The sequence below is a fragment of the Ceratotherium simum genome, chromosome 14, assembly GCF_057802395.1.
Source record: "Ceratotherium simum simum isolate JZ-2026a chromosome 14, ASM5780239v1, whole genome shotgun sequence".
Taxonomy (NCBI): Eukaryota; Metazoa; Chordata; class Mammalia; order Perissodactyla; family Rhinocerotidae; genus Ceratotherium; species Ceratotherium simum.
In genome coordinates, this window is record NC_141913.1 from 52,870,480 (window position 1) to 53,014,658 (window position 144,179).

A 144,179-nucleotide genomic window follows, 5' to 3' on the forward strand; every position below is an offset into this window, starting at 1 on the left:
ATGAGGATCAGCCTATTCATTCCATTCAGGCTTTGTGTTTTTTAGGTCACTATTATTTTGGTAAAATAATTTTTGAGAGGGAAATTGTGCCTTTTTGTCTCAGTTTAAAATATGCACAGTTTACACTTTATAATTGGAAATGAGTTTAAGGCTAGTAATTTATGCAGAAAACAGGCAGATGGAGAACATTGTTTGCTTCCACCTATGAGGTCTATTTAGAAGGTAATTTATGCTAACTATATTTGTAAATAAATAGCATTGTAAATGCAAAGGTTGTGAGAAGATCACTTCAACATGTTAAGTCAAAAATAAGCATGAATAAATATACTTTCTGAATCAAAGATATGGTACGTTCCATATATATTATATTAATTGTATCAATTTATTATTTTAATTAGTCCACTAGTCTCTTGGTCCAAGTAGTTTTTCATTTGAAATTCTCCAGAAGACACCTAGCTGGTCATTCTAATTCTATATTTAACTCCAAACAGTCTATTTTTAACATAATATCTCACCTGCTTTTTTCAAACTAAATTAGATCATTCCAATCATTTGTTTAAAACCTTGCAAATGTTATGCTCCCAGGGTTAAAGTAAAAATCCTTACAATTGTTAGCAAAGTTCCTCAAATCGGGACACCTGTTAATTCTTGTACTCTTCCCATAGCTCACCACACTGCACTCCATGCAAATTCTCAAATACTTTTCCATTGTGGAGTCCTTGAGTTGTTTTTTTTGGTTTGTTTCTTTTGCTTGTTTGTTTGTTTCTTTTTATTAGTGCTTATTTTATTTTAGCATACCATATAATTTAACTTCATAGACCCCTAAAGAAAGGTCTATGAAAGTAGGGATCTTGATCAGTTTTATTCATTGATGTAATTCAAACACCTAGATCACTGAGTGGTAAATACTAGGTCATCAATACTTGTTGAAATATTGAATTAAAAGTGAAAGAAAGGGAAAAAATAAGAAAGGACAGTAGAACAAAAAAGAAGGAAGAATGGAAATAACGGTAAAAAAGCAAGATGAAACATATTAGTATTTTGATTGTTTTTTTTTTTTTCTTTTGTTTTTTTGTGAGGAAGATCAGCCCTGAGCTAACATCTGATGCCAATCCTCCTCTTTTTGCTGAGGAAGATTGGCCCTGGGCTAACGTCCGTGCCCGTCTTCCTCTACCTTATATGGGAAGCGGGCACAGCATGGCCTGAGAAGCAGTGCCTCCGTGCACGCGTGCTCACGTGGCATTGGAACCTGCGAACCTTGGGCAGCTGAAGCAGAGCACGTGCACTTAAACACTGCGCCTCCGGACCAGCCCCAGTATTTTGATTTTTTGATGAAGAAATTTTTATTGTCACAAAAAATAAAATAAAGAAGACTTTCCAGATGAGGAGAAAAGCACGAATAAACTTTAATGGGAAATCAATGTCAGGGTCCTTGTGAAACCACTGGTGAGAATGGTCTAGAGATGCTACTCCACATAGGAGAATTGTCGTATGAGATAAGACTAAAAAGATATGCCAGGTCAGGTTGTGGAGGGGTTTAAAGTGTTTTGAGCTTTGCACTGTAAGCAGAAGGCTCTTTCATATTAATAAAACAAAGCACATTTTTAGACTGTATAGCTACATAAATATATAGACAGATTAAGGGATACATACAGATGTAGATCAAGACAGAGGTAGACTATAGCTCTAATGCAGAAGAAAGACTACTAATCAATCAATTAATTAATTGAAAGAAACATTTTATTTTTGGCATGAAATATCAAAAACACAACTATTTAATTACGTGTTTGCCCTATTTACTAAATCAATATCTTTTTTTTTTTTTTTTGGCAAGTATCACTGCCATATGTAAACAAGATATTTTCCATGATGGCAATCCTAAGAAAATTATAATCAAATAGAAAAATGGAGGTTTAAACAGAGAAAGAGAAAAAATGTGAATAAGAAATGTCAATTATAGGCAAAAATATTTCTATAAAAGTGATAAACACAGGACTTGAATGTTTGATGTTTTGGTATGTCAGCTTCCTTAGAAATGTTTTGAGTTTTTTGTTTGTTTCATACATAAATAGTAAGAAACAGAATTTCTCTCAGGATTTCATTTTCCCATTTAGTTCTGGTTGCTCCTTCACTCTTTCAGCCTGATTCTGACATCCTGATGGAGGTAACTAGAAATCTAATTGAGTCTTCACCGTATGTCCAAGCCTGATTTTGATTATCATTCACCAATGATCAGTATTCATATAATTTACCTATATATTCACTTCTTATATTAACTAAATAAAAACATGCTTCGTAGTTCAGTTCTTTGACAGTTATAAGCAAATGAAAAGAAGAATAAAATGCAATATCATAATATATAGAAAAATAACAATGAATTGGGACTCAGTAGATTCAGATTTTAATTTCACTTCAAACTAGGGTATCTTAGGTTAGGTTCTTAATTTTTAGGTTTTAGTTTTGTCATTCTTAGAATGAGGGAGTCAATAATCTCTAAGGAACCAAATGGCTATAACATTAGATAACATATGTGCAAAACATAAGGAAAATAAATATTTTGTGTAGTACTATTTTAATTTCATTCATTCATTCAGCAGATATTTATTGAGTGCTTATCATGATCCAGGCACTTTTCTTGGTGTTAGAGATAATATTGTAAACAAGATTCACAAGATACCTTCTCTTTGTGCTCCTAGGGAATACACTCTATTGGTGGGCACAGATAGAAAAATAGAAAAGAAATGACCATAATTTTAGATAGTGAAATGGAGAAAATTAAATGAAATTGATGCAGGAAATGTCTGGGTAATGTCAGCTGAGTAGGTTTGAGTGGTCAGAGAAGCCTGAGATGACGTTTGAAGTGACATCCGACTGGGGACAAAGAAGAAGAAGAAGGAGGAGGGATGGTTGGGGGAGAGGAGGAGCAAGGCAGAGAGGAGGAAGAAGAGGAAGAGGAAAAAGAAGTCAGGAAAGCAAGATCTGAGGAGAAAGGCTTCCAGCGAGAAGAAAGAGCAAGTATGATTTCCCTAAATCACTACAGAGCTTGGCATGTGGATAAGAGTAAGGTGGGCAGAGGGATGGGGGTGTAGTCAAAGGGGAAGGAAAGGTTTGCTCCTTAAGGGTCTTTTCAGCCATGGGGAAGATTTTGGATTTTATTCTTTGGGCAAAGTGGAGCCATTGGGGAGACTTCAAGCAGGATAGTGGAGTGATACGGTCTCTTTTTTGATAGGTTCTCTCCAGTGGTTGTAGGAATGGAGTTTAGGGATCAAATTCTAGATGCATAGAATCCAGATAGATTGTTTATATACTTTTCCAGGCCAGAGATGATGGTAAATTGGAAAAGGTGGTAAACCTAAGAAATGGAGAGAAGTGAATACCTTTTGACTTGGACAAAAATATAAACATTGAAAGAGAGGGAAACCGGAAAGATTTATTATTTAATTACCAACCATTGAACTCTCTCCGAGTACTTGACGTGCATTTTCTTACTTAATTCTAAGCAACCTTATGAGGTAGGTATAATCACATTCCTACAGCAAAGAGGCTCCTATCTGCAGATACTAAGAAAATTGTCCCCAATTACAAAGCTAGCGAGAGGGGGGCTTTGAATTGCACACAGGTTTGTCAGTTTGCAAACCATGTTCTCATTTAGTTTAGGGGATCCTGCACGCTTCCTTTATAATGGCCACATTAGAGAGCACGTAGACAGAGCTCCAGGAGGAGACCAAGAGGACGATGCAGCCTCCATAGTTATAGAACTTTGCCACCTCATGATTTGCTCTTCAGAACTCCAGTCTCCTAGCTTGGGTTCTAAATTTCTGCTACTTAGCTTCTATGCCTTACCTCATATTCCTGGATTCTGGAACACTTGCCATCTTGTACTTGCCTCTGTTCCAAACCTTTGGTGATTATTGTAGAACTGATTTTGGAGTTTTTTTAATTCAGGGTATCTATAAGTCTCTTTCATGTCCACCAAATTCTATCATACTGTCACTCTTTTCTTATATTTCCACACCCACTCAACCCCTTCCTGCAGAGCTAGGACTTTAACATCTGTCTCCTGACACCCAGTCCTGAGCTATTTATTATTCCAAACTACCAAAGAGACACATTTCTAAAATCCAGAGGTCACACACATGCGTGCTCACACACACACACGCACATATTTGTGTATATGTGGTACACTTGACTAATTGCTCTATTGTACCTTAAGATGATTTTCAGTGGAACATACTGTTTTCTGTAATGCTTTAAAAAATCTCCCTTTATACCTCTTAGTACTTGATAATATAGTAAATTGTCTAGTGCTAAATTATATATTCTACATGTTATTCTCAAATTGTTCCCTATTCCTATGCTATTATTATCTGAGTCTAATTTACCTAATTAAGCTATAAATGTCTTGAGTACAGGGACCAATTCTTCTCGTAAAAGCACTTGAAATAACAACGCTGATTGAACAGCCAGTGGTAAATAACGCTTATTGACGGAGACATCAGAGAAATAACACTGAAAAACAGAAAGTGTAAGAAAACATGGGTTTTACTTCCTCACTTTGGCATCATAAATACTATACTTTCACATGTATAAGTTGAGGTTTATCATTTCTAATACTTTTCCTGAATGTTGATAAAATATACGTTTTCATCATGAATATCTTACAACCATACTTATTTCATTTTCTGGGTTTTTTTCCTATTTTATGTCACCACTTCTTCTAAGTGAAATTTAAACTAATTAAATTAAATAAATAAAGAATTGAAATACACCACCCAAGGATGGGATTTAAGGTAGAAAATCATTACCTTGTTTGCTCAGAACACAGTGGAATTTATAATGACACCGTGGTACCTTGGCTTAGGAAAATATGCTTGACCTCTTAGCCTATTGTTTTGGATGGGAATTATATCCAATCCATCAATTCTAATGTCAAAATGATAAATTCTTGGCAACAGTTCATTTCTCTTACAGAGGAAAATCATTTGCTTTTTCCACTGTCAGTTCCTCTATAATTCTAAATATTTAGATGACATTTCCAAAAACAATACAAATGTGTGCTTAATGAGCATGACAACTGCTAGCTAAATCCACTGGAAGCTTGAATACACTGGAAGAGGAAAATAGGTCTGTTTGCTTCTAATGTCAACATACTAATGAATTAATTCAAAACTAGTTTAGCATTGAAAGCTAATATGCTCATTACCATTTTCAGTGCTGTAATTTCCCTAGGGGCATTTGAAAGGGCAAAAGTAACTCCTTCTGTGAAGTCCAGGACCACTAAATTGTTTTTTAGTGACATTGTCCCATAGTTTTATTAAGTTCATGCGTTTTTTTCTCAGTCAAAGGAGACTGTGGGAATCTAATGAGCCTTTGTTTTCTGATAGTCTCATCTCTAATATGCCAGATACTAGTTGCCTAACAATCTACTTATTTATTCAATATATAAAAAGGCATATCTAACCCTGACTCCCTGCAAATCTTTCCATTCTCTTTCATCTCAAACAGACTAATTTCTACTTCCTATTTCAGGGCTTTTGAGTGCCTGCCCCTTCCTCCTTATCTTTACCTGGTTGCACAGCTCACACAAACTCCTTCTGATTTCAGACAGAACATCATTGTTCACCGGTCGCCCAAACAAGACTTCATCCTGTGATTACATTGTCTCACGGCACCAGCTACTTTTCACTCATAGCACTTTTCATGAATGTAACTATGCAGTTCCATTTTATGCTGTGTTTAATGTTCATTGATGCACTTGCAAAACAGTAAAAGCAGGGAGAAGCTTTCTCTGAACTCTCTTCATCTGCCTAGGGACAGATCCACCAAAAGGAACTCAATTATCATAAATCCCCCCTTACCCCGAGTTTTATCAACCAGGGAAGATTGACTCATCACAGGAGAGGAGACTAGAAGTTGACACTACACCCAGACAAACTTAGTCACAAACAATTGTTAAATTAATTAAACAGGAGGCCATTAGACTGAGGTGGCTCTCATACCATGGTGGCTTACCTAAGCAAACCAAAATCTAAGCCTGTAAATGCCTCAAGGTTACAAAATCAAAACGCTAAGGACAACCAATCACAAGCAGCCAACTAGGCTATAAGCTGTAGACAAAATAATTTCCTTTCTTTGCTTCCGCACTTTCTCTATATGTCTTTCTGCTGGCTCCTGTTCTTGGAGTGTTGCTAACCACTTATGGTTTTGTGCTGCCTGATTCCAATCGACTTTTGTTCAAATAAAACTCTTAAAATTTTTAGTAATCCTTAGTTTATCTTTTAACACTATCATGCCTCTGATCTATTCTTCTAAGGGCCTATTCATCTTTCTCAAAATCATTTACTCTCCCCTAAGAGGCCTACACATCCACTCCCCTTTCCCTCTTAAGATGATTTTTAATTCTGAATTCTAAGCCACCTAGAGAAGTTGCTCATTTTTCCCTGAGTATCTTCCATGTGTACATGAAGTATACATGTGAATAAACTTGTTTGTTTCTCTCTTGTTAATCTGTCTTTTATTACAGGAGTCTCAGCTAAGAACTCAGAAGGGTAGAGTGAAAATTATTCTTCCTTCCCTACATGACTTATGATTCAATAATTTTTTGCAACTAATAGATACCACCACAGCTACTGTAAATGTATTATACTAGTATCCACTACAATACTCTCTTTTTGTGCATAAACTCACACACACACACACTTGCTTTTGACTCAGGGGCAGTCTATTTTTTTTTTTTTAATTTTTTTTATTTTATTTATTTTTCCCCCCAAAGCCCCAGTAGAGAGTTGTATGTCATAGTTGCACATCCTTCTAGTTGCTGTATGTGGGACGCGGCCTCAGCATGGCCAGAGAAGTGGTGCATCGGTGCGCGCTGGGGATCCGAACCCAGGCCGCCAGCAGCGGAGGGCGCGCACTTTACTGCTAACCCACGGGGTCGGCCCGGGGCAGTCTATTCTAACTTACTGCAATAATTCTGGGAAAAATGCACCTAAATTTTTTTAGTGGGTGCCATGCATAGATTTCTAAAATAATTAGGAACGTTTCAAAATTCTGCATCTGTACTCTTAATTCAAGTTCTTGTCTGAGTTTTTCAAATAATTGGACCTATGCTAATGATCTGCGATTTAAAATAGGTGTGGGAGATGTTAGTAATGCAGTGCCAGAAACAAAATGTAATTTTAGTTTTTAGAGCAACCACAACAGCACTATCAACACCACTGTCGAAAACATGACAGATGTGTGAGTTGGCTACACTACAGTGTTCTTACAATGCTCTTTCCATTGCCAGTGAAAGCTAAGGGGGGTGGGTATTGGGAGGGTAGGCTGTACAGTATTTGGTCTTAAAGTTCCACAGCATGTTGACAGCTATACTACCTTTATTAAACTCCCAAGTGCAAAGTACAATTAATTTAAAGTATTCACCGAGAGTATCTCAGGCAAATGTTTTGGTTCTTATTACTCAGTGATATGTGACTTGCACCTACTCACGTAATAAATTCCCACAACAATGTATGTCATCAATGTGACCATGTTTCTTTGCCTCAACATTTATTTTATTAGTTCAATGATTATATTGGCCAAGGTCAATGGTTTCTGAAAAATATATAAGGATTTGTTAATATATTTGTTATAAAATATATAAGGATATATTAAGATTTTTTTGGTTTTGATCTCTGAGAGTATGGAATAGTAATCTGAGATGACTTTACAACTCAAAGCCATTTCATGTCTGGGAGTAGTTTCAATGTATAGAACTAGACCATCAGTAACCATGCTTAAAACTTTGACCATGGTTTATAGTTTTGTTTTTTTTTTTGGTTGTTTGTTTGGTTGGTTTTGAGAGACAGAGGAAGGGTAAAATTTAGACACGTTGAAATGCACAAATCTCAACTGAGAAATTATGACAAATCAAACTCATGTTTAACCACGCCAGTGTTAAGGTAGAGAACATTGCAATCAACCCAGAAAGCTCCTTTGGTGCCCCTTCCCGGTCAATCTACCCTTTCCTCTGCATCCAGAGGTAAATGCTGCTCTGTTGAGTTTTTTGTTGTTGTTTTCCACTAAAACATTAGTTCTACATGTATTAGACTGTTATACGATATAATGTACCAACATATTCGCTTTTACATGCAGAGGCAGGATCAAAAAAATAATGTACAGGGGACACTCCTGTTGCAAGTGGTTGGGTTTGCATGCTTCACTTCAGTGGCCGGGAGTTCTTGGGTTTGGATCCTGGGCGCAGACCTACACAGTGCTCATCGAGCCATGCTGTGGCAGCATCCCACATGCAAAATACAGAAAAATGGGCACAGATGTTAGCTCAGGGACAATCTTTCTCAAGCAAAAGGAAGAAGATTGGCAACAGATGTTTGCTCAGTGCCAACCTTCCTCACCAAAAAAAAAAAGAAAGTACAAGCTAAAACTATGCAAAACATAATAATCAATAGCGAAAAATTACAATTTTTAAAATACAATTACATGTAGTTTAACATGTTAAGAAACTGCCAAAAAGTTTTCCAAAGTGTTTTACTATTTTAAATTCCCAACATTCATGTATGAGAATTCACGCCAATCTTTGGTCTTTTCCATTTTGGGTATTCTAACAGATATGTGACAGTGTTCAGGGAAAGATTCATATACATGTGACCTGTGCAATCACACAGGGTATGACACCTAGGAGGGCCTCAAGTTTGGTTTAATGTTTAGCTGTTAAAATCTTGACATTCTAAATATTTTTGAACAAAGGTCCCTGAATTTTCACTTTGCATAGCAACCCCAGACCCCAAATTATGCTGCCAGTCCTGGTGGTATCTCCTTGTTGTCAACTTTGTATTTCATTAATGATGAATCGTTTTGAGTTTCTTTTTATGTGCTTATTTGTCATCTGAATATTATCTTTGAGGGAGTGTCTATTCAAACCTTTGCCTCATTTTTTTTTTCTTATTACTGTGTTTTGAGAGGTCTTTATATTTTCTGAATATAAGTTCTTTATTGGATATGTGATTTTCACATATTTTCTCCCAGTCTTTGCCTTGGTTTTCATTCTCATAATAGTGTCTTAAAAGGGGAAATTTTAAAAATCTTGATGAAGCCCAAGTTATCATTTTTTCTTCTTTTTAATCATGATTTTGGTGTTGTAGCTAAGATTTTTTTTCACCCATTGATTTGGGGGAAATTATTACCCAGTATTATTTCAAATATTTTTTTCCCCATATTATTGTTTTTTTCCCTCATTCTAGCATTTTATCTACCCATGTGTTAGATCATATGATAACGGTCCATATCACTTGTCTTTTTCTTTTTTCTTTAACTCTTTTTCTCCTGTTTGTGTTTTGTTGGGTAATTTATACCAACTTTATTAACTCATCTTCAAGTTTATTGATTATTCCCTCAGCTGTTTCAGTTCTACTTATAAGCCAGTAAATGGAGTTGTTCATCTCTGATACTTTGCTTAATTTCCAGAACTTTGATTTGAATTTATCTTAATATTTCCTTCCCTCTGAAGAAATTCTCCATCTGTGCATGCATATTGATCTCTTTTCTACTAGATACTTTAAGATTTTAATAATAGCTATTTTGAAGTCCTTGTCTGATAACTGCAACATCTTGATTATTTCTGAGTCTGGTTTTGTTGGTTGCTTTATCTCTTGAAAATGGGATTTAATTTTTCATTCTGTTGTATATTCACAAATTTTTACTGAATGACAGTTATTGCAGTAGAATGATAGAAACTATGGCAAGTAGTGTCGAAGCTTGGTAGGGGCACAGATATTCTTTTTTGTCAGGCCATTAGAGTGGGTGGTTGAGCCAATATAGTCTGGAATTGTCCTCGTTTGTTACAGCTGTTGTTATGATTTGTTGGCATTGTTATTGCTATGGTTGCTTTCCAAATGTCACAGGTTTCAAATACCTCTAGTGGTGAGCTAGTGCTTAAAGTAGCTACTGGAGTGCTGGAGAGTTTTTCTCAGAGTTTGTGCTCCATCTTCAGCTTTCAGACATCCATGAATGTCTGTGGACAGAGGAATCTCTTTATGTACTTGCCCTCCCTAGCAATAGATTGTGTTACTCTTGTTATTGGGGGGTGATTCACCTGTTTTTCTGGTCCAGTCTTCTGTTTTCTCAGTTTTAGGAAGGCTCTGTGCACCTGTACCTTGGAGTTGTGTCTTTCTCAGCATTCCAAGCTCCATCCCCTTGTCAGTCAAACTCAGCCTTACAACTGCAGTTGGTGTTGGGTGGGGATTTCCTGTGCCACCTGCAGCTGTGGGAGACCACGTCGATATAGATCATTCAAATAGATCATATCAATATAGAATGTTAGGCCCAAGATGGATTTTTCCCTCTTGATCAGCTGTAGAGAATTTCTCTTTAACCTTCCTTCATCCACAGTCTTTGCCTGTGCCTTGCAGGTGAGTGGCCTTGACTCCTCTCCCCAGTAACTTAAGATTTGCTTTATAGAATATCATTTTGGGAGGAGTGACCGCTGACCACCCTATCATCTTCACAGGTGCTAATCATCTCCTTTGAGTCCTATCCCCTCCTTATGTATCTTTTGCTCCATAGGAATGAAATGTGGGGATAATTGGCAGGGTTTTGCGTCTATTTCCCCAGCAGCAAGGGATAACCTCCTTGAAGCACTGTGTAAGAGAGTGGTTTCTTCCCATTCCCCAGTGACGGAGCCCTTTAGCTTTAAACAAGAAAAAGTTAGGAGAAGCAGGCGGTGTGTTGTTTGTGTCTTGTCTGCAATTGTGATTAGCTCCTTTGAGTTCTGTAGGCAAAAGGGTTTGCTGCTCCTGCCCCATGGGATTAAGACATTTGCTTGTAGAAAGAAGGGACTCGGGAAGTGGGAGATGTTTTGCTCCTGTCCCCCAATAGTTGTCAATCACCCCCTGCACGTCTGAGCCACTCAGGTTTGCTCTCTCCAGTCTTTGTTCCTGCACTCAATTTCTCCCCTGACCACTTAGTAGAAATGAAATCTCAGGTAATGCAGTGCTACATGACTGACGGAGTGAGGGCAGTAGCCTAAGTGCCCCCAGCAATTTCAGATTTGTGAGCTCCCACTTGACTTTTAGCCAAGTTAAATTTTACCCTGCTTATATTGTGGCCAGAACAGCTCCAGATTCTCACGCTATCTTACGGGTAAGAAAACATGTATGTCCTTTCGTCACTCAGAAGAATTTAAACCTTTTCAGATTTCAGATTTTTTTCATTATCTTCTAACTTCAGCTTTCCAATGGGAATCAGAAATGTTATGAAATTATATTTTATCTCTTTTTTTCCTCCTTGTGAAAGTAGAGGCAACATTTTTTACAAGCATACTTTATTCGAAGTGGAAGTGAAAGTGCATCCACAAATTGTGATATGTTCTGTGTTCATTTTCACTCAGTTTGAAATATTTTAAAATTTCCTTTATGATTCATTTTTTGACCCTGAGGTTATTTAGGAGTATATTGTTTTACTTATAGATATTTACGGATGTTCCTAATATTTTAATTTTGTCAATTTTTAATTTAATTATGGTCAGAGAGTATACTCTGGATTATTTCAAAATTTCCACATTTATTAAGGCTTGTTTTGTGACTCAAAATAAGTATTTTTAAATATTGCAAGTGTACTTGAAACAAATGTATGTTGTGTAGTTGGTGGCTGTGGCCAGTTATAAATGTTAATGAGATCAAGTTGGTTGATAGTGTTCAAATCTTCTATAACTTTCCTGATTTTTCTATATTTTTCTGATTTTCAGTATTTTTCCTGCTTGTTTCTGAAATTTGACAATAACATTTCTTAAAATCTCCAACTGTTTTGTATTTTTCTACTTTTCTCCTTAGTCATGTTAATTATTGTTTTATGTATTTTGAAACACTCTCTTTTAGATCCATAAATATTTAGGCTCATAAACAATTTTATGTCTCCTTGATGAATAGGTCCATTAAAATTACAACATGTCTTTCTCAATCCTTGGTAATACTCTTTGTCTTAGAGTCTGATTTTTTGGCTAAAACATAGCCACATCAGTGGTCTTAAGGTTTTCAGTGTGTATTTTTTTCAAATATTTTACTTTAAAACAATCTAGTTCTTTATATCTGAATATTATTCCTTGTAAAAGGCATATAGTTAGTCTTATTATTTCTGTTTTAACTAATTCAAAAATTTTGGTGTTTAATTGGGTGGTTTTGTCCATTTACATGCACACACACATATAAATATGTATGTATAAATGATATATATATATAGTTGTTTTTTTTACCCAGATATTTACCCTTTCTCAATTCTTTCCTAGAATTTATGATTCTATTTGATATCATTAATTTTGCTTTAAAAATTTCTTTTAGCATTCCCTACAGTATGTGTTCTGCTAGAGATAATAAACCTCAGCTTCTGTCTGTCTTAGAATGAGTTTCTTTTAGTTTAATGTTTTGCACACTAATACTGTCATATCTTTTTTTCCTGGTATTTGGAATTGTTTTGAATCTTTTAAATTATCTCTTTATTTTCAGCATTTCTATATGGCTCTACTTTGTGTTTCTTGAAAGATGTAATATAGTTGGGTGTGGAGTTTTAGCCCTTCCTAACAGTCTGTTTTTCAATGATAAAATCAAATCTATTCACATGTAGTGTAATATCTGACACACTTGATTTATTTGTTCCAACTGCCTTAATTTATTAATTTTATCTGTTAATTCCTTTTTTGCCACTGTGTTGCTGATTTAACTAAATTGCTCTTTGTTACTTATTGTTCCATTGTTAATTTTATAAATCTACACTGGTTTTCCTTTCTGTCAATGGTCACTTTCCCTCTCAAGATGCTCATATGTATCCATTATATGAAAACAAGTTACATATTATTTCTCTAACAAAGACACTCTGTGCACACAACTGTATCATATAATCTCCATCCCCAATTAGATGAATGTTTTAGAATATTCATGACCTTTCTGTCATTCCAAATCTCTCTCCATTTACACATATGTTACTGTTTCTCTTTTCCCAAATTTTCTATTTGTTGAATTAGAATACTTATTTTATTAACAAACATCATTAGAAGTCTCTTTGAAATAAGTTCCTTTCATACTTAATGAGCATCTTTTACACATTCCAACAGACTACACTGTCCGTATTAATATATAAGTATATATACACAGACACAGACTCTTCTTCATTTCTCATTAACAATAATTCATCTTCTTATCATCACTCACTTTATCATATAATTTCTAATTCTGTGGTTAAATAGAGTTTTAGGAACCACCAGCCATTTTATTTTCCTTTCATTTCCAAACCACATGTTTTGTTCCATGTATTTTTTTCTTTTTTTTGAGGAAGATTGGCCCTGAGCTAATCTCTGTTGCCAATCATCCTCCTTTTTTCTTTTTTCTCCCCAAAGCCCCCAGTACACAGTTGTATATCCTAGACGTAGGTCCTTCTAGGTCTTCTATGTGGGACGCCGCCTCATCATGGCTTGATGAGCGGTGCATAGGTCCACGCCCAGGATCTGAACAGGCAAACCCTGGGCTGGTGAAGCGGAACGTGTGAACTCAACCGCTGCGCCACTGGACTGGCCCCTTGTTCCAACTACTTTTTTAACTAAAATTTTGTTCAAGGAAACTTCATGGGTGCTAGAATCTCTAAATCAATTTATGACTAAGAATGACTCTATAGCTTTGATTTTTACAGGGAAATTTGTATATATACTTCTCAGCCACCATCTTATTTCCCTCAAGTCTTTGAAGATAATTATCCTTTCACTATCTTATAGCATCAAGTGTTTTTCTGAAAAAGTCTGGTGTTAAAATTATTTTGTACTCCTTGTATATTACTTTCTCCATTTTTTAATTAAGATTAGATGCGTATAATGTAAAACAAAAATAAATTACTTCAATAAGATAGAGGTGTACATCTCTAACACAGAAACAAGGATAAAAAGTTTCTAAGATTGATGTTCTGTCGTCATCACCAAATTCCTCCTATATTTCTATTGTACCAACACTGGTGGATGACTTTGAAATTCAAGTTTATCTCATAGTTTAGAATTGCTAATGAAACTTCAGCTGTCATGTTAGAATTCTATATAGGAAAAAAGAGTAAGAGAAGACAGAGGCAAAAGTGACCACATTCCAACTGAATTTTGATGTTTATATTTCTCTTATGTTAAACAAAACTAAACTAAACTAAACAAGAACAATCACACAGGGAGAGGCCATGCAGAACACCCCAGTCTTCTGCTCCACTAACTTGAGCGCATGGTTCAAAATGGCGGCTGGAATTCTAACACTTAGTTCACAATTTTAGCAGGAAGAAAAGGAAATGTGAGAAGAGCAAATGAAAGTAACCAGCAGCTAAGTCAATTATCTCTAAATAGCCTTCTCAGAATCCCACTCAACAACTTTGACTTACATTAATTGATCACCTCTAACTTCCAGCAAAGATTAGAAATGAAGTCCTTTAGCTATGCTCCTTGTCACACCGAATAAGACTGAGGTCTATTACGAAGGAAGAGTAAGCACTAGAAAACTCTGCTTTTCTACCACATCTGCATATTCTGCATGCATGACTTTATGACGTCATTTTAATCTTTGGAGTTCAGTACCTTCATAAGGATATATTTGTTCAAAAATTTAGTAGACGCTGAAGCTATTTGTTTTTGTTAATTTTTTTTTGGAAAATAACAAAGCTAAATACCCAGTCTGTCATAGTTTTAAACTTGTACTGACTGGCCTTTAAGATCTGCCAGCTCCCCTGTCTTAGCTCAGCAGTCACTGCCTTAAGGCAATCTGAACATTTGCTGTCTTTGCCAGTGAGCTCACTGCCTCTGCATGGCAAGACACCAGGATTATTTCCTACTCTATCTGCAGTTTCACAACCACTGCCATAACTGATTCAATATACAGTATAGAAGCAATTGGATTTTTAACCCTAAAAATGTTCCAAATTGCAGACTCCCTGGAAACTTATTTTGTAAACCATAGGCAGAGAGCTACTCCCTTGGCAAAATGGCGTTTCTTTCTATCTCTGTTAGTAGATTGGGACGCTCCAGCCTCAATTTATTTCTCACTGGTAGGGTTTTATTTGAAAGCATCAAGAAGAAGCCAACACACATGAACATTCTGAATTTTTCATAAATTTCCTGTAATGTAACAGCCTCAGGAATCATAGCTCTTCCTTCCAAAATACTGAAGGCAACAGTGTGATCTACTATTTTTCCACTACAAAATTATGGTCACCAGCTTTCCACCCTGCAAAATTACATTTCTTATCATACATAGTCCCACTTCTTACAGTTATCAAACTCTGTAATCTGTGTTCAGTTACTGGCAGTACACCACAGCTGGCACTCAATTTAGGATAAGATTCAGCTACACAGGTTAGAAACCCAAAAAAGTGGTTTAAACAAAGTAGAGGCCCAATTCTTTCTCCTGCAAACAAAGACCCTAGGCTGCCTAGAATATCAGCTTTCTTTTCGACCATCATTAGTGCATGGCTTCCATGCTCGGTGTTACCTCTTTGTCCAAGATGGATGCTGGGTTTCCAGGTCCAATTCTGGAAACAAGACTTGTTCATGTCTGAAAACGAGAAGAAAGGATTACAAGAAAAGGGCAAGTGTGCCAGCTGATCCAGAGACCTCAAAGTGCCTTATGAAATACATACCCAATAATGCCCACTACATTTCATTGGCCACCATAGTGACAAGGGAGTCTGCAAAAAAAGTCCTTTTACTAAGCGAACCACTAACTAGAATACATTTTGGTTCTTTTTATGAAAAAAACAAAGATGCACCACTAGACAAAAGGAGATCTGTGCCTCTCCTGCTTTTGCTTTGTGAATGAGGTTGAGATTCATTCACACTTGAAGAGAACTCACTTTATGAGTACACGCAATTGTATTATTTTTAATCATATTTTCCTGGTATGGTAAACTCTTTTGTATTTTCATGTAAGAATATAGTTTTTCATTTCTCTTTCCTTCTATTTTCATCAAATTTTATTTCTATTTACATTGTTCAAAACTTTATTCTTCAGTAGTAACAATATTTATGCCACATCTGCTGTCTTTATGTATAATAATTTTTAAAAATTTAATTAAAAAAATTTAATTTTGGGGGTGATATTTAGCAAGTAGTTTCATCATACCCTTGACTTTATTTTCATTGTTGATACTTTTCTCTTAATATAGCCATCTTTCATTTCTCATTTTTTTGACTTTATTCTATTCTGAGATTTTCCAGTTAGCTTTTCTCTTGTTTTTTAGCATCTATTCTTTCGAAATTTCCTAGAACACCTCAAAATTTTTTCCAACACTCATTTTTTTCTCTGTTTCTTTTATTTTTGGTTAGAGATACTGTTCCCTGGGATCTCATTGAGGCTGTAAAAAACTTTTTATTCTTTTATGATTTCTTCCTCTGTTTGGTTCATTCATATTTTGATGCATTTCCCCATTTTCCCATTTGTGGATATATTTTGCCCATTTTCAAGTGTATAATTCACAAGTTGGTTACTTTGTGATCGTTAGTCAACTTCAAATGTAACTGAAGAAAAGTATAGGCAGAGAGAGAGAGTATTTTACAACATTGAACCAGATTTGTTTATTAAAAAAAAAAAACCTCTTACTCATCAAATTTATCATTTTCTTTAACTCAAAGGCAAGTCTTTACTTGGTTTTTATAGCTCCATAATTTATCGTGGCTCAAAATTCAGCCATTTAAGTTACAGACTCTCTCTTTTGTTATCTGGCAATAATTTTCTTTCCACTTCTTTTCAGCAAATTCCCTGTCTCGAAGTCAGTATAAATTTTATATGATCACAAATTCTCTCAGCATCAAATTGGGTCTCCACAGGGACAATCTCTTCTGCGTGTCTTTTATTCTTAATGTACGAATACATGGGTGTATGGATACACATTTTTAAGATGTATGAGATATAATTATTATATCAAACAATGCACCAGTTTATAGTGTACAGCTCAATAGTTTTAAAAAATATTTTACAGAATTGTGCAAACATCACCATAATTTATCTTGAAATTTTTTATTACCACTAAAAGAAACCAAGTACACTGTAGTCATTACCCCTCCATCCCCCAATACCATCTCCCTCCCAGCCGTAGACAACTACTAGTTTAATTTCTGCATGTATGAAATTGCCTATTGTGGACATTTCATATAAACAAAATCACACACTATTGTTTTGTTTTGTTTTATGTCTGGATTCTTCCACTTCACATAATGGTTTCAAGATTCATCCAGGTTGTAGCACGGATCAGTACTTCCTTCTGTTTTATTACTGAATAATGTTTCATTGTTTAGATATACCACTTTTTTGTTTTTACCCATTTGTCAGTTTTACCCAATTTGAACATGTAGGTGTTTTCCATTTTTTAGCTATTATGAATAACACTGCTGTGAATATTCACATTCAAGCTTGTGTGAACATATGTTTTCAGCTCTCTTGGATATATGCCAAGGAATGGAATTGCTGGGCCATATGGTAAATCTATGTTTAACTTTTTGAGAGTCCTCCTGATGTACTTCCAAAGTAGCTGCTCCCTTTTACATTCCCACCAGCAGCGTGTGTCCAATTTCTCTACCACCTTGTAAAATCTTGTTATTATCCGTTGTCATTATAGTCATCCTAGAGACCATGAGATGATAGCTCATTGTGGTTTTGACTTGCATTTCCTTGATGGCTCATGATTTTAAACATTTCATGTGCTTTTTGGCCATGTGTGTACCTTCTTTGGAAAACTGTCTATTCAGATTTTTTGCCTATTTTATGTTATTTTTTTTATTATTGAAACAAGTCTCTTAGATATATGATTTGCCGATACTTTCTCTAATTAGTGAGTTGTCTTTTCACTATCTTGATGATGGTGTCCTTTGAAACACAAAAGTTTTTAATTTTGTTAAAGTCCAATTTATTTATTTTTTTCCTTACTTACTTGTGAATTTGGTGAAATATTTAAGAAACCATTGCCAAATACAAGGTCATGGAGATATACCCATTTTTTTTCTAACTATTTTATAGTTTTGTTTTTTACATTTAGTTCTTTGAACTATTTTGAGTTAATTTTTGTATATGGTATGAGCTAGGGGTCCACCTTCATTCTTTTGCATGTGGAGATTCAGTTGTCCTGGCATTGTTGTTTGAGAAGACTATTCCTTTGCAATTAACTAGCTTTGTCATCCTTGTCAAAAATCCATTGACTGTAAGTGAGAGCTTATTTCTGGATTCTTAAGTGTATTCTGTTGATCTATATACCTATCTTCACATAAGTAGCATGCAATCTTGATTACTGTAGCTTTGCAGTAGGTTTTGAAATTGGGAAATGTGAGTCCTCCAAATTTGTTCCTCTGTTGAAAATTGTTTGGCTGTTCTGGATCCCTTGAATATCTGCATGAATTTTAGGGCTAGACTGTAAATTTCTGAAATAAAAGAAGTATACTGGGATTTTGATATTGAATGTATTGAATCTGTAGATCAATTTGGGGAGTATTGGTATCTTAACAATGTTAAGTTTCCTGACCCATGATCGCGGACTGTCTCTCAAGTTAATAAGAACTTCTTAAATTTCTTTCAGTGATGTTTTGTAGTATTCATAGTATAAGCTTTTCTCTTATTTTGTCAAGTATTTTAAAAGTATTTTATTAACTTTGATGATATTATAAATCGAATTTTCTTATTTTCATTTTTGTATTGTTCATTGTAAATGTATAGAAATACAAGTGTTTTTTGTATATTGATCCTGTATCCTATAACCTTGCTGAACTCATTTATTAGTTCCAATAGTTTTTTGTTAAATAAATTTCTTAGAATTTTCTGCATATAAGATCATGTCATCTGTGAATAGAGATAGTTATACTTCTTTCTTTCCAATCTAAATGCTTTTTATCTCATTTTCTTTCTTATTGCTCTCACCAGAAGTCACAGTACAATGTTGAAAAGAAGTGGTGAGAGCAGAAAATTTTGTCTTGTTCCTTACCTTATGGGGAAACCATTCAGCCTTTCAAACTTAGGTTTGATGTTAGCCATTGCATTTTAGTAGACGCCCTTTACCGGGTTGAGGAAGTTCCTTTCTATTCATACTTGTTGAGAGCTTTTATCATGAAGCGGTTTTGAATTTGTCTAATGCTTTTTCTGCATCTATTGAGACAATCATGAGTTCTTTGACATGTATTCTGTTGATGTGGTGTATTTCAGTAATTTATTTTTGGATGATAATCCAACTTTGCATTCCAGGGAGAGATCCCACTTGGTCAAATTGTCTAATAATTTTTATATATTGCTGGATTTAGTTAGCTAGTATTTTATTGAGGATTTTTGTTTCTATATTAATAAGAGATATTGGTCTGTAGGTTTCTTTTCTTCTGATGTCTTCTTTTTTTCTATAGGGTAATACAGGATCCATATAATGAGTTAGGCAGTGTGCACTCATCTTTAAATTTTTATAAAAATTTTCAAAGAATTAGTATTACTGTTTTTTAAAATGCTTGATAAAATTCACCAGTGAAGCCATCTGGGCCCAGACTTTTCTTGAGAATTTGGTTTATGATGTATTTGACAATCTCTGTAGCTAGATACTAGGAATCTATTCTCAGTTGAGTGAGAGACAATAGATAATCAGGTTTGTTAGTCTTTGTATTTATTAATGAACTTAAATAAATTATTAATTTTGTGCCTGCATGGTAGGAAAGCAGTTCTTTGCATACTGTGCCAGTTTTTATGTTTATTTTTAATTAGTGGCTAAAGTTATAGAACCAAAGTTACAAGGTCTCTATGTTCATATGTCAATACACCTTGTGTCTGTAACTGACATGGGCTTGACCTCCTGGTAAGTAAGTATAAAATGTTTCCATCTCCAGAAATATATGTAAATTAGATTATAGTGTCTCTTAAATGTAAAACAGCTCTGTTTTGATTGGCTTATAGTGATCTATAAGTGCATATTTAAATCTGCTATTCCCAAAATTCACTGAATATAGGGAAACAGAACTTCCAACATTTTAAATGTGCTAGATTTTTGCTAAAAAAATCCTGTTTACAGAAACTGTTAGCTCATTCACAAATGAGATTCTAAGTTTACGTAATTGAAGTAAATTTTGGGCAAATATAAATAGTTTAATGTATTTGGATTAAATAGAAGTTTTGTCTTTTCTCTGATATATAATTCCTAAGTATAATATCAGCATGTATTTGGGCTTTTTTTTTTTTTTTTCCTGCTGAGGAAGATTTGCCCTGAGCTAACATCTGTGCCAGTCTCACTCTATTTTGTATGTGGGTGGCCACCACAGCATGGTCGCTGACGAGTGGTGTAGGTCTGCACCTGAGAACTGAACCCAGGCTGCTGAAGCAGAGCGCTCCCAACTTAACCACTAGGCCACGGCGCTGGCCCCTGGGTTTATTTTTTCATTAAAATATTACTTGTCAGACCTTTCTAAATTATACAGGTTTTGTAACTAACATTACTTCCACGTAATATTTAAGATTATGACTATGTAAATTTGTATTCAACTAAATTGTAACTTTGTTCTGAAAATTTTAATATTAACATTATCTTTGCTTGTAGTGTGTCACTTAAACATAATATCCAATATATTTAGGTAACATAAAACCTTGGACAATATTAAGTTGAACTTCCCAGTGAATAATCCTTGGTTACCTAAGAAATTTCTAGGTAAGATATACTACTGACACATTGATTACAAAGCATAATTTTAAGTATACATTTGTTCTAGAGCTGCTGTATATATTTGAGTAATCTTAATGAACATGTTTATTTTTACCTCCATATAAAAGAGCATAATGAATGAGAGTAGCTATAGAAGGTTGTGTTATGTGCATTCATGAGCTTTGTTGGTCAGTTAAAATGCTTGAATGTGGCAGATAGTTCTCAATTACCTACTCCTAGTTTTCTCTGTGAAATACAAAATCGTCACTTTGGTTAAAAGTCTTCATAAAAGTTATAATAATATGGATGGCTGAGACTGTACTGGTAGCAAAAAAAAAAAAAAAAACACTGACAAAAACAAATACAGAGACTAGTTTTGTCCCAAAGCAAAGTGCCAGCTTGTTCCAGAACACGTAAAAACATAGTTAAGTTTAAAACTTGAGGAAAGTCATTTACTTCTCTTGCTTTATAGTATCTAAGTCTGAGAAAAAACTATAAAAGTTCTAAAAATTTTGATGGATTTTGCTTAGTTTTCTTATTTTCCTGTTTACTTATTAATGCCTTTGCTTGTAATGTGAAATACTTAGGTACTTTGCCTAAAAAGCAAATTTTTATGTCTTACCAGAATAGTTTTTTGTACTTACATGTTTTATATTAAAAAAAAGGCAGAAAAATCTCTTTACTTGTAGAAGTTCTAAGTTTTCTCAAAAATATGTTACCTTCTATATTTATTTTAAACATGTTTATCACCACTTTGGTGAAAAGTGTAAATATATATGTTTTCAGGTCCCCAGATTCCATCTTAATCAAATGACCAAACTTCCTCTAAAAATTCTTTTGATCTTGCCTCACAAAAACTAAATCTTACATTTACAAAAATATAGCATAAAATGTTCAGAATATATGTTACATCTAAAACTATTTTTAAATTTTACCAGAGGGCCTTTGAAAAAAATATTACAAAATTTTATTCTTTCATCTTGTAAAAGGAGTGGTACCACAAATAACTAGATTTGATTGATGTAGTCCGTGTTTCTTAAAAAGCTCAACATTATTTTAAGAATTGTATGTGAAGAGTTGTCAAATGAGAAAGTATGAGCAGCCTTTGTTAGGTTAAGTTTGCACAGGTAAAATAAGTAAAACTATCTCAATATAAGTGTTTAATATAAGTTTTTCAGAAATTGCAGACTTTGTGAAAAGCTCTGCAGATTTGTCTACAATCCTACTGCCCATAATATGTTTTTATTCCTAGGGTAAACATCTATTCAACTTTGATGAAATAGTTATATGCTGTACCCAATAGATGATTTTGTTCTATTCCATTCTGATATTATTGGCTACTGTAATAAATCCAGCACAGTCATTAAGTCCATCATTTATAAATAATTCTATTTTATTCTGATATTTCCTGGAAGCCTTTGCACTATTGCCATCTTCAGCAAACAAGGACAGTCTTGGAGCCTCACGGAAAGGACTGTACTAAGTATTTGAAATTACTGGTAAGTTAAAGACTAGCATTTTTGGTACAGTTTTCTGATGCCTTCATTGACATCACTGAGAAACTCAGACCACACCAGTGGAATATGGTTAATGTTGCTTTTACGCTTTACTTTTAATCGATAAGTGAGGAAACCCCCTTTTTTTTATGTTTTCTTAATCTATCTCTACTCCTTCATTTAGGAGAGTCTGTTTTTGTAAATTGAAATTAAATCATTTTTAAAATGATATTTGATTCTCACTGATCTCTCCACCTCAATTCAGAAACTTGTAAGTCTATGTAATTTTCGGAGCAATGCAATTATTTGCATAGGGTCAATAAGAAATTTGTTCTTTCTGCCAGGATATAATTAGATAAATTCTGCAATCAAGGCCTTGGCTGCAGTGTCAGATTTGTGGATGATTCTTATTTAAATAGGTATGTCAAACTATTAAGAAACAAAGGTTGACTTTATATGTGTGGCCAATGCTTCAAAGTCTTCCTGGGCAAACAGGCATGAAACCCAATTTACTGGACTGCAGTCTCATGGTACAGTAAGGAAGGGCAGCTCCTGTCAGGCCAGGGACCATAGGAAATTTTGAGAGTCTCCAGAAGAAAGAATTTACCCACACTTATATATATTTCAAATAAAATTTACCGATGAGAGCTTCATTGGCTTGACTTCTTAGCCACAGGATAGCAAATAACAGAGGCTTTTAAAAGTCTGAAATTCCTTATGAAAACTTCTGTACATAACTAAATTCTAAGGCCTCAGTAGTTACTCAATAATGTGCAGCTACTGATTTGAAAAGTAAACCAAGGAGACATATATGGTTATTCAACTTTCGCTGCACCTATAGATGTAATCAGGACAAACCTGCTGAGACTTGTCATTCTGTGATTAATAATAATCTTTGGGGACTATTGCGACAGACTTGATCACAAAGGAAAATTTGTCAAAGATGTAGAAATGTAGTAAAAAATATACTGGACGTCCCTTCACTGGAGTGCTGGGCATTGTGGAGAGTTGCACTCTTTAATATAGCAGACGTAAAATTACATAAAATTAAATAAAATAAAACTTCAGTTACTCAGTCACACTATGTACGTTGTGAGTGCTTAATAGCCACATATGGCTAACGGTCACTGTGCTGGAGACTCTCCCACTATTGCAGAAAGTTCCACTGGACAGCACTGGTCCCGGGAACCCTTATGGGATTTTCTGAGTCTACAGGGGTTTGTGACGGCTCTCATTCTATTTCTATTGACTCAGATTTGTTATAACTCAGAAGCGGTAGTAATTAACTTGCATTACTAAGAGTAAATGCAAACAGTTCTTTTCCATGGCAAGTCAAATAAATTGAATCTGGTTGACATAAATTCTGCATTCTGCAGAAAAGATGACACCACGCATTTCATTTTATTGCCCTGTAAGATATTAGTCAGTTTTGTATCTATTAGCAAATTCGTGTAAGCATATTTGAATGCCAATGTATATGTCTAAACCAAATTTTCCTTTTAATCTGTTTTAACCATTTACGAGTTCCCTCAGTAAACAATGACTTCAGTAAAATATTTAATACAAGTTCATTTTATAGTTTTATGAGAGTCATGAATTTACCTTTTTGATAAATATACTTTGGGTTTATATATCTGGTTCTTTTGAAACAATTTATTTTTTCTTGTATACAAAAACTTTAAAGCAAAACAATTAAGAATGCCAGTAAATATTCTAATTTGGGCAACGTCATTCATAAAACATTTTTAAGCAACTGCATAGATACAGTGACAATACTGGTTGCTTAGTCGATAAATGTAACTTGTATTAGAAATGTCTTTCCTTACTGTTCCACTGAGATTTTAGCTTGCTATCTTGGGGGAAAAGGTGAAGCTTTTGCATGCACATATTCCTTTCTGTACAGCAAGCCACAGTGAGAATATTGTGACCAATTTTTTGGTCTTGGATTGAGTTAATCGGCCCTCTTACCTTGACACCATTATACTCCTTGCTGGGATTTTAATTGGGATTGCACTAAACCTATAGATCAAGTTGGGAAGAGGTGACGTCTTGACAATATTGAGTCTCCCTATCCATGCATATGGAATCTTTCTCCATTTATTTTGCTCTTTTTTGATTTCATTCATCAGAATTTTCGTCATATAGATATTGTACATATTTTGTTTGCTTTATACATAAATATTTCATTTTTTTAGATGCTAATGTAAAAGGTATTGTGTTTTTAATTTCAAATTCCACTTGGTTGCTGGCACCTATGCTTTTAAGCTTTTGGCATATTATCCTTATTCTATTTCATGATATACACATTGTTCATCCCAACCGCCATTTTGTAACTCTTCTGGCCTTTACATTTTCGAAGTTTGTCTGATTCATGTCTATCTATACTCCTATACCCAGTGGTCTAAGTTTCTTTATTATTTTCACATACATTTAAGATTAAATTAGATCATCAATATACTTCACAAGAAAATAAATTATTTTTCATTGTCTCTTAAAATTTTACAACACATTTACCTTTTGTGTAGAATTGAAGTACACTGACAGTGTTCACTATTATCTATCAGGATTTGCCCTTTTTACTTAAGAACAGCTATTTCATCTTCCCTAATGATGTGTCAACATTCAGCTCATTCTAACATTTATTCTGTGATATGATTTTTTAAGTTAAAAGTAGCTTCTCTCCTTCCCAAAGTCCAATAGAATAACATTGTTTCTTTTTGGGTGATAGGTCTCTTACTAAAGAAAACTTTTGAAACATCTTTCAAGCAATTTTCATTATTATATGTGAATCTTGAATTATGGACTTGTAGGACAAATAATAAAGAGCAAACATCCTTTCTAAATCAGCAAAACTTCATATACCAATTTACATAATTTTCTTATTCTATTTGGTTTCATCTTGCTTCTTTAAAACATTTTCAAAATTTACCAACTTATAACTTGAGGATTCAAAATGTGCTGAACAAAAGTCTTGCCCTTTATAGTGAGAACCCTAGGGAATATGCCTGCAAGTGGCTATTCGAATAGGAGATATTTCGAGTGTCTTTCATGACTAAGTCAACTTTTCAGGACCCTAGTAATCTCACCTTTTAGGTTTAGTGACCATTACAAATTAATGTCATCTCCCCAGCATCCACTTCTTACCACATCATTCCATTGTGGTTTGAAAAACCTAAAAGAAGAAAAATGGTTGAATAAGGTAGACTCACTCTGAATGTTAACTTGCTACTGAGTTTTGTTAATGTATTTAACTAGGCTACTTTTTCCATTCTGAGTGTATAACAATTGTTTGCAAACTCTTACATAAATAAAATAGAAGATATATTAATACAACAAAAAATAAAAGTCACATTATCATCTCAATAGATTTGGAAAATCATTTGACGAAAATCCAACAACCTTTCCACATAAAAACACTCAACAAATTAGGAATAGAATAAAATTACTTCAACATAACGTCAAAAATCCAGAAATAGCAAAATTAAAACCACCAAATCAATAAATAGTATTTAGTAAGACTTTATTGTGCATATAAGAACAGTTCAAGAACTGGGAGCTTTCAAAAATAAAAACTGATGTGAAACTCAGGAGCGTGAAGTTACAGGATGGCTTATAAAGTGAGAATGAAGTTGTTACAATAATTGATTATTTCAATGGGGGTTGCCAGATGGCAAGGAGTTGGTTAAAAGTGATATCTCATACCATTTTTAGGAAGAAGACTTAAGTTTCTTTTATGAATGTCAGAGGCATTTACAAGAAATAACCTGTTTCACTTATGTTCATGAAATAAATTAGATTTAGTTTTGCTTATATGGCTTAAATGGTTTTATCTGCTTAGGGAATTCTAAAGTTTAGTCTCTGTTTTGTATTTAATTTTAACAATAATAAAGACCATATATGAAAAACCTACAGCTAATATCATACTCAATGATGAAAGACTGAAAGATTTTCCTCTAAGATCAGGAAAAAAACAAGGATGCCCACTGCACTAATTCTATTCAACCTAGGACTGGAAGTCCTACCCAGTGCGTTCAGGATATTTAGGTAGATACATGATAGATAGATAGATAGATAGATAGATAGATAGATAGATAGATAGGCAGACAAATGGCATCCAAACTGGAAAGGAAAGTTTTTTGTAGATGCTAACGTTATAGTCAGTGATGAAAGATAGTTAGATAGATAAGTAGATAGATAGATAGCTAGATAGATAGCTAGATAGATAGCTAGATAGACAGACAGATAGCTAGATACATAGATAGATAGATAGATAGATAGATAGATAGATAGATAGATAGATAGATAGATAGATAGGTGGATAAATGGCATCCAAATCAGAAAGGAAAGTCTTTCCTAGATGCTAACATCATACTTAGTGAAGAAAGACTAGACGCCCTTCCTCTAAGATCAGGAGCAAGAGAAGTATACCTGCTGTGGCCACATTCAACATTTTACTGGAGGTTCTAGTCAGAGAAGAAGAAAAAATAAAAGGTGTCTAGATTGGAAAGGAAGAAGTAAAACTGTCTCTGTTCTCAGATGACATAGTCTTCTATATAGAAAATCCTAAGGAATATAATTTAAAACAATTATAAGATTTAATAAGCTAGTTCAGCAAGATTGCAGGGTATAGAAACAATACACAAAAGTGAATTGTATCTCTATATACTTTCAATGAACAATATGTAAATGAAGTTGAGAAAGCATTCCCATTTATAACATCATTATGAAAGTGTGGCCTGATGTCTGGTATGCCACCATGCTAATGCCCCTTTTGAGATATTTCTGAATTAACCATTTTACCCTAATCCTGCATTCTACATGTCAACCATGTGAAACTACTTTCAGTGCTAAACTACCGTTTGTTAAGTTTTCTTGCACATACTCTTAATCCTGTCTGGAATATTCTAGCTGTCTCTCTTATCTCAATGTTTGTTCTAATTTCTACATAACAATTTTTCCTGAAAGTTTGATCTGATATTCTAGGTTTGGTTGACATTTTCCCTGTTTCTACAACTTTTACTTGCAATATTTTAATTTAATTATTTTTTACTTCTTTGCATCTCTAACTTGACAGTACATTTTATGAAGATTTAAATCAAGTATTTTGTTCAACATCGTATCTTCCCTTAATTCACTCTCTGGCATAGAGTAAGTATGTGGAAATCATTCTAAAATTACTTGCTATAATACTATATAAGTCTGTACAAATCCATCTGAGCTATTATGATGTTTAACTCATTTATTGAGTCTTCTATTTTTCTAGAAAAAATGAGTTCTCTTCATGTCATAATCAATTTTGTTCCCAGCCCAAGTTTTGGGCCTGCTATGTAAAGTGTGCCCAATGGATATTTGGTGAAAACACTGATGAATGGATGTATGTCAATGGAAGTACTGATGTTGTGTAGCTTACTGATTAAAATTCCAGTAGATGCAATACAAATCCTGACTCCATAAATTAATGGTTATGTCACTTTGGAGATATTATTTGCTTTCTTCATAACTTTTAGTCACTGCAACAATGAGTATAAATTAGGAAAGTAAACTATTATTGTGAGGATAAAGTGAGATGATGCATTGTGTTTCAGACAGTGCATGATACATAATTAGTACTCATTAATTGTGAAACATTATTAGAGAAATCCAATATTTTAAAAACAACATTAAGACTACAGGAAGACTACAGCTACCATTTAATAACAGGAAAAAATGTTCTTAATCCATGCATGGAAAACAGCTTTTGATTAGTTGTGAGCTCTCTGCTAATAAGTTTGTATGATACTTGACTAATTGATTCTTCCCTATACAGGTTAAATGTCTCGTTAGTATGGAAAACAATCTCATTAAAAATTAATAATGTGGGCAGTGTTAAAAATGTGTACTTCACTGTTAAATGGCAAGTCTTATTGAAAATTGGATTATTTCTTTACTTTCAATGTATTATTCTCATCTCAAAACTGTCAGATAAATAAGACTGAAAGTATCCTCAATAAGATTTGCAAATGAGGGTGTCTACTGGTTTGTGATGGCATTTATTTTTTTTAGAAAGAAAGGTATATGTTTAAATGTCAATGAGTTAAGAAAAATCTATGGCAATTTAGAGAAAATCAACTCAATATTTTCGGTTAATGAATTGAAAATAGTTTAGAATGAGTTCAATTGACAAAGACATATTTTACCAATTAGTAAATGCATTACAGGTAGAAATGACTATTCAGTGCAGTTTTGAATGTGGCCTGAAGCAAATGTTAGGATCATAGCTTAATACAGCGCAGTATGTGGTGTATAGTTGGAACACTTGCATAATTGACCTTGATTATAATCATCCCTCTAAATCTAATCTCATTTAAAAACTTTCCTAATGAATAGATGGGGGAGTTTGAAAATTTAAAAATGGAAAAGCACAGCCTATCTCTAAAACAATTTTCTTTGTTATTTATAGTCCTCAAATTGATGCTTTGTAATTTTTGATTATTAGGATTCCTTTCAGCTCTTAATTCAGGAGTGAGGCATTTATTGATACTATAAGTTTAGAAATTCAGTGATTCCAAATAATGTTATGCAGATGCCTTGTCTAATTCTCACAATTCAAGTGCAATACGCTTACTTTTAGAAGGCATCGTCTTCAGAAGGATGCAAAATTTTGACATAGAAAGTCTCAAGGTTAAATCCCAGCTCTTAAGCCTTCTAAGGGCAAGCTCTTGGGTGACTCTATTATTATTTATAAACTTATAATTTTTAATAATCTCAATTTCCCTTACATAAAAGTGGCATGATATTTTTATTTTATTTTTTTGTGGTAAGATTTAAATAGCCAAGCACATGTACAAATTCTGGTGCATAGAAACGTTAGTTAACTTTTAATGGTTCTTCTGTCAGAAAACACTGATTATCCATGAGTAACCACTGTAGAGAATACAGATAGATACGATAGACCATATGGTATAGGTGTAAGACCTTTTCATGAGCTCTCTGAATGGTTTAAAGTGGTGCCCAGAAAAACTTAGACAAAAGTGTTTTTATGAGTCTGAAGAGCCTTATAAACAGCATGAGGTTGGTTTTTCTCTTTTATTGAGTCTTGCAATTCTGGATTTTGAAACATTTTTTAGAATGTTTGTTTAATGCATTTATATTTAATATAAATATTGATAGGTTTAAGTTAAAGTTGACCATTTTGCTATTTATTTTCTATTTTTCCCATCTATTCTTTGTTCCTTAATTCTCCCTTTCCTGCCTTCTTTTGGATTAATTGAGTATGCTTTTTACTGTTATATATTATTCCCACTATTGACTTTTTAGATATTTTTCTTTGTATTAAGATTTTAGTGGCTGCTTGAAAAAAGTTTACCATATGCATCTTTGAATTACGACAGTATCCTGACAAACAGTAAACAGTTTTACAACCGTTATAAGAAACATACACACTTGAAAGCTAAAAACACAGAGAGTTTAGAAGTAACAGTGTGGAGAAGATGTTATCATGTATGTGCTTTTCATAGTGACTTTGAAGCTCATGTCCACTAATTCCAATATGTGGGCTATCTGTGCATCTGCTTCTGCTGCTTGTGAGTCTCTTCATTATGAGCCACGTTTCCTGCTTCCTTTTATGTTTTGTATTTCTAAAATTATATTTTGGACATTGGTCGTAAAGGCAGAGTAGAGTTTGAAACAAATATTATTTGCCCTCTGTCAGGATGCTACCATAGGGATCAGAGGCAACCGTTTCTCTCATTGAGTTAGGTCTGGACTCTGTTGTGCATAAAGTTAGCGTCAGTTAACCCCTGGCTTCAAATATTTTGAAGGCAGGATCAGTACTTTTCATCAACACAGTGCTAACAAATCTCCAAAGATCTCTTTATGCTTCACAGTATGTCACCAGTTTCCAAATAATAGCTTCTCTCTCTGCTTTACAACCCTGGCATGACTTTCTCTCTTCTTTGTTGCCCTGTCCCCAGTCTTCAGCAGGACTCTTTCTGGAACTCAGGATCATGATGTCAGCTCACATGTGGCTGCAAATGTTTATGAAAAAATCGCTGGTTTCTTTTACCACACCTATGGAGATTTCATTCTCTAACTCATCATTCCTCCAGTAATGAAATAAGCCCAGAGGGCTCTTTTCTACTAGGAAGAGTTCATTTATTTCAAGAATTTAGTTTACTTAGCTTTCTTGGTGACTTTAACCAAGTTGTTCTCGTGGTTATGGTGGAAGTGTCAGTCTTACATTTTTTATATCTTAAAGAGCAGCTATAGTCCTCCCACTTCATTTTTGGAAATATATAAAATTAGAAAAAAATCACAAAAGTTAATATTGAAATATTCTTATCTTTTTATATTAATATTTATTGCAAAATTAGTGTCTGCACATAGTTTAAAATTCTATGATTACAAAGATCTCTAAGGAAACTCAGCAGTTCTCCATCTCTACTTCCTGATCACCCTAGATACTCAGTCCTATTCCCCAGAAGTAGCCACTTTCTGAGCTTTTTGTTGTTTTTTTATGAACCATGCTTTTGTAGTCGTGTCTAAGAAATCTTTGCCTACACGTAGGTCAAAAAAATTCTCATATGTTTCCTTTCGGTAAGTTTTAGTGCTTTATATCTTAATTTTAGGTCTATGATCCTTTTAGAGTTAATTTCTGTGTATTTCAATTCCTTTGTTAACTTATCCATCTATTCTTTGGGTTAATAATGACTTAATTCCAGCAAAATGTAAAATATAGCAGCTTTGTTCCCATATAGCTCCATTCCCTCCTTCTCCTTTGTGTTAATATCGTATATATTACCTCTCTCTCTGTCTCTCTCTCTCTCTCTCACACTATAATAAAAGCTAAAATGCTGTGTTTTAGTTATTGTTTTATGTAACTTTATTTTTTAAAGAAATTAATAGAAGAAAAGAGAACATATATTTGTGAAGTCTTTTCACATAACTATTATTTATGCTGCTCTTTAGTTCTTTATATGGATTTGAATTATTCTCAGGTATTATTTTCTTTAACACTGAAGGACTCCTTTTGCATTTCTTGTAGTGCATATATCCTAATAATGAATTATCAGTTTTTGTTTATCAGCAAATGTCCTATTTCACCTTCATTCAAAGATATCTTCGATGCACATAGAATTCTTCATAGGTGGCTTTTTTTCTTCCAGGATTTTGGATATTTTATTCTACTGTCTACTGGCATCCAGTGTTTCTGATAAGAAATGAGTAGTTAAATGTATTGTTCCCAATAACTGAACCATACTGATGATTCTTTTGTTTTTTCCTTCTGTTTTCCAAATATTCTCTTTGGATTTCAGCAATTCATGATATGTCTAAATGTGGATCTCTTAGTTTTTATCCTATTTGGGTTATTTTTTGAGCTTCTTGGATCTAGAATTAAAAGTTTTTCATCAAATCTAAGAAACTTTGACCATTATTTTTTCAAATACAGTTTTTGTTCCTTTCTCTCTCTCCTTTCCAACTGATATTTTCGTTATTTGTGTGGCAGTAGCCTTTACATTGTCCCACGGGTCCCACGTGCTCTGTTAATTTTTCTTCAATTTATTTTCCCCTCCTCTCCCCTCCAATCTTATTCAGATTGGATAATTTTATTGTATTATCTTTAAGTTCACTGTTCTTTCTTCTGTCATTTCAAATCTTCTATAAAAAGTAAATTTCTTAAATTTTAGTAAATTTTTATTTGTTTTCATAATTTTTAATTCTAGAATTTACATTTTTCTCTTTTTATAGTTTATATTTCTCTATGAATATTCTCTACTTGTTGAAATATTGGATTCAATGTTTCCTTACATCTTAATTACAGTTTTATTTAATTTTATTAAATATATTAATAAATCTTTTGTAGATTTTTTCTGCTAAATTCTACATCTGGTCCTATTTGGAGTGAGCTTACATTCATTTTTTAATTATTCCTGAGTTTGCATAACTCTTTCCTACATATTTATATATCTCCTAATTTTTTTTTGTAAACTGGGAGTTTGAGAATATACAGTCTAGCATCTTACACTATGCTTTCCTTGTGAGGGTTTTTTTATTTCCTTCATTTATTTTTAATATTTTTTCTGGACTAAAACTCTAAGATCTCTCTCCCTCATGTCGTGGAGCTTCTGATATCTCTGATTTTTGTTGTTGTTGTCATGTTTTTGTTTGTTTTGTTTTGTTTTTTCTTCATCTTGGCCTAGGGGTTCTCTCCATGTCTGTACTTCTTTTTTTTTTTTTTTAAAGATTTTATTTATTTATTTTTACCCCAAAGCCCCAGTGGATAGTTGTATGTCATAGCTGCACATCCTTCTAGTTGCTGTATGTGGGACGCGGCCTCAGCATGGCCGGAGAAGCAGCGCGCCGGTGGGAGCCCGGGATCCGAACCCGGGTCGCCAGCAGTGGAGCGCGCTCACTCAACCACCAAGCCACGGGGCCGGCCCTCCATGTCTGTACTTCTTAGTGAACAGCCAGTGATTAGAACTGAGCTTCTAAGGCTTCCACCCTCTCTCAATTCATTTGGAAGTGGGTTGAGAAGAGCATTTAAAGTGCAACCAGTTCTCCAATGTGGCTTGGCCTTATTGTGTCTTCCCTTTGCAAATGTATACTTTACCAGTTATCCGGGCATATGTGGAGACCTCATCTAACCCTTTTAAGAAGCTCTCATTTGTACGATCTCCCCAATAAATTTCAAGGTTGTCCTCTACTTAACTCAACCAGGACCTCCACCTGAGGCTAGGGTTGTAAGTGCTTCCCACAGTTTACTACCATATTGCTATTACTGACAATGCTGTTGGGGTAAAGTTTCACCCTTTGTTCAAAGTTAACTCAGCCCCTCCGTCAACAAAGCTGCTGATTTTCATGGCCATTCCACTCTGGTAGAAAGTACCATTTTCACCTACTTAGGTAGAGGTTGGAAAGACGGAAGCAGGCCTAGAGAGGAAAGCTCAAGATACTTGCTTTTCTTAACCAAAAATGGAGACGTTCTTCATGAATAAAACTTCTCAATTTGTTTTCCAAAGCACTAAATTTTTTTTTGACAATTTTGTCAAATTTTATACTTATTTTTGGGAAGAGAATTTTCAGACCTCTTTACCTCTTCGTAAATGAATTCCCTCATTGTTTTTGCAAACATCTACATGTTGCTTCTATGTGCCAGATACCTGTGTCATAGGGATGCGTGTGTGTGTCCATATATTGCTCTTGCACATATTGCTGTCTTTCTTTAAGTTTCAGAAATGCAGCATATAGTGATACCCTTGGTATAAGTAGTGCAACTTTTATAGGACAATGGAAATGTTTGGATATTGTTTATTCCTTGATCTCAGTTAACATTTGCTCTTGGATAAGATACTGTTGAATCTTATTTATGATGGAAATATATCAAATACATAACAAGGAATCGTGAATAAAACTTTCATTCTTGAATGAGTTTTAGAAATGACATTAATAAACATTCTTTATCTTGATATTTTATAAATAAGTAAGCTAAAACTCAGAGATAGAACCAAATTTTCCAGTATATACAGATAATTAAATGAGCCATCGTTAGTTTCCTTGATTCCTAAATTCTCTTTCAGAATTTTTTTTCTAAAAACGAAAATATTAATTCTTAAACATTTAAAATAAATAAATAAATAATTTAGAAACGAATACCTGAGTACTGTAACTTTTCACATTTCTTCATGACAATTTTACTAAAACCCAATTTGTAAGGAGTACAATAGTAAAATATCAGGATATGCTAGAGAAAATTTCTTGGTTTTTTAATTTTTTTTGCATTTCTAAGTTGAATGATATTGACATTGATTATTTATTTAAATAATTCTTTAAATAAGAAAATTTAAGTGAATCCAAACAAATCAATCCTAGTTTCAAAGTTAATATCTATAGCAAAGCACTACGTTTTTGAAGCGTATTTCTGTGTTTGTGTATAAATGTTTGTGTGTGTACATGTATAGCAATTTATCATTAATAAATACATTTTAATAATTATTGTTAATAATGCTTATATTTTGATATAGTACAATAAATATAGTTATCTTTAATACATTTCAGATAGCTTAACAAATAAACAAACCCATACATACCCACAATGGGGAATGAAGACATTCAATCAATTTGGTCTATGTAAGTTTTATTGATATATATACCCAAATCCATTTCAAATCACACAGGCCCTGTGACTCTAGTTTGAATACTTTCAGAATTACTTAAATGTCACCTTAAAAGCAAGAAAAATCTGGTAACTGTCATGTGAATGGTGTCACCACGGGAACATTAGCATTTACGTTGTTCAGCAGAACTGTCAAAATTGTGGCCCAGCAACTAGTGAAAAGCAGATTTCAGAGTGACAAAAACATATGTTTCTTTATATATCAAGAAATCTAGGTTTGTTTTGCTGTAGTGCCAGTAACAAATAATAAAATATACTATAAAGTATGCTGGAAGTTACTTTATATACAGAGTAGTTGTAGGATCTTGTGTCTACACTGTAATTCCAATTCAATTTCCCTGGCACTGTGACTGGAGGAGGGTTCTTCACTTACATTTTATATAAATCCATACTACAATGCTTAGAAAAAGGATGTATAGTAAGAAAAGCAATGCTTCCAGCTTTCAATATTTAAATGAGATTTACACTTAGAACTACCCATAAATTTTAAATACAGTGACACAATTTACTTACTTGAGTTATTTAATAATAGCTATCAAGAATTTCAATCAAAAATTATTTTATATTAGTTCTAAATTGTAAAGCATAGCTCAGTTCTCTCAAAGGACGCCTCATCATTTTGTGTATATTATGTAAATGAAACAAATAATGTGAAACATATTGGGATTGCTCTACTTAATCTCTTAGTAGAAGCTGAAAAAAATGAAAACTATATTTTATCAATTCCCTTACTGATAAGGCTTTTAATATGAATTAGTGTCTACCAATTAGATGCATTTACAGAGATTTAGAAGACAGAACCAAGGGGAGATGATCATTCTGGGACTGGTCGCAGTTGTCACTGTCTACCAAACTCATCAATTTCCGTCAGCAGTTTCTAATGTTCTTTCTGGATAAAGTTCACATCCTGGATTTGATAAAACAGTGGCTACAGAGATCGCCTCTTCACATAACTCACGCAGCGTGGGATTGTAGTTGGGTGTACCTTTTCCAGCCTAGTAGTGTTCAGAGACTACATTGGCCTAAGATCTGAGAGACAGCTCCACGTAGTTCTGGGAATAATTCTATGGTACATGGACTATAACATCATTTTCCAACTTTCAACAACTTTTATAAGCTTCATACTCTCTGTGTTAAATTTCTTTCTGACAGAGTCACCTGGCAGAGTTTTTATTTCCTCTATTGAATTCAGATTAACAGTATCCATTTGTCAACTATTAACTTACTATCCTTAATGAAAATGCAAAATATAAAAATAATCTATCCTTAAAGTTGCTATCTTAAAGATAACATCGGTATAGATAATTAATGTTCTTTCTCTTGGAAAAGATTTTTTTATTTAAACTTTTATATAAGGATAAATTTTAGTGGCCTTTATTTCCTACTGAAAATATTTCATATTACAGATGTAAGCATTTTTATATACTTACTACCAGGAAGAAATCTTTACAGTTGAAAAGTAGCAAGTAGGTAATCTTTTGGATTGCACTTACAATGTCTTCAGAGGATTATACTCTACAATAAATGTATTTTAACCATGTCCCTGTATTACTTGTATCATGGTGCTTAGGAAAAAAAAAATCAAAATTCTAATTCTAGTCATCTAATATTGATCCTTTTTGTCACACAGTAACTGTATAAAATTTTATTCATTTGTAAATAAGTATATAATTTAAATAGTAATTGATTTTGAAAATTATATTTAAGATGTGAGCTTTAAAAGGAAAGAAAATCTACAATAATATTTTTCCATTACATTATCATTTTTAAGCCTCAAATGTGGAATTGTTCTCTAGTACTATAGCTCATACTCTAGTCTCCATACTTTTAAAGTCATTCATGTTTTACTGTTTATTCATATATCATGTATCCTAGAAATGACTGTTTAAGAACGTTCAATTCTTCTCACAGCTATACTTAACCAGGTCTACAAAGATGACATTCAACATTTTGCTGTAATATAGTCTTTTATATATCTCGTTATATACCTTACTACCTAGTAACATGACTGTCATAAGTCATGTGATTAAATAACTTCCAGGGTTTCCTCCATCTTCCACTTCAAACCATGTAATTCTAGAATTCTAGGTTTGAATTTCTTTACAAATTGTACCTACTGCTTAATTTCTGTAGGCCTTCCCAAATAGCATAACACTGATAAATTCCAGAAGTTTGTTCTATAAGGCCCACTATACTTTATCTAGTCAATGTATGTCGATGAAATTGGATGGTAGAACACACATATTAAAGAAAGAAGGTAAAGAATGGCACTATGGATTAGAAGAGCATTGTTAGCGATTGGGATAGATCCTATATTTTATCTTTCGAGCAATAACATGAATATACCTGATATCTCCAATGCTCCAATGCGATTCTTTTAAATAATATAGCTTCCTTTTAAAAAGTGAATTAACATATTGTGTTTCCTTACAAATCTCAAATATTAGACAAGTGAGTAATATATACTTAAAAATTCTAGCAGGGCCAGCCCAGTGGTATAGTGGGTAGGTTCAGTGGGCTCCACTTTGGCAGCCTGGGTTCACAGGTTTGGATCTTCGGCGTAGACCAACACCACCCATCAAGCCCTGCTGTGGTGGCAACCCATATACAAAATAGAGGAAAGATTGGTACAGATGTTAGCTCAGGGCCAATCTTCCCCACCCCAAAAAAAAAAAAATTCTGGCAGTGTTTTCAAGTTAACCATTTATCTACCTTCAAAGTTAAGCCAAATAAAATAAAGTTCTACTGTTCCACTATTATTGACTCATAATATACCATGCATATTATTAATTAAGTGAATTATTTTATTTACAATTTATAACTCTGGCTCATTTTTATAGCATTCATCGTATTAATATAGGCACAGAAAGATGGATGAATATATATAACATTTACTTATTTTCTAGAACACTTAAAAAATATGAGGGCAGAATTTTTACCTTATTTAACAAACTTTATGCAAAGTTCATTGTAGCATCATCCTATAAATACATGATGAATGAATAAATAAATTATCAATGGTTTGTATCTTCTATATACAAGATATTGTACTAAATACTATGGTTATAATATGAGCAAAATAGATAGTCCCTGATCCCACAAATGTTGAATCAGCTGAGAGTGGACACTCTATAAACTAGAAATCCTCTATTTATAATTTCCACCACTAATCGGGAAGTACACAATGATATTTGATACTTATGGGAAAATAGAGTAAAGTGGATCGGTTTACCCTTCTGTCTGAACAAACAAACAAAAATAAGAAATTCCTTTCAATATATTGGACAACAGGGAATAACAGAGAGTAATCTCTCAGAGATGGGAAACAAAAGTCCTATTATTACTCGAACCTACAGCCTTGATGGAGTTTCTAGTCTAGAGAAGGGAAGTGAAACTGCCTGGGGTGAGGAGAATGAGCTGCAAGACTGAGGAGAATTAAGTACTAAAGAGGAGAGAGCTGAAAAGAGGGAAAAATTCTGAGAACTGTGTGGAGTCTTCCATAAGTATCCAGCAGAGTACTGACTGGTGCGTTCATGCAGAAAATACCTCAAGTGAGGAAAGATTCATCTGAGAGCATTAGAAGTACTCACTCTCACACAAGGCAGGGAAGAACCTATTTCCACCAAGCAGAGAAGATATTCTCAGAATTCACAGACACTGAATCTAGTACTTAGAAGGGCCTTGTCTCAGTAGTGAGGAGTAATTTAGCCTTAAGATAAATGCTGCACTGGTCCTACTTAAAATATCCTAACGCAAGATGTAAAAGGATCAAATTCCTTTTATTAATTAACTGTATCCCAGAAAAAAGCTCAAGAAGATAGATAGATAGATAGATAGATAGATAGATAGATAGATAGATAGATATAGATGATGATGATAGATAGATAGATAGATAGATAGATATATAGATAGATAGATAGATAAAGAATACAAAAATATCTAACACCCAACAAGGTAAAATTCACAGCGTCTGTCATCCAATGATTACCAGGCATGCAAAGACAGAAAAATACAACTTATGGTTAGGAAAAAAAATCAACCAATCAAAATTGGAACAGAACCTTCACAGATGTTCAAATAGTATAGAATTGAAAACAGCTATCTAACAGTATTCTTGATGTTCAAAAAGTACACAAACACATGCAACACATAAAACAGAGTCAAATTGAAATTCTAGAGATAAAAACTACAATATTTGAGATTAATAATTCGCTGGTTGGAATCAATGGCAGAATTGACTTTACAGACAAAAAGATAAATGAATTTGAAGGCATAGGAATGAAAAAAAAGACAAAGGAAAATTAACTTACAAAATGAGAAGAGTATCAGTGAGCTGCGGAAAAACTCCAACAAGTGCAATGTATGTGCAAATAGAGCCCCTGAAGGAGAGGAGAGAATAGAGAAGGGGGCATAAAAATATTTGAGAAAACGGTGGCCAAACATTTTTCTAATTTGATGAAAAGTATAAACCTACAGATCCAAGAAGTTCCACATTCCCCAAGCACAAAAAGCCTGAAGAAATTTAAACAAACTCATATCATAATCAAGTTGCTCACAAGTTGTGAAAAAGAAAAAATCTTTAGAGCATTGGCAAAAGACATGTCACCTACAGAAGAACAAAGAAAACAATATAGATATATTATTGGAAAGAATGCAAGCGAGAAGAGAGTGGAGCAATATCTTTCAAGTAAAAAAAAAAAAAAAAAACCTATCAACCTAGAATCCTGTACCTGAAGTAAAGAGTTGTATATCAGAAGGAAATAAACTTCTGTCAGCTGAGAATTCTATGTCCAACAAAAATATCGCTTAAAATTGAAGGTACAATAAAGACATGTAAGACTGATAGCATTCATCTGCAACAAATCCACATTATCGGAAATGTTGCAGGCAATCCTTCAGGGAGAATGAAACTGACATGATATATCAATAGGGATCAACATAAAGAGCACTGGAAAAAGTAAATACATGTTTAAACATAAAACATTTCTTTCCTATCTGAATATTTAAAAAAGATAATTGACTATTTAAGCACAACAATAATAATATATTGTCAAGATTATAACATATATATGTTAACTATATAACTATCATACCATTAAATATGTTAGGGAAGAAATCAAAGTAAAACATTTCAAAATTCTTATATCGCATGTGAAATGTTATAATATCACTTGAAGGTAGACTGATAAATTAAAAGTGTGTATTATAAACACTAAAGCGAACACTAAAATGACAGAATAGTTGTATCCGGTAGTCAAATAAATAAAATGTGATCATAAAATACATTCAAATAATTCAAAAGATGGCAGAAAATAGTAATAAAGGGAACAAAGAACAGATGGAACAAATAAAAAAAAACAACAAAATGGTACGCTTAAACCTAACTATAGGAATAATGACATTAAATATAAATGGTCTCAACAACCTCATTTGAAAAACAGAGATGATTTAGATTGGGGGGAGGGGGAGGGAAGACTAGACCCAAGTATATGCTGCTCATGGAAACACACTTTAAATATAAAGATACAGATAGTTTTAATTAACAGAATGGGAAAGACATACTATACCAACACTTGTAAAATAAAGCTGAATGTTTATATTACTATCAAGCAAAGTAGATTTCAGAGCAAAGACTATTGTCAGAGATAAAGAAGACAATTTCATAACGATTAAGGGGTCAACTGCATCAAGAGAAAATAAAAAACCTAAATATTCAGGTACCTAATATACTGCTTCAAAATACATGGAGCAAAAACAGATCTTCAATGAGAAATAGACAAATCCACATTTATAGATGAAGATTTCAATAGCTTTTCTTTCAATAAATGATAGCAAAGTTCCCAATAATTATAGTTGGAAGCTTTTACACACTTCTCTAAGAAACAGTGAAATTTCTAGTACTAATGGACACAACTGGTAGACAGAAAATTATCCAGGAGATAGAAGTACTAGCATCATCAGCCAACTGTACCCAGTTGACATTTATACAATATTCTGAGGCCAGCATTACTCTGATACCAAAAATCAAACAAAAATATTACAGGAAAAGAAAACTACAGGTTATTAACTGACAGAACATAGATGCAAACCTCATGAACAAATTTTAATTAATGAGTGCAACACTGAAAAGTACAAAGTATTGCTGAGAGAAATGAAAGACATAAATAAATGGAGACATATACCCATTCATGTGTTGGAAGACATATTATTAAGATGCCAATTCGCTCCAAATTATTCTTTAGCAGACGTCAGTAAACTTTTCTTTATAAGTCCAGAGAGAAAATATTTTGGGCTTTGCAAATCGTAGAGTCTCCATCACAATTCAACTCTGCTTCTGTAGCAATAAAATAGCCATAGACAATGTGTAAATGATTGTCATGGCAGTGCTTCAGTGAAACTTTATTTACGAAAACAGGTGACTGAGGTAGTTTGGCTAGAGGGCTGTAGTTTGTTGATCCCTGATCAATAGTTTCAACAAAATCCTGATTAAATTTTCAGCAGGCATGTTTGATGAAATTGACAAGCTAATTCTAAAATTAATTTGGAAATTCAAAGAACCTAGAAGAGCCAAAACAACTCTGAAAAACAACAAAGATGGTGATCTATCACTACTTCATTTCAAAATTTATTATGAAACTATAGTAATCAAGCTTATTATGAAACTCAATCAGTCAAGGTAGACAAATAGGAAAATGGAACAGAACAGAGGTAAAAGGTTCTGGCCACCAATTTCAATGTGTGGCTGGGACGATTTTCCCCACACCAACAAGAAATACTTCAACACCAGCTGAGTGTCCTACTATTCAGCTCAATTCTGATACTATTTACCTGCAGATAGCATTGGAAACCACAAGTTAACGGCTCAGTCCCACAAGGCTGCACATCCCATAGACACTGTAGAAGCCAATCACAAGCCCAGGTTATCACCCATGTTTCTGACCCACAAGCTATAGATCCTATAGATAGAAGGTTCCAATGACCTCCACCTTGGGTTTGATTAATCTGCTAGAGCAGCTCACAGAACTCAGAGAAATATTTTACTTACTAGATTGTCAGTTTATTATAAAAGGATATAACTCAGGAACAGCCATATAGAAGAGATGCATAGGGCAAATATGGGGAAAAGGCACAGAGTTTCTGGGCCCTATCTCAGCGAAATATCCACGTTCACCAACCCTTTCTGGTTTTTATGAAGGCTTCGTTACATAGGCGTGATTGATTAAATCATTGGCAATTGGCAATGGATTCAACTTCCAGCCCTTCTCCCCTCCCTGGAGGTCTGGAGGTGGCAGGGGGTGGAGCTAAAGGTTTCAGACTTCTAATCATATAGTTAGTTCCTCTGGCAATCAGCTCCCATCCTTAGGTGTGGCCCAAAAGTTACCTAATTAACATAACAAAAGAAACCTTTGCTGCTCTCATCACTTAGGAAATTCCAGGGGTTTTGGAACTCTGTGCCAGAAACTAAGATGAAGACCAAATATGTATTTCTTATTATAAATCACAGTATCACAAGAGAGTTGTCTTAGTCCATTCAGGCTACTATAACAAAAAAATCATAAACTAGTAGCTTATAAACAACAGAAATTTATTTCTCATAGTTCTGGAGGCTGGGAAGTCCAAGATCAAGGTGCTGGCAGATAAGGTGTCTGGTGAGAGCTTGCTTCCTGGTTCATAGAAGGCAATTTTCTTGCTACAACCTCACATGGTGAAGAGTTGAGGAATCTCTGGGGCTTCTTTTATAATCTCATTCATAACTTTCATGAGCAAATCAACTCCCCAAAGCCCCACTTCCAGGTACCATCACACTGGAGGTTAGGTTTCAAAATAAGAATTTGGGGGTAACACAAACACTCAGTCTACAGCACAAGTCTAAGATAGACATGCACATATTTAGACAACTGATTTTTGAAAAGCAATCAAAGGCAATTCAGTGAAGAAAGAATAGGCTTTCCAACAAGTGTTGCTGGAACTATTGGATCTCCAGACATAAAAATTAAACTTTTACCCATACCTTGCAGCACGTACAAAAATTAACTCAAAATATATTATAGATCTAAAACAAAACAAAGCAAAATAAAATAAAAAAAAAATTTCAGAAGTAAGCACAGGAGACAATTTTTGTGACCTTGGTTAGACAAACAACTTTTACATATAGCAAAAGCATAATTCATAAAAGAACAATTATAAATTGGAATTTATGAAGTAAAAAAATAAATTTTGTTCTTTGAAAGACACTCAGGAAAATAAAAAGACAAACCACAAACTGGATTACATTCACATATCTGATTGTTGTTCATATATCTGATAAGGGGCTTATATTCAGAATATGTAATGAACCTCAACAATCAATAATAAGAAAACAAATAACCCAATATAAAATGGGCAAAACTGAACAAACATTTCACAAAAGAAGATATACAAGTGACAAATATATGGAAAGATATACAATATCATTAGTCCTTGAGGAAATACAAATTACAACCACAAGGAGATACCATTATTTACCTATTAAAACGGCTAAAATTAAACTAACCATAGAAAGTGTTGTTGAGATAGTGGACCATCTAGAACTCTCATACACTGCTAATGAAAATATACAATGGTACAACCACTTTGGAAAACAGTTTGTCAGCTTCTTAAAAAGTTAAACATGCACTTACTATGTATAGTAACCATTCCACTCTTAGGTATTTATCCAAGAGAAAAGAAAATATACAGGAATGATCATAGCAGCTATATTTGTTATAAACAAACTTGAATCAAATCCAAATATTCATGGACAGATAAATGGATTAAAACCATGGTATATCCATACAATGGAATATTATTCAGCATTAAAAATGAATGTACACAACAACACGAATGAATTTCAAAATAAATATACAGAGTGAAAGAAGCTAGACAAAAAAAGTGTACATGGTGTATAATTCAATTACATAAACTACTAGAAAATTCGATCTAATCTATAGTGACAGAAGGCAGTTCAGTGGTTGCCTTGTTGGGGGTTCAAGCTAGGTGAGGGAGAAGCATGATAAAAGGGTTCCAGGAAACTTTGGAAGGTGATAGAAATGTTTTTTTAATTTTGTTTGTGGTGATGGTTTCTGGGTGTATATGCATTGTGTCAAAACTTATCCAATTTCTCACTTTAAATGTGTGAAGTTTATTGCATGCCATTTGTACCTCAATAAAACAGTTGAAAATGATATGTGAGCAAATTAAGTAACATCTCACATGATCAGAGGACAAGGAACATATTAGAAGTAAAAGCTAAGACAGAGCTAAGCTTAGACATGAAACATGAATGTAGGATAGACAAGCAAAGTGGGGTGAAGATAACACACAAAAAGGGTAAGGGAAGATGAGAATCAGCTGGTATGGACTGGTTTGCTGTTTTGGACTGTGTGCTTCTGAGCAGGCCAGCATTCTTTTTGATTGGTCAGTGTCTACGCAGTTATATATGCTTAATATTTTCTCCATCAGCCCTGCGTCAGGAAGTATTTGAAAGGCATCAGGCAAAAGAGAGTAGGTAAGATTTCAGTAATCAAAACAGATTCATTTAATTAATCAAATATTTATTGGATGTCCATATTGACAGCCAATATGGGGCATAAATGCTGCAAAGTGTGACCGACATGCTTTCTTTCATCACATCATTCAGGGACTACTATTGAACAGAGCTTGGAATGTAAGATATGAGTGTCTTGAACTAAGACTGGAAGACCATATTCTTAAGTTATTTGAAATTTTTTGAATATCTGGTATTTTACATCACTGATTAATCAAGTTTGGAGAAACACACATCCCTTTGTAACAGAGCTGTGGAATGTATGACTTGTATCATATTCTTGAATAGCCCTATGGAGAGTGACTACAACTCAGAAGATACATTGCTGTCAGAGCAAAGCACATTGCCAGTTGAAAATCTTTTGTTTTCAAGTACATTGATGATATGCCTCAAGATTCTCTGTAATTGCATGATTTCAAAAGTGTTTTTCAGTGACATGACCGAATCTTTCTAAAGTAATGCTTAATAGACAGAAAGTTGAAAAGCATTGCAGCCCTGCTATAAGACATCTTACAAATAATTACCAGAATTTACCAGAATGAGTCACCAGTCCGGATGGTGGGTACCATCGATTTTTAGTCCCTTGAAGGATTTATTTTTTTTCCTTTTAACTTACCTGAAAATCTTCAATAAAGAAATGGTGCTGACTATTTAATCATAAACCTTTAAGGCCATGTCATATGGGAAAAATGATTCCTTACCTTTCTTTCAAAATATATTTGAAAACTGTGGGGCCAGAGACAAATAAACTTGTAACACCTTTTAAACTGTATCAAGATGTCAACAATATCTTAGGGTGAAAATGTTTTATATTATGTTTAAAACCATAGATAGATATATAGATAGATCAGTGTCAAAATTAATGAGCTATACACAACAATTTTAATATTATTAACGTTTTCTTTAAATTTTGTAATTACTTTCAAACGAACGATAAAGCCAGGAAATCCATTCCACAGAATCAAACAAGCTTCTTGCACTGACTTGCCTCTAGTTCTGTTTCCTAAACTGTCTTCTTACGGTGTATTCTTTATGATGAAAATATGTCTAGACATCGACAGAGGTGAGGAGCAAGCTCCCCAGCTCTCAAGTCTGATGGAAATCATGATAAAATAGACTATTAATGTTTTTTCTAATTAGTATATTTAAGACTACAATTAATATTTTATATAAACAACTTGAAATATTTTTTTCTTTTGCACTTTACTCAAAGCAGCAATTTATCCATCCGTGTGTATGTGTGTGTGTGTGTGTTATGTGTATTGTTGGTATATATATCAATTAGGTAATCAGCAAATGCTAATGTATTGATCCCTTATGGACTTCTTAGTAGGGTCGTCTTGAAGAAAGCTCTTAATTCGATTAACAAACATTTATTTACTGCATAGACCTAGATGCCAGGCATTATGTTACCACTGGAATATTGACAAATATTGACAAATAAAGACAAAGTCTCTCTCTCAAAGGAACTTGCTGGATGTTTTGTAGTGATTAAAAAAAAAAAATAACTGACACGAATTTTCTTCAATAATTCTTCCTTAACTCACTTGTGGGCCAGTGTTGATGACTCCATGGAAGAAATGAGGCATAAATAGTACATCTATATTCTCATCCGTGTAATTAAATATACAGATGATTCACTAGTCATGATACGTCCTTCTGCTTGATAGTATTAATAAGTGGCTTTGCCTTGTTTAACTTAATCTTTCTAGGTTTAGTATCTTTTTTTGAGAAATACAGATAATAAGACAACTCAAATGAAAGGGTAGTTGTGCAGATTAAATAAGATAATTTAAGTAAAGCACTTAGAATAATGTCTGGTGTGTATATCACTCAACGTCAGATATTTTTATTTTATTATTAAATGTAAGCAATGTATCATTTTTCAATGTTGATAATTCAAATGTACACGAAAACAATATCAACTATTGAATATTGACTTTTTTGTATTTATAAACAAATCCCAAATAAATACTGTAAATACTCAAATGCCTCTTTTATAGATTTGCCTCCTATGTGATAGCACTCATTATTCCTCTAACAACCAAAACCTCCTTCTGAAGTCCTATAACACTACCCATCATAAAATCTACCTTTTAATTATGTAATAATTTTCATTATCCCCATACCTTTTCTTTTTCTATGTCCTATTGTTACTTTTTGTGCCAGTTCTGTTTTCCTCACTGAATTTTAAGTTACTTAAAAGCAAGGAATGGTATTATCATTTCTATCCTCCTAATGCAAATATGTCTATTAGTTAAATATTTCTAGGTTGTATTTTTAATAATTTTTAACTGTGAATATTGCTGTGAAGAAACTATATAATATGAAAAAAACATGAGTGTTTTATAGGAGACATTTATATTTGGTTCACTTTGAAAAACAACTGAAAAATAATGTTGATCCAATGTATGAGTTATCTCATTTTGTTCTCACAATGGCCTGCAAGAGAGTTGCTATTTTCTAAATTTTACATATGAGGAGCTTGAAGCTGAGAGAGGTGAAGTATTTTTCTCGGTGTAGCACAGCAGATGGTGTAAAAGTACAAGGCCAAAAAGATTTATCTAACTTCAAAGCTTAAAACATAAATTTAAAAAATCTCAAAAAATGTATAATTGATTTTATTGATTTTTACAGGTCTTCATTTCCTTAATCCTTCCTTTTTTCATTTCAAGAAACATGTTGGGATATAAATAATGAGAATCATATCCAAATTTTATACAAAATAGCAATGAAATGTTTATATGCATTTCTGTTTTTTAATGGACTAGCCCTCTTTCTTCTCTTGCTGGAGAGAAATACCCATGTTAAATACCTTTATAATTTTACCATGAAAAGATTGATTCAAATAAACATGTCTGAAATTCCATTAGCAAAACGCTTTCAACAATGTGAGTTCGGTGAAGCTTATAATTTTCTTCCCACACGTCTTTATTAAGTTCTATTTCTGATCAAAGGGTCATAGCTTCATCATATGACCTAAAATTAACTGCGTGAAACCAAGATCAGGTACCAAAAGTTAAATATAAGATAAAAAAGAAATTCCAGAAGAATAAATTGAAGAATGAACTTCACTTTCATGTGCAGAATGTTAAGTTATTTTCTGCCAGAGGAATTTTGATAGAATATTAGTCATTTAGCAGAAGGTGCTTCTAATGAAATTATGAAGCTACAAATGAAATGATTTCCTATAATTTTTGTTCTCTGTGGTTGTTTTCTAAATTTGAAATGCTTTTTGGAGTTCTATATCTTCAACTATATTATAACTCATAAATATTGTTTTACATATCTCCAATATAGCACTTAGAACACACCATAATTACATAGTAGAGTATGCTCAGCTTCAACTGAAATGTGAGCACCTAGACAGCAGCCGAAATCAGGTGTTATTCATTATGAAACCTCAAATTCTTAAATCACAGTGCGTTTAAGAACTTCCCAGGCTTAAATAAAGCTGCCACCATTGCATTCTCTCTTTTCCTCCTACCACCTCCTCACAGAGCTACTTCACATTCCCTGACACACCACATACATTTATTCTTCGATGCTTTTATATACACATTTTCCTTAGGAATTGAATCTCTGCCTCGCTCACCTCTCTTTTTCTGGCAAAATCATATCTATCCTTTAAGATTAATTTTATATACTGTATTAGTTATGACTGTATACATATTCATAGGATTATACCTCTATCATAATATTGGACTTTTTTCAATGTCAATATTGTTCTACTTCTTTGTTTCTCTTTATGCCTTTTTCTTTCCCCAATCCTTGTTTCTCTACTATGTACCAGCCCCTGTTACACCCCAAATGGCTGTTTTGGGCCTCTCAGTTTCGTCATGCCATCTTTCCCTTTGTTGCATCGTGTAGTACAGGAACCAGGAGTGGGGAATCATGCTCTGTGCTGCCTAGAGTGTTTGAATTCAGTGTTCAACTGCCCTGATATTGACATCTGGCTGCTGGGAAAGAGTAATTTTCTCTCCTTGGGCTAGCTGAATGGAGAATAATGTCATTTTGTACTTTTGTCAGTTGTCTTGCCTTCTGGCTGGTGAGAAGCTACAGGAAAATAAAGCCAAGTGATGTTCAGAAGAGCCAGATGATAAAGCCTCATTGCCGTTGTCTGTCTTGCCAGGTCCAGTCATTCTTGAATCTACATCCTTCTCTGGACTTCACAATTTTGTAAATTATCATGTTTCCTTTTCAGTCGGGTTAGCTGGAGTTGGATTTCTACCATTTTCAACCAATAGTGCCCTGACAAACGGAAACCATTGACAGGAGTACAGTGAAATAAATGGACATGGAATAAAATGTAGCAGGGACCATTAGTGCACTGGCATGCAAGTTTGTAATTGATTAGCATGATAACTAAAAGTTTGTAAAATTATACTTTGCTTTATTTTATAGTTTAGGCCACCTCCTATGAAGTGTATGTACTTAACGACGCTTGATAGGAAAAAGCGAAGGGTAGGAATATGTTAGTTTCTTTATGCAGTCTTCAATAGGTTCTGGATGAAAAGGACAGACTTGAGTCCAGGTTGGCCCTTCTGACTGCTATCCGTATCCTTATTAAGAGACCTCATTGTACCTGCCTCCAGCTATCCTGGGTTGGACCGGAGATCAGATAATCAAATGTCCTGGGGACTTTCCAATAAAGCTCAAGTTTGGGTCTGGGACTTACAAAACATTTTGCTGTGGGTTTCTGGATAATGAAGATCCATATGATGACTAAGGCACAGGAGATTTGAGAATGATAGGTATCACACACACAGCTCTCACACTTGAAGCTGGAAGTAGTGAGTGAGGCTTTTCATTTTGAGAAATTTCCTTTCTTGGCGGATGGTAAGAGCATTTATGTTGTAATTCTGGTAGTTACGTGAGGCACACACAGTGTAATACAGTAATGTTGGAGTTTTAAGTATGAAAATACATGTCTATCTATGTATTTTTTATGGTGGCAATAGAGTAGAAACATTATCTTCCTATTACCTCTTTTATATACAGTGGGAACCTTCTGGCTCCCATCCATATCATTATGAAGTGATTGTCAACTGCTCTTGCCTAATTCATCTGATTACTGGTGAGTTGGTAGAGAGAGAATCTCTTTTTCAGGGGGATGGGGAGTGGAGAGGAAGCAGAATTGTTAAGATAAGAAAGTGTTTAGTTAATGGGATTCTGGCTGCCATTTTTCCTGCCACGTGGAGCAACCATGTCTGTTAAGAATGATTCCAAGCTCTAGAAGAGCCGGAGACCTGAAATGAAAAGAGAGATATGACGGCATGTTTTTTTTTTTACTCCTGGTTAAAACAAACAAACAACTTAGACTCTATTTAACATATATTCACACCTGGATCTTTTTAAAAATTATTTTAAATAAGTTATTTTGGGATACATTTAGACCTTTGACTAAAAATCTTCTGTAGACTGAGAGATGGAAATATTTGCTGCTCATAATTATATCCCCAGTGACTAGCCTTATTTCTGACACCAATCAATGTTTGGTAAATGAGTGAATAAATGCAAATATATTACTATACATGCTTAATTATTATCATAACATTAATAGTATTATTGTTCATATGAGATTTCTCTTCTTTACTTTTCTAAAAATATACCATATTTAGAATCATAGGTGCCTCATAAATTAGGAAGACCAGGTCTTAGTTTAAAATTATATACGTATGCCAAAAGTATGAGATATATATTATATTTGAAGTATCCTATAGTTAAAAAATCTACTTAATAAAATTATAAGTATGTACAGTGAATGAAAACAAGGAAAATGTAGAGGGATAAAGTAAAAGGAAAATTAAAGGTCAAAATGTGGTCTCTTAAGAATATGTGAGAGAACACTTTAATCGTTGTTATGAATTACCGAAGTTACTGACTTTTTAGAATGATCAGAAGCATGAAGAGAAACTATAACAGTTTTTAAAGTTAACTTTTAAAGAATTATATTCTAGTGGTTTATATTATTTAGTTTTGCTTACACTGAGAAATAATTTGAACCTATAAGTTGAAAATACTAACCCTGGGCCGGCCCCATGGCTTAGCGGTTAAGTGCTCGCGCTCCGCTGCTGGCGGCCTGGGTTCGGATCCCGGGTGTGCACCAACGCACTGCTTCTCCAGCCATGCTGAGGCCGTGTCCCACATACAGAAACTAGAAGGATGTGCAGCTATGACATACAACTATCTACTGGGGCTTTGGGGGAAAAAATAAATAAATAAAATTAAAAAAAAAAGAAAATATTAACCCTCATCACCCAAATGAATTTAGAAAAATTTATTGATAGAACAGGTCACTGACATTTTTAGTAAACATAATTATATGAGTAATTGAAAGGTGCTATATTTTGAAAGATGAAATTCTAATGATAGAAAACATAGGACAATTGGAAGTTACAATATGTTTCAGTTAGAATATAAATATGTTTTGTAAAAATTAATATAAGATGCAGCTTTATTGTAACTTTTATTCATTAATTTAGCTCTTACTTTATGCTGGGTCATATCACCTCATTTACATTTAAATACAATAGATAGATACATATAGATACCTAGGAGAAAAAGACAGGCTTAATTATATTAGTTAATGTGGCCCTAATACAACTATCTTACACTAATATTTTTATTAAAATATTTTGTATCCAAAGAGATTTTTTATAGAATGTCTGTACTTATATATATTATGTTCCTACATATGTTAAGAAAATAACATCGATCCTTTTTGCTCAACTATCTTATTAAAATATGTGTTATGATTAAAATGTAGTCATTATTTAAATAAGAAAGGTAGTATGGTGCTATGGTTACAAAACAGGTTTCAAGATCAATTTCTCTAGATTCAAATCCTGTCTCCTCTAGTTACTCCTGACCTGATATAATGTTTATAAGCAGCATTGTCTTAATATGCAAAGTAGTTATAACAATATCCCTTAGAATATACTGGTTGGAGTAAATGAGATAATGAATACAAGATAAATGGAATATTTGTATTGCTAATATATACTTATAAAAATTGAAGATACATTCCTACATTTGTTTTTTCTTTCAAAATGCTGTGACAGAACTTCTGCTTCTGGGAAGATGGAATAGATGTACTCTTCCTTATTCATCCCATTAAGTACAACTTAAAACCTTGGCAATTATGTATAAAAAACTATAAGAAAATGCTGAATGGTGGAAAGAGGACAGACCATATCCTTATGAATATAGATGTAAAAATCCTTAATAAAATATTAGCAAAGAAAATTCAGTAACATAAAAAAAATAATTATACAAGAATTATATATGACCAAGTAGGGTTTATTCCGGACATGCAATGCTGGATCAATATATATACATATAATTTTTTTTTCCAAGGAGGATTCACTCTGAGCTAACATCTGTTGCCAATTTTCCTCTCTTTGCTTGAGAAAAATTCGCCCTGATCTAACATCTGTGCCAATCTTCCTCTATTTTGTATATGGGTCACCACCACAGCATGACCGCCCACGAGTGGTGTAAGTCCACACCCAGGAACCAAACCTGGGCTGCCAAAGTGGAGCGTGCTGAACTTAATCACTAGGCCACCAGGCCGGCCCTGGATCAATATTTTAAAACCAATCAATGTAATCCAAAAGAAGAAAAATCACAAGATCTGATTAACGTAGAAAAAAATCATTGGACAAAATTCAACACCCATTCAGAGTGGGAAAAAATATTTGCAAACCATATAGCTAACAAAGTACTAGTATGTAGACTATGTAAAGAACTCTCAAAACTCAACAGTAAATAAAAAGAAATCTAATTAGAAAATAGAGAAAATACATGAAAAAATTGTAAGAAATATTTACAGATGATAAAAAACACATAAAAAGATGTTAAAAATCATTTGCCACTAGGAGAATATAATTAAACCACAATGTGATATTGCTCCATGCCCATCAGAATGGCCAAAATAAAAAAATAAATTAAAAAAAGTGACATCAATGTTTCCAGGCAAATGAGAAAGAGCCTGCTAAGGAGACTGAAAGAAACGTCTAGAAAAGAAGAAAGAAAATCAGGAGAGGGGCTGGCCCCATTGCCTGGTGGTTAAGTTCAGTGTGCTCTGCTTCAGCGTCCAGGGTTCGGTTTCCAGGTGCAAACCTACACCACTCATCAGCGGCCATGCTGTGGCTATGACCAGCACACAAAACAGAGGAAGATTCGCACAGATGTTAGCTCAGGGTGAATCTTCCTCAGCAAAAAAAGAAAAACAAAGATTCATCCAGAGTAACAAAAAGAAAATCAGGAGAATGTGGAAGGTTGAAGCTGAGTGAATAAATTGTATCAAAGAACAGGATTGATTGACTACAACTAATGAGACTAACAGATCAATCAAGACAAGGACTGGAATGGAGTGCTGGATTTTATGGCCTTGAACTCATTACCTACTCAAAATCATTGTGGTCGAATAGTGGGTGAGCAATCATGGTACAACCAGAGAAACAGAACCAGTGGGAGACATATTATAAGGGATTTGTTGCAAGGAATTTGCTTATGCAATTGAGGGGGTTCATTGGGCAAATCTGAAATCCATAGGGCAAGCTATTGGGAAGAGCGGGCTGGAACTTTCCCGTAGGAACTGAAGCTGCAGAGTCCCCGGCAGAATTTCTTCCTTTTCTGAGAAGTGTCAGTTCTGCTCTTAAGGCCTTTCAACTGATTGAATCAAGCCCATCCTGATTATCTAGGATAATCTCCTTTACCTCAAGTCAACATTAATCACATCTACAAAATACCTGCACAGCAACACCTAAATTATTGTTGGATTGATAACTAAAGACTATAGCTTAGTCAAGTTGACACATAAAACTTGGCCATTAGAGTGGATTTGAAATGTATATAAGAGAAAATGGGAGAAGAGGAATTTGAGCCTTCAAATAAATCGGTTCAACAATTCTTACAACAAAGAGGAAGAGAGAAATGTGTTAGTGGCAGCACATTTTTATTGCTGCTGGAAATGATCCATTAAAGAAAAAAAATGATAATATAAGTTTTAGAAGGTAGAACTGCTAGAGCAATATTCAGAGATATTTGACAGTGTATTGAATCTTATGTACAAATTGAAGTGTTGGCCTTAGACAGCAGGAAGAAAGGTGTACTTGTCATCAAAAGGGGGGATGCAGAGTATATAGGTTAAGATGCTACAAAAGAAAAGATGGTGGAAATCTATGTAAGTTCTCCTTTTTCGGGAAAGTAGTAAATAACGTCAGTGGAGAATAAGAATGGAAGAGTCTATGATAATATGGTTGAGAGTAGAGATTAGGCATGAAATAGCTACCTGGGAGATGGGGGATATTGAAGAACTCAGAAAATGAAGCAATTAGGGCCTACCTGAGGTTCAGGGTCATGATTTTCAACTGAGACTAGTCATTGTGGTTATTTATGTATTTTTCTCTAGACATGCTTAGCTGCCTGTGCCGTGCTGATTAGGAAGATAGTTCAATTTAAGTTACCAATCCAGCAAGAGAAGGAAGAGAGTTCAGAGTATGCATAAGAATGAATATGATGACTGGCTGTGGAATTTAAGTTGGTTAAACAAGGAAGAACATATATGATAAGAGATAAGATAAAAGCATTGTAGATATAAAGAGATTATGAGTTTTTAGAGTTGAGATGCTAGAGGGACTAGGTGGAAATAAGAGTTGGTCATCAAAATGTGGGATACTCAGAGATGAATTTATGGAGAGATTGATGTTATTAATGATGACGTGGTCTAGGAATTACCATGGGAGTAAGAGGTGAACACGTGGTGGATTCCCAGATCATCTGAGGAGTAGGATTAGAAGAATTGAGGATCAAGTTTATATGTATATTGACATCATAATGAATTAAGGCAGGAGGTGATCAATAAATAATTCTTAATTAAATGAAGGATTAAAATATGAATGGGCATGGGTAAAAGTATGAATGCCAGCCACTCAATTAGTTGATTATGGCAAATAATTATTTGCCACAATTATTTATAATTATAATATCTTAATTACGCAAATTATTATTAATTACTCATAATAAGAAAAGAAGTACAGGCTACTGTAAAAAATTTTTTTAAACATTTAGCTTCAAAAGTTAGGAAATTCTTCACAGAGAATAAATACTTGAAGGTCATATTTTTATAGTAAGTAGGAGTTTAAATAGGACGGGAGGTGGAGAGAATCCCAGTAGAGAGCATGTACAAAAAGAACAGCAACAGATTTGACAACTTTGAGGATGGAAAAAAGGTCAATTTGCTGGTACAAAAGAAGCAGGGTGAAAAGTGGCATGCGATAGGCTTGGCTCAGAACATGGAAGGAGTTAGAAACTTGGTTAAAGATTTTATGTTTTACGCAAAATGCAATGGAATATTTTAGATGGATTTTGAAGAGAGAGAACTTTTCGGCAAGGTCTCAGTTCTTAGGGATTCTGTCTCTATTGTGTTGCTCTAATCCTTCACTGACATTTACTATTAGATGTGGAGTTAGTAAAAGACACCCCAATGAGTCTCTTGAGTTACACAGATAGCCCTCTTCTTGTGTGCAAGCAACACAATATCAGTAAATAGTATCACTGGTGTAGGCCTTTAGAACGATGATTTTTTCTGCCTGTTGGTTCAGGAGCAGGGGAACTTCAAAATGGCCAGGTATCAGTCTCAACATCCAATTTAACTGAACCATTGTGATGATTAAGATGAAGTTGGGAAGAATTGACATCTTAACAATAGTGAGTCTTACAACCCACAAATACACAATTTCTCTCTATTTATTTAGATCATCTTTGATTAGTTCATCAGTTTTGTAGTTTTATGCATACAGATCCTGTACTATTTTGTTAGATTCATATCTAAGTATTTAATTATTTTTGATGCTATTGTAAATTTTTTTTTATTTTGTTTTCTTTTTACTTTTTATGCTTGCTTCTTAAACTAAAGTTTGATTTTCTGGATTGAGCACAAAGGGTGCATTCATTCATTACATGGCAAAAATGAACGTCAGCCTGAAAGATGTTATGTAAACACAGCTTTTCAAGTTTCCTTATTCCCAATGATGAGCCTAGTTTTGTACCTACATTTTATGATTTCTTAGCTAAGTCATGGAATGAGATTTATTAAACTTCTTATATCCCAAAAAAATCTCCTTTAAACTCCAGTGTAATTATTTTTATGGTTACAGAATCATCTTTCAGTAAGTTGTCACATGGGTCTAAAATCTGTTTTCCTTAAAAAGTATTTTACTACTCCTAAAGATATGATAAGGAGTAAAGCATGCCATATTGTACTTTCTGATGCAATGTGTTAAAATGACCTGTCTATGGACCTGCACAATTAGTTCAGTATCTGAGAGAAGCTTAGCAACTCAGACCTGACGGGAGCATGCGATAGCTTATTCCTTGATATAGTTAGGACTTATTTCACTTTAAAATGTCACTTTTCATCGAGACAAAATAAAATAATGAGAAAAAGGGTCATTTCTAGGCGATTTTTATTTCCATAGAGTACTCTGTCAATTGAATAGTTTATTTCTGCATTATTAGGACTTTATAAAGCTATGTTTATTCCAATTAAGTCATATTGACCAATAAGAGTTTCCATTTGTTCTAGGCGTTATCAAAGGACTACAAATGTATAGGAATCAATAATACTGAATGTGCACTAATGCTAAAAATATAAAGAGTCAGAAAAAAGGTCTGATTCAAATCTACCTTTAAATGTATACCTAATAGATAGATATGCGTTTTACCTACATTTTTATTGAAATTCTGCTCCTTCAATCTTTATAAAATTACTAAATCAATAATGATGTTGTGAGTTAGGAGCATAACAATACATAAAATATTAGAAAACTAAATTGTTTGCCAGATAATATTTTAAATTAATCTATTACTTTCATTTTTAAAGGCGAAATAGTTTTGAATAAAGTTTCACCAATCATTACAGAAAATTTTTTCTCTGAAATTGTTTCATTTAAGGTTTTAATTTTCTCTTTGTAGAAAACCTATGCAGTGACCCCATGTAAAAAATTTTAAATATGTAATTAAATAGGGAAATATTTAAGTATTTGTTCATTAAAATGTCAAAGGAATACTTAAAATGTAATATCAATAAAAATGTAAATGTGGTGATTTTCCTTTTTAATTTAAGCTTAAGTAACAAACAAGATGAGTTTAGTCCACAGGTAACCTTAAAGAATGACTTTTATACAAAAATAAACATGAAGAAAGCTTTGAATTTGATAGTCATTCACTATTTTATTTTCCTACTTTTTTCTGTTTTTACTGTTGTACGTGTTTCATTTAGTTCTTCTGGCTCAATTCTCACTCATTTCTGATTCATCCTTGGCTAGTATTGGAAACAATATTTACCTAGTTAAACACACACCACACACACACAGAACAGAATTTGATGTGGTATTTCAGAAGTAGCATAACCCAAAGAATAGATAATAAAAGAGAATTATTTTTAAAATATAATAACTTGGAAACTTTCTAAAAACATCTTTGTCTAATTCCCATCAAATGATCCCAATCTTTAACTTCTCATCAATGTAGAAGTATATTTAAACATACTATTTGCTCAACCAACAACTGTAATGTTGGTTGGCTCCTCTGATGGATAAAGAGTTGATGTACCAGTTTATGAGTGATATCATCTTGAACATTCTTTTAAAATTCAGTGGTAAAGAATGTTACCCATTTAATAGAAATATTGCTGCTATTCAAAAGTTTGTATGAAAATATGTAACTACGCAATTAAGGAAAAGTTTCTTCTACTAATTAAACACTCTTCAAACAGAATGGTAAAAATTGTATCCATTCAACAGAAACAATGATATTCAAAAAGTCTGCATAGAAATATAGTATAATAATTCAAGTAAGAAAAAGTTCGTACACTAATTGTTTAAAAGTATTCCATGATATATATACTGCTAATATTAAAGCATGTTTATTCAGGCCAAACAGAATATTTTGAAAAAAGCAATTATCCAATATTATGCGTAATATATATGTCAAAATAAATATTAGAATCAAAAGTGGGTTTTTTTGTGTGAGGAAGATCAGCCCTGAGCTAACGTTCGATGCCAATCCTCCTCTTTTTGCTGAGGAAGATTGGCCCTGGGCTAACATCCGTGCCCATCTTCCTCTGCTTTATATGGGACGCTGCCACAGCATGGCTTGACAAGCAGTGCGTCGGTCCCCACCCAGGATCCGAACCTGTGAACCCTGGGCTGCTGCAGTGGAGCCCATGCACTTAACTGCTACACAACCGGGCCAGCCCCAAAAGTGGGTTTTTTTAACGCTAGAAAACATTTCTGGCTTTTATTTTGTTATGTAGCGTGGTCATCTTGTGAGGACAGGAGCACTCACATCCTCACTTGGGTAAGTTATACATAAAGTCTGAATTTTTTGTGATATTTACTTGGGAACTTATTCTTGCTAAGGAGGCATTTGGAAGGAAACCATCATTCATGGAGCATTGACTAAGCCCCAGAAACTATGATAGATAGTATTTTAAAGCTGAATATAATATTCTGTCCTCCGCTTTGCTCCTCAAAAATATGTTTGTAGCCAGCCATTTGTTGGGGGCAGCTTATAACATGGGGCCATTCACTATTTGCAGTTGAGTATAAAAAGAGGCAAAAATACTCTGAGGGAAAATTTTGTTTTATATATTTTGTAATACAGCCAGCAAGTCACTAAAAAAATCAGCCTAATGAAATAATATTGGGTCAATGTGAAAGTTTAGATCTATGAATCTCTCTACCAGAGAAACATTTAAAAAAATCAAAGCAAAATATATGGATAATAGAAATATATTGGTTGTGTTATATGTATCTATATAATTAATTCATATTTAGTCAGTAAGAACTTTTAAAAATAGACACTTATTTAGAAGAACTTGACACTCTCTTACCTACAATTTATGAACAAAGATGTTGTCGTCTTGTTTACTGATTTATCCCAAGTACCTAGAAGTGGCACACAGTGGGCACTTAACATATATTTGCTAAGCTGAATGAAGGAACCATGTAAACATGTTTATTCAATACTATGTGAGGAAAAAAGAGCATGCACAAATAAGACTTGCCTTCAAAGTCATTTTCTGTGGTTTTACAACCACATTATATATTACAGATGTTTTAAATGTATGTTCATTTAAAAGAAAAAAATGAAGGAATATTTACCAAAGCATAAACAGGAATTATTATCCTTAGATAAATAGATAACTGCATATTTTCATTTTCTTTCCTATGGTTTAGAGATTTTTTTGCCATTGATCTTTTTTTGTAATCAACATTCATAAGTATGAATTACATTTTCATTCAATTAAATTAATTTTAATTTAAGAAGATGCAACACATTTCAGAAGTATAGTCTTTTATATCTCATTACCTTATTCAGCTAAGGTTTAATGAACATCAAGCAAAGACCAAAGGGTACTGGATTATCCTAGGTCAAAACATGAAGGAACTGATGTTCACAAATTTTGAGTAATTGGCTTGAAATGATTTAGTTGTTACTGGAGAAACAAAATTCAAATATGACTTTTTTGATTCCAAACTTAGTTCTTTCCTCTTAAATGTTACTGGAAATATATACATATATAAGAAAGAGATTTTGTAGTCAAAAGTTATAAGTGCAAGATTCTTTTATATATAATACTTTTTAGCACCTCAGAGAAGTAAATAATTAATTATCAGATATATAGCAGCTACCATTTCCCAAAAACTTAATCTTTTTTTTTTCCCTGACAACAGCCTATACATAATAATCTCTGTTTTAGAGAAAATGGAAGTTCAGAGCTGCCAAATCATTTGGCCCAAGGAGATCACCAGGTAGTTTTGTGAAATGAAGTTGGCAAGGTGGAGCGAAGATTAAATTGTGATGTACTACTGGTGCCATGCTATCAGTTTGGAATTTAGCCTGTTGACAATGTAGAGTCAATAGAATTTTTGTTGTGTTGTATTTTGTTTTGTTTTTAAGAAGAGTAGCATTATCTAATCAAGTGGAAAAAAAGAATAATCAAACATATATCTCTCTTAAATACACTTGTCCTTTATAAGATATATTGAGTAAGGACCACTATTCATATTATTTCCTACATATACTGTTCTTGTTTCATATTTTACCACATATATGTCAGTATGTAAGGAAAGGCATATTCTACTATGAGTATATGTTTAGAATCATGGCCAGCCAAAGCTCCTATTCTATAGAAGATACAAGTTGCTGTGTTACTGAATAATGTTCACAATCAGAATTTCTAAAATTTTTCAACATAAATTTGGGGATTTTATATATACATATTATATGAAGGCCACCAGATTTACAATATTTGGAATATCGATACTATTCTTAGAAAATATGAAGGGTAATTTATGAATATTACCCATGAGACTGAATTACTTTTTGCTGTGCAGAGGATAAATTGGGGAGAAAGTATAAAGACATAATATGATGCTCTCTGCATTTTTAGTTAATCTGTATCTAGTAGAAAAAACATTGCATTGGAAATAATAATCACTACCATTTGTTGAGGGATTAGTATGTACCAGGAAATAATCATTTTTTAAACAGATTTTTTTAGAGCAATTTTAGGTTCACAGCAAAATTGAGCATAAAGTACAGAGAGTTCCCATGTTCCCCTGCCCCTACACATGCACAGCCTCCCCACTATCAACATCTCCCACCAGAGTGGTACATTTGTTACAATCAATGAACTGACATTGACACATCATTATCAACCAAAGTCCATGGTTTACATTATAGTTCACTCATGGCATTGTACAGTCTATGGGTTTGGACAAATGTATAATGACATGTATCCACCACTATAGTATCATACAGAGTAGTTTTATTGGTCTAAAAATCCTCTGTGCCCCACCTAATCATTCCTCCGCCCCCTCCCCCCCCCAACTTCTGGCAACTATTGATCCTTTTATACAGTTTTAGATAACGTTATCAATGAGAAAAAAATTATGTATGCTTTGAAGGATGTATTTAAATTAATGTCATCATTACAAGAATCAATGTTCCAGTAACACTTGTTGTTGAAAAAATTGAATGTGAATTCTATGTCTTGTGCTCAGCCTTGCTTATTGGACTGAAACCCCACCTTCCCAGGCACCCTTCAGATTTGGTGATAATTGAAATTTTTGCATATGCTGCTGAGGCCTGGAACATACAGGAGGTTTTGTGCCTGGAGAAGAAACTAAAATAAGAGAAAGGAATTTGTCCAATGAAGACAGTAGAATTATTATGCTCATAAGAATTATCATGCACATTCTCTGTGGATTTATCTATTTATTTTTCTGTGAACCTCTGTTGTTTTCTTCCATTTTACATTATTGTAACTCTCTTATTCTTATTGATATCTAGAATTTTTTATATGTTGAAGAAATTAGTCCTTAATTTATATGTTATAAATATATTTCCTAAATTTTACGTTGTGTTGGAGTCTAAATTATAAGATATTCTGCTTTATAAATTTTTTAAATGTTTATATATAAGATGTATTAATTTTTTCATTTATAGAATTTAGGTTTTATGTTTGCTCTGTAAAGGTGATCTTACTACACATTGAATTGATTTTGTGTTTTATTCTAGTAACGTTAGTTTCCCTTTTAAAAATATATATTTTTTATTTATCTGCAATTTATTTTTGTGCAAACTTATTTTTTTCTAGATGATTGTTCCATGGTGCCAAAACAGATATTTCTGAGGACAGATTTACCTGAATTCTAAGAGGTGTTGCTTCAAGGGAATCCCACATGAATTTTCCTTACCACTTTACTTGATAGTGTACAATTTTGGCTTGGGTTTCACTTTGTCACAAGAACTGGATTTTGTTTACTTTTTTATTTAGATGTAAACCTTAAAACTACTTTATACATAAAACTAGATCCCTGTTAGGACTCCAATAGTATCTGTATTGTATTTTATGAATTTGTGAACTCTTCACATCAGGAATATGGATTATATCTCTATTTACACAAGTATTTTTTTTTTTGCAACAAAACCTGATGCATAGATGGGGGCCTATTTATGGTTATATTTTGCCCAACTAATCTAAATATTCATGCATTTCTTACCATAGTTATACTTTTTACGTGTGTTTATTTTTTACGTGTATTATTTAACATATATTATATGCACCGGATTACCTTTTAAAAAATTTGGAAGACATCTGACCCCACTGGTTTTGGATAAGAGGTTGTGGACCTGTTTTTATGAAATGAATTGATAAATATATTTTCCTATTTATACTATGTATAGTAGCTCTTCCCTAACTTCCTACATCTAATCTTTCAACAGGTCAATTGGTTTTTACTTCCAAAAATATATCACAAATCCATCCCTTCTCTCTCTCTGTGTGACATCACTGTGGTAAACCATCGTTATATCTTCTCTGGTAGTCTGTAACAGCCTGGCACTTGTTCTCTGGCCTCCCCACTGCCAGCCTCCCAGCACTCTACCCAGCAGCACATCAGAGCCATCTCCTTCAGGCTCAGGAGAGCCAATTCTTAATTTTTCAGGATTTGCGCCAGCTGGTTGTTAAACACAGCCATTATTAAAAATTAAATTCTATTAGATTACAATAAAATAAATTATTTTAAATCAAAAGCAATACGTACTCAAAACATTACTTCTACTTATTTTCCTGCATTTTACCATCATCTATGCTCTTGAAGTTATCTGCATCAATTGAATCTGTATGTTGGAAATGTTTACTACTCAAGCCTACGGAGAGGAGGAGGTGGAGGAGTGGAGGAAGAGGAAAAGGGGCAGGGGAGAGAGGGAAGGGAAGGGAGGAGAGGAGAAGGGTGGGAGGGAGAGGGAAAGGTGGAGGGAGAGAGGAGGGAAAGGAGTCTGTGAGGGAGGAGGGAGAGGGAGGGAGAGAAAGGGAGGCAGGAGAGGGAGGGAGGGAGGTGGAAAGAGAGACACCTAGTCATCGTCCTGGGGACAGATGTGCAGAACAGGAGCCCCCTGGTGGAGTTTTGATTAATGCCAGGACTAATTTTGAGGGTCTGTCCTGGGGTGCAGGGCAGATCTGACGGGATGTACAGGCTGCCTTTGCCTTATTTACCAGAGGTGCAACGGAAGTTGGGGCGGGGTCTGCTGGTTTCACTCTGACATATGTTTAACGATCTAGCCAAATATTATATTGCTGTGAATGACTTATTGCTGCTCCCAACTCCATTTCTCCACAGTCACATTAGAGTGGGGAGAGAAAAATATCTCTTCGGATACACCGTGCACAGTTCTGAAGTGCTTTAATGAACACGCATGGTTTTGAAAAACAACACAATTATTTCATTATTGTCATGTTTGTAACATTTATAATCTAATCACTACCACTATTTGGACTAATTCAACAGATAAATGAATTCAATTCTTACTATTAGGGCTACTCCGTTGATGATTTAGTGAATTCTCAATTATTATTTCTCAAGAAGTAGCTATTGCATGTGTTGTTACATTTTGGAGAAAGCCTATTGTAAATTAGGTAAACAGAGAGGCCATTAGACAGAGGTGGCTTTAAGGCCTCGGAGGCTGTAAGCAAAACAAAGCCGAAGCCTGTATTGCCTCCAGGTTAAGAAATTGAAATCTAAGGACAACCAATCACAAACAGCCAACCAGGCTTTCTCCAACAATGCAACATCTTAAGCTATAGCCAAGTGCTTTTCTCGCTTTGCTTCTGCTCTTCTCTATAAATCTTTCTGGAGTTCGTGTGGGTGGAGAACTCCTAACCACGGCCAGTTTGGCGCTGCTCAATCGGAATCAATTTTTGCTCAAATAAACTCCTAAAAATGTAATATGCCTCAGTTTATCTTTTAACACAATTAATTTTATACTAAAGCAGATGTCCAGAATCCATCAGCTATTTTCCCTGTGTAGGTAACTCTTGGAGGATGAACGCTGGCTATCCTTTGAATTATTTCTAATTTCTCAAAGTCTAAAATTCTTAATAGGGTGGGTGTATCAATGTTGTATGTTGTATTTGCTTGTTCATGTTTTGTTCTTTAATCTAAATATTCAGGTCATTTCTGTCAGGCAACTTTTGTTTTAAGGAATATTTTTACTATTTTTCTCTCCCATCTGTTCAATTCTTTTTGTGAGAAATTATAAGGAGTCTTACTTCAACTCTACTTTTGCCTGTAACAAATATCTTTCATTTTCTTCATGTAAGTTTGAGTCTGTTATATCCTAATTAAAATTACTCATTATTCTCAAGTCTTCCATTCTATGTTTTCATGAGTGTCTCATTTTAGCATACTACAGTCATTTCAGTGTTGATTTTTTTATCTCCATCTGTTATCTCTAATCCTTCAAAATTTTATTCTTTTTTTTTTTTGAGGTCTTGATTAAAAAAGAAACATGTTTTATAATATTTTTAATTTTAGTCTGATTCACTTCCCTACTGGCATAGCTATTTGGGGATGCTCGTCCTTTGCCTTCCTTTAGTCTTTCAAGCTCTGTATCTATGTTTTTGTTTATTGCATTTTTTTATCCATGCTTTTTATTAAATTGTTACTTTTCAGAATGCAATTTTTTTCTGTGACTATAACTTCCTAAAGGAATATTGTGATAGTAGAGTCACTGCATAAGGAAGGGCAGAAGGCTGCTTGAATTTTGGTATATTGTCTCTGAACACATTCTTAACAACATACTCATGTGAGAGTATGTTTTAAGTGGGTTGCAAGAAGTTTACCTGGTTCCCAATGCTGAACTGTTTGTCACACATTTAATGGGCGATAATTTTCCATTTATTTTTCTTGAGCTCTCCAGATATCTATCTTGATTTTTGTTCAATCTAAGTTAATTTAATTTTATTTTATAAAAAGAACACTGGAGTTGAATATCAAAGACCATGATAAGTGCTGTAGTTCTGTCACAATCAGTGTTTTTGTAACAGGCAAATTAGCTATTTAGAGACTTAGTTTGTGTCATTAAAAATTGGGAAAATAAATTTATTGAACATAGAGAGTGGTGATACCATTACAATAATGTAATTTAGTATGACAATCTTAAAAATCAAAGAGTGTACGATTATAAAGAATAATGATATAATAAACCATTTGTTGGTTATTGACTCTGAGTCAGTCCCAGTGCTAAGCACTGTGACAAATAGAAAGATAGATAAGACATGGTCTCTGTACACAACTGAGACCCAGCGGGGCCCTGGTGTGGAAGTGTGATGTACTGCCCAGAGCCCTCCTTCAAGATAGGCAGTCATCCCCCAGCCACTATGAGCTTCTGCTGTGGGCAGCTCACAGCCAAGCCCCTCTCTAGACATCAAAGGGAGTCACTTAACACAAGTTTTCAACCCCCTCCCAGGGAAGTCAGCACCTAATGACTGGTCCATGGGGGAATACAAAGGCCCCTGTCTCTCTTGGAAAATTCCTAAAAGCCTTGCCACTGCAGAGCTCCTGGGAGCTTACCTCCATTGTAACTACTCCTTCTGCTAAACCCCGCTTCCCTCATTCTCTCAGTTTTGTTTTTTTCTAAGAGCATTTACGGATCAGCTTCCTGAATACAAACCTCTGTCCTAGAATCTGTTTCCTGAGAAACTGACCTGAAACAGTCTGAGATACATATAAACAACATCCTGATATTTGAGCAACTGTGGATAGGGCAAGGGGAAGGCTGTGTGTGTGCTGAGAACAAAGCCCATGTTGCTCTTACATCCAGAAGGATGGCTTTTGTTAAATCTCATCACAGACATCACTTACCATACAGGAGGGAATAAGTCCCAAGCCATTTGGAAATTTGGATTTGAGCAATTCTGCTGTTTCTTTTTTTAGGGGCACAAAAGAACATTCATCATAATTCTTGCTTCATTAAGCACTATCATATTTTGTCCTTGAACTATTACCCACTTCTATTCTATTTTATATTATTTATTTATTTATTATTTATAATAATGGATGGACAGGTAAGGTCATCAAGCAACTCAGTAAATTAAAATTACCAATTAAGTTATATGGACCTATTTACACTCCTCCAACCAGGCAACCAGTTCCCCTAACTTCATCCCTGATGTAACTCATCTGCAAAACATGTGTGTGTGTGTGTGTGTGTGTGTGTGTGTATGTGTGTGTAAGTATGTATTTAACTAAGCAAAATATTATTTTACTTATTTTTAAATTTAATTAATTATTTTGAAAAGTTATACTCAATGTAGTCTTCTGTGGCTTGTTTCTTACTAAATATTATCTTGCTGAGATCCATTCATGTCATAACATGGACCTGCATTATGTTCAATTTTACTATTATGTAATATTCCATTGTGTGAATATAGCATACTTGATTAACTATCTTCTGTTCAATGAATATTTAACTTGTTACCAATTTTCTTCCCTTATTATCAACAGTGCAGCTATGGACATTTTTATATATCTCTTCTATTATGTAAATACAAGAGTATTTCCTATATGTGTTCCTGGTTAGGTATGCTCACTTTACAAGATAATTCCAATTTGTTTACCAAAGTTATCATACTAATTTACACTCCCACGAGCAACCTATATACATTGCTATTGATTCACGTTCTCATGAACACTTAGCACACCTCTTTTCAAATGCTTGGTATTGTCAAACTGCATAATTTTTGTCAATGCAGTGTGTGCAAGATAGTATCTTAGTATCTTAATATCATTTTGATTTATATTTCCTTGGTTCATGAGACCTTCTTTTTATGTATATGTGTGTATGAGAGTGTGTGTGTGTATATAATTTATACGTATAAAAATTTATATATACTAAATTTACATACATAAAAGGTATATATAATGGTTGTATATATGTATATATATGTTATATATAATGATTATACACATGTATAAAATTAAATATATATATACATAAAATTTGATGAAGCCATGTTGCACACACAGACACACACATGATGCATCAAGCCTTTATTGAGTAGTGTTTAACTTCCCAGACTTTGGAGACAGATATAGGTTCAATAAAGTCAATTTCCAATTCTATCAATTACTACAAGTATGGCTTCCTCATCTGTAAAATAAAGATAATATTCATTATCTACATTCTATGGGTTATGTAAGAATCAAATGATATATGACCAGAAAGTAATTAATATATTGGCTAGAAAATGTGAAATGATCAATGAAATTTTGACACTGATATTGTTGATATTACCATTTTATCTGTATGTTACATACGTCATGTTACACTTATATATCACATCTTTAAAGTTTTTCTCCTTCTCTCTCATATTTTTTTTAGTGATTTGATGGTTTTACTTTTAAAATGAAATATTTTAACTACCTGAAATTTATTCCAAAATAATTTTTTTTCTAAATCCAACATTTCCATGTAAATTTGAAATACCAGTACTGAATTTTAAAAAGATACACAAGATACAGCAGAATGGGTAGTTCTGTTACTGCCCAACGTGGGGCCTTCTGCTCGCCGCAAGACATGCCAATAGTCAAGAGGCAAGGTGCTAGGAGACGAAGGACTCTTTTATTACAGCTTGCTAGCAAGAGGGAAGATGGCCAACTCATGTCCAAAAGAACCATCTTAAGGGGGCATGAAATCTTACAGCAGTTATATAGACCGTTGTGTTATTGGGGAGGGGGTTAGGAATGTTGACCTTCTGGTGTTACAGACTGGGAGTGCCACACCAGATCTTTCAGTCTTCGCCGATGATGGCTATCAGCATAGATTCTCTGTTCGGGGGTCATCATATTCCTAAGGAACTCAAAAAAGCAAAGTTATCATCTTATCGCAGCTGGGAGATACATGCACAAGCAGGGGTCGTGAAATCTACAGAGCAGCTAGACCTCCTGGAGGGTGCAGATCCAGCTGGGTTAGTTTGTCAGAGGTCATTCAAAGTTACAACAGAGTTTTTCTTTTCTACAATATGGCTTCCCTCATGTCAACCTTGTCTTGAGCCGGTATCAGTTCTGCTTGGTATGAAAACACTGGGGTTTTTCTAAATCTAATTTTGGAATGATTCAATGATGGGATATAGGAAGGGAATGAAAATGGCCGAGATCCGTTTCTTTGTCTTTAAGAAACCCATATCCCCTGCGATGCAGGGGAGAATTGAGTCCATTATTTTGCAGCATTATTGAAAATCACCCTATTCCCCCTCTGGGCTTGCAGAGCAGAGAATTTGAGGTCATCTAGTTACTATGTGGCATTACTGATGTAATGTATTCCATTGGAGTCTTTCAGCCTAAAAGAAGTCTTATGTTTTTCAGTTTCTAACTAATTGCCAGCATCCAAACCCTTAAATAGGTCCAGGGATTTGATAGAGCTGGATAGATTGTTAATGTTTTCCTTTTAAAAGCTGAGTTTGTGGGGGCTGGCCTGGTGGCATAACAGTTGAGTCTGCAGGCTCTGCTTTGGCAGCCCGGGGTTTGTGGGTTCAATCTGGGGGTGGACCAATGCACTGCTTGTCAGGCCATGCTGTGGCCACGTCCCATATTGAGTAATGGATGAGAAATAGCATATGTCTTCCAGGTGCTTATCACAATCCCCAAGTCCTAAATCTTTCTGGGTAAAAATATGGTCAGTAATATACCCAAGAATATGTGTATTGCCCTTTTATTTTTAACACAAATTTTGGAAAATCCAAGGTAGAAATAAGCAGAATGAAAAAATTCAAAGAGTCGTCAATGAATGGATCCAGAGAGAATACAATGTGATTCCTGTGTATCCTTCATACAGTGATGTTAGAGTCAAGCATGAAGAGGTGAGGAAAAGGGGAAATAAATAATATCATTAACTCATATGCCTACTCCCAGCACCTTAATCTCTTGTTTGTCCTGTGAAGTTAATGTGATCTGCATGAGAATCTGCTTTTTGTGAACTCAAGGGCCATCTGTGTCTGCCTGTGTTCATGTTCTCATGTCCTGCTTCAGTTCCTGGAAGGTGGTAGGTGCACAGTTTCCTGAATGAACGAATAATTAAAAGGAAGAATGAGTGAATCAGTGAGTGACTGAGGGAGTAAATGGTTGAATTAAAAGACACGTGTCAGTAGAAGAAGCTCTTATTTAACTTAGTAGCATTGGAACCTCTAGTTTGACCTAGTACTGTGAGCTGTTTCCTTCTGAATTTCAGCCTAGAGCCGTTGCAAGAAGCACGGTGAGGAGAAAAGAGCAGTCGCCTACTTGACCACGAAAGACTACACGCAGTGTTAAAGCTATTTGATTTTCTTGAGTAAGAGTAAATTCACCTCCAAGAAGGAAGTGTGGAAGTGGCCTGTGGTGTTTTTGGCTTAAACCCATTTAACCCTGCCTCCCTTTAGAGACCAGATTTCCACTCTTCTACTAAAACTATCAGATCACTCACTGTTTGAAAACTGAAATAAATATCTTAGATATGAGAGGAACACGTTTTAAGATCCCAGATACAATTGTTTCAAAGGAAGATCTGTGTTTTGCCCTCTATAACTGTGTTTAAATCTTTCATGCTGTTTCCACTCATAATTGCTCTATATGACAAAGGAAAATAGATAGTTGAACAAATACTCTGGATAATATATTAAGGCCGACTGCACGTGAAGGGAAAACATAAATGTACTTATGTCCTGAGCCTCAATCACAAAATATCCACTGCACTATAGCTGAAATGCACATCATCAATCATTTCCAATCTTCATCCTCCTTGATCAATGAAATATTTGACACAATTGATGAATCTCTCTTAAACACTCTTTCTTCCATATGTTGAATCATGTATGTATTATGTAAATTGCTAATAGTTACTTAGGTAACTATTTTTAAGCTTTTGTGCCTCAGGGCCTTTGCTCATACTATCATTTTCACTTGGAATAATCTTCCTCCATGTCTACTGTCATACTCTAATCCATCATGCCAAGCTCCATTTAAAGCTCATCTAAAGTGAGAAGTCTGTGGTTAAACTCCTATTGTACTTTATTTTCCTTTCATATCAGACTTTTTAATATTTTGCCTTTGTAGTTATTAGTTCTTGCTTTTTCTATTATATATAATTTTAAGAAGTATATTAGTATATTCACTTTTTTGCCTACATCCATACTCCAAAACATAGTATTTAGTATGTTATAAATATTAAATAAGTGTTTATTGTCAGATGTATGAATTGTGTCAAAAGTTACTTTCTCTATCTACTTGAATCATTATGATTTCATATTAGCAATAAATAATGGGTACACGAGAGAGTGAGTTAGATAGTTGGTTTGGATAGAAGGAGAAATCCCAAGGAAATATGAGATTATTAAATCAATTACAAGCCAAGATAATGGTTAATTACTCAACAAAATAAAACTTTGGAAAGAAATATTTGAGGATAGTAAAACATGAAGAAAAAATGACATGATATCCTGACATAAAGTGCAAGCAAAACTCACGCACTTTGAGTCGTTATCATCAAGTTATGTCTTGTTTCTCTTAGAAGACGGTGTTAGTCATCCACAGGGAAAAAAATTAGATTAGAAATATTAGTGAATACACTGTATTGTTAAGATAGACATTATTCAGGGAAATCAACTGAAAGAAATGAGAGATTTCTAAAAGTTGCAGTTATCACCCTTGAAATATGTTTTCTGTTCCACTGAATTTTTAACTTTTTTATTTCCCTCCGTCTAGAATCTATTCATAAAAAAAATAATTATATCCTTATCTTTATGTTCCCTCTTTACAATTGGTCACATTTGGTAGCCAAAGGAAACCCTTATATGCTTTTCAGGACCAAAATTTTTTTTTTATAACTCTCTCTCAGTATAAAAACTATCAAAGGGATCAGCAGGAATCCTCTCTGTGGCAATTAGCGAGACCCATTTGAATAGTATGCTTCTGGGAAGTACCTTTTAGGGCCACTCTCCACCCCCGTGTCTCTCCTAGATGAATTATAGTGTTGGCGTCTGTCTAATGGAGCATGAACACAACATATCACAAAGCAATCAAGATACAACTAGAACAAGCTGGTTTGGAATAAAATTGTAAAATTAGGTTGCAGTTGAAACTAAAGTACTACTATTTATTCTCTGTAGCAGTTTGATGACCTAATGATGTGAATCCAGCTCAGCATTTGGACAGTTTTTGAAAGTGACAGAAGCAAACATTCTATTATTGAGTGGAAATTACAGAAACAATATGCAAGGTCAATACCAACATGACCAAAAATGTGCGCAGAAGCTTCAGCTGCATCTGTTGAAATAAAGAAACAAAAGAAACAAGAGGCCTGAAATTGGAAAGAAATTTAATTCTGGAGATAACAAAGTTAACTTAGCTTAGAGAACAAATATGAGTGGTGATTTTTCATTTAAGAATGTACGTGATGTTACTAATGATGATTAGGTGTCTGTGGCTGCATAGGCAATACAGCGTTCTTCATACGTGAACCATTGATTCAACAAGAGAACATCCCCCTCCTGCTCTCCCCTGACCTTCTGTTAATGGTATAACTTGGCCCATTGGCCAGATTCTTCTATTTTGCAACAGGGCATCATGAGTCACATATATATCAGGAACCTAGGTCTGCTGACATTGTGAATGATTTTCTTTAAATTTTTTTTTTTTTTTTTGAGGAAGATCAGCCCTGAGCTAACATCCATGCCAATCCTCCTCTTTTTGCTGAGGAAGACCAGCTCTGGGCTAACATCCGTGCCCATCTTCCTCCACTTTATATGGGATGCCGCCACAGCATGGCCTGACAAGCGGTGCATCGGTGCGCGCCCAGGATCCGAACCTGGGCCGCCAGCAGCGGAGCGTGCGCACTTAACCACTACACCAAGGGGCTGGCCCCTTCTTTTGAATTTTTGTCAAAGACCACTGCTTATTTGAAAGCAATGAGCTCAGAGTAAAGCAAAAATGCAGAAAATTGTCATCCTTAAGTCAGTCATTTCCCTCACTGTAGTTTGCATAGACACAATTGGAATGATTCTATAAAAGGGTCAACAGATTTGGCTGAAAAAACACATAGAAATGTTTTGTTATTCTCTCCTGCAAAGTATGTGATTTTAAAGGTTAGTTTATCATAGAACGAGGACTGCTTTTTGGAAATAATTGCTAGAATAACTAGAAAATCTTATTTATTTATGCTTTTCATTCGATGATTCCCGGTTGGCTTAAAAAAAAAGCTTATATGTTGTACAATGGCAGGACTTAAAAGTTAAGCACCAAAATTTTACTGTTTTGGTGTTTTTACTTGACTGATATTTTACAGCTATCACAAGGATTTTTGGATATTTAATGAAATGTACTAATAGGGATTTTGAGAGGTGTACTGAATCATTATTAAATTAACATATGTTCAATTTTAAAGATAGAAGACAGATCATGTGCTTGTTTACTATGCTCTCTAATTATTAAAAAACACAGCCAATTCTGTCATAATAAATCCTAAGTTAGAATAACAGTTCACGGGCCGGCCCCGTGGCTTAGCGGTTAAGTGCTTGCGCTCCGCTGCTGGCGGCCCGGGTTCGGATCCCGGGCGCACACTGACGCACCGCTTCTCTGGCCACGCTGGGGCCGCGTCCCACATGCAGCGACTGGAGGGATGTGCAACTACGACATACAACAATCTGCTGGGGCTTTGGGGGGAAAAAATAAATAAATAAAATCTTTAAAAAAAGAAAAAAAAGAATAACAGTTCATAAATTGTCGATAGCAATCCATATTTTAGTAAAATAGTTTTGAAATAACTATTTCTATACTGCATAACCCTCCTAAAATTTGATCTGGATCACTTTGTTCCCACTGTCTTTTACCTTTTGGGGAAGAAGACTTATACAAAATAGCCATTCAGATCTAATTACAAAATGGACAGACGTGATTCTGGATGCTTCAACTTTAATTGATCTTTTTTCAATTAGAATTTCTATAAATTTTATCAAATATCTTTTGATTTTTCACTGTTGATATATCCCCACAATGTGAGATTCAACTGCTCCCTCCATAGTTATTGATTTCCCACAGTGTGCAAAGCATTGTACTATACATTGATTATGACTGGAAAGACCTGCATGGAGTTTGAATCAAATTCTAACTTTGATAAACTGCTGAATTGATAAGTGAAGACCCGGTCTATGTTCCTTCACTCCCATATCTTAAACTGTCCCTTTGCTCATAGCCCTAAAGCGCATATCTTCACTCATCTGATAGAATTTATCTTTCTAAAATTATAACAGTTGTAAAGTTTAAAGTCGTGGAATCATGAATGCAATAAACTTTATAGCTAAAATTTCTTTAAAAAAATGTCTGACTGCTTCACGGTGTACAAATTAATCAAGGTGGATTCTGATGTGTTCAGTGTAATGCAGTGGTAAACTGGTAGTTTGATTATTATGTCAGTCACAATCTGGTTCAAAAATCCATTTCTTTCTGCTACAGGTGCCTCAAACACTGGAGCAGCCATAACTGGGTTAATTTGGAATTTGGGAGGATTGGGTCTAAGCTCTTTATCTGGTTAAGTCTGATAAAAGTGGGGTGCATTTATATGCTGTTCCTAGTGCAGGCACAGCCACTACTTTCTCCAGCATTTTTCAGCTCTCACAATTAGTGTTGATCCAGTTGCCTCTCAGAGTAAAAGTAGTTTTTGTTTGCTTGTTTGTTTCCTCAACTGTCCTCACCAGTAGACCATGTACACCCTTCTTAATGTCTGTTCCATTTTTTTAACCAGGAGACTTGCAGTGCAGCATACCAGCTTTGTCCTCACCTCGGCTAATCTCCCATCCCCCATTCACAGTCACATCGAAGTTATAAATCTTTCCAGAGCTCGGGAGCCACAGGGGCCCCCCGGGCGGGGGTGGGGGTTCACACCTACCCAGGGAGCCTGCTCTATCTGAGTAATCACCTATTGGTGGTAAACGCTAGCTCAGCATTTGTTAATCTAACAATATTTTTATTTTGCGTATTTCCTTGAAATGCCAGGCTGACATATTTAAAAAAATTCTTGGTGTATTTTATTGTTTAATTTTTTCAGCTTTATTGAGGTATAATTGACAAATAAAATTGTATACATTTAAAGTATACACTGTGATCTATGGACAGCTAATCTTTGACAAAGGAGCCAAGAACATACAATGGAGAAAAGAAAGTCTCTCCAACAAATGGTGTTGGGAAAACTGGATAGCCACATGCAAAAAAATGAAAGTAGACCCTTACCTTACACCATACACAAAAATTAACTCCAAATGGATTAAAGACTTGAATGTAAGACCTGAAACTATGAAACTTCTAGAAGAAAACATAGGCAGTACGCTCTTGGACATCGGTCTTAGCAACATATTTTCAAGCACCATGTCTGACTGGGCAAGAGAAACAATAGAAAAAATAAGCAAATGGGACTACATCAAACTAAAAAGCTTCTGCACAGCAAAGGAAACCATCAACAAAACGAAAAGAGAACCTAACAATTGGGAGAAGATATTTGCAAACCATACATCTGATAAGGGCTTAATCTCCAAAATATATAAAGAACTCATGCATCTCAACAACAAAAAAACTACCAACCCAATTAAAAAATGGGCAAAAGACCTGAACAGACATTTCTCCAAAGAAGATAGATATACAGATGGCCAACAGACACATGAAAAGATGTTCAAAATCATTAAGTATCAGGGAAATGCAAATCAAAACTACAATGAGATATCACCTCACGCCCATCAGAATGGCTATAATTAACAAGACAGGAAACAACATGTGTTGGAGAGGATGTGGAGAGAAGGGAACTCTCATACACTGCTGGTGGGAGTGCAAACTGGTGCAGCCACTATGGAAAACAGTATGGAGATTCCTCAAAAAATCAAAGATAGAACTACCATATGATCCAGCTATTCCACTGCTGGGTATTTATCCAAAGAACTTGAAAACATCAATGCATAAAGATACATGCACCCCTGTGTTCATTGCAGCGTTATTCACAATAGCCAAGACTTGGAAGCAACCTAAGTGCCCATCAAGGGACGAATGGATAAAGAAGATGTGGTATATCTACACAATGGAATACTACTCAGCCATAAGAAACGATGAAATCCAGCCATTTGTGACAACATGGATGGACATTGAGGGTATTATGCAAAGTGAATTGTCAGAGGGAGAAGGTCAAATACCGTATGATTTCCTTCATTAAGTAGTAGATAATAACAACAATAAACAAACACATAGGGACAGAGATTGGATTGGTGGTTACCAGAGGGGAAGGGGGGAGGGAGGAGGGCGAAAGGGATAATTCGGCACGTGTGTGTGGTGATGGGTTGTAATTAGTATTTGGGTGGTGAACATGATGTCATCTATGCAGAAATAGAAGTATAATGATGTACAGCTGAAATTTATACAATGTTATAAACCTATGTTACTGCAATAAACAAAAAATTAAATAAAAATAAAAAAAATAAAGTATACACTGTGATGTTTTGACAATTACTTTGTGAAGTAATTACCATAATCAGGTAGGCTAACACATCCGTCATCTCACACAGTTACCATTTTTTCCTGTGTGTGTCCTGAAAATGCTTCCAGGTTACTCTGTTAGCAAATTTCAGGTACAGAAACCTACCGTAGAGACCAAAAAGATAGAGAGAAGGGAATCAAAGCATGCCACTATGGAAAATTATCAGTTCACAAAGGAACAGAGGAAGAAAGAAACAAAGGAACTGCAAAACAGCTGAAAAACAATTAAGAGCAGGGCATCAGGAATTCCTTACCTATCAATAACTATTTTAAATGTAAATGGATTAAATTCTTCTATCAAAAGGCATAGAGTGGCTGAGTGGATTAAAAAACAAGACCCAACTATATGCTGCCTACAAGAGACTCATTTCAGCTTTAAGGATATGCATAGGCTCAAAGTGAAAGGATGGGAAAAGATATTCTATCAAAATGGAAATCAAAATAGAACAAGGATAGCTATACTTATGTCAGGCTGACATATTTTTTTAATCAACGCTTTGAGATAGTTTCTCTCCCTTTTTCCAGCTTTTATTATTCCTGTGGAAAAGTCTGCTGCTAGTATACATATTATTTTTTTATAGACAATCTCTATTAAATTTCTAGCTGCTATTAATATCTTCTCTTTGGATTTTGTATTCTCAAATGACACACTAATCTTTCTAGGTGTTTTTGGTTGTTGTTGTTTTTTGCTTTTAACATGGCCTACTGGTGATTTGTTGAGCTTTGTTAATATGAATATCAATGTCTTTTTTTTAAATTAATTCTTGAACATTCTCATTCATTATCTCTTAAAATATTGCCTCTCCTATTCTCTCTCTTTTCATCATTTGAAATTCCAATAAGATACAAAGTCTTATTATTCTAATTACTATTTCTTTTCTTTTTTAAAAATCTATATCATGCGGCTTTTTCTGTCTGCCTTTAGAAAAAAAAACTTCTTCAAGTTTACTTTCAGTTTACTAATTCTTTGTTTAGTTGTGTTTGTGTTTAACTTGTTAAATAATTTAGTTAATTTTAATTATCAACAATTATGTGTTTATTTCTAGAAGGTCTATTGGGTTACATCTCAAAATATGCTTGATATTTTTAATAACCCTTCCTTAACTGATATGATTTCTACTTTTACTTTGTTTTGATCTCTGAGGATTCCTTTTTGGCCAGTTCAACAATGAATTAAGATATTCATCTTTAAAAAGATTCTACTTGGCACTTTTATTACTTTTTTTAAGTGAGAAGATTGATCAGATAATTTTGCCTGCATAATGTTGATAAAATATTTTGCAAGGGCTAATTTTGCAGCTTTCCAACTAAATAAATGAGTCTCACTTAGGGACCTTCATAACCTTCCTTGTGTAAAGCTTACTTAATGTGAGATATAGGGATTGGGATGGGGCAGGAGTTCAAAGCCAATTTTGTATATTTGTGACTCTGCACATATGCCTGGTATCCTTCAGGCAGTGAAGTCATTTAACCTCACCCCAGAATTTGCTCTACATGCAGACTCTTTCCCTCAAAATTGGATGAGATTCAGTCACATGGAGGAGGGGTCCCGGGTCATCCAGCTATACTTGGGTTCATACTCAGGCTTTGGAGATTTTGCTATCAAAATTCCCTTTATCATTGCTCAATAATTAGAATTTTCTGACCCCTTATGACCTGTCTGCATATGTATATCTTAGCAGTACAAAACTTTGGTTAACTTCAATTTCCTGAAATGTACTAAATATAGAACGTGTTAATGCCTCTGAATTTTGAACCATAAAAAGTAGTAAAGCGGAGAAAAGAAGATCATAGATCATATACAATGAGCCTGTATGGAGCCAATGAGGTCTCTTGCTCCCATCTCCTTTGCTGCTTCTTCTCATGTCTGAGCTGCTGCCACCTGGAGTAGTAAAATCAGAGACATTAATGTAGACAAAGCAATGGGCTCAGGATGCTGTGATTTTTTTGGTCAACTTGGTCCAACTGGACAGAGTGAAGAAGAGTTGTCTTATATCTCACTAGAATTTTACCTTGAACTTTTAGGCCAATTTCTGTGTAAGAAACAACAGTCCTTTGTTTACTTTTGTCTTCTAAACCTCTGTTATCCCGAACACCTCCAGAGAAATAATTTGGCTGCTCAAGAATAGGATTTATAGTATCAGGAATCCTGTGAATCGACCTTCTACTTTTCTGTCTCTAGATAACTAGATGCGATACATTTTAAAAGCCATCTCACTGGAAATGCCTAGAGCACACCTTGGGAAATCAGGGATAGTGTCTGGTAATTTGTTTATCATGCTCTATCCCATAAATATCACCCCATTGATTCAACACATGAAACAGAGTTTTCTCTAATTTGAAGTGAATAGAAAACAGATAATAAAAATTGATCCATCAAGTAAACTCAACAGAACCACAGTTAGAGAAAGAAAGAATTATTTGTTAAGTTTGTCTTCCATTTTTAATTTAGTAAATGCTTCTTTCCCTAGGTGGCAGCTGTGCTATGACACAGTAAGGCATATTTTGGTAAGGCCCTCAGTGCTAAATTAAAGAGAAACAGGCTGCAGGAGGTAGGCCTGCAGAGTGCCTAGTGTTCAGCCTTGGGTGTACAACAGAATCACCTTGAAAGTCTTACAAAATACAATTTTATAGATCCCATCTCCCCAGTGTCTGGTTTAATTTATCTTAGGTTGCTGATTAGAGACACCTAGAGGCATGAAAGCTCTAATACACAGACAGGATTGAGAATAACCCATGTTATAATCAGAAGCCTCTGTTTTACTTATCGTTGAGTTCTCTGATCCTAGCCTCCTGTTTGGTGCGGAGTAAGTGCTCCATAAACATGTAGTGTGAACAAAGTGAGTAACATATCAGTGAAATTTGCCCACAAAGTGGCAAATGCTGAGTGGGTCAGAGTGAAAAGCATAGAAGCCCCAGGAGCTGCAGACAGAAGGGGAGTTGTACCCTCCCACAGGCTCTTTTATAGGGTGATCATGAGAAATATTAGGGACAGTGTGAAGACAGGGGAAAGCATTCCACTTGGTGCAGTCCTGGTAGAAGAGAAAAGAAGCATTAAGGCATTGAGGAACCGACAGCAAACTCTATTGCCCACAGGGCACATATGAAGGCTCATTGCAACTTGGAAAAGGGGAGAGGGAAGAAAGCCCTATACCACTGGGACAGGGGCAAAAAACCATTAGAGTTCTCCTACAAATAGAGTTCTCCTTTCACTGAAGGAGCAGTGGATCATTGAGACCAGTCCAGAAGCCCAGAAACAGAGTGGCTGCTTAGGAGAGAGAATAACACAGAAAAGTCCTTCCCCGTGACTAGGCTGGCAAGAAAGGAGTCACAAGCCCAGCAGTCTGCCACTCAGAGAGAAACAACTGTACAGAGGCCCATCCTGAGGTACAGGCACAGAGGATGTCAAAGCAGGGAAAGGCCATTAAGAAAATTTCTTCAGGGGGCTGGCCCAGTGGCACAAGCGTTTAAGTGTGCACGCTCCACTGGGCGGCCCGGGGTTCGCTGGTTCGGATCCCGGGCACGCACTGATGCACTCCTTGTCAGGCCATGCTGTAGCAGCGTCACATATAAAGTGGAGGAAGATGGGCACGGATGTTAGCCCAGGGCCAGTCTTCCTCAGCAAAAAGAGGAGGATTCGCAGATGTTAGCTCAGGGCCGATCTTCCTCACAAAAAAAAAAAGAAAAAGAAAATTTATTCAGCAAACCAGCCACTACCCTAAGGACAAGATAACAATGGAAGAATTTGAAGCCGATGGTGCATTGAAACAACAGCAAAACCCACACTTGATTCAATTCTTGAATAGATTAATTCAACTCCCCTCACTAACACACTAGCAGAATACGCATACACATTTCCAGTTATAAATACAAAGAAAAATTCCACACAGATATGATCTAGGTATTGAAACAGACAGGAAATTTAAAATAACTATGATTAATGTGCTAAAGGCTCTTGTAGAAAAGGTGTGCATCATGCAAGAGCAGACAGGGAGATTCACAGAAAAGTAGAAATTATAAGAAAGAACCAAATGGGAACATGAGAAAAACGGTACCAGAGATGACAAGCGCCTTTGATGGGCTGATTGGTAGACTTGACACAGCTGAAAAAAGAATCAGTGAAGACAGGTAAAGAGAAATTACACTAAAACACCAAGAGAAAAAAAAAGAAAAAAATGTAAACAAACAAAATCAGAACATTTCACTTCTCTAAGAAACACGGAAAAATTTCAAACAATTTATCATAGCTGTAAGTGGAATCCTTGAAGCAGAAGAGAGAACGTAGTAGAAAAAAAATGAGAGGACATCGGGTTGAGATATATCCAAAAATATAATGAATGGAATCAAACCATGGATCCAGGAAGCTAAGTGAACTAAAGAGGATAAATATCAACACACACACACACAAACACACACACATCATATTCACACTCCTGCATATTAAAGATAAAGATAAAATCATAAAGGCAGCTTGAGAATAAAAGAAATATTATATAAAAATGAATAAAGTTTAAGTCATAAGACAATGCATTGACATCTCCAAAATGCTGAAACAACAATAAACTCACTCCCAACACCAAATTCTATGCATAGTAAAAGTATATTTCACCAAAAATGTAGAAATAGACTTTTTTCAGACAAACTGAAGCTGAGAGAATTCATTACCAAGGGATCTGCAGTACAAAAATGTTAAAAGAAGGACATTTGGCGGACGGAATATAGTACTAAACAGAAATGTGAATCTCCAAAAAGAAGTGATGAGCAACAGAAATGGTTAAAAATAAAGGTGAATCTAAATTACATTTTCTCATTTTTAATCTCTCTAAATGAAAATTGAATGTTTAAAGAAAAAATAGTACCAATATTTTGAGTCAAATGTATGTAAAGTAAAATGTATAACAGCGATAGCACAAGAGGTGGGAAGGAGAAATTGGGAATATGCTGTTCTAAGAGTTATATATTACATGTGAAAAAGTATAATATTCATTTCAATCTACACTTTGGTAAATACAGAAATGTATTATAAACCTTAGATAAAGGGAACAGAAAGATAATCAAAAAAGTCCACGGGAAGAGGGAACAAACAAAAATATGGAATAAATAGTACGAAACTATCAAGATAGATTTTAATCCAACTATTTTAAAAATTGCATTAAGAACAAGTGATCTATTCATAAGAAATTACTTAAGAAAACAGGTTCTGACTGTATTCTGTCTATAAGAATCACACTTTAAATAAAAATATATACATTGGTTGAAAATTAAATTGTTGAAAATATATATAGCATGCAACATTAATCAAAAGAAAACTTTAGTGGCTATATTAAATCAGAAAAGGTAGACTCTAGTAAGGAATATTACAGGGGAAAAAATATTTATACCTGCAAAGCTATCTCAGGTCCAGATAGCCTCTCTGGTGAGTACTCTCAATATTTAAGCAAAAAATTATAGCCATTGTTAACAAAATTATCAAAAATAGAAGAGAACACTTCCCAGCTAATGTTGTGAGGCCAATATTATCCCAACACCAGACATAGACACATCATTTCTCAGAAAACTCATCATAGCAGTAAGGAAGAAAAACCATATGAAGACTGGAAAGGGACAAATAAAATTACCACTATTCACAGACTGTATGATTGTCCACATGGAAAATCTCAAATAAACTATTAAATGTTGCTATATCTAATAAGTAAGTTGAGTATTTTCACAGAATACAACATCAATATACAGAACTTACTGTGTTTCTATAAACTGGCAATAGACAATTGTAAAGTGAAAGCTAAAAAAAATGATCATTTAAAATAACATCAAAAACTTAGAGAAAAATTTTAAAAAATATATGTGTGTAGGATCTGTATGGTAAAAACTACAAAACAATTTTGAAAGAAATAAAAGAAATCTACACTAGATCAATCGGGCACCATTCTTTAAATACAAAAACAGACAGAGAAAAAACAAAACCTTTACTCCTATTTCACACTACACACCAGAAATTGTCCTGAAATTTATCACCAGGAAATTCTGGTAAGTATCAAAATGACATGCAATTTAACATCATTTAGAGGGTTCCATCAATACTAGCGTTGGAGTCCATCCTCGGAAAGCTTCAAAAATCCTTCTGTCATTTTTCTTCTTTCTGAATATGGCCTAATAGAAAACTCCTGCCTATATGTCTGTCAATGCAATCTCCTCATTCAAAGCAAATTGCTACCTGTTTGAAAGAAAAATAATGGTCTCTAAAACGAAGATGAGTTTCCTCCTCTAACATCTGGTCAATTTATTTTAGATAAAAATGAGTGTAAATTGAGCTGAATATGTTCACAATATTTCAAAAATTATATACAAATAATAATTAGAACATGCAAGTGCTATAGTAGTAGTAGCGCAAATCTACTGCCACTGTAATTCCATTTCTTGGACTCTGAAATATAACTTTGATGAAGGAATAAAATGTTTGATTTATATTTAAATGCACATTAATTACCCAACAGCTGAAAAGTCATGGCTCCTACAGTGCTGTACATTTGTTCAATTTTATAAGTTAAAAGGCCTATTCATTGGCATACTTTTTTCTTTTAATTTTTATACACTCTCAGTTAATTTATTTAAATACCTGTTTATATTTTCAACTCCTATGATACATCTGACGATATTTTAATTTTTCCCGTAACTTCAAAATTGTTTCTGTTTTCCTGTTACTTTTTTCTGTTGCTTTGGCCCAATTTTGCATCACTTTATTACTTTTTTGTATGCATACTTCTTATCATCTATTAAATCTTTGTTATCAATCTATATTTTCAAGCTATGTATTTCTATCTAGTTTTTCTATAGCATGTATCCTATCTGATCTCATTGAGAAAATTTACATATTGAATTTGATGTGTTTGATCCATTTTTGGATCAAATTCTATTGTGATGTAGGTTATTCACTTAAATTTGTGTTCTTGTTGTTTTTTATAGTAGTCATGCTCTCATTTTTCTACTTATTTCTTCTATTTAGCTCATACTCTTTAATGGGTATCAAATATCATTTTGGTAAAGTGCGTCCTTGGTGGGAGATATTCCAAAACCTAGGCTCTGGCCCCTCCCTGGTGTGTTGAAGGGAGGTATTCAAGGGTCTAGGCTGGAGTTCACTGTTTGTGTAGGGTCCCCCTCCTACATTTACCAGGAGACTGCTTCAGAGAAACGTCTTTTATTTCTGACAGATCTTGTCTGCAAGACAGTACAAATACTTAATAAGTTCTTAAATTTTTAATAGGCTCCTCATATGTTTGATTTCTATTAGTTTCATGTGCTGTATCTTGTTTTCTGATATCTCCAGATTGTTGAACAGTGTCCAGAATATTATATGTGTTCAATAATATTTGATGAGTAAATGAATGAACAAACATACACATGTTTAAGTTAAATAATTAATAACTTATTCTTGATAAATAGTACTGTAACAAACATCAATTCCTTTTATTGCATCTTTAAAATATCACAAATAGGTCTTAAGAATGATCTAGGGGGCCAGCCCAATGGCATAGTGGTTAAGGTCACACACTCCACTTTGGCGGCCCGTGGTTCGCAGGTTTGGATCCCAGGCGCAGATCAGCACACCACTTGTGGAGCCATGCTGTGGCGTCATCCCATATAAGGTAGAGGAAGATGAGTATGAGTGCTGGCCCAGGGCCAGTCTTCCTCAGCAAAAAATGGAGGATTGGCAATGGATGTTAGCTCAGGGCTAATCTTCCTCACAAAAAAGAAAAAATCATCTGGCATCTTGTTTTTTCCATAGCTGGACCACTATTAGATATTATTCATCAGCCTGCTGAACTGTTCATTTTTCAGAGACATAGATACCACCCCAAAATGTTCTGATATCCTTGTTTTTAACTGTCATGGCCTGCTGAATCAAAGCATCTAAATTTGCTCCAAGTTCAATGTTGTTTCCTTCAAGAATTAACTCATATTTTGGGGCTTGAGATACTGAAGAACAATGCCTGGTCTCATCCAAACCCTGCAGATGTTTTTCACCCAAGAAATTTCAGATTTGAACAAAGGACCTGTTCTCCTGAATAATGACGTTGGTGCGGAAGTGAGCATACGCAGACCCTCCTCTTGTTAAGGAAGCCCAATGTAACACCCCTGATCATGTTCTGTGCTTGACTAGACAGTCGTTTTCATTCTTGTAAAGAGAGTTGATTCCTTCTAGAATTCACTTATTACATACAAGTGACAGATAGATTTAAATTTTGGTGGCCCTGCCTATGACCACACCCTTTAATTAGCATTTCTTTGTTGCAAAATACAAAACAGATAGTGTTGGTGTTGGCCCCTCAAAGACCATACAGGAACAGAACTATATACACTTCTCTATCATAGAAGGGGTGACCTCTGGGTTAGGTGAGCTAGCTGGGATAATAATTCTAACTTATTCTAGAAATTGTTTGGTACACTTAGTAACTGATACCTTAGATAGGTGTTCAGCTGGCTATTCCTTACATAAGCTTTGGTTGTGAATGGAAAATAAGTAAAATATTGATTAGTTATTAAGCCATAAATAGCCATGATACAATGTGGAGAGTGTTAAAATAAATGTTCAAAGTGTCATGAAAGCACAATAGAGAAAAAATGTTCACTTGGAATAGATTTTTATAATGTATAGCTCTGTGAAAATCTTCCTTTTAGTTAACAGTGGACTTGTTACAGTCTCACCACCAGTCACACCACCTCCTTTGCTCTGCCAGATTTTTCTTCCCTGCTATTGAATTAACTTTATATCTTTGTCACACACAGGTGGATCCTTCCCTCGATCTTTCTTATAAGAGCTGAGCTTTGGTCAGTTCAGTCTAGGCAGTAAAAACCTGCAATGCTTTTCTTAAATATATCATTGTTGTTTGCTTTTGAACCTAAATTAGGTATTGAGTCTCACTTCTTAATTGAAATGTGATTAACTTGATTTTTAACCCTTTCCTGATCTGATAATATATTTATGCCTCAATCTTTTATTTCTCAAGAAACAAAGAACTTTGTTATACTGACAAAATACACTTTAGTGTAGACTGACAAAAACAGACACGCTCCAATAATCACATTAAAGGCATCTTATATTGGAAGAAATGTATATTAATTTTTGGAAATAATTTCTCATGTAACTCCAATTGCTGAAGGATCTTTGAAAGAAATGTTAAATTATAAATAATAAGCACTTGTTAGAAGATGTTGTTGTAGCCTCAAAATATTCTGATGTTGATAATTTTAAGAAAGTCATTTTTCCAGGCTTAATAGAAATACACAAGCAGCCAAGTAGACAATGATGTATCGTGTGTTGCTAGGGAGAAAGGAGAACAATCATTGATGTTTAATATTCCACAAGTTTGGGGGAAATGAAGCTACTAACGATGGCTAGACTTTGCCTTTTCTACTGCTCAGAATATAGCTGGGAATTGGGAATTATGCTTGGGAATAAACTCTTAAGCACATTTGTAGTGTGGGATAAAGTTCTCACTGGATGAGTGATGTTCATTCAACTAGAGATGATTTTAAAGGGATAGAATGTAGGCCAGCAGATTTCTGTGACACACTCCTAACCTTTCTGTACATGCGCTGCCTTTATTTTTTATATCAATTGAATGCTGGGGTTCCCAAAGGTATTATTCATAAATAGGATATAGTTCCTCAAAGAAGGAAAAGAGAAAAAACTAGCCCATAACATACTGACCCCTGGGAAATAAAGCACCAAATCTTTTCTCCTTTAACTCCAAAGGAAGCCTATATTTTTTTATCAGTCACTTTTTCAGAGGAAGAAATCACTAGAGTTTCACCATCTATCTCTGTTTCTATTAGGTTGTCAATTTGGTTTGAGTTTTCATCAGAGTTGGATTAACAGCTGGAAGGAAGAGTTGTCTCATCCAAACATTCACCAGGGGGCAATGAGCAAAATCTATTAAATTTGACATAGGACAATGGTACTTATTCAAGAAGACACTTTGAACATTTGTAATGGAAAGGCAACCTTTATAAAAATTGTTCAGATATTTCTTACAAATGTAGGACTCCAGAGTCTATTTAATTGAAAAAGCAATCTAATTCAACAAAGGAGAAATAAAGTGCTATCTCTATATGTATTATTAATTAAGGAAGTATCATAAATTAAGGAACTAATGTAGGGCGCCAAAGAAAAATGCAGTAAAATTCCAAAAGCTATCAGTGCCAGAATCTAATCATTCCACGTAATAAAAGATACATGTTATTCCTAGGTTTGTCAGCTGGAATGAAAGAAAAAGGATTTGGGGATTGCTATAGCTGTATAGCTATATATATATATTTTAAAAATAGTTGAAATAAACATGATATATATTAACATTTACTAATTTGGTTAATGGCAACACAAGAGTCTACTGCATTCATTTCTGGATTTTTATATATATTTTAAATATTTTGTAGCTTTCTTCAGTACAAAAAATAATGAAAACTTTTGGAAGAGAAAGCAGGTTGTCATCAGTGATTGATGAAAAATAAATTTGATAAAGAAAGCCATAATATTTGTGTGGTTAAATGTAGATTGTAAATTACTTTCTATGAGTTTAGACTTTCTAATAAAAACCTAATGAAATATTATCAATCACCAATGAAGAAATAAAATAAACGTGTCCAGTTTGGAAGTAAAACAAGGACCTGCCTACGTGAAGAGTAACCAGAAAAAAACAAATCCATTTCATTGTTTTCCAAGGAGTGTTGCATATTTATAGACTGAAAATCTTGGGTCAAATGGTACAGAAGTTAATGGATTAGAGTTACATAAAGTACAATTCAAAAGATTATTTATACTTTATTAGACCAATCCCATGTTGTATTGGGAAAATAAAGTGCTATGTTTGAATTCTACATTGCTATTTACTTTAGGCAGCTCCCAAAGAGAGAGAGCTCTTTAATTATCATTCTTGTATTACTATTTGATACTAAAGGAAGTACCACTTCATCTCTTACCACACAAGCTATCGTAAAATTTTAAACAGCTAGTTATGCAGTTATACAATATATAACTTTCTCTTTTAAATAATGAAGACATTCATAGGCATATGTTTTCTTTTAAGTACCTGTGTGCTGTGTGCCATAAGTCAATTTGACCTCCAGGTTGCTACTCCAGTTGTAAATATTCCTTCTGTCGATTGAGAATTGTCCTCACTTTCAGTCTACCAAGCATTAGGTGTAGAAATCAGATATTTCCCTGGCCCTGTTTTAACAGGTTGGACGGCACTTCTTGATAGAGGTGTTTTAATTACTTTTCCTTTGTGAATTTTCTTCAAAATTGAAATTCAATTGTCTATCATGATGCATTTACAGAGATTTGAAACATGTTCATGAAATATTCTGAGCAGTTACCTATAATAAACTATCAAATTGCTATAATGTGTTTTCTCATAGCCCTTTTTCTCAGGAATATTTCATTCATAATAGCAAAGTCTTATTCTTTTGCAACATACAAAAGCCTCCTGATACATATCTCTGCACAAAATTGTGTCACAAGCAATGTGTACAATGCAGAAATAATCAATAACTGTTTTACTTGGCATTCATTCTCTTGTGGCTCCCTACATAAGCAATACAATCAAAATATTTTCTAAGATGCAAAAGACGACATTTCAAATTGTAGAAAATGATGAAAGCAATTGCATTATTTAATTATTTGTTGACATTCACTTATGTATGGAATGTTTAAATTACAGACCTGCAAAAGGAGATAGGGAGGGTCATTAGTCAATCTGAGTGATGAGACTAGTTGGAGGTTAACATTCAGAGTATTGTTGGTGGAACAGTAGGTCAAGGGTGACTATATGTGGCCCAAGCTCTTGTGTATTGTTTTCTTTTGGATCTTCTTTGGTCAGGAACCTGAGATTTTTCTAGGCAGAGCCTGATTCTACTGTCTAAACATATTGCGGCTTTTCTGCCTTTGATAAGACAGCCAAGTCAGTTTGACCTGATGAGTTCTTTCCCTAATCTATGATTGAAGAATGGTATTTATACCCTGTTTTGTGAGAACTTAAAAGTTCACTAATGTATAATTTCTGAGACATTCATGAATATATTAGTTTAGAAAAAGAAAAAACAGTTGATATGAAATAGAAAAATCAGAAAATAAGAGAGAATTCATGCTAATTACAATATCATTGTTAAAATAAAAATTTTAAAAAGATGAAATCCTAGAAGAGAAAGTTGAGAATATTTTCAAAATAGAGAACAAAATATAACATGTTAGACAATGCTATATAAATGAAAATATGGAAGGTCAATCAGAGTTCTATCATCCATTTAATAATTCCAGAAAAGACAAAGAAAACAGGAAAAAAATAAACAAATTTTCAAAGCCAAAAGAGAAGATGATTTCCTGAAGCCAAAAACTGTGGTGTGACTACTGACTTTAGAGCAATATGAGTGGAAAAAGAACCACAGCAAGAAAAGTTTTCTCCAAAAATATCAGAATATGAAATTAATCAAAGTATAGTTAAATTCCAAAGATATAGATAGGGATGATGGATAGATAACTAGATAGAGAGAAAGTTACCTTCTCACCAGAAATCAGATTGATATCAGAATTATAAAGTATAAAACTGTATGTTAAAATACAGATAGTAATGCTTCTAATGTTCTAAAAATTTAACTCAGAACTACTGTTCAAACTAGCAGTCAAGTATAAAGGGTTAACAAAAATATATTATGAAAACTCTTTTGAAATTTAAGTCCTATGCAATCTATAGGAAGCACATATACATGTACACACACATTTATTTATCCTATGATATACCAAAAAATAATCAAAGAAAAGAAGTTGAGTCAGCTTCAGAAAAGACAATGAACTGATTTATGGGTGAAATGAAGTGAAAACCTAGGATAGTAGATGCATAAGATAGCTAGAAAAATTCCTATAAAAACAACAATAATGATGATTTCACAAGTAGTGTGGTAAGATGCTAGATCTTCTTAGGTATGAGAGATGAGAGAATTTTTTGCATTTCTTTTGTTAAAAATACACAACTATTGATTAGAGGTAATTTATCTAATGTAGCTCCCTTCCCACCACTGCAAACTCCACACTGCACACCCTCCTCAACCAGATGGCTGTTGAGACATTTAGGCAATGGTTCTGTTTGCAGCCTCTGTAGCCTTCATCTCTGTTGACGAAATCATAGAAGAATACTGGAATCTGTCCTCCATGAGCTGGCAATCACCTGGATAGCAGCAGCAGAGCACAGACCCAAGGGCAGAGGATGGTGTAGCCCAGGACTTGAGGATTCTTTTGACCCAAAGAGGCAGTTTGACATCTACCCCAAACTGTAGACTTCCCATGTCTGTGTGAGCTCCAAAATCTCTGTAGTGAATCAAACAAATATGTAGAATAAACTCTATTCTTGAGACACCGAACTGAAGGAAGAGTCTACAGCGCAGGGGCCTACGATAGGACGTGACAGCCTGCCTTGAAACACAGAGACCACTGGAAAATTAGCCTCTTGGCTTTGCATCACTACAGGATGCCTGATATTAAAAACCGTCCTACAACCAGACTTACTACCTGAACCATCAGACCAAGTGACCTAACAGAGAAAGCTGTCCTTTTATCTTTTGGGTGCCAGGTCAGAGACAAGAGATTCACAATAAATGAAAAGACAACATGTCCAGTGTAATAACTACTAGAGGAACCATATCAACACCAGAAAATAAAGGAAACAGGAACAAGAAGATCCCATTGATTTCAAAAGAAATTAAATAACTTTTTTTGAACTTGTATGATATTGAGCTAAACATATCATAGATAAATTAAATATGTATCAAAATTAATGGTTTGAAAGGTCAAGCACAGGGCAAAAACACAAAAACAAATAGACATGAAAACCCCTCCGATAGATATAGGACTATTCAGGTTATCCCTTATTGAGTCAGTACTGGTAGTTTTGTTTTTCAAGAAATTTTTCAATTTTATCTAAGTTATTACATTTGTAGGCATAAAGTTGTTTATAATGTTTTTTTATTTTCTTTTTAATATCTGTAGAATCGGTAGTGATTTTATCTCTCTCATTTTAATATTGGTAATTTGTGTAATATTTCCTTTTTTCCTAGTTGGCCTGGCTAGAAGTTTATCAGTTTTATTGACCTCAAAGAACCAACTTTAGATTTTATCTATAATTTTTCCATTTTCTATTCATTGATTTTGGCCCTGGGTTTTATTATTTTCTTTCTCCTCTTTATTTTGGGTCTAATTTCCTCTTCTTTTTCTAGTTTGTTAAGGGGAAAATGGGGTCAAATAATTGAGACAATACTTCTTTTCTAAAATCAAAATTTGACATATGTTTTTACTCTCCTTCAGTTTAAAAAAATTTCTAGGGGCTGGCCCCGTGTAGCCGTTAAGTGCTCCGCTTCTGCTGCCAGGCGTTTGCAGGTTCGGATCCCGGGCATGCACTGATGCACCGCTTGTCAAGCCGTGCTGTGGCAGCATCCCATATAAAGTAGAGGAAGATGAGCACGGATGTTAGCCCAGGGCCAATCTTCCTTGGCAAAAAGAGGAGGCTTGGCAATGGATGTTAGCTCAGGGCTGATCTTCCTCACAAAAAAAAAAAAAAAATTCTAATTTTTGTTTTGATTTCTTCATTAAAATGTCAAACTTCCTATAGATCACATCTGGTGAAATTTTCATCCCAAACATTTTATTTTTCATCTCTAGATGTTTGATTTGTATCACTTTTATATTGACTGTATCTTTACCTACTTGGACATTTGGAACACAGTTACAATAATTTTTAAAATTTTCTTGACGACTAATTCTAACATCTGTGATTGTTCTAGATTGATTTTGATTTATTACTTTATATTCTAATTATGATTTCTATTATCCTGCTTTTTAATATTCTAGTAAATTTTAACCAGATGGTAGTTATTATGATTGTTTTTAGTGTCATACCTAAAAAATTTTTGCATAGCTCAAGGTCACAGTCATTTTCTCCTATGTTTTTGTTTAGAGTATTTAAAGAATTAGATTTCATAGTTATGTTCATAAGTGATTAGAATTTAGATCGTGCATATGGTGCAGGGTATGGATTGAAGTTTTTTTTTTTTCCTTCTTTTGAACCTTTAATTGTTCCACTGCCATTTCTTGGAAGACTATTCTTTTTGTACTGAATATCTTTGTAACTTTGCAATACATTTTTAAGATATATTTAATGTTTTTGCTTATTCTAAAATTTGAGTCAACTGTGGGACGGTTTCAATTGATTCATTATCCTCCTCAGTGTGAGTCATTTTTTTGTATTGCTTTGGTTGCTTTGTAATTTTTAATTGGATGTCAGATATTGTGAGTTTTACCTTGGTGGGTATTAGATATTTTGTTTTTCTATAAATATCATTAGCTTTGTTCTGGGATGCAGTTAAATTACTTGGAAATAGCTTGATCTTTTCAGGTCTTTCTTTTAAGATTTAGGCAGGCTTGAAGCCAGGCTTATTCTAGGGCTAATTATCGCACACTACATAAGGGCCTTATACAAACTTTACAGAATGTTCCATAAGGCTTGAGGTTTTCCAGGCTAGCTGTGGGGATAGATATTATTTTTGACCCCGTGTGAGTGAATGTCAGACAATGTTCTCGCTAATCTTTTTGGGTGATTCTTCCCTCGGTTTTGTAGACACCAGCCACTGGGCAGCTCTAAGTGAGGGGTCTAAGTTGATCTAAGTCTAACAGTGTTCCCAGGGAGAAAAGGAGCATCTGGGCAGCTTGTGAGGATTGGCTTTCTTTGCTACATTACTAGAAGAAAGTAAGGAAAAATTATCCATCATACAATAGTGAGATTTCTGAAAATACACAACTATTCAGCTAAAAACAAACATTAGGAGAGAAGAGCATCCACAGGCAGATATTGAAAGAAACTACTACAGAATGTATGACATAAAGAAGAAAGATACATTCTAATCTGTTTCAATCTACATTATAATTCGAAGCATAAAGTAACATATATACACACATATATACATATGTTATTTTTTCTTTTACCTTATTATGTGTTATGTTCTGTAATATTCTTTTTCTGAGAGACTTTCCCTAAAAATTTTTTTACTGACAAATGTTAGACTAAAAGTATGAATAACAGCAACATTGTTTTGTTGTTGTTGTTTTGTTTTTGATTTTTGGTTTTAGTTGTGCATTACTAGTGCAGTATTGGGGCTTCGATTAGACACAATATCCTATTCCATGAAACACCAAATCGTCCAAATTGATTTTACAATTTGCAGAATTTTGTTACTTTAACTGCACCCACAGTCATAACACAATCTTTTTTTTTCTACACCAATATTTCTGTTGTAGTAGGTCATGATTTTCCCTGGATTTCCTCCTGAAAATTGATATAAATACAGAATTTTACCAGGTGAGTCTTTGATTTTTCTAATAAGTGCCTTTCTTCACTCTGGCGTGGACTCTAAGGTCATTATGCAAACGAGCCCACCTCTTGAATTTATGTCTCTCTAAAATGCCTCTGTCTATGGCAGGAAGACATATCTGTGCCATTCAAAGATCATATTTCTGCTTATTTAGTTTGAAATCTTGAAGAAGCTTATTTAATTTACTAAGATGGATGATTCAGCCAAAAAGTCTTATGTTAATAGGTGTTATGATTGATATTCCAGGCTTTATGATTCACAGTTTCTCATCTATGCAATACATGAACAAAATATATGCTGCCAGTTAGGAACCCGAGAGATCCTTGTAGTCTATACTAAAAAGGTTGTAATTTTCCTTCGGAAAGTTCAGAATTCCCAAGAAGTTTCCTTTTATCTATTTTTAGAATTCCCTGGCCAATATACCATGTATTCCATATTGAAGTCCATTTAGCTGTCAATATATGTGTGCAATAACATAAAAATTGTTCGTAAACCATATTTCATCAACTCCAAGTTACCACTGACTGTAATTTGTCCTCATAGGTCACGTACAAGATAGGATTATCATTCTAAGTTGTTGATTGTGAGATATTTCTCGATTACTTATATGCAAATTTGTGAGAAAATATGCATGTTAAGATCAGTGTAATGTGCTCTAACTTTAGCAAAGTAAGTGTAAAATATTTTGAACGACCAGTTAGACAAGCTTCTCGTTTTTCAATGAAATAATGGAGCAGGTTGATTTTGCAGATAGTTTTTCAATTGTTAATTTATTATGAATATTATGTGAAATCTAAGGTTATAAGTTCTGCTGCATAAAGTAGTGCATCATGCAGCGGGGATCCAGGGGACCAGATTGACTCTTTTGGGAATTCTGTGGCAGTAAATGCTGGGACTTCAGGCAGTTAACCTGAGCATGCAGGTTCTTTAGTTGCGTCTCTACAGTTAATTGGTACATGATCGCATGTTGTTAAGTGTCCACTGCTGGCAAAAATGGATTATCAACTTTCTTTAGAAACTCCAAATATACATTCAAAGAAAACTAAGGAGGACTTTATGATATGATGTGGTGCCACTTTGATGGATGGTACTTAGTAAAGGATACCACCTCCAAGATGCCACGTGATTCTCTTTTAAATAAAATTTTATGAATTTTGCCTAGTGTGTTTGTCTTGTGCATTCAGCCAGATTCAGGGGAATCTTGCAGAGTTCCAAGGGATAGTAAAATAGTTTGTAAGGGCCGCTGAGAAATAGCATACTTCAGCACTATTTTAGGGTTGGTAAGATATCAGGTTGTTAAGTGATTGTTTTTAAACCCTTATGTCTGGAAGTAGAAAAACTCAAGAGTAGGTGTCAGTCCATGATGGGATGTTATCAATGAAAGCACATTTGAGTGTAAAATAAACATCTTGCAAAAAATGACTTCAAGTTAAAACTCTAAAAGAAATCTAAATTCTTTAATATATAAAATGAATAACTACTATATAAATTTTAAAATACAGGAAACACAGAATAAATCTCAAAACATTACATTTCCATGTAAAGAAACACTGACAAAGATTCAGACTTTAGTCGGCTTCCTGAACCTTCTCCTAGGCCTCTCAGTGCACTGCCTGCCTGGGATAATGGAATAAAGAAAACTAAACAGATGTTTGTACTGATTGACACACTTGACTTAAGTCAACGTACTCACCTCCAAGCTTTATGAAAGCCATGGATCTAAAACTTTGGATGGTGTTCAGCCAGGAGATACTCAGTTAAAGACACACAGAATCACAATCAAGAAATGTTAAAGATTCATAGAAAATAATAAGCTGGAGTTCTTACACTTTAAAGGAATTTGTTAGCCACCTAGTCACCATAATCTCTGCCTTTATCTTTCTTAAACTAAAAATCGAAGCCCTAGAATTTCCAGAAGAATTGGAATCTGACCCAAGGCTTAACCCTATATGCAAAGCCCTCTAATCCCACCTTTCAGTGTGAATGGTTATGGGACTCACTCCAGGTTCATCCCTGTGCACATAGAGTCTTTCAGAAACAGGATCCCAAATTCCAGTTTCAGTGTAGATGTGACTGCACAGCAGAACCTAGAAGCTCGGTGGATGTTTCAGGCAACAGCAGCACAAATGGGTGTAAACAACTTAAGTAAACACTGTTTGAAGTCACAGTTCAGATTTCTCTCCAATAGGAACAGTCACATCTTTCTTTCTTTGCATGTTCTCCATGCTTATTCCTGTTATAAACATGATTGGCAGGATTTCAACCAGTTATTCAGGGTTGTCTTGCCAGCAGATAAACTCCATGAACTGCATGCACGGGCCGACTGCATGCACAGGCTGACTGCATAGATAAACCAAATGATCTAGAAAATAGGAATTTGTAAAGGCAGTCTCAGAAAAACTGGCAGAGGCATTTTTTGCATTCTGCCCCAGTAGGTCAGACTGAACACAAATAAACATTTGTGAACTGAGCAAAGGTGAAAGAGCAGGTGAGAATCTTGGGAGAATGACTAACATAGCTGAATGCCATTTGGGAATTGAAGCCACTGAAACTGCTCTTCAGGGCCACATTTGTCTGTGGCCTCCACCCGAAAGTTCAAAAGCAGTTTTAAATCACCTTTTTTTCAGAGCTGAGATGCAGAGATTCTGCCCAGATTGAGAAAAATGACTCATCATGTGTAACCTGCTGGTCAAAAAATGGGGAAGACACAGAGTCAAGATTTATGGCCCTCAAGTTAGCAATCCTAAATTATAAAGAAAAAGCATGTGGGCCCGTCAGGATCAAGAGAGGTGCTGTCAGAAATGAGAAAGTCAATAAAACCAAAAATGGTTCATGAGATTTTAGTCTTCCCTGTGTATAACATCATAAGCAGGCTGTAAAGACACAAGAAAATTCAGTGTTTTAATTGATTTTGTCAAGTACTGCTAAAAACTCTTCTGGAAAAAAAAAAAAATGGACTTGTCAAATTTGAATACTGCTAGCACAATCCAGGAATCGGAATCCAACTTACACTCACCTCCGTGTGTATTTCTAGAACTCAGAGTTCCTTGTTCCAGCCTGAAAATATGTGTCAGTGAATAGACATTAGGCTAACTAATCTATGTTGTGAAAAAATAATAATCTTTGTTTTCAGGTCCACTCCCACTCTAAAATTGTCCAGGCTTTTGTAGAAAGGGAACATATCTCTATATAAGGCAATATAGACACTCATTTCCATATAAAGTTTGTAGAGGAATTGCAAATTTCTTAAGGACTCAACCCTGTTTATTCTGTTTCTATAGTTGCAGAAGACAGATGCAGTATAAACACAAAATTAAATTATAAAATAGATGTTATGTAAAGAGTTCAGTAACCATTCAGCATCCTGAGGCAATCTCCTTTGCCCTAATGACTACAAGAACAAACTCCCAATAGGAAATACTGGTCTGAGCCATATAAAATCACGAGTAGGAAAACCCAGCAGATTATCCTCATCAATTCTCATTCTAGATAAAATCCTAAGTTTTGTCACTAATAAGCATGTTGTAAGTTATTGCTGTAACTTGTACATAATGTAAAATCTTATCATTCATGTAACTGAAAAATATTTCCAGACCCCTGACTTATCTTGGCTATCAAGCTACTTCTTGCCAACCGGGTCTGGTTTAAGTATATCAAAGAGATGGCAGGTTATGGAATTAAACAAACAAAACTAACTAAACTGGTTCTTCTAATAAGTAATGACTTTCTGTTTGACTACTTTTCTTTGAGACTCTGGTCTCCAAATTGGCAAATTCATTCATTCCTGATAAAATGGGAATTTACTGAGTAATTTCTCTGTTGTCTTGATAAACATATTTGTTTAATGGCTTCTTGCTGCTTATATTTTTTTTTCCCAGTGCTCTATTTTCCTAGACATAGATTCCTCCAGTCAAGTGATGTGTTCTACCTGGAAGTAGTTGACTGGCACCAAATACAATGCAATATCTCTGGCTGGCCAGTCTGAAGTTGCCAAGAACCAATGTGAAACCAATGTTTTACATATATCATATTGCAGAACTAATTAGTACCGAGAATATAAACCTGGCTAGCCTGTCATTAGCAGTTTCGTTTTGCCTTACCTTTCCCAACTTAACAAATTCCCTAAAATCTTACTGGATATAACTTTATTAATTCAGTCCACCTACCCTTCTGAAGATGTCTACTAACTGAGAAAAGTGTACACTGTCCTATATTCATGGATTTAATTTTCTAGGTGAACCTGATCAGAACATATCGAAATTCCTACTACGAAAATAATTAAGCAAATAAATCAAATTAAATTGTAAATCTTTTAGGAATTTTCTCAGCTTGACTCAGATCATTTCCACTTTAAAAATACATATAAATTGTTGCATCTGTGCTGACAAACCAGCCTTTATTAAAAAAAGATAACTTTTCACCACTATCCTTACCAGGCCATCTTTGGGAATAAGCTCATTTTTGTTGCTGGAAGGTCTAGTTTTTGAACAAACTGAGAACCTTTGAAATAGCAGAATATCACCAACGGCAGGAAGAAAGTTAGTCTTAATTTGTGCATAATCATTGTGTGCATAAAATTGCTAGCCCTGGTGACACATTTGTTAGAAAATGACCCAAACGTATTGACAAAACTTTTGTGATTTTGAACAACCTTCTTTCAAATTATATCTCCTACAACTTGATTTATGTCATTGAGATTTACTATTTCTTAAACAATTACTTCTGATATACCTTTGTGGGGAAAGAGGGAGAATCCCCCTCTGCCCTTTCCCTTAAGGTTCTTATGGCTGGCCAAATAATTAACAAGACAGGTTAGCAGGGGAAAATAATACCAAGTTTAATAACATGTATACATGGGAGAAACCAGGGACACTGCGTTTCTCAACACAATAGCAGAAATTCCCGTCTTAAATACCTTGTTCAGCTAAGGACAAAGGGGGTGGGGGGAGTCAGTTACAGGAGATTACCACTAAGCACAGTAAATAGAAGAAAGGTTATTATGCAGATTTAAGGCCTTGCTTTCCACATTGATAAGTTTCTAGAAATGAGGTCATCCCCCGTCTTCCCAAGACAGAGAGGGAGATACCTTTACAAATGGAGATTTCCCTTATAAATGTAAATGTTTGTCTGGCAACTCCTAGAAGGGCCATCCAGAGAATGTGACCAGAGAGGCAGAACTTGTGATAAGATGGGCTTGTTGGTGCCTTTCCTATTGTAACATCTATTTTACATTATATTACAGCTATCAGATAGAAGATCTGTTCCAGGAAGGAGTTACTATGTCAAATTCTTTAGGCAGTTAGTCCGGGAGGTCAAATGTCCCTCAGAGAAAACAATCAAGGTAAAGAGATAGATTTCAGGGTGGCCAAATCTTGATCTCCCACACCTTCAAGGACACTATTAAGCTATTTATAATCACAATTAAATGTAAAACAGCCAGAAAGGCTGTTCCTGCCTAAATTTCCCTTTAAAATGAATAACAAATACATTATTTTGCTTACCGGACTCGATGATTACTCAGCTTTTTCGAGAATCACCCTGAATAACAAAACTCCCTGGGTGTGTTTTGTTTTTTCCTCTACTGGTCTGTGGATTGGGTGGAGAAGCTCTGTCTTAGGCCCTCAGGCAGTTGGCCTCAGCTTTAGGCTCTGCGTTTCATTCAGATCTGTTCCATATGTCGCTACATTATCTTTGCATCAGCAGCTAGTCAGTTTACATTCTTCTCATGGTGGGTCACAGATGTGCAGGAGAATAGGCAGAAGCATGAGTAGCCTCTTGAAGTCTTGGCTCAGAACTCACAAGATTGTAATTTCTTTACCAATTCCATTGAGCAAACAAATCCCATTGCTGAGCCAAACATCGATAAACTCTGCCCAGTTTCTTACCCTGCAAAGTAAAAAGCTAGCAGGGAATAAATAAAGAACAATAACCTAATCTGCCATAGCAAATTTACATAGTGGAAACTAGGCTTATAAAGCCTTCCTGGGACTTGCAAATGACCTTGTACTGTGACAAATATAACAGAAGAAAAAATCTAGCATCACTTCATGTGAAATCTAGGGATATATCTTTAATAAAAAAGAGAGAAATAATAGTCACAGTAATTGAAACTCAGCCTCCCATGAGGCAAAGAGAATGGTGATTCAGAATCAAGAATAAGTGAACTGAAAAAAATCCACTTTACCCAAAGAACCTTTGAATAGTATTAGATACATTTCACTGCAGACAGCGTGAGGAGGCTTCAATAGATTGGACCCCGGAACGAATAATCACAAAAATTGAAAAGGAGCATGTGTTATAATCAACCAAAGGAACATTTGTTATAATCAATTATTTGTTTCTTCATATATAAACACATGCATATTCAAAGCAATGTAAACAAAATCAGTCTGCTGGAACATGTGTGAATGTTATACCAGTTAGCTGCCAGGACTGGAATCCATTAACCCAGCAGGCAATAGAATCTCAAGTTACTGTACTTGAGAACTAAAGGATATTATACAGAAATGGATACTGTGATTGGTGAGATCTTGTGATTCTCCTTTGGGGAAGAATTGGAATTTGTTTGTGTTTCATTTATTTGCTTGTTTTTTGTTAAATGTGTAGTTGTATTACATTAGGTGAAGATAAAGTGTTATTGTACTTCAGAAGTTGAAGTAGGGTGTGATTTTGTTTACAAAGATTGACTAAAGAATGGATGAGGGCATATAATAATTATTGGCTCATTCAATTCCAGTTCAACCCCCTTCTCCCTTGCAGTCTAGCTCATGGTTTATGTTATGTGTGTGACCTGGCTTTTATAAGCAGATGCACAAAAGGAGATTTGAAACAACACAGCAAGGCTGAGAGAGTGATGGGTTTATCTGTGGCAGTGGTAGCAGAGGTGTCTACTTCTTAACTTTGTGGGTGTCAGGCAACAGTGCAGTCACATCTAATTTTGTGATCACGGATTGTAGCAGACACATTGTAGCCATTCAGTCAGAACTTCCTTGTCCCTGCATCGTGACCAAGACAGTGTCATTCTGAGTCAGCAGTCAGGCTTCCTGGATCTATAGTCTCATGATTATGGCAGGGTGGCAGCTCCCTTGGAGGACTAATTCTGGAGTGTTGCTCTGACAATCATTCTTAGAACCTCGACCTAAAGCAAGCTACTCCTTAATTTCCTGAATTAAATATATTTTTTCATAAACAGTCTAGAAAGCTTTGTGTTATCTGAAGTCTGACTTATGTGTGTAATGAATTACTCTAATAGATTTTCTGATATTGAATTATCCTGCCTTACTAGAATATACTGTGGGAGATCAAGATTTGGCCACCCTGAAATATATCTCTTTACCTTGATTGTTTTCTCTGAGGGACATTTGACCTCCCCCACTAACTGCCTAAAGAATTTGACATGGTGTCTCCTTCCTGGAACAGGTCTTCTATCTTGATGGCTGTAATGATAATGTGAAATAGATGTTACAATGGGAGGGGCACCAAGCCCCTTTTATCAAAAAACTCTATCTCTCCCTGACCACATTATCTATAGATGACCCTGAAAAGAATTGTCTTCTTGCCCTCTGAAGTCCCAGACCACTACCCACCCCCAACACCTTCCTCGCCTTTAGCTACAAAACTCAAGCAAGCAGCTTAGACAGAGGGACGAGTTGCTCATTTCTGAGTTTCTCCCATGTATACATGTTATTAAACTTGGTAATATTTTCTCCTGCTAACCTGTCTTGTTGATTATTTGGCCAGCCATAAGAACCTTAAGGGAAAGGGCAGAGGGGGATTCTCCCTCTCTACCCACAATACCATACGTGATTATGATGACTTATTTTGCAAATACACAGACATTTATTGATCTACTATTTTCTTAACGATATTGTGTCAGATATCATAATTAAAGCAGTTATATGTTTTATTTTCTCATACTATTGTTATTTATTCTTGAAATCAAGTGTATTAGGGTTCTCCAGAGAAACAAAACCAACAGGATATATGTATATATAAAAGGAGGAATCAGTTCATGCAAGAAGTCCCTTGATCTGTCACCTGTAAGCTAGAGACGTAGGAATATGGATGGTATAATTTGGTCTGAATCCAAAGGCCTGAGAACCAAGGGAGCTGATGGTGTAGATTCTAGTCCAGGTCTGAAGGCCTGAGAACAAGTAATGTAGAAAGCAGAAGACAGATGTCCCAGCTCAGGCAATCAGGGCCAAGTTCTTCCCTTCTCAGACATTTAATTCTGTTTAGGCCCTCGATGGATTAGATGATGCCCACCCACATGAGGAGGGCAAACTGCTTCACTGAGTCCACTGATTCAAATGCTAATTTCATCTGGAAAGATCCTCACAGATGTGCCCAGAAATAATGTATAGCCAAATATCTAGGCACCCCGCCATACAGAGGAGTTGACACATAAAATTAACCATCTTATCAGGTTTACTTTTTAACACACAAAATGAATTGGGCATCTCACTCTCTTTTTTTCTTTATTTTTTAATTTAATTTGATTTATTTTTAAAAATTTTTTGTTTATTGCAGTAACATTGGTTTATAACAATGTATAAATTTCAGGTGTACATCATTATTCTTCTATTTCTGCATGGATTACATCTTGTTCTCATGTTCACCACCCAAATACTAATTGTGACAACATGGATGGACATTGAGGGTATTATGCAAAGTGAAATAAGTCAGAGGGAGAAGGTCAAATACCGCATGATCTCACTCTCTTTTTATTATTTTGAAAAAACTTTCCTAAGAATTTATTGGTTTCCTGATATATTTTTATAACTTACTCATAAAGCCATCTGTCGTGTACACACACACACACACACACGGTGTATTTAATAGTGTTTAGTTAATAATACTTGCATTTTAACATTATATGTTTATTAAGATTTTTCATTAATATTGACAATTCAAAATTTTCCAGAAATTTATGACTTTTTTTTAAATTTCTAGTTTATTATTAAATAGTAGTTCATGGTGCTCATCATTTCCACATACCTGTTTTATCTACTGTTATTCATCTTTAACTTTATATTTTCCAACTTTTCTCCCTTTCTCTCATCATTCACTTTTTTTTCCTTTCTTTAATTTTATTTATCCGAATTGATAAAATATTTCAATTTTTAAAATCAAAAGTTTATGACAAGGAATATATTAAGATATCTCGTTACCAAAACTTTGCCTAATCATATCATCCCTCTTCCTGCAAGGGGCAACCATTTGTATTAAATTCTTTATTCCTACAGTATTTCTATGCAAATGCTTGCATATATAAATATATTCTTTTTTCAATTTTTACACAAATGGTCATATACTATATGCACTATACTGCACTGTACTTTTTTCACTTATCAATACAATCTGAAGATGTTATCATTTCTGTATATTCAGAACTGCCTTTTTTCCTCAAATGCACAGTATTACAAATTTTATTTTTTTTATATGAAGTTATTTCCAATCTCTTCCTTTTGTAATCATTGATGCAATAATTAACTTTGTACGTACACCATTTTTACATTAAACTTTTTCTTCTCAAAGATTAGGAGCAACCTATGTTCACTATATGCATCATATATACACTAGCCATTGTATATGAACCACTAATATTTTGCCCATTTCGTCATTGTCTTTTGCCTTTACTTTGACCCCTGAGGTAGTTAGTCTTGTAGATTTGCTTTATTTTCTTTTGTTTCAAGGTCACAGATTTATCAATGGCTTCCAGATCTTGCGTCATAGTTTGAAAGTCCTGGGGGCAGGGCTGGCATGCAAAGCAGGTGGTGGGAGCCAGGCAGGACTCTCCCAGCTGGTGATTTGGCTCTGGGTCCTCCTGCAGCCGCGAAGTCCCTTAGGCAGGTTCCGCCTCCAGAACTGCTCTTTCTCTTCTTCCCCATCCCAGTGGCCCTGACCCTGGGTCGGACTGTGACTATGAGAGCCAGACCAGGACGGGAAATTGTTCTCCTGAGGGATCCTGCTTTCTTCTTTACTTATTGCAAGCTTTTGTGCTGAAATTAAAATGGAAAGCCCATTCTCTGGAAACAGATGCCTTCATTGAAAAATGTTGATTCTTTTATACCTTCACGTATTTTAACTTGATGTACATTATTTTACCCATATTTGAAAATCCTCCAAGACTTGATTTTCAGCCAGGTATTTTTTCCACAGCATAGCTGCATTCTCTTATCTGAACTCATGCGTGGCAAAGTTGAATTTTGAACGAAAGTATACATGATTAATATACAAATTAGATTTATTTGAGAATAATTTTATTATATATTGTGACCAGAAGTAGATAAAGCTGTATCCAATGAAAATGAAAATACAGTAGTCTCCTAGAGGGACTACAGGGGATATGTTCCAAGACCCTCAGTGGATGCTTGAAACCGCAGATAGTACCGAACCCTAGACATACCATGTTTTTTCCTATACAGTATAGCATGGATACACTGGACAAAGGGATGAGTCATGTCCCGGGTGAGATAGAGTGGGATGGCACAAGACTTCATCGTGTTACTCAGAAGGGCTCAAAATTTGAAACTTATAAACTGTTTATTTCTGGAATTTTTCTTTTAATATTTTCAGACGTTGGTTGACCAGGGTAACTGAAACTGTAGAAAGCAAAATCTCAGATAAGGGGGGACTATTTTAATATGTAATAGAGTTTTTGCAAGTCCTAAATTGTTGAGATTATAGATTATAACTCTCAAAGTAAAAAAAAGTGTGATCTGGGGGCCGGCCTGGTGGCATAGGGGTTAAGTCTGTGTGCTCCACTTCAGCAGCCCAGTGTTTGCAGATTCTGATCCCCGGCGGGGACCTATGCACCGCTTATCAAGCCTTGCTGTGGCAGGCGTCCCACATACAGAGTAGAGGAAGACGGGCAAGGATATTAGCCCAGGGCCAATCTTGCTCAACAAAAAGAGGAGGATTAGCAACAGATGTTAGCTCAGGGCTAATCTTCCTCACCAAAAAAAAAGTGTGATCTTCTATTTTATCATTCTATTCTGGTCATTATGTATTATGTAATACTCATTAGATGGCTTTATGGATTGTGATAAACATATATTTGCAGTTTCACGTGGAATTTCTCCAATGACCTATTTACGTGTACCCCTGGATGAGTTATGATATGCTATTGGGATCACTATGGATAAGGCTATAACTGATGTTCAGATTTTTCTCCTTAAAATACAATTAATTCAATTAAAAATAGGTTTTACTCAACTCCAAGTTTTCTTTCAAATTAACTAATGTTTTCTTCTGGAACTTTTATTAGATCATTTCCACATTTCAATCTTTAATGCATTTGGAGTTTATTATTTCATCAAATATGGAATAGATGCAACTTCGACTTTTCTGAAATGATTGCTCAGCTGTGCCTTTATTGTTTACCAAAAGCCCATTTTACATACTCCAGATTATAGATATCACATTTATCATATTCTAAATTTCTGTATATGTGAGTCTTTTTCAAGATTCTTTATTCTATTTTCTGCCTATTTATGACCCAATACCGCATTGTTTTAATTACTAAAGCTTTATAGTGTTTTTATCTGATGGTCTAGACTCACTTAACTGCTCTGTTTTTAGAATGTTCCTAGTTATTATTGTTCATTAATATTTATATTAAACTTCAGAAACTTATTTTGTAATTCCAGAGAAATAAAATCACATGATATTTTTATTCAAATTTCTTTAAATTCATACATTAACTTGGAGATACTTTTATGATGTTGAATTTCTCATTTCAATGGCATGACATAACTTTCCATTTGTTCAAATTTACTTTTGAGCCTTTCACAAGTGCTTTGAGGTTTCTTATTATATTTTGGGCATTGGTATTGTATGTATTCCATCTTTTGTTAGGATATATGAAGTCTGTCTATATATTAATATTATATCTTGCTACTTAAGAATTTTCTTATTGCTTACAATAGCTTTTCAGTTGATCATTGTATCTGCCATTTGTTTTCAAATTCCTATCTACTGATGTCAACAGATACATCCAGTTAAATATGAAACTCTGGGGATGATCATATGTGTGGCTTCTTGTTCCTGATCATACAAAGAATGTGTTTACTGTTTCCTCTGCAGGGAAGATGGTGGATTGGGGATGTTTATGTTTATTTCTATTCATAAAAACTTGTTAAAAGGCATCCATTCATCCATTCCTCTCTGATTCATTGCTTTCATCATATATGGAGATACATTTCTCTTTAGAAACAATGAAATGATAAATTATATTAATAGTTTCCCAATTTTTGTAATACATGTGCATTCCTACAAATAATTGTACTTTAACATGATGTATTATTCTTTAGTTATAACATTGGATTCTGTTTGCAAATACTGCCTTAGTTTTTCTGCAACAATATTTATAAGTATTTTTGATGTTTCCTTAATGCCTGTAAATGTGATTGGTTAGAGTCTTCTTTTTGATCCAAACTTTAAATAGCTTAGTATTTATATTTACTTAATTAAAATTATGTTTTTCTTATTTTTACATGTTATGAAACAATTTAATTAATTTTGAAATCATCTTTTTTTTTTTTAAGGTTTTGGAAAAACTCCCCTACAGAACTGTCTGAGCCTGGTGTTTTGGGACATATTCGAAAGGTTTTTCTATTCTATCAATGAAATTTGATCCATTTGTACTTTTCTATTTCATTTGAGATTAGTTTTGGTAAGTTCTATTTTAAGCCAGTTTTTCATATGCATTTGTGTATACTTGTGCAAAGATGAAATTTGGCATTTTTTAAAAAGTTTCTGGGCTAGCCCTGTGACCTAGTGGTTAAGTTCGGCACACTCCACTTCAGTGGCCTGGGTTCCATCCCTGGAACCCAGGTGGATCTAGACCACTTGTTGATGGCCATGTTGTGGCAGTGACCCACATACAAAATAGAGAAAGATTGGCACACATGTTATCTCAGGGCCAATCTTCCTCAAAAGAAAAAAAAATTCATCTATTTTGATGTTTATTTCTCCCTTGCTATTTCTTATTTTGTATGTATGTACTTTCTTCTTGTGTCTCCAGATTAAGTCACTGAGAAATATATCTCTTACTGATTTTCCCCTAGGGGCAAACTTTTACATTTATATATCTAGTTTACAGTTTTTCCATTTTCTAACTCATTAATTACTTTTCTTGTGTTTATTTCTTATTTACTTCTGCTTTCTGACAGCTTTCTTAAACATGAAGTTTTCTTGCTTCAGATGAATGTCATGTATTTTTATTAAAAAAGTGTTTAAAGCTATTAATATATACGAATATACATAATGACAGAAGTGTTTCAAGCCACTTATTTCTGAGCATTGCTTTAGCTCTACCCATAGATTCTAATACAGGGTGTTTTCATTATTAACGTTTTTTGGAAATCATGCTACTCACTTTGTATTTCTCCATGAACCTGAGGTTTTTCTGCTTTGTTTTGTTTGTTTTATGCAGAGGTTTTAAATTTCAAAATGAAATTACCTGTTGCTTCTAAATTTATGTTTTTGTTTCAATTTTTATTTTATTATTATAAAAATTTTGTATGTGTCATTTCTAGTTTAGGGAACTTATTGAGAATTTTTTGGTGGGCAAATATATAATTCATCTTCATGAATCATACATGGGCACTTGGAAAGATGTATTTTGCTTTCTTCTATATTTTTTTTTTGTGAGGAAGACCAGCCCTGAGCTAACATTCGATGCCAATCCTCCTCTTTTTTGCTGAGGAAGATTGGCCCTGGGCTAACATCCATGCCCATCTTCCTCTACTTTATATGGGACACCGCCACAGCATGGCTTGACAAGCGGTGCGTCAGTGCACGCGCGGGATCCAATCCTGTGAACCCCGGGCCACCGAAGTGGAGTTCGTGATCTTAACCACTGTGCCACCGGGACGGCCCTTCTGCAACATTTTTTATTTAAAAACTTTTTATTGAGAAAATGTAACGCAATACAGGAAACACATAGCTTAATAAATTATAATAACACCCATGAATTTATAACTCAGTACAAGAAATAAGACACTGTCTGGCATGCTTTCTCTCTATCATTTTGCAATTATCTTTGAGATTTTCCTGGGCATTTTACTTGAAAGAAAAAGTAGAATTATATACAATTATAAGAATCTCATATCCAGGATTCGGAATTTTATGGTCTGTCAGATGACTTAAATTTTTGAGTCACTTCCTATGAGAAATAGTTTAATTCAGGAGAAGCAGCGAACCAAGATGCAGACTTTCAGGGTCCAAACACCAAGCTCAAGGAATTTGCCACACATAATGTTGCCTTGTGCAGCCTTAGCAGCCCATGTGCCACTCGAGGGGGTTCTCCTAGTCAGGTGGGAAGTGAATGAACTAGTCTCAAAGTTCCATATCACTGCCTAAGACCTTGAACGCCTTTAGTGCCAAATGTGTCAGTTGTATCCTCTGGAATTCAGGCGCCAAAGCAGAGTTAGACTGGCAACAGATGTATTGGTATTAATGCCTGTAAATGTTAAAGGGGAACAGGAGTGGGAAAGCCTGCAGCCTACAGTGCCAACCAGATACCACTGAAGGGAAAGGAGGAAGGGGATGCAGAAGTAAGGATCCCTATTCTGTCTCCATCCAATTAATCAAATGACTCATGCACAGTTGGGTTGGATTCTGAAGAATAACTGTAATCTATCTCAAGTTCAAGCAAGTAGGAGGAACAATTGCACTTATAGCACTGAACATAGAACGTTTGTTAGAGCAGACTAATATGGCCTCAGGTCCAAGGTTTGTGGTCACTTGATTGGGCAAATCTATTTTTTTCCTATCCCAATCAGAAAAGAGAAGCAGAAACAGTTTGCACTCACACGGAACAGACAAAATATCCTCTTACAGTTTTGTCTGATACTACTTGAACTCTCCAGCTTTCTGTCATAATAGTTAGAAGAGATCATGACCTGGGTATAGCTCATGACATTTTGTTGACTCATTATATTGAGAGCATCTTTTTGATTGAGCAGGATGACTAAGAGTTGGTTAGCATTCTGGAGGCCTTGGTAAAGATTATATGCTCCAGGAGCTGGGGATAAACCCTACAGACATCCAGGGACCATCCACTTTGGGAATGCTTTCAGGATTCTAGTAGTCAGGTGAATACTAGGATATCCCCCCCTGCCTTTTGCATCCTTGACCATAAGGAAGGAAATATGATGCCACCTGTTAAGCCTCTTCTGTTATGAAGGCAACATACTCCACATTTAAGAATAGTGTTTCTGCCTATATCCAAGGTAACATGAAAATCCACCAGCTTTGAGAGTGACCAGGATTAGAAAAGGGCTCCACAGGAGGTCGAGGCTGCATTGCAAGCAAACCTGTTGTTTGGCACATTTAATCTGGGAGTTCTATGCTATTGGAATTATCATATATGGGAAAAGAGGCAATATGGAGTTTATGGCAAGTCTCAGGAGGAGAATGACAATACAACCCTGAGTCTCTAGATCAAAGCCATGCCACCTGAAGAGGAGAATCATGTGCCAATTGACTTGTGTTATTAAAAAATGGTGGAGATAGAGTGCTTGACTGTGAAGCACAGAGTGATGATATATATGGATAGTCCATTATTAGCTGGGTTCTGTCAATTTCCCCAAATCATAAAGTTGAGGGACTCCAGAAGAAGTCCAAAGTAAAATGGAAATATTACATTCAAAACCAAGCTTGAGTAGGATCAGTGGGTCTGAGTAAGTTGCATAAGCAGGTAGCCCAAACCCTCAAAAGTTGAGGTACCCTTCCACATTTGGACTACAACCCTTCCCTCAGCTTGCACCTATGTCCTATGTCATGTCCAATAAGACCAACTAAAAAAATAGGAAAATGACAAGCTTTATTTATGAATGGATCAGTTCAATATTTGGGTGCAAGCCAAAGTGGATGGTGATTCCTTTATAGATACCCTAAGCAGTGGCTTTGAAAGACAGAGGGGAGACACAATACCTTCTCAATTGGTAGAAGCTTGAACTGTGCACTTTTCCATCCACTTTGTGTAGAAGGAGAAAGGGTCCTGGATTAGAATATGCATGGACTTGTAGACAGTGGACAATGGCCTACTTGGCTGCTTAGAGACTGAAGAGAAAAGTGGTGGAAAATTGGAAACAAGGAAGACAGGGGTGGAGGCATGTGGATGAAATTTTGGAAGTGGATACAAAGTGAGAACATCTTTATATCACATCAAATGCTCTTCAGAAAGCATTTAAAGTGAAAAAGGAACTGATGACCAAGTATACAAAATGACTCAACTAGTTGACATTTGCCAGCCTTTATCATGGCTATCCTGAAATTGGCATGATCTGTCCTTACTGGTAGAGATTGAGGCTATACATGGTGCCGGCAACATGGACTTGCGCTTATCAAGGACAATCTAACCACTGCGGCTTTTGAATGTTCAACCTACCAAAAGCAGAGTCTAATATTGAACCTTTGACATAGCTGTACTCTTTGAGAAATCCAGCTTTTCCTTCCAACCTGGAAGTCCCAGTGGTTCCTTCTCACAGAAATAGACAATATCAATTGCTTTCCTGTCTGTAGAGCCTCAGTCAATACTACTATCTGTGCACTTATGTAGTGCTTGATACACTTGCATGGAATCTCACACAACATAGTAGGAAAGCCACTTCACAGTAAATGAAATTGTGGTGTGGGTCCCTGACTGTGGAATTCACTGAATGTGTCACATATTGCATCATTCAGAGGTTGCCAGGCTGATAGAGCATTGGAATGGCCTTCAGAGTCATAGCTATAGTGTCAGCTCAGAGGTAATACTCTGCAAGGATGAGACACCATTCTCTAGGATGTCTTGTTCACACTAATTTGGAGTCTCCTGTTGGGTGCTGTGCCCATTAGGAGGAATACATAACCCAGAAACTAAGGGGTGGGAACAGGAGTAGACCCCACTTGCAATCACTCCCAATGACTCATTGAGGAATTTTGTGGGTTTTGTCCACATAATTCTGGGCTCTGCAGACAATGAGTTCCTGATCCTCCAAGAGTATAGCAAAATTCCCATTAAAATGTAAGTATCAGCTGCTATCTGAGCACTTTAGGTTCATGGCATCCTGGGACCAGGAGACATGAAGAGAATTCACCATCTTATCAGGGGTAATTGACTCCGATCACCAGGAGAAGCTAGTGTTGCTGTTAATATGAATATGCATGGAGCATAGATGAACCTCTTGGGTGTCTCTAATCCTCCCTTGCCCAATAGTGATCATGGTTGGATATGTGCAGCAATCTCAATCCCAGAAAAGTCTGCAGATCTCTCAAGAGTGAGGGTTTGGATCACACCATTAGGTATGTCACTGAAATCTTAGTGCCCTGCAGTGCTCAGCAGCTGAGGTGAGCACAAGAGGAGGGCCTAGGCTTCAATGCTGCAACAGATACCAAAAGCTCTTCAGCTGGAGGGTGCCGGCAAACTGTACTCATCACAGCTGATTGGCAAAATGTTATAATAATGGCTATAAAATTATAGGATTACATATTTTTAATACTTTGAAAATTGACTTCATTGTCTCTTTGTATCCAGTTGAAATTTTGTTTTTAACTGTCTGCTTTGCATCTTTATTTTTCTCTGTCAGAATCTACTAAATTTTCTTAATGGTCATGGATATCTTTATATTTTATCATGATATTTCTAGATGTTTTCTACTCTCCTGCTTAACATTTAGTCTGGTACTTTATATAATCTCCAGTTGATTCTTTTTTAAAGATTTCTTGACCTTTATTAATGTTTCCTAGATTATCTTTTGAGTTTACAACTCTCTGAGAACATTTAATATATTCATGATAAATTAATTCTTAGATTTCTTTTCCTGCTTCTTTGATCGGTTTGTATTCTCTCTCCTATGGTAGCTATTTTCTTAAGTCTTTTTTCTATTTCCTTACATCACATACTCCCCAAAAGGTATCAGCTATGAGGCTCACCTTTCAGTATTGGATAGTTGACTGCTGTACCATCAGGTGGAGAATACCTGGTCTTGGGTTCTGGCAGTATCCTGCTTGTCTTCTAGCAATAAGGCACCATTGCTCCTCTGGAAATGTTTCTGTTCTTCTTTCGGACTCTTTTGAGAATCCCTTTTCCTTAACCCCCTTTCACTCTCAATTGGAGGAGAATATATTGTAAAAGGGAATAAAGAGAAGAGATTTTCAGGGGACAGAATCTCACCTACACTTGCTTCATCCAATCCCAACCTGGAGTGTTATTTCCTGACCGGAAATGAAGAAGGGTCAGGCAATGATCCAAGGTGAGTGAGAGAAAAAAAGCTCAACAAAGAAAAATCTTCCACAGTCAATCCCTTTTCACAGGATTGGATCTTCTTCTAATCAATCTAACTATATCTGCCCTTGTCAGGAGTCTCTCTCAGGTACACATTTGTTTCTCAGATATATAAAGCTTCCTTTCACATCTGAGGCATCTTAAGAGTTGTGTTTATGGAAGGAGCTGAATCTTGTGGGGATTATTATTTCAAAGTATATTACTTTAAATGGCTCAATTTACATAACACAGTTGAGATCAATCTCTTCCCATCTAACCAAAGAGTTAAATCGTGCCTTCATCTGTGGGGAAATATAAGCAAATGTAATAAAGAAATGAATCAAAAATAATGTCTACAAAACACCTCCATCTTGAGATACTCAAAAGTTGACTACAGGAGAATACATTTTGTCCTTTAACACCAAAACAATTAATACCCTATTCTACTTCTCTTATGCAATAACACACGTGAGATTTGTGTCATTTATTCTCCCTGCTGCAGAGAAGTTTAATTAGCTTACTTCTAGACTTGTATTTTGTTTCAATTGATCAACTTCTAATATCGTATTGCTAGATAAATTATTACTATACATAAATACTTACATCTTAATTGTTTTAAGTAGGTAAAAATATCTATGATGAGTAAATTAAATGTAAATAAAAGCCCTAATTTGTATTTTATGGCATAGTCAATTTATTCTTTACTAGAACTGCAAAACATGTCTGATATATTTTTGGTTCTTAAATAACTGATACTGATTATATTGTCTTTCAATAATCATAATTGGGGATAGATGCTAGTGGATATGGTTCTAAATACAAAGCATGGAGTAAGGCAAACATAGAGTAAGACCAAATATAATATTTTCTCTCTAGTCATTTTTTGAGTTATGTGATTATGAATTTCCAGAATGGGAAGGCACACACATGAAATATTGAAGCCAAATATCATGAAACTAATGTATTTCCCTCCCTGAAATAAATCTGTAGCTTGTACATATAAAAACTGAAATTCTTGATTTATTCTCTATGACAAAGAAAAATATTTTCACTTGGAATTGTTGTAAGCATAAACAGAAATGTACGAAAACTGAATAAAAATACATCTTCTAGGCCCCATGTGTAGAAATAGTAACATCTCCAAAGTAATGTATTATAATGAAGAAAATACTGGAATAGTAAGTAAGTAGTATGAGAATAGCATGAATAATTCAACAAATTTCAAATGATAATTCTGGATATTCTGAAGGGAAATTAAAAGCAAAGGTTGACACCACATCCTTAATTCACTGTCTTCTTCCTCAGTCATTTTATAAGATTACATTTTCTTTTTAATTTATTTTCTGCTCTACACTAGCAGTATGGTTTATATTCGACAACAAAAACATTTGAGATTAAGATGCATGCTTTTTAAACAAAATTTAGGAAGTAAAATTTGAATAACGTAATCTTTTGAGTCTTGAATAGACCAGATTCTACTAGTCTGGTTTAGCATCATGGATTTCACTCAAAAAGAAAAGCTTTAAGGGCAGACCGGGATAATGCTGCAAATCTGCACCATCACTATGTGAGCTTGTGATGAGCTTTGAGGCAACTCACAGAACATCAGGACTACAGCACTCTTGCCTCTAGAATCTAATTGGACAGTAGACTTCACTTATTGGGTCCCCAAACAAAGTTCTAAAATTGAACAGGAGTGAATTTGCAGCTCTACTCACTGGAACAATATGTTATTATGTACATATATTCAGGAGATCCATGGGCTGGAATGGGGATTTATGTGCAGCCTGTATTTCCCTATCCTTAGCCCTCTGGGTTTTAGGGAACATTTCATTTTTATTTCTGAGTGGCATCCTTTCCTTTACACAACTTCCCCTCTTCCACTCCATGTTATTGCTCTGGGAATCAATCATTCAACACTACCCAGCCAACTCCAGGGTTAGAGTTCAAAAAATCCTCAGTCTTTAGAATTTGCATATTGAATAGGCACACGTTGATGTAAGGAAGTTGGATCTGAATCATTATGATGGCAACATCCCCTTGATGAATCTGCTTTCAGCTTTTGAGGTTTCTAGAGTTGCTTGCTCTCTCTCTGTGATGTTTTGCTGGGAGCAGTTCTTTCATAGCTTAATTCCTTTGGTTAACCAAAGGATCCTTAGAAAACACCTGCTTTTGCCTAATGTTATCCAAATTTAACTGGTTTTGATTGCCATGAAAAATCAAACAAATGTAGGTAGCTCTAAGGACCAGTACTTCCCCAGAAACCTCATAAATTTGAGCAAAAATTGCCGTATCAACTTTGCCAGAACTATGAAAAAAGTCAAAGGTTTAAAGCATACAAGTGTACATTGAATAAAAAAAATGGTAACTTAAAAAACGGTAAGACAGCTTGGTGGTGTTTTAGTTTGCCCCTGCCCCACACTCTTCCTGACTTTGCAGTGGGGTATGAAGCAAGCAGCCCGTATACCTGGTGCAACCCTGATCCCTATTCTGGACGTAGCAGAGCCACCTTATTCTCATAGAATTATGTTTGTCTGTTCTAATCTGTCTGTGGGCTACTATTTGCAGGCAACACGATCATATAGATATATATATAAAATTCTAAAGAAACCATAAGCAAATTATTAGAACTAAAAATAGTTTAGCAATGTAGCAAGATAAAAGATCAACACACAAAAATTAGTTGTGTTTCAATGCACTAGCAATAAATTATCTGAAAAGGAAACTAAGAAAACGATTCAATTTTCAATAACATCCAAAAAATAAAATAACTATGAATACACTTCACCAAGGAGCTGAAAGATTTATACACTGAAAACTACAAAATGTTGCTGAAAGAGATTAATGAATATTTAAATAAGTGGAAAGACATCCCATGTTCATGAATTGGAAGACTTAATATCGTCAAGATGACAATACTACCTAAAGTGATCTACAGATTCAATGAAATCCCTATCAGAATTCTAATGACCTTTTTGCAGAAATGAAAAAGCCAATCCTCAATTCATATGGAATTTCAAGAAGTCCTAAAAAGCCAAACAATCTTGAAAAAGAAGAAAAAAGTTGGAGAATTCATTGTATTTCCTAGTTTCAAAACTTACTACAAAGCTATGTAATCAAAACACAGTCATAATAGCATAAGAATAGACACATAGATCAATGAAATAGAATTGAGAGTCCAGAGATAAACCCATATATGTACAGCCAATTCATTGTCAAAAGAGATCCAGACCATTCAATGAGTAAAGAATAGTCTCTTCAATATATGGTGCTGGATCAACTGGATTTTGACCTGCCAGTGAATGAAGTTGGTTCCATATTTCACACAAAAAACAAAATTACCTCAAAAGACATCAAAGACCTAAATGTAAGAGCTGAAACCATAAAATTCTTAGAAGAAAAGATAGGAGTAAATCCTCACAGCCTTAGATTTAGCAATGGATTCTTAGATATTACAAGAAAAGCACACATCACAAAAGAAAGCATAGACAAACTGGGCCTTATTAAAAAAAATTTGTGCATCAAAGGATATTACCAAGAAAGTAAAATGAAAATCTACAGAATGAGAGAAAATATTTGCCAATCATATATCTAATAAGACTCTAGTATTCAGAATATATAAAGAACTCTTACAACTCAACAATCAAAAGACAAACAAGCCAATTAAAAAATAGGAAAAAGACTTGAGTAGACATTTCTCCAAAAAAGATATACAAATGACCAACCAGCACATGAAATGAAAACAGGTCTCAAACGAATACTTGTACACACAAATTCTCATTGCAGCACTATCGACTATAGCCAAAAGGTGGAAAAAACCCAAATGTTCAACAGATGAATGGATAAACAAATTGTATTATAGCCAAACAATGGAATATTATTCAGCTATAAAAATGAATTAAGTACCGATGCATGCTACAACATGGATGGACTTCGAAAGCATTATGATAAATGAAAGAAGCTAGATACAAAACATCATATATTATATCATTGTATTTATATGAAATAATAAGAACAGGTAAAGCAATAGAAACAGAAGGTAGATTGGTGTTTGCCAGGGGCTTGAGTGGGGGCGTGAAATGGAGAAGACCTGCTTAATGGGTATAGGTTTTCTTGGGGTGGGCGGGGCAGTGATGAAAATGTTTTGAAACTTGATATCGGTGGTGGTTGCATGATATTGTGAATGTGCTAAATGTCATTGAATTTACACTTTTTTTTTCTTTTTTTGTGAGGATGATCAGCCCTGAGCTAACATCCATGCTAATCCTCCTCTTTTTGCTGAGGAAGACCGGCTCTGAGCTAACATCTATTGCCAATCCTCCTCCTTTTTTTTTCCCCAAAGCCCCAGTGGATAGTTGTATGTCATAGTTGCACATCCTTCTAGTTGCTGTATGTGGGACGCGGCCTCAGCATGGCCAGAGAAGCGGGTCGTTGGTGCGCGCCCAGGATCTGAACCCGGGCCGCCAGTAGTGGAGCACGCGCACTTAACCGCTAAGCCAAGGGGCCGGCCCGAATTTACACTTTTAAATGGTTATTTTTATGATATGTAAAATTCATTTCAATAAAAAAATAAAATAAAGCAAACTAATATATTTGTCTTCCAAAAGTAACTAAACAATTTGGATCCAAATAGACTCTTCAGAGTGGATATGAATGATAATAAGTAATATATTCTCAAGGGCGGTCAAAGTGCATCTATAGTTTTAAAACGAATATTCTTCTAATTGACTGCGGGTAAAGACAACAGCCCATGTTAGCTTGCTCTTACCTACATGCATTCTAGCTCCACTATGTTGCTTTACCCTCTCCTAATGCTGCTTATATGCACTTGCAGAGAGAGACAGAGAGATTATTTGCATTGTTTTTGAACTTTTCCCACCAGGTTCCACTTGCTTTCATGAGACACAAATGTGAGGAAAGAAATTATTTGTATATACAGTATATACATTAGCTAAATTGAATTCATTCTGAGAACTTTTTTGCTTTGTGAACTTTTTTAAGCTAAAAGATAATTTCTTGCCAGTTATTTCCTTATCTATCTATCTGTGCACACACACATACACTCCTCACACTCACATTTATCTTTACTCCATTCTACTGATCAACATTAGTTTGGTGTAGTGAAAACTGATAATTTTATTCAAAATCAGAAATTGCCTGCAAAAGGCAATTATATCCTAAAGTGTTTCAGACCATTTAGAATGAAAGGCAAGGGTTTTAAAGAGAAAAAGGTTTTACTGTTGTGGTGTTATTGCATTCACCTATGAATGAAATCAATGGTTCTCTGAGAAGTGGGAAAGAAAGGACATACTATATTTGCTAGAATTACGGAGGTTAGGGTAGGTGAGGTTAATTTCTAGCATTCAATAGGATTAATGGTACAACTGATAATATTGATTACAAAATATATAGCTGGTGATATAAATCCAAAAAAATTTATATGGATTTAAAAGATATATTTGTAGAATGAAATACATTGATTTAGTATTATCATTCAATACATGTTCAATGATATAGACAACCATGCCAGAATGGTTAAATTAAAATTGCTGCCTGATATACGTTATTTCCTGAAGCTTCCTGTCTTTGCTAAATTTAACAACAGTGGTCATTGTACTTTGGAATCAACCTTTGCCTTTATATTGTAATTTCAGATCTCCAACAAGAATTTAATTTTATTATTACCTTAAAAATAGAAAGCATCCACCAACTGCCTTCCTGCTGATGTTGAGACAATAGATTTTGCTGTTGTAACCTGTAGGTTAGATTATCATCATGCCCCTTTTTAAATGGTCTTTTAGGAAAAAAAATCGCTGCAAAAGCTCAACTTCAGCAAAATGCTGCTGTCGAAATTTTATTCACACTAAATGGCCTCAGCATGTGACTGCTTTCCTGTGGGAACTGCAATGGCTCCCTGTCAAATATCAAATTGATTTTAAAATTGCTTGGATGGCTCTGAGGCAGAGCAGTTGGGAGCTGTGTGTTTATCTGAGTCAGTGTCTGTGCATGAGCCAGGGTCTCTTCCAGCAGGTGGGAAACATATTTGTGCTGTGTTCCAGGCACAGGAGAGGTTAAAAGTCTCAAGTTCAACATTTTAACCTGCACATATGCTGATCACAGCACTGCCATCAATTATACATTTAGAATACTTAGTATACATGCTGCCAAAGTGAGCACATGTAGACTAGTTATATTCTTACTTAAAGCACATCAAAATTTAAACATTCTTTTAAGATATGTGACCTTTTACGTAGATTGTGCCAGAAACCTGCCATATACACAGTAAAGGATTAAGGAAAAATAAGTTTCCAAATGTAGTTGAGCTCTTTTACGTTTAGAACTCATGAAAGAGCACAAAGGATACATCAACAGAACTTGTGAATTCTCTGAAGATTCAGTAAATTTTGAGAAAATTAATCTTTATTTTCATTGTGCCTGTTAACAGTCAGTTGTCCAAAACACCCAGGATGAAAAATTACACCCAAGGATGTTTCAAGTGCACATCCAAGGACAATAGAGTCATTTAACTTTAGTTTCTACTGTGTCTATTTCCAAAAAAAAAAGACATATAAATGCATTGATTTTATAAGAGAAAAACGTTAATTACTAAGAAACTTAAGAAATCAGGAACATAGAAAAAAGTTTAAAAAAATCAAGTCAATTTCCACCACACAAAAACTGGCGTCTCTAATACAGCGAACATCATCCTTCCTAGGAGGGGTTGCAGGGCACGGACACTGCCGTCTTCTGTGTGTCCATGTGTGTGGTGGCAGGGAATACATACAGTCACCTGGAACACCACAGAAGAACAAGTAGGACATTTGGCTTCCTTTCTATGGTACGTGGAGCATAGAGGAAAATAAAAAGGCATTTTTGATAAAGCTATAAGAGAGAAGTAATATTCACAGGGAATAGCTAGGTTCAATAAGAGAAGAAGGATGAAACTCACCCTTAAAAAGATAAGGAAGAGGGCTGGCCCAGTGGCATAGTGGTTAAGTTTGTGCACTGCATCAGTGGCCCAGGGTAGAGGGTTCGGGTCCTGGGTGCTAACCTACACACCGAATGTCAGGCCATGCTGTGGCAGCGTCCCATATAAAGTAGAGGAATATTGGCACAGATGTTAGTTCAGGGCCAATCTTCCTCAAGCAAAAAAAAAAACAAAAAAGAGGAAGATTGGCAACAGATGTTAGCTCAGGGTTAATCTTCCTCACTAAAAAAAAACAAGATGAAAGGATAAAGAGAATTTTGCAAATGAGAGACTGTAAGTTCGAGAGAGAATGGTGGAAGATTTTGGAGGATCAGAGAGGTATGGGAGATGGGGTCCCATTGATGAACTGCATAACAGTATGGGCATAAGCATTCACTTGATGGTGGCCACCCAAAGAAGCTTAGACTTCTGCCAGGACTGAGGTAAGATGATTTGGAAGGCATGCTGGGATCAATTGTGATGTTGTCTCAGGGAGAACGTGCGAGTGGAATCAATTTTATCCTTATGGGTTCTTCCCTCCCCCCTCCCCACAAGGTTTCATTTTTAGGTAGTTATAATAGAGGGGCAGCTGTGACAGGGACAAGTGGTGCTCTGGTGGGCTTCCTGAAGTCTTCCTGTAGGGGGCATCCTGGCCAGAGAAAAGCCCGTCTCTCCAAACACCTGAGACCCGTAGGCTCCTTCATATTTTATGACCAGGGTGATCCTTCTTGCCAGAACACAAACTCCCGGGGCCATCTGGACACCTTGTTTACTCTCCTGTGTCCAGTAGTGGTGAGATCATCAAGAGTACTTGTATTTCTCTCTATTTGTTTAAACGATAAAAGAATGTAATGAGGGGTATGACTCCACTTTTTAATGTTTGATTGCTGACAATTTTTAAGCTACACCCCTCCATCTTCCCTTCTGCCCCACATCTGAACAAGCTGATAGAAAGTCTAGGTTCTTTCTCTTTTGGTGCAGGCAGCAAATTCAAACAGAAAGTTCCTGACTGTGTGTGGGGATCCTCAACCCAATGCTGCCCTTTAACCACAATAAAAACTCCAGCCAGTCTTTCTTGCTCTCTCAAGCCGTTTCAGACCTGGGGTGGAGGCCTGCCCCACTCTCCCCAGAGACATCAATTATGTGCACAAAAAACCTTTCATACACTTGGTGTGTGTGTGGCATTATCAGTCTCCACATCCAAACCAAACTGTGGGTAAGGTTCATCTTCTTTTGCAGAGTGAGAATAAGGACAAGCGCACAAAAAATACCCTGACTATGGACGGAAAAGGGCATATGTATTTTCAACATTAAAAGGAGCCATATTTTCTACCTCCACAATTAGAGTGGCTTCAGTATCGATCTCAGATAACGTTTCAAAAATACATGTTTCATCATAACTTATAAAAGTAAATATAATAGGATATCGAGAGTGAATGTTTGGGTGGCTTTGGTAATTGGCAAAGGGAACACTGGGCTAAGCTCAAAAATATTTTACAATCCTGTATCCTAAATAGAGCTGCAAATAGTCGGGGCTAAAATGTCGTCCAAGGGTTATTAACTGGTAGGCCAATTGACTCTGCCCCCCTGACCATCACCGCAGCCAGATGTCTGCTATGCAGTGCTTCCCCGGGCCCCACGCATGTAAGCAGTTAGTTTGCAGAGGGGAGTGACTGGATAAATACACAGTCAGAATTAGAGGCGCGCCTTTTGGAAAAGTCAAGAATACTGCAACTTTTTCAACCCATCCACTTGTTGAATGAAAGTGGAATGTTCCAAAAAGCCAGGTTATAATAGAATCACCTATAGATATTGAGGTGCTTTCAAGAGAGTTATTGTCTACTCATCTCCAGCAAGATGTCAGTTCAGGCGTTGGATCCGATATCTCCAGCACTTCTGGGGTAGAAGAGACGTGAAAGAGAGGATTCTACTCAAATCTTGAGTTGGTCACTTCTAAATAAAGACATTCAGTAATAGACAAACATGCACAAGTATAGAATGATGTAATGACACAAGTCATTTATGATGTTGAAACAATCTTATTGACGAATCCTTTCCTGTGGACTCACTGTATGAAATGGGAATTTCTAGATTGTATTTTTTAAATCCTTTTAACTTATTACACACTTCATTGCATATTTTGTGGTAAATTATGTGCTTCTTAGTGCAAACACTGGTATTAGACATATTTGTATTTCAGTTCCATCTCCCACAGTGCATTTTACTAAACAGATGTTATTAAGTATTTTGTTTAAATTATTTCTTTAAAATTATTATTAAAATATTTTAAATAAAGGAATACTTAATTTTAAAGCATATGTAATGGGATACTGAGACCTACTGAAATGCCCTGAGAAGGAGATAAAATGTTATTACTTAATTGTTGCTCATTCTTAGATACATCTTGTTTCTTATTTGGGCCTTAATTTCCTTTTGCGTAAAATGATGGTTTCATACTAAATCAGTATGATTTTGGGAGACTACATGGGTAGTGTTTAAATCATGGGCTCAGGAGTCAAATTGTCTGGTTTTGAATTCTGACTCTGCCTTTTAATAACTATGCGAATTTGGGTAAGTTAAACTCTCTGTCACATTTATGACAGAGATGCTTGAGTATTAAGTGCTACATGCTTATGAACATACTTGGAATAAATGTATGTTCCTATCTATATTACTTATTGAATATTGTATGAATTGAATACATATGAGTGAATTATTGTGTTAATAATTAGCCCTAAAATTTTAGAAGAAATTACCTAGTACATTACTTGCCAGATAAAACACTTACAAAATAGTTTATTTCAGCATATAATATAGGAAACAACACAATCTAGAATATAAAATAAACTTATTTATTCAGCTGAGTGACAAAGTTTCTTAAAAGTGATATAAAGAAACTGCAGTTACAAAATCGTTATTAAAATTTTCAGCTTTCATACTTTTTCCTTAATAGATGGATGATATCCTGCAAAGCTGTCCATTTGGTGAAGTCGATTTCCACGCATTTTTTAGAAGATCAGAACATGTTTCTCTATTTAACAACAATAGGAAATTGGGGGAGCAGATTAAACATGAAATTGAATCTCATGAGAGATAAAGGGAACAATTACAGTAAAATCACTTAGAGGTGGTTTCAGGAGCCAGTCCCTCACACGGCATTAACAGGAAAATCTTCTTAGGAGAGGTATGAAAAAACATATTGATGAGTAACAGATGAAAAACATGTTATAATCAAAAACTCCTTCAGAAAGTTTTTTGTATTTGTATTTCCTAGTGTGAATTTTAATGGTATCCGTGTGTTACATTTCTCTTCCCCACCGAGGACTGTCAGGACTGCTATTTTTAGTGTATTTACAATCGTAATACTAGATATTTTCACTTCAGTTGCCATACCAAATTCTGGCTTTCATTGTTCCTTCTAGACTAACGGGACTCTCTCATGCTTTAGTACTCACAGTATTCCTATAGAACAGTTATTGTCACATTTACAAAATAAAAATGTATGTATATGATCGAGTTTGCATAAAGGAATATGGCCCTATGCTAGAGATACTATAGTTGACACATACAGGTGATTAATCAACCCAGTTAAAGAAACTGCTTGACGTATAATTATATCATATAATTGATTTTTTTGTTTATCATATAAATTGCTGTTTTTCTGTTGTGTTATTGAGGGTGCACTAACCTACTATGACACCAGATACTCACGACAAGTTAGTGGCTTAATAGAAGTTGATTTCTCTCACACATAATGTTTCATGGTAGGTTTTCCAGGTCTGTGTGCAATTCTCCTTCATCTGTTGACTCAAGCTCGGGACTCTTCTGTCTGGTCGCCTTATACTCTTCTAGGGCTTTCTCGCCACTTGCCTGGTTGAGACCTGATTGCCATGTCTAGGCTGCAGATTGCAAAAAGGAAAGGGATGTGTTTAGGTAGTATACTGCTGACTTGAAAGCTCTCGGTCAGAAACAGAGCACTTCTGCCCACATTCTATTCACTTGTCCAATGGTCACACCAGAGTGAAAGAGATTCTGAGGAATGAAGTCTAACTTCGTGCCCAAGATGAAGGGGTGGGTGAGGAGTTTTTGATAGACAGCGAACAGTCTCTGCCACCTCAGTAATTTTCTTAATTTTTGCTGTGACAAATGTTCTCATTTGGTATTTCAAGTATTATTAGGAGTTCTTAGGAAGGAAAATATAACGCCCCAACAATATTTCATTACATTAATTACTTGATAACAATCATGTCAAAATGAAGTGATGCTGATGTTACTTACTTGTGTATTCATTCTGTTCCCCTCACTTACCGGTGACTTTCAGAGGCCAGATTGTGCCTGGTAAGCTCACCATGCAGCATGGGTCTAGAGCAGACCATGAATGTGTTCAACACCTTGCTGACGGCACATAGAATTGTGGCTAGCCAAAATTGTTAATATGATCTCACTACCTAAAAAGATGGAAATGTTGCTATCAATTAACTGTGCTTTGATCATGACACTGGTGATTTATCATGTATTTCTGACACTAAACTTAAACAAGAATAAATGCAATCAAGAGTAGCTGCAAACTAAAAGGAACTTAATAGAGATTGACCCAGATGAAGGGCCATGCCATATGAGGAATGACTGCTGAAATATGCCTAATTAGCTTATAGGAACAAAAAAGATACATGAGAATATAACAGCTATTTAAAAGAGATATATATTGTTATTTCTGGATCTACAAAGAGAATCTATATTCTTTGGTTGGAAGTTTTTAGCTCACTTTGAATAAATACATTCTAAGATACACCAGGAGGAGTCGACCAAGATGGTGACATAGGAGGCTTCTGAGCTCCTCTCGTCCATGGATGCACAGAATGTATACTATATGAGGAGTGTACACTATACAGTTCCCTCTGAAAGAGGCCCAGAAACCAGCTGAGCCTCTCCTACATATCCAATGAATGAGAAAATACTATCATCGATGGGGGTAGGAAAGGCTGAGACACAATCTTGCCATAGACTACAGTGTTGACACAGGGCCATACAATTGGGAGATGACTCCCAACCCCTAGCTTTTCCCTGAGGAGTGAAGGGTTTGGATCCCACATTAGGCCCCAACTAAAGACTCCCGCTGGTGAGATGGCCTTCCAAAACGTCTAGCTCAACAACACTAATTATCAGGGAAATGCAAATCAAAACCACAATGAGATGTCATCTCACACCTGTTAGGATGGCTATTATCAAAAAGACAAGAGATAACAAATGCTAGCGAGGATGAGGAGAAAAGGGAATTCTTTTTCACTGTTCATGAGGATGTAAATTGATACAGCCACTATGGAAAACAGTATGGAGGTTTCTCAAAAAATTAAAAATAAAGCTATCACATGATCCAACAGTCCCACTTCTGGGTATGTACCCAAAGGAAATAAAATCAACATCTCTAAGTGATATCACCATTACTATATTCATTGTAGCATTATTCACAACAGCCAAGGTATGGAAACAACCTAAGTGTCCATCAATTATGAATGGATAAAGAAAGTGTGGTACATACATACAATGGAATATTATTCAGCCATAAAAAAGAAGGAAATCCTGCCATTTGCAAGCGCATGGATAGACCCTGAGGGCATTATGCTAAGTGAAATAAGCCGGACAGAGAAAGACAAATACCACATAGTATCATTTCTACGTAGAATCTAAAAAAAATAAAATGCACTTACGGAAACAGAGAGTAGAAAAATGGTTGGTTGGAGGACAATAGGGAAAGGTTGGTAAAAGGGTACAAATTTTCAACCGTACGATAAATAAAATTTGAGCGTCTAATGTATAACCTGGTGACAATAGTTAATAACACTCTATATACATGATAAAATTGAAATTTGCTAAGAGAATAGAACTTAAATGTTCTCACCCAAAAAATGATAAATCCCTAGTCACTTGAAGGTGTCATAGAATAGGCTAAATTTTGAGTGTTTGGTATAGACAGCATCCATGTATTCTATTTGTGGTAGTATATGACATCTATAGCTCACGCGGAAATCTTAAAATTCTAGATGAAATCCAATGTAAGGATTTAAAAAGTTTTACTCCAAGATGGAACTTCAGTGTAAAGACTATATCAACCTAAATGTTAGCTTTCTAGGCAATTTTTAAAAGATAAATGATATTTGAATGACTTCAAAACCATCTCTATTAATTGTTACAATATAAGGAGTACATCGCTATTTAAAAGAACAAATGATAAGTTTAACTTAGTATATTAATTTCAGGTGAGCCAATAGCATTGTGTTTTGTTAAATATATATTTCATAATTAATTTGTTCATGTATATTTTACCGATTCCCTAAAAAAGCATTTCATATTGTGGGATTGTAAAGATAAATCATAATTCCAGAGATCAAGGGATTTATAATCATGAAATTATAGAAAAGTTGCTACAACTCTGGGTTTATTATGCATACATTGTCATTTTTATAGTTTCATTCCAGATTCTTGGTCAAAAATACAGTTACAAAATATAACACTTGGGGAATAAAGACAACATTCTCCACAAATTTATTTAGAGAATCTGACACACAAAATCAGATTTTAATGTACATGTTTAAATTGTCAACTTCATAATAATGGATATATTATTATCATTAATTAAATCTTACTGCATAATGAGTGTCTTGGAGATGCTCAAGAAGGACAATGGTTGTGTGTATGTCATAACCAGACTCTGAGGTGCTTTTGGAGCATTCTATACGATGTCTCTCATCTTGGAGGTACAAATGTCCCCTTTACTACTTTTCTTTCTAAAATCACATTATTCCTCAAAACAAAGATATCAATTTTCTGGCTTTGTTCAGTTTCCAGCTACCTAATTTTTATGACATGTTCCTAAGGAGCTCAGAAAGTCAGATAATAATTGTCTTTCCTTAAAAATTATATTATAGAAAAAATATTTCAACATTAGTCTGAATCCAAGGCATTCTCTCTCGAAGTAGGTGACACCTAACAGTTGGGTTTACTGAATGAGAGGGAAAGTAAAAGCAAACAAATAACCAAACAGAAATCATATTGCAAACACTCCTGTACCTAGTCTCCATTGTTAAATTTAATATCACGAATTGACAAGTCATTTTAATTTTATTTACTCTTGTCTTGAATTTTAATTCTCCATGTTATAATTAGAGATAATACTAAGAAAATCAAAATGACTAAAGATGCATCACTGTATTGCACCCATTATTGCAAGAGCTCCATTCTCTAATGCAATAGGGAAATAATGACCTTTTCAAGTGTATCAAATGATCTCCACATTTAAAGGCAAACAGCTGTTAACATACAAACAGAATGCAAATAAAAACATAAAATATATAAGAGTATGGGAGCAACTATAGAAAACATTTCTCTTGATTTTGAATAAATTGTCCATGGCTCCATTGCAAATAGAGTGTCTACACTGACTCTTCATGGAAATAAATGCAGTTCATTACATATCAGCAAAATATTTGGAAATAAACATGAACATCACAAAATATTTCCATCATTATTTCACTTGGTATCAAGGATTTAATTTTGTTATCATTTGTGTGTTGACTGATTGATTGTGGAAGACATTGATTGATTGATTGTGTGAGACATTGGTGAACTTGTATCCATCTCTATCATCAAAATTTATCTTGAATTGACTTCATAACCTATAACATATTATACCACCACACTTCCGTTCTACTGCTTCCCTGTATGTGTGCAGCAACAATTAGTACCTCTGATCTTCAAATAACTGGAAAGATGACTTCCTTCAAAAGTGACTGAAATGAAAAAATATGACACTCTCTACTCACAAAACAATTCTAATGGAGTCGCCGGCTAAGTTTCTGGCCATCTGCCTCTTCTTTAGGGCTGGAGTTAAGAGGATAATGTTGGGCAATCAAAGTCTTATCTATCTTTCTAGTCCTATCGCCTCTCCTGCTTGATTTTTTGTGGGATTGTATTCTGCAATTAATCACTTCAAATTGAAGTTCATAAAAACTTCTCCCAGATTTCGGTCAATGTTTTCACATTTCATCAATTTCCAGTGTTCATACTAGTATTTTAGATAATTTTCTATGTCTTCAAGAAAATTTACTGGGAAGCTGGGAGAGATGATAGACAGAAACATCTAGAGAATCATGATATTGGCCTTTGTCTTGGTTGGGTTCCCTAGGAAAAAACTTGGAGATGGTGTGTGTAGGAAGTTTATTGGGAAGTGCCTTTATGATGAAGGCCTGTGGGGAAGTGAAGGAAGGAGGAGATGAGAAATTGTTGGTAAACCCAGAAGCTGCAGAGAAGACTTCAGATGATCCCGTAAGGTCCTCTAGAGCTGGGATAGCCTTTCAGAATTGTCCCACTTAAAAACAAAGTGGATGAGCCTTTATATTCCTACATTGACTAATCATTGCATGCGGCTGTTCCAAGAAGGGAACATTAGCTTGGACAAGGCTGAGAGAAATTCCCAAGAGTGATTTGGCTATGAGCCCTGAGATGCCACTGCTTTTAGCACCTAGAGGAACAAATGCCTTAGTCTTAAAGGAGAAATCTTGACAGCGCACCATGGCACCCACATCTATCATAAGTATGAAATCCCTATCAATTGAAAATATTTTGGGAGGTTACCTGTTTCTTTCAAAACCACTTATATTGTCTTTTGAGTGATGGGTCCAAATTCTTGCTAAGTTTTGATATGGAAAGGTATAAACCACGTCTCAACACATACATGCTGAGCTATAAAACTGCATATAACATATATGCATTTTTATCTAAATAATTAGGTAATTACATCTAGCTAATTAATATCTGAAGTAACAAAGCTATGCTTGAATTATGATGACTACTTTTTGTACAGCCAACATGTGTATGAATGTGTATGTGCTTATATATGTATACATATATATTTGTGTGTATATGAATGTGTACATGTATATATGTATATTTGTGTGTACATATGTATATATCTGTGTATATATATATACTATACATACAGTATATAGATTGAGTAACTCACTATGCACAAGTATGTCTCTATTAGCTCATGTGGTAACCTAAAAAACCCATATTTAGGGCCGGCCCTGTGGCTTAGCAGTTAAGTGCGTGTGCTCTGCTACTGGCGGCCCTGGTTTGGATCCTGGGTGCACACTGATGCACCGTTTGTCTGGCCATGCTGAGGCTGCGTTCCACATACAGCAACTAGCAGGATGTGCAACTATGACATACAACTATCTACTGGGGCTTTGGGGGAAAAAAAAGGAGGAGGATTGGCAATAGATGTTAGCTCAGAGTCGGTCTTCCTCAGCAAAAAAAAAACAAAAACAAACAAAAAAAACCCCCATGTTTATTCTTAATATAATATAGATCTTTAAATATAATCTTTAAAATTAGAACCAAACATAAGTTAGATCTAATAATAAATCACTTTTTATTTATTATCTTTTTAAAAAATTATGGTAAGATAAACATAACATAAAAATTACCATTAACCATTTTTAAGCGTACAGTTCAGTAGCACAAAGTACATTCACGTTGCTGTGCTACCATCACTATCATCCGTCTATAGAAATCTTGTCATCTTGCAAAAATGAAACTCCCAATTCCTCCCTACCCCCAGCCCTGGCAACCATTAGTCTACTTTCTGTCTCTATGGATTTGACTACTCTAGGTACTTCATGTTAGTGGAATCATATAGTATTTTTTCTTTTGTAACTGGCATGTTTCACTTAACGTAACGTCCTCAGGGTTAATCCATGCTGTAGCACATGTTAGAATTTACTCCCTTTGTAAGGTTGAATAATCAATTGTATTTATATAGCGCATTTTGTTTATCCATTCATCCATCAATAGATACTTGGATTACTTCCACTTTTTGGCTATTGTGAATCATGCTGCAATAACGTGGGTGCACAAATATCTCTTTAAGACCCGTTTTCAATTATTTTGTGTATACGTACTCAGAAGTGGAATTAGTGGATCATATGGTCCTCCTATGTTTGATTTTTTGAGAAACTGTGTACTATTTTCCATAGCAGCTGCACCATTTTACATTTCCATCAACAAAGCACAAAGATTTCCATTTCTCCACATCCTTGTCAACACTTCTTATTTTCTGTTTTTTGATAGTAGCTATACTTATGAAAGTGAGGTGGTATCTCATTGAGGTTTTTTTTTGCATTTCCCTAATTATTAATAATGGTGAGCAGATTTTCATTTGTTTGTTGGCCATATGTATACCTTCTTTGGAGAAATGTCTGTTCAAGTCCTTTCTCCTCTTTTAAATTGGGTTATTTGTTATTTTGTGTGTGTTATTGAGATGTGGGAGTTCTCTGGATGTTTTTGATATTAATTCCTTTACAGGTTGATGATTGGCAAATATTTTCTCCTATTTTGTGGGTTGCCTTTTCACTTTATTATATCCTTTGACGAACAAAAAATTTAATTTCGATGTAGTCAAATGTTCATTTTTTCCCCTTGTTATCGGTGCTTTTGGTGTTATGATAAAAAAATAATTGCCAAATATAATATCATGAAGCTTCCTCACTTGTTTGTGTGTGTGAGGAAGATTAGCCCTGAGCTAACATCTGTTGCCAATCCTCCTCTTTTTGCTGAGAAAGATTGGCCCTGGGCTAACATCTGTACCCATCTTCCTCTACTTTATATGGGATGCCACCACGGCGTGGCTTGAGAAGCGGTGCGTTGGTATGCGCCCAGGATCCAAACCTGTGAACCCCGGGCCTCTAAAGCGGAGCACACGCTCTTAACCACTAAGCCACAGGGCCGGCCCCAGCTTCCTCACTTTTTAAAAAATATACATTACTAGTACTCTGACAAAACTATTGCTTCTATGCGGTTCTTCATCTATATGTTTTACTTCCTTGATCTTCTTGCTACATACTTCCTCGGCAGTTGAGCCTGCACGTCCCATGCCTGCATCGCTATATTCCTTCAGACAATTTTTCATAAACTGCACAATTACAATCACAACTTATCTCTGCAAGTAGAGATCTACATTGTTATAATAATAGAGAAAAATTCCATCAAATGTGTTTCTCTATCAGATTTGCTCTTCTGTCTTCATTATAGATTTAATTTTAATATTTGAATGACAGTAACTCTGTTATATTGCAATAGACAATGAAAATAGATATAAGCTTTTCACACAAGTAAAATATTTATGTAGTGGTTCTCAAGCAAAAATCTTTAGTTCCTTGAAACATTTTCATTTATTCTACCCCTTGGAACACCATGATTTATTGACCTCTGATTGCCATTCCATCTTTATGGTAATTATATCCACTATGTTACTAAAGGTTAAGCGATAGGACTTGATATCTTCTATTTTAGAATTTCATCATCCCTAATGAAAATAGGGAGCTTAGTTTTACAACAGTGTCCCTACTATCAGCTGTGGCTTACAGAAATGAGCTACAGCTGACCTAAACAGCAAAATCACCAGCAAAATTCTTATGAGCTCAGAGAACAGAGGGCTGTTTGGCTTTCTCAAGGAACGAAGTCATCTTGTGGGTTCTCTTACACAACAGATCCATTCTTGCACGCCCACATTCTGAGTTATTTGATCATTTTCTCCACACTCTGCCATGAGAGTTCTTACATCTTCACTTTATTTAAGGTGGTGCATCACATTTCCAAGCTTCTAGGATCATCCTAGTAGTGTATTATGATTAGTTTCTGATGTTATAGAAAGGAAAGTAAATCCTAAACCAAAGGAGGGTCCCGCTACCCATATCAACAAATTTTACTTTATCCCTGTTTTGTATAATAACCCTTATGGTCCACTCACAAGCATGTTCTCCAAGTCTCTAGTGATGCATATTAGTGAATTATACAGTTGCTTTGGTGAACATGCCATTTTTTTTTTTAATCTGTGATTTTTTTTTTTTTATAATTTTATTTATTTATTTCTTTTTCCCCAAAGCCCCAGTAGATTGTTGTATGTCGTAGTTGCACATCCTTCTAGTTGCTGTATGTGGGACGAGGCCTCAGCATGGCCGGAGAAGCGGTGTGTCGGTGCGCGCCCGGGATCCGAACCCGGGCCGCCAGCAGCGGAGCGCGCGCACTTAACCGCTAAGCCACAGGGCCGGCCCTGAACATGCCATTTTTTATACAGCTTCTTCTGTTATGCCAGCAGAGATTTAACGTCATTATTGAACTTGTGGCCAGGAGAGGATGTAGGGGTCCAGTCTTGAGAGGAAAGTATTGTCTTGAAAACTATCTGTCTCACAATTTCAGGATAGAAGTGATAGGCCCAGTGAGGAAATCTTGGATAGAAATCAATACTGTTATGCGTCAACCCACAATTCTCTGGGTCCCAGTTCTACCACTTAGCCAGCATGTGAACTGTGAACACGTTTACATCCTCTCCAGGTCTCAGCCTCTGGACGTTAAATGTGGAATCATAATATATGTATATGTGATGTATCTATATCTATATCTATACATATATATATATATAAAGTTGAGAATTAATTCATTCTTGGAATTTTAGCTTGCAATCTGAGTGTTAGACTTGAAATAAATGAAAATTAACATAGAATGTGCCCCAAAGAGTATGAACAGGATTGTGAGGAAAACAAAAGTTTATATATGAGAAAGGAATTTTGCCTGTTGAAGAGAAAAATTAGGGGAACATGAGAATTATCTTTAAATAATCAAAAGGATACTCTTGTAAGAGGAATTTATTGTATAAAATAAAACCCCAATGAGAGAATTAAAATTAATCGATAGAAATTGTGGTGAGGAAGATTTTGTATCAATATGATAGTATTCTAAAAAGAATTACAGAAAAAAATAGACTAAAATTTCTTTGGAATGGGTTTATTCTCACCTCTGTGGATATGTTTAACCAGAGGCGGGATGGGCATTTGCCAAATAAGTTGAACAAATTTATGCACCTCATTAGAGTCTGGACAATATGCTAAGTAATTAACTTTTGATTGTGAGATCCTAATATATTACCTCGCCTCATTATAAGTTATAATTAATTCATGATATTTAATGAAATATTCAGAAATAGGAAATATTAATATACATCATATGCATTTCTATATTAAAATAATTTACACCATAATACATATAACACTTTTATTTAAGAAAAAATAAATAATTACTGGCAAATTCAAAACAGCCTGGAGGTATGGATTCATTTATAAAAATAAATATGAAATGTTATAGTATTTTCTCACACTCAGTACTGCTGAAATTCATGGCTAAGATATATTGATGTTTTTCCTCATTTTACCTTTGTTTATTATGGATTCATTTTTCAACTGCTATTAATCAATGTTAATGTAGCTTAAATAAACTAAATCAGCATTATTTATTTTGTTCTGTTTTTATGAAACTTGACTTTGCTAGGCATAGTAGTGATTAAAGTTTTACACAAAAATGCCAAAAAAATAAAGACTTTAAATATTTATTTCAAATTTTCTAATAGAATATGCACCCAAGAAGTTTTCATCACCTTTTATTCTGTTAGTTTACTGTCATTTGGTACATATATTAAATTTATATTGGTGAATATAAATTTCACCAATTTCACAGTATATCTGAAAGTGGCCTGGAGCATCCTGGCTACACAACTGTTAGAAATTTAAAACAACTATCTCTCATTCTAAATATTTATAGTTCTCTTATTTTTAATAACTTTGCTTTTGAAAATAATGTCTTTAACAATTTCCAGAGAAATTGATGAGATATGACAACATTGAAAATGAAAACATTACCTTTTGTGATGGTTAATTTTGTGTGTCAACTTAGCTAGGCTATGGTATCCATATATGTGGTCAAACATTATTCTAGATATTTCTGTTTAAGTATTTTTTAGACGAGATTAACATTTAAGTCAGTAGATTTTGAGTAAAGCAGATTATCCTCCATAATGTGAAAGGGCCTCAATGAGTTGAAGGCCTTAATAGAATAAAGACTGATCTTCCCCAAGATCTGAATATATATATGTATGTATATATATAGACATACACACACACACACACACACACACACAGTTTTGTCTGAATTGGGTTGTTGCAGTTTTCCATTGACTGTAATCACAAAGCCCGGTAGTGTCGAGATACCATCAAGCTCTCCTGTACTCCAGACATACTCTTTCTTAGCTCCATGGCGGAGCAGCAGTCCAATTTTCTCTTGGCAATCAAGATCAACACCCCACCCAGTACCTTACCCTCCTTCTTTGCCTAATTTAGAGGCATGAGGAGGTCAAAGTGGACAGTGGCGGTTGTAACTTCCAGTCAATGGAATCATTTTGTCTCTTGGAGGAAGCATTTCTCCCCTTGGAAGATTCTAAACCAGGAGAGCGTAAGGTCATGTGGTTGGGAAGCAAATGTTTTGTTAGTGGATCACTAGGCATCAGAGTGAGTGCAGCCACTCCCATTTCCAACCCTTGATTCCTGAACTTATAAATCCTGGCCACGGGAGAAAGAGCAACGTATTTTGGCACTGATTTAGAGCGTATACCGAATCTTGATGAACATTTACCTGGTCCCACAAGGTATTACCACTTAGCTGGCACTGGGAGTCTTCAAAAGGCCATTCTGCCCCTCTGTCAAGCCAGTTGGACCAGTGAATTTCAGATGCGTGGTTCCACTGATGCACTTTATTTACGGTGAAGTGAGTTCCTTGATCAGCAAGGATGCTGTCTGAAGTATCATGACAAGTAGTGGCTATTTTCCCTTTTCTTTCCTACATCCTTTATAACTCTGTGCTTAGAGGCAGGCTAGGTTTCCTTCTTTTTCCTTATTGTTGCTTCCAGATTATTCATCCTCTCTTTTCCTTAAACACCAGCCTTGAATCATGGGCTTCACCCTACGGCACTCACTGCCACTCCTGGTGGCAGTCATCTACCCCTTGCCTCACCTCCCACTTGTCATCATTCCCTTTTGTTACTTAAAGATTTTGGCTCCTGTCTCAATACCCCTCTCTCCAACATAATTCCTGTCCTAATTTTTAGTGATGTCAATATTCACATATATGATCCTATCAATAGCCTAGCCTATTTTTCTCTGGTAACCTTGTCTCCCACCTTACCTCAACCTAGACTTTACTAGACCATCATAATCTCAAATTCATACATCCCCCTCTCTGACCCCTGCCTCCTGTATTTCTACCTAATTCCTTCTATTGCTACATCTCTGACAATCTTTCAACTGCTGGTACCTGGTCCAGTGATCTTACTGTGTTTTTATATGTTCCTCATCCCTCACTCATCTTCACTTTATCCTTACCTAGCTTAAATTCCACAGCCAATTGCTATAATCTCCTTCTAGCATACAGTCTCAATTCCCTTGCCTTTATTTTACTTTGTTATATTCCTCAAATTAAAATTTTTGACTACTCCTTACCAAAACTCATGTTAGTGGAAAACACTCTATGATACAAAATAATGTCACTTTAATTTATGATTATTAACCTCATGTGGGACTGACAATCAGCATATTTTCTTAGCCATCCATTCTCTCACTATCCAGGATGACTAGTTCATACATTCTTTTTCCTTAAAGCTTTAAAACCTTCCCCTCTATTATTACTCTTAGCTGATGACTTGCTTTCCACTAAGAAAATAGAAGCTATCAGAAGAGAAATCCCATAAACTCCCTCTACTACACCTATCCACTTCCCTGCATTAGTGCGCATGTCTTTGAGCTTATCTCTTGTAACTATGAATGAACTATCTCTGGTCTCTTCACTAAGACCAGCTCTTTATTTGACCATTAGATCCCATGCCCTGTTACCTACCCAAGGACGTTACACTCAAAATGTCTCCCTCACTTTCTAGCATCATTGATTTTCTCTCCACCTACTTGCTCATTCTCATTATCATATTATTTCTCTAATTAAAAAAAGTCTCATAACCTCAATCTCTCACCCCCACCTCCAGCTAGCTTCACATATCTTTTTGTTTTTACAGAAAATCTTTTTGAAAGAAGTCTCTGACTCACTGTCCCAATTTTTCTCCTCCCATTTTCTCTTATACTCAATTCAAATAGGTGTTTGCCTCTGCCACTCCACTGATGCTGCTCTTGTAAAAGTCACCAATGATCTCCCCGTTGCTGGATCCAGTGGGCAATTCTCAGCCTGTATCAGGAGCATTTGATGTAGCTCATCGTTCTTTTTCATCTCACTGTCTTTTCTCCTACTTCTCTGGCCTTTTTTTCTCAGAATCTTTTGGTGTTTCCTCCTCATCTTCCTTGCTTCTCCATTCTTCCAGTTGCTCAGGCCAAAAACTTTAAAATCTTATTCATTTTGTCTGACATATCATAGTAAATCTTGTGGGCTCTATCTTCAAAATATATCCAGAGTCCAGTCACATCTCATCACCACCGCTGTTACCATTTTGGTCCAAAACACCATCATCTCTTGCTGTATCATTTCACTCACCTAACAGATGTCCCAGCCTCTGTCTTCTAGTGTACTTATAACACAGCAGCCGTATAATAAGTTTCCACATAAGAGATATCATGTTCTTCCCTCTGCCCCCATTTTATTCAGAGTAAAAATGAAAGCCCTCACAATGACATAGAAGACCTTTTACCATCTGGTCCATTACCACTCTGACAAATCCTCTACTGTCCACATCACTACCCTGCCCTCAGTCACTGCCACAGTGACATCTTTGTTGTTTCAAATATTTTAAACGTGCTCCCACTTTAGCACTTCTGTACTTATTATTCTCTTTGCCTGGAATGTTTTCCCTCCCATTCCATTTATATTCTTGTCTCACTGACTCATTTCTTTCAGGTCTGTATTCAAATGTCACATTCTAAATGAATCCTTCCTTGCTCACCCTATCTAAAATGGCAACAATCTCCCGCCATCAACATTGATAGTTTATATTCTCCCTCTATTTCTTTTTCCTTAACTTTTTCACTTACTATCCTTCATGTAGACAACATATGGGGGGAGTTATTATATTATTAAATCAATTCTTCTAATATCTGCCTTTTGGTGTAATTAGACCATTTAAATTTAAAGTAATTATTGAAATGTTAGAGATTAAGTCGGACATTTTATTATTTATTTCTGTTTCATTGAAGGAAGTGATAAGAAAGAAAAGAAGGAAGAAAAAAGTTCATTCTCAAGAAAATAATTTGCTTCTGTGAAAAATATCTTGAGATTGTTTCAAAGAAATACTCCATAAATAATGTAGGACAACATTCTTACAATAGTATACCCATAACTTGAAAAAATAACACAATGCTAAGAGAATGAATACTTTTTCAACGCAATTTGAGGTCTAGGTCACAGATTTTTTGTGCTTAGCAAAATTTGCTTTAACAGTACACATTACAGATGATGGAAAATCTAACCACAAATCAATTTTTGGTGTAAAACCAGTTGCGTATTAGAGAAGATAAGTTTGGCTGCATATTGAGTGATGCCTCAGACAATATAATAAAACTGTTTGATTTGCTTTATGAATTTTGTCACTGTGCCGGGCTTTTTTAAATTATAAAAACAATACAAAGTAATGAATGAAACTCAGACACAGTAAGCCCTCAATAAGTATTTTTGAGTGGCTGACTGTATGAATGAATAAGGAGAGATCACAAATTTTATAAAAAAATTATATGTTCTTTTATGATGTGCTTATTAACAAAATTACTTATTTTCCATCACTTTATTATTCATAGACCTCTAATAACTGCTTGGAAATATATGGGGCTATTTATAATAATTTATCTTGGAATGTCAATTTTTATAATTTCTTAATTTTTAGAATTAGAAAAATTGGCAAATATTAAGTATTTAGAAATTTAACAATATGAAATATTTATGTTATTAATTCACAAAAATATAAAGTACCATAAAAAGTGAATGAAATAATTCTGAAAAAAGTGAATGAAATACTTATGATATTTAAATAATTACATTTATGATGAAACAATTATTTTTAAAATAAAAATGAACAATCTGGACAAAAGACTTATCCTAATATTCAACAAGAGGGTTAAAAGCACAAATATCAAATGAAGAAAAGGCAAGGGAAGATCACAGTCAGAGCAGAGAAATTCTAAAAATGAGAAACAACTTAAAAGAGCTCTCTCTATACAAAGTTGAAAACCCAAGTGAAATGTACGCTTTGCAGGAAAATATAATATAGAAAAACAGCAACCAGAAGAGATAGAAAGTGTGAACATTTTTTTTAATAGAAAACAATTTAAGAGAACTTCCCAGTAAAAAGCACAAGACTCATAATTTTTTCTGAGGAGAATTCTACCAAATCTTTAATGATAAGAAAGTAAAATAACACCTAAACTGTTTCAGAGAATAGAAAAGGAAGGAAATTTTCTAGTTTTTACGTGAGTATACTGAAGTGTGATGAATGTAATGATAAGACAATATTATAGACCAATATCACTTATAAGTATCAATGAAAACTATCAAAGAATCCCGTAGAATCTTGAAGATAACACATTATGACCAATTGCAGCTTATTTTTGAAATTTAATCATTGTGAAGATTAAGAAATCTTTTAATATAATGAATTATATTTCCAGAACTGCCAAGTAATATCATAATCATTTCCTTAAATACAAAAGTATATTTTAAAATTTGACCTTCTCCAATATCTGAGATAGGCACAGTAATCCCCATTTTACACAAGAAAAAATTGAAGTTCAGAAGATTTAAGGATTTTGCCCAAGGTCACACAGCTGGCAAGTGGGGAATGTGGGATTCCAGCGCTTGTCTTCCTGATTCCAAGTGTCACCATAATCCAGCTGTCACCAGTGGACAGGGTCTTCATTCACATGCTGGGCACTTGCTCTGTGCCAGGCGCTGTGCTAAATGCTTTATTTGCATCATTTTATTTAATCATCACAACAGCTTCATGAGATAGGTAATATCATTCTCCCTGTTTAACAAAAGTGGAAACAAACCCAGAAAGGTTGAGCAGCTGAAGGATGGAGATGGAATCTGTTACCAGATAGTTAAAAAAAAAAAAGCAAACTTCTATTAATTGTAAAAAAAAAAAAAAAGGCAATAAATCAATATAATGTAACATGTTATTGTTTCTTTTTACAATTCTTTAGATATATCTTAACTCAAAAGTCAGAATCTTTTAGGTCAAAGGGTACAAACTTTCAGCTAGAAGATGAATAAGTTCTGGGGATCTAATAGAAAACATTGTGAACATTGTTAACAATACTGTATAATATACTTGAAAGTTGCTGAGAGACATCTTACATATTCTCATCACAAGAGAAGACATGGAATTATGTGATGTGATGGGAGTGTTAGCTAACACTACGGTGTAATCATATTGCAATATATAAGTGTATCAGTTCAACACATTGTACACCCTGAACTTATACAACTTTATATGTCAATTATATCTCACTAAAGCTTGAAAAAACTTGTATATAAATAGAAATAAAATCATTAAAAAGAAAGGAAAAAAGGGAGATTGAGAGAGATCCCACAGTGCTCCCGAGTCCCTTCCACCATATGAGGATACGATGAGAAGGAAGAGGACCCTCACCCGACCATGCTGGCACCCTGAACTTGGACTTCCAGCCTCCAGAATTGTGAGAAATAAATTTCTGTTGTTTATAAGCCACCCAGTCTGTGGTGTTTTGCTATAGCAGTGCAAACAGACTAAGACAGAAATGTAATAAAAATTATTAATGATACATCTCTGATTTCCATCAGACGTTTATTGTTGGTCTCTGGGTGACAACACATGAATAACTGTTATAAGAACAGAAAAATTCTATAAAATACATGGAATGGAACTAGAACAGTTAATATACCAAAAGCTGTGGGATCCTGTTAATTGAGGTCCATGTAATGTTCAAGTATGAACAGTATTAACATTGTAAGATTATGTCTAAACAATTATTGATTACTCATTTCTTATTTATACCCAAATAATAGATGCATATATTTATAAGGAAACAATGTTTTTTCTGTTGTTTTGGGTTTTGCTTTAAAACTTTTTAATAAAAAGAGTGCCTTGACAAGAATTTTTTAATCTTCTGCCTGGATTTGTAAATCTAGGTCTCAGCATTTGTTTTGTAGGGAAAGTGGGGAATGAGAATCTGAGGTCTCAGCGTTCAGTATGCGGTTTTTCTGAATATAACTACCTTTTACTGCATATTGTGTGAATTAGAAACAGGATACCACACCTGTGCAAACATAGCCCTATGGGTGAGGAGTGGGGTGTGGAACCCTGTCTTGGTCCATTTGGGATGCTATAAAAAAGTCATAAACTAGGTGGCTTATACACAACAAACACTTATTCCTCATAGTCTGGAAACTGGGAAGTCCAAGATTATGATGCTGGCAGATTTGGTTTGGTGGCTGGTGAGGTACCCCTTCCTGATTCATAGATGTGCCCTCCCAGTGTGTCCTCATGTGGTAGAAGGAACAAGCAAGCTCTCTGGGGTATCATTTATAAGGGCACTAATCCCATTCATGAGGGTTCCACCCTCATGACCAAATCATCTCCCATATGCCCCACCTCCAAATACCGTCACCTTGGGGATAAGGATTTCAACATAGGAATTTTGAGAGGACACAAACATTCAGACTACAGCAAATCCCCTGATTTCAGGCATTCCTTTTCTCCTCTGCAGCGTACATTTTTGCAGCAGAGACTGCACACATGTAGACAGTGTCCTGACAGATATCCACCCACTGCCCTCTGTTCAGTATGGTAACATTTCTCTCATCATACCCAGCAGAGACTCTCTCTTTTTTCCTTCTGCAAGAAAAACCTGCCAGTCCTCAGATAGGCTGCAGAGAAGGGACTTCAGGATGCAGAATGGGCATTCTTGTTTCATAGTCACTTTATCTTTCCGATTTCTGCCATATTTTCAGCTCACTTTTAGGGAAAACTGAGGATACTAATTCCTAAGCCTTCTGTGAATTTTGTTGTGCAAATTAGGTAGCATCTTGACTACATCCAATCTCAGTTTAGGATTCTACTTTCTTGTGTCTGTCAGGTCAGTTGTCACTTTTATATTTGCTTTCTAGCTTTTGATATTTTGTTGTTGTTTTCTTCATTTATATTCTCCACTTCTTTTGTGGAGTCATATTTAAAAATCCCACTATTGTCATTTCAGGGGGATTTTCTGAGGCAAGGAGGGTAAATCCATACATTCTGTCCAAAGATTCTATGGGAAATGATCATAGGATTTTGAAAAGAACATTTTATAGTATTATTGATCTATCATTTTTCTATATTGTTGAGGTGTTCAATACTATAAGATGAAAACCTGAAAGGGCAATCATGAATGTGGATAGAAAAACAGAACACTGCTAGAAAGGATATAGTGACATTTCAAATATAACCTAGATGACATTACACTGCTTGAAGAAGAGGTTTCCTTCAAAGCTATTTGCTCCTCCAGTCATATTGTATTATTAACACATATGAAAATGATAATGTAAATTTTAGTTCAATCTGAACATACTATCAAAGCAAAAAAAAAAATAGAACAAGCAAAGCTCAAAATATTTATGCTACTCTAATCACCTGGGACTCCCGAAATTGTCCATTTTCTCTTCACTGTATATGAGGTGTTCAAAGAAGCATTGGTCCAGGTGTCCTGCGTGGACACTCACTAAACAAACCTAGGTGTAATTACCTGGTAGGTTTCAAATACATTGAAATTGACTAGGCTTGTTTTAAGATAAAATTTTAAAGTTGTTTTTTCTGCACAATCTCTTTATGGGAGGAAGTGTAAAACTTGAATCTTCAAGAAGCAAAATATACTCTTTCAGTAATTAATGTTATAATTTGTGGAAATGTAAAGATGTGTAAGTGAATGTAAATTTTACCATTTGGAAGTGTTTTCCTGCTGAATAATGTTAAACTTTGCTTACAAATAATAAGCTCCATCACTAAAAATTACACTAATTTTTACTAATATATAAATATTGCTTCTGCTTTCCATTTGTTTACTGTGTGGGATGATATCAAGTAGGTGTATTGAGAAAGTAGTGTTGGTAATTGCCTGGTGGTTTTCTTGCAATTAGTAAAGATTTTTGTTGCTCTAAAGGAGAGAAAATAATATGGGATAAAACAGAAGGATCTAAATATTGAACTAAGGATCAGGGAAATCAGCATTAGAATTTTGGGTAAAAGAAATTAACCAAGTGTACACAAAAATACTATTATTTCACCTTCTGACGCCATGAACTAATAAATTGAAATATGTTTCACAACATGCAGAAATTTGAAAGCCTTTTTTTTACTACCAAAGGCAACTATAGCTTCTTTTTTTTTTTTTTTTTGCAGTCAATATTAAAATTTATTTATTTATTTATTTTTTTTTTTTATTTTTTTTATTTTTACTTTAATTTTTTGTTTATTGCGGTAACGTTGGTTTATAACATTGTAAAAATTTCAGGTGTACATCATTGTACTTCTATTTCTGCATGGACTACATCATGTTCACCACCAAAATACTAATTACAACCCATCACCACACACATGTACCGAATTATCCCTTTCACCCTCCTCCCTCCCCCCTTCCCCTCTGGTAACCACCAATCCAATTGTCATTGGAATGCCACCACTCAGCTTGAGAAGAAGAGTAAACCTTCACGAACATTTTTCCCTATATAGATTATCAGAAAAGGTTAACACACCCACACAGAATGACTTTAGTTCTGAGGAAGATAAAAATCTCAAATACGAAGTCAGGAGGATGGAGAATCAAGAAACACCGCATGAAGAGAGAAAACTCTCTGGATTTCTTCAATTTACTTCGCATATTATTGTAACTAAATGAATAGCAAACAATCTAGAGAAAAGTTTGGTCCCATATGCAGATTTTAAAAATTGGAAGTACATTTATTGGGGTAAGCCCAAATTAAATGTGATCCAGATTATGCAATTCCATTTGTTCCATTTTACCAAGTTAGACAGTGTTAAAAAAAAACCCCAAGGGACTGATATATTGAACCAAAATCCCAAGATATTGATTTATTTCAAAGAAGATTAATTTATTAATTTAGAATGAGCTACTTTTTGGATTTTAGTTCATAGTAGTATCTTCTGGAAGAAAATCCATGATGGAGATCAAAGTGAAGACAAGAATGGTGCTTAATAACAAAAAACTTAAAAAAATGAGACCAGGAAAGAATATTTTCATGTGACAATGATATATGTATTGTCTTTCTACACTAAGGCTTAATTCTGTATTTAAAATATAAGCAGGGGCTGGCCCAGTGGTGCAGCAGTTAAGTGCGGGTGCTCTGCTTCGGCAGCCCGGGATTCGCAGGTTCAGATCCCAGGTGCACATCGACTCACCACTTGTCAAGCCATGCTGTGGCAGCATCCCATATAAAGTGGAGGAAGATGAGCACCAACGTTAGCCCAGGGCCAACCTTCCTCAGCAAAAGAAAGGAGGATTTGCAGTGGATGCTAGCTCAGGGTTGATCTTCCTCACACACAAAAAATAAATAAAATAAAATAAAATATAAGCAACAACAACAAACACAAAGTAACTATTTCCTTTATCATTTCCCAATGATTTCTGGACTCCACACAAGAAAATATCACTTTTTAAAAACATTGTTATTTCTAATAGGTTGAGATTTGAAGGAAATAAACGTTAATTTAAATGCCCAGTTATATAGTCATTTTTTTGCCCTAAACATAACTTGAATATTGACACTTGTCTCTCCAAATGCTAAATTCTGCAGATGGCTAATCCTATTTCTCACATAATTTCTATTTGTAACATTTCAGAGGAAAAATTGTTTTATTTGGAGGATGTCACCACCTATTCACTGGCTCTCAGTAAGTAGCTCATTCTTCAGTATTGGCTAAGATTTTTTTAAAAAGACGTTAATATAAACGAACCACAAGCAAACACAAAACATATTACTCCATTGGGAGAAAGAAATGCCATTTTGTGCATTTTTTTCCCAAGCAAAAGAGAAAGTTGGATATGACATTAGGAAGGAAAGATGGAAGAGAGGAAAGAAGGAAGGAAAAAGGAAAAGAGAGACGAAATTGCATATCCCATGTCAAATCGAAAGTTTGTTCTCTTTTTAGATTATATAATAATATGAGATCAAGCCTTTCAAGATTTACCAAGCCAATTTATACCTCAAAATTTTTCATCATCATGTCAAACAAGAATGGCCATGAAGGGATAGAACTACATGTGATGCAATGAACTTGTCTTCAAAGTCCAGAATTCTAAAATCTGTTCTTTAAAATTTTTATAGCTATATATGTTTACATCACTAACTTGTATCAAAATCAAAAATTCTTTTATTAATAAATAATGGCAAGGCAATTTGGTCTCTGGGTACAAGATTGAAGAAATGACATATATTGCCATCTGCTATGGACTGAATGTTTGCGTCCCCCCCAAAATTCGCATGTTGATGTCATAACCCCCAAGGTGACAGTATTAGGAGGTGGGGCCTTTGGGAGGTCATTAGCTCATGAGGGTGGAGCACTCATGGTTGGAATTAGTGCCTTTATAAAAGAAGCCCCGGAGAGCTAGCTTGTCCCTAGAATGTGAGTTTGTATGTGAGGATACAGTGAGAAGACGGCCATCTATGAGGAAGTGGGCCTCACCGGACACTGAATCTGCCGGCACTTTGCTCTTGGACTTTCCAGCCTCCAGAACTGTGAGAAATAAATTTCTGTTGTTTGTAAGCCACACAGTCCATGGTATTGTGTTATAGCGGCCCAAACAGACAAATATACCATCATATATCTAATTTTAATTATTACGTATTTGACACTTTAATAGTATTGATCTTTTGACTCATCAACAAGGTATATGTTTAAATTATATAGGTCATCTTTAATTTGTTTCAGCACTATTTGTACTTTTCAGAGTACAAGTGTTCACTCTTTTCAGAATTTTTCCTGTTTCTTTTTATATCATTGTATTATTTTGTTTTAATTTCAATTTACATTTGTTCATTGCTGTATATAAAATATAGTTGATTTTTGTCTATTAATCTTATGTTCTGTAGCTTTACTAAACTTATTTATCAGTTCCACTAGCTTTTTTGTAAATTTCCTAGAATTTTCCACATAAACTACCACACCATTTGCAAATAAAGACAGTTTTACTATGAGTGCCCCCATTTTAACTTTAATGTATAATCTATTTGAAAAGAGGAAACTTTGAAAATTTCCAGAGGACAAGATGTCCAGAGGGATTAAAAACTGTATTGAGCAAAACAATAAGAAAGACTTATGGGGCTGGCCCAGTGGAGTAGTGGGTAAGTTCAGGTGCTCCACTTTGGTAGCCCTGGGTTCGTGGGTTCAGATCCCAGGCATGGACCTACACACAATTCATCAAGCCATGCTGTGGCAGCATCCCACATACAAAATGGAGGAAGATTGGCACAGATGTTAGCTCAGGGACAATATTCCTCAGGCAAAAGGAGGAAGACTGGCATTAGATGTCAGCTCAGGGCCAATCTTCCATACCAAAAAAAAAAGAAAGACTTATGTTTAAAGAAATTAAGAATATTAATGGGAATGACTCTAACTCTCTCTAATTATTGCCCTAAAATGAAATGTTGCTTGTGTCTTAGGTATGGTACCAATGATAGCACATAATGCTTTTACTTGGTGTAATGCTCAAGTGAAAGGGACAATAAGATCTGACTCAAAAAACCTGAAACGATCTTTGTGTGCATTCACCTTTGCACTGGAGTGAGGCTATTGTCATTTTTCTTTCCACACTTGTAAGGTTACACAAGTATTATATGTTTAGTTTTGTACAATACGACTTAGAGAAAGATAATCGTAGTTCATTTATAGAGTCAGGGGAATATCTAATACTGGTATGTGAGAAATGATTGGAAAATAGGAGCTGTTTAATTTGCAGCAGGAAAAACTTGTGAGAGAAAATTTGCATATGATAGCTGATAGTGGCTTCTAAATATTTGAAGAGCCTACACATGCAAAAAATGTACCCCCATCCCAGCTACCTTAATGTGCCTTTCAGCAAATCATGTGGTATTGGGTTTTTTTTAATTCACCTGCCTTCAAAGTTTTAACATGATGCCATTTGGCCCAATAATACCTTGTAACTGAAAAATCCTGAATCCAAACTTCCCACGTTGGTTCTGGTGACAGTGTTTTGGCTTGATTCTTCACAGTTAGAAGAAAGATGATCATTAATATTGTTGTTTCTTGAATTTATATTTGGAACAATTAAAGCTTTTCAAACTTTTCGGCATCTTGGTAAATAAATTTGAGATAAAGGACAATTACCGTAAGTTTGCAGTGTTTATACCAAGAATTATTTACTAGTTTGTATTATAAATACTTGAATAACACTATTAAAATTTATCACATTCAGAGGAAGTGGATTTGTGCTTGTTTAGACGTTATTTTCAGAGCAGAACTCAATTAAATTTTTATGTAAAATAGATAATAAATACAATTTTTAAAAAGTTATTCTTTGTTGTCTTTTTTCATGATTTTTATACAAACCTAAGCTCTTAAGAAAGCTTACATTAAATATGCTATGCAACAGAAAGAAATAGCTTTAAGATATGAAAAAAATACTAATATTACATCCCCATGTTTTTCTGGTTCCTCCTTCCCCTGTTTATTTACATCTCTCTCCCTCAATATTATTTTCACTAGAAAAGTGATTATTAGTTTTAATGCAGGCTTGCATATTTTAGTAAGTATTACAGATGATTAAAACTGAATGTTCTTTCAAGTTCTTGGTCTCCATTAATATTTAGGTTAAATCACCTTAATCTTATCATGTTTATGAAATAAACTCCATTATCAAATAAACTTGGGCTGTATAGTCCCTTTTGTACAATAATCACCTAATGGACTCAAATAAAGTAATAATATAGATGAATTTAAACATAATTCATTTTCAAGACTGCATCAAATAACTAATACTCATAAAACACTATTTCTCCCAGAAACTGTTTGAATTGCTTTACGTACATTAGGTCCCTAAATGATTGTAGGTCTATTATTAGCTCCATCCCACCTATGAGAAAACACAGACACAGAGACGCTCACGCTTGCTCAAGCTGGAAATAGTTGAGCTGGGTTCACAGGCTCTGAGGCTTCAGGGTGTGCCATAGAAAGTATTTTTAATTTCCATCACATTATAATATTTCTTGTTGAAATTAAGAAATATGTTTGCTGACTTTGCATTTTATGGAATACATTTTATTTAATTAAAATTGTGATTCTTGTGTGTAAAGAATTTGAATGTGTGAAATTTATAAAGATCGACTCCATGTTTTAATTGAGGCATTTTTCCATTTCACTGCAAATATGAACAACTATCCACTATTGTAAATCATTTCAATATTCATACTATATCAGGGTATGAGGAATCTTCTCACCCTGCTAAGTAATTTAGGAAATTTTCATTAATATTCCTCTCATGACTGTGATAAACATTGAACTTCTAATTGAAATCTTAATTTAAACACGAATAGCCCACTTTGCTACTGTACAAACTGGATCCCACTTTTAGAGGATTTCCAAAGTCAGGCCACTTTCAAATGCTTTCAGTTAGTGTACAATAGTAATACTTAATAAAATATATGAATAACTTTCAAATATCAGTGAGATAACTTCATATAATTTTTATATTAAAAGGAATAAATCTAAATTATTACATTAAAAGGGATAAGCTTGTGGCAGAATAAGTTCATTGATTTTCAATTTAAGTTCACTTATTCATTTACCCAACATTTACTCAACACCTATTTTGAAACGCAAATCCATGTTATCCACAATGATGGCCCGTGATGTGGGGTATTTAAATCATCCATAAAGAGTCTACAGTCTCCCTTTAATCTCTGTTTCATAGAAAAATCAACTCTTTTATCAACCTGTTCAGAAATGTTTCCTTCTCCCTTCCTGAATATCATTGATATCTGACTTCCGCCTAAGGATAGCGCTTCCTCGGAAGTCCCTAGAGCATATGCTGCTTATTATCTCTCACACTGCCCTTATGCAGGCTCATTTGTGGAGTGGAAATTTGACATATTTACCTCTCATTCCTCCTATCTACCAATTTTATGGTCATTATCCCCCACTTTTCATCACATCTTTCTTTCTACCCAAGTCTTACCTTCATTATGGATGTCTAACAGATGATTTATCCTTTCCACTTTACCCACCCACTCTCAGGATCATACCTTGAAATCTGTCACCATAAATAATTGTTTTTCATGTGAAAGAGGAAATCTAGATATCCCCTTTTCTGAACACCACCATATAGCCTTCCTGTGATGAATACTGCCAACTCTTCCCTAAGA